Source organism: Protopterus annectens, chromosome 5.part0 (assembly GCF_019279795.1).
Source record: "Protopterus annectens isolate FY-2018-M chromosome 5.part0, PAN1.0, whole genome shotgun sequence".
Classification (NCBI taxonomy): Eukaryota; Metazoa; Chordata; order Ceratodontiformes; family Protopteridae; genus Protopterus; species Protopterus annectens.
Window position 1 is genome coordinate 432498377 of NC_056735.1, and position 144179 is coordinate 432642555.

Sequence of the window (144179 nt, forward strand, 5' to 3'; positions counted from 1 at the left end):
TGATGATTGGATGGGAAATAGGAAATTCACCCCAGGGATCACCTCTGTGGCTCTGCTTGACAGTGGCACAGGAAAATAATTTTCTTCGGTGGCAAAAGCCAGAGTAACGTTTTGGCCAGGCTTGTATAGGCCCCAGGGCCGATAGCCTAGTACCTACCTATGAACCTATGAACCTATGAACCTACAGATTGCAGCAAGTACTCCTTTAAATGTGCATATATTGCACATAAGTGTGTTGCAATAATACAGATTACAATTTACAACAGGGCATGTATGCCACTGGTATAGAGCTTTTACTTAAAAACTTTTAAGTTACACATAATTAAAGAATTCACAGAATTGTATATTTTGGAGGTATGGTATTTGTACCCACCACCTCTGACTAAAGTCTAATATTGTACTATTGATTTGGGTGTCAGACTAATACATGCATACTTGTTTTTACAGCTGAGATATGCAGGCTCAATTTGATGCAATTGTATTAAATACCAAGCAAGCTATCTATAACTTTCAGTGCTACAATAACACTACTCTTTTGCTGCATACACACCACATGCTTCTCTCATCCTTGCCAACCTGGTACCATGGGTACTAGCATTGTACTCTCTTTCCATGGCAGCTGTGGAAAAATACAGAATTGAACAGGATACCATTACGAATGCCACTCTTGTCTATATTCAGCTTTTTTTCAAGCACCTTTATTGAATCATCACTTGTGACATATGCAAATTTACATTCGTATGGAAGTAATTAAACTATATTAACATAACAAACATTAGACTTCACATATATTGCAATATATCATATAACATAAGCAATATTATATAAATTATTCAATACCTGCCTTTTTGGTTTTTTTTTAAACAAGAAACATGTTTATTAAACCATCACTTACTACATAGGCACTCATATATTTATATAACTGAAAACAAATTACACAGACATGATCCTAGCTGCAAACATTTTACATCACATAACATAGGTTCATAGGTTCATAGCTTAGTACTAGGCTAACTGCCCTTGCGAGCCATTGTAAGCCTAGCCAATGATCCCTTGTGAGACTCAAACCCTGCACCTTGTGTTTGTAAGGCAAACACCTTAAACACCTATTGACACACTCCCACTTGCAAACATTACACATCACTTTTAATCAACCCAATCTTTCTCACTTAAACATTGCATAGCTCATTTAAGTCCTGCCACATTCTAGACCTCATTCCTCCCTTGTATGTATTGTTCCCACAATTCTGAATTTTTTTCCTATGTAGTTTGCTCCTACCTTTTTCTAAATATCTCAATTCCAGTTGTTCTATTTCTGTTACTATGTTCACTACTTTCAGCATAGTTTGTTTAGATTTTGATTTCCATTTTCTTGTAATTGCTTTTTTGGCAGCCACCATTATTAGACACAACAAGGCCTTACCATATCTAGGCAATTCCGATTCTGTATCATAGTTCCGAAAAAATCATCTCCCTTATCAGACCAATCTGCCCACCAAGCATCTCCAGCAATGCATCTCACAGGGAATCCTTAACGTTTGCCAACTCAATGCACTCACAGAAAATATGTTCTCAGTTACATCTTTCTTCCCCTTCACATATCCAACATTTACTCTCTGTAGTTGATGCTTATACATCTATGGGATGTCCCCTATCCTAAATTCCTTGATCCAGGCATTGAGAATACCCATCTTCCTTCTCCGGAGATCATTGTAGTGATGCCTTCATTGGTCACCAGTGCAGGGGCTACAGATGGCACTGGTTAAAGCTGGGGCCAAACTATCCCAAGCCTCTAACTTATACTGAGACCTAGAATCATACCCCTAGAGCAACCTGGCATTATAGTGTTTCACTAGGAGTCCAAGAACAATCTTGGACTCGAGGACACCCCATCTCTGAGTCCTAAATCTCACACCCTTATCACGAATGCCTGCCATGTCTATCATGCATCAAGAAAAATTAACAATGATGGTTTCCCACCAATTTCAGTTATCAAATTTACTGAGATTGTGCACACTGTTTGAAAATGTTGAGCACCGCTTACCATCACACAAACATTGTTCAAACACTGTGTGCAATGGTAAGCGGTACAAAACAGTGGCAAGCAATGCAATTTCAAGGTTATTTGATGTACAAAGAGTTTTGTATGTGTGTTTGACAAATGTGAAGGTTGGCCAGTTTAGAGAGCAGAAATATACTTACAGGAATATAGAACACTGAATACCCTTGGTTATACATTTAATAATAAATGTGATAATACATACATACATAAATAAATAAATAAATAAATAACACAATATTAGTGTCTCAGCCCACATGCCTATAAGTAATATCATCTACACTATGTCAAGTGTTATAAGAGTGACTATAATGGGAAGTGAAACAACAGTAAAATTGCATGGAATATGCTGTATTTGAACCCAGCACCACGTGCAAGTCAGTCCTACACTAACACCTGTTGCCACCAAAGAATTGCATTAACAACTGTTCGTGTTTCAATTTATTGCTATAAACTGCAATTTTATAACAATAAAACAAAGGTTGCCTACCAAGTACTAGAACCCAGGACCATCTGTACTCTAGCCCACACTTACACCTGCAGCCACAACATTAGTTACATCTCATTCCCTATCTTACTATTCATTCTTAAGGTCTCACTGTTAACTAGAATGCAACATCACTTAGTAGGATTGTACCATGCCCAACAGTATTAATTGAATCATGCGGGTTTCTATTTTGGGCTGTCTGGGTCCTGTTTGCTTCCTGGATGAGCAGTTTGCACACTGCTGTGCTTCATGCACACCAGGTAAACACAGCCAAACTTGACATTCATTTTTATCCATTTTCTCTGTTTGCACTAAGAAGCACAGTTTGCAAACAGTGAAATAAAAGAGAGAGAAAGAGAGAAAATGATTCAAACCCAGTACCATCCGAGCCCAAAATGAAAAGTATCAATGCATTAAAACCTGCTGCCACAGACTCTGTTAAGTAACAGCTGTTTTCATAGAATCAATACCAACTGCAAGACTTTACCAATGCGGCTCATGTTTGTGCCCTGCTAAGCAGTGTGCAAACAGGTGTATTTCGCAAGTGTGTACACTTTGCCAACTGCAAAACTGCAATCCCAGTGTCTCAGTACTTTTTCCACACATATATTTATTTATTTATTAATTTATTTTACAGTTGTTAACTGGGTTAGTCCAACTGAGTTTGCAAACAAACCCATTTTCAGTGGAAACCCGAGGGGAAATGCCCCAGCAAACATAAGTAAAGATAAAGTGACAATATACAAATATTAAATAACAATCACAATACAAAATAAATGTAAAACAGAAAAGGTTATTAACTATTTACATTGCACTGACAGTAAGCAACCCATTATATATATATATATATATATATATATATATATATATATATATAGGACGTTTGATCAAAAGATCAAACGTCTGAATCCATAACCATAGAATGCACTTTAAAGAAAGTGCTTTCAGCAAAAAAGCGCTTTCGTTAAAGCGTGTTAATAAAAAAAAAAAAAAGAACACTACATTAACATTTCTGCAGGAGGGCTTTGCCCCCCTGCATCCCCCCACCCCCCCTACTTTAATATGCTCCCTTCGAGACCACACTACAGTGGGGAAAAGGGAATTTTCCCTTATCCACACCATAGTATGGCCTTGGCAACAGGCATACTTACACAAAAGTGCTTCTTCAGTGAAAAGCACTTTCGCGTAAGTATGCTGTCCTTAAATGGATTTGGACGTTTGATCTTTTGATCAAACATCCTAGATCCTTATATAGATATATATATATATATATATATATATATATATATATATATATATATATATATAATTTAGTATGTTGACCATTCAGAATGCTGACTGTCATATGGCTGACACCATATGATCGACATTCCGAAAGACCGACATCTTGAAATAACAGCATTTATCTACCTGTAAACATAGTAAAGCTGTGTTATACAGGGGGCAACCCCCCCTGCACCCCCACACTCCCTGCTACTTAAATATTCCTACTCTGAGATCACACCACAGTGCAGGTAAGGGGAATCTCCCAGTCCTACACTGTAGCAGGATCTCCGCTATCATTTGTCAGCCTTTCAAACGTTCGCTCATATGGTGTCGGCCATATGAGTTTCAAACATTTGAAAGTTCGAACAAATGAAGGGCTTCCATATATATATATATATATATATATATATATATATATATATATATATATATATATATATATATATATATATATATATATATATATATATATATATATATATATATATCACCTACACTACAGAAAGTAATATCAAATGTTGTGTGATATGCAATGCACATCAATCTGTTAACATGCAGAACTCCAACTATTGACCCATCAGCCAAACAAGCCTTATCTACAAGACAAGAAAGGGATTAGCATGAACCTTATCCACAGGGACATATGTAGGTGACCTTCAACTCACTTGAGTCAACCCATGTTGTGTTTGTCAAGGATGGATCTTGCTTATTGAATCTCATGGACTTCTTTGATACTGACCCCAAAGACCTGGATGACAGATAACAGGAGATACAACCTGTGTTCAGTTATCCAAAGCTTTGACAATATCACACATTCATGTCACATAGCAAAAATACCCCATCTGGGAAGTAAACCATACAGTACTAGCTGGATAGCCAACTGGCTCAACAACAGAACACATGTTGTCAAAGTTGGGGACTGCACCCCCTCCCCTCTAGCCACTTACCAATGGAATACCCAAAGATCTGTGTTGGTCCATCAAATGTGTGGAACGTATTTCCCTGAAGTGCAGGCAGTGGTAGATGGCCTGTGGTTTACCATGTTTGCAAATGACTGTTAATCAGATGCACTCATATAGATTCTCCCAATGATGATAACATATTACAGAAGGGGCTGACAGAGACAAATGATTGGTGTCAAACTCACAGATTGAACCTTATAGCAAATAATGCCTCATTGTCTCCTTTGGCAATGAAGTACCCCTGCTAATTATGATATACATAGCACCCCTCTCAGCTCAAACACAGTGTTGTGAGACTATGAACGCATGTTCATAGCAATCTACAGTTTCATCACTATATGTCCACAGTGTTGAGACACACATTCTGCACTGCGCCCATCAAACATATGGACATCACATCCCAGACCAGGGAGGTCATAGCTCTGTTGTACTCCACCCTTGTCAGACCCCTAATCGAGCACAAGGCTTCCTTCTATCTGTACCTCACCAGACAGCTACAGAAATTGGAGAAAATATAGAGGTTTGTTACTGGAAGAATGCAGGTATTCCAAACATCATATACATGGAAAGACTACAAGACCTGCCACTGTACTCTGTATCCTGCAAGCTGCTGAGAGCTGACCTATGCCTGATCTACAGAGAAGTTTCAGACCTACCATACTGGAAATGCTGGACATCTACAAATCAAATGGGGCAAGGATAACTTGCCACAGTGTTCTCAACCTAGCTGGTGACATAAACAGAACATACTGGAAAGACAGATATATCCCCCAGTGACTGACACTCCTCTGTAATAGGCTCTCACTGGATGTGAAGCAGTGCTCCTGAATGACCCTGTTCAAGTGCAACCTTCACTACTGGTTGGGTGATTGTAAAGTTGCATCAAGGGTGACCCCTATGTCCCTCACAGACAGACCCAGTTGTTGCTGCTCACAAAATTGCTCTGCTAACAACAGCCATGTAATTATGCTTAATAAGGGTACTTTTGTTTTTACACAGCTAGGCTTCTATTGCCTCATCTGCACTGACAACCATGTACTCCTAAAACTTACAAATACAATATGTGAGAGATGCAACTATACAATGAATGTAAAATAAGTGATCTCTCTCTCTCTCCCTCTCTCTCTCTCTTTCACTCACTTAACAACAAACCAGATATCAAACACGTTGTCAGCACACACATTTCACCTCCTCAGCAAACTGAGTGCACAATACATAACACAACACATGCAAGAGGTACTCATTAGAAGCTTACCAAAAGAGCACAGACCTCACAAATGCAAACCTTCTGCGTACATTAAACTTCCAATGGAACCCACCACACATAAAAACAAACATATCAGTGTGTCACCCATTAAGCCCTCAAGGCAAAACATCTGAAAATCAATGTCTTGGTCATAGGCGAATCCATAGTGAGACACACAAATGTCCTACTCGCAAGTTTGTACAAGTAGAAAGCCAAGGTCAGCTGCTTGTCAAGTGCCAGGATCCACACAGTAATGCACACACTCAAGTCTCTCAACAACAAGCACAGTTACACCTCTGTTGTATTCCATGTTGGATCAAATGACTTGAGACATACCTCACTGTACTATATGAAGAGAGATATGGCTGAGCTCTCAGATTATATGTCCCAGACAGGTATGTTGATAGCTAAAGCAGAATTCTACCTTCACCCAGGACGATGCTTCAGTACAAACAAAAGACTTATCACCTTCAACAATTGGCTTAGCTACTGGTTTCAGTCCAGGGAGATTGAGTATTTCTCAGCCTGGGATGATATGGTTGAAAGGCGACGGTCCATGATGCTTTGCCAGCAATGGTCTTTATCTGTCACCTCTTGCCTTTCAGTTACTGGCCAAGGTACTTGCATCAGCCATACTGCCTGTTTTAGGCAAGGTCAAAAGACCAAAATTCCTGACGTAAAATATATCTTCAAAAGACAAACTGAAAGTTATTATGCTTAATGCTAGGAGTGTAGATCAGAAACTACACTCATTGGGAAGATGTTGATGTTTGTGCAATCACAGAGACAGGTTTAGGGTTGTAGAGGGTAATCCAGCCATGAATGGCTATAATGCTTTCCACATATTCAGGCCACAAAATGAACATGAAAGAACCAAAGGAGGAGGTGTATCCATCTTCATAAAAGACAAATACACCTCAAGACTGGTTAAGCATTATGACTCCCTAGAGTTACTTGTAGGAAAGACCCCCATCCATGCCATTGTTAGCTATAGGTCCACCAACATGGACCATGAAAAACACACAGTGCCTTCCCATACCTGCTTCAGTCACTTATAATACAGCCAAACACGCTAGGCATGGGTGACTTTAATTATGCTTCCACTGATTGGGATACATATATGAGCTCAAACACGCTCGCCCAAAGGTTCCTGCACTTTGTAAGCACAAATGCTCTGGAACAGTTAGTCTGCACCTCCACAAGGGGATGGAATGTCCTTGACCTAGTACTCACCAATGTGTGAGATCACTACACCACCTCATGTGCGACACCCATCCTTGTAAGGTCTGGCCATAAATCATTCATGTTCACTGTAACAACTGTACCTGACCCCACACACTCAGGATCCAAAAGATTGAAAAGTTTCTCCAAAGCAAACTATAGCATCCTGAGTGATAGTATAAGCAGTTTCAAACCTCCTGCCAGCCAATGACAGTATTGACTCCTATATGAGGGTGTACACAGATGTCCTGTATACACACCTTTACAAGTGCATGGACTTAGCCATACCAGAATGGATCAAAACTTGCTCACAAAAAACAAGCCACCTTGTTGCATGTCTAGTATAAATAGATTATACCACAAGAGAAATAAACTGATGTTCAGTAATTAGATTTAACAGTCTCAGCAGAAGAACACCCTCCATAGCTTGAACAAGCAAATGAAACATCTTGTAAAGTCCACTAAAGTTAATTATGAAACTAAATTAGCATCCATAACTAAGGATGATCACAAGGCTTTCTTTGGCTATGTCTGTAATGTACAAGGGAAGGCTCAGCTTTACACCAAATTCATAGTGGATAGTACCTGCAATACTGAATCTGAGGACATCATCAACCTGTTAACAGACAGGTTTGGCATACATTTCACACCACTGTATCCAGCAATCATATCCCAAAGTATACCTGTCACCAGTTCTCTACATACTATCTGTAAAGAACAAGTCATAACTGCACTCGCCAAGGCCAAAAACACAACCTCTATGGGACCAGATGGCATTCCAGGATGCTTACTGAACGGTGTAAGATAAGAGTTAGCAGAATTACTGGGTACTCTCTTCAACCACAGTCTAAGTACTGGCTTTGTCCCCAGCATAGTGGTAAACAGCAACCGTAATCCACTTGCAGAGAGTGAGTCCCTCAACTGACCAAGGGAACTATGGACCCATAAGCCTGCCCCACCTTTTCTGTAAGGCTCTGGAGAGAATCATCTTGGACCTTATCAACAAGGACATTGCTGACCTTCAAACTCTTGACCTGACCCTGTTTGGCTTCATTAAGGGCAGGTCATACCTGTTAAACCTAATTGATTTCTTCAAGTGTCACCAAAGCCCTGGATGAGGGCAAATCAGTACATACTGCCTATCTGGACTTGGCCAAGAGCTTTTGCACAGTCCCTCACTCAGGCATCATTGAGAAACTCACTCAGCTGGGGATTAACCCATAGGTCATTAGGTTGGTAGCCAACTGTCTCAACAATAGAACAAATACAGTTATAGTTGAGGATTCCACCTCTTCTAGCAGGCATGTTAACAATGGTGTTTCACAGGGGTATGTGCTGAGACTACAACTGTTTGGAATCTATTTCTCATAAATTCAGGTGATAACAGTTGGCCTGTGGCTCACCAAGTTCACCAATAACTGAAAACTGTGTGTAATCATTGAATCCCCAAATGAAGTCAACATACTACAAAATGGGCTTGTATACATAAATGATTGTTGCTAAAGCCACAGATATAATGTTAACCCCAAAAAAGCACTATTATTCCTTTCAGCAAAGGAGAAGTCCCTGCAAATTACACTATTAATAATACCCCCAAGTTCCAAACCAAAGTTGAGAGATTTGGGAATGCATGTTGATAGCAAAGTCAACTTTGATCATCATGTGTCCACTGTGGTAAGGAAGGGTGTTTACCTTGAACACCTCATAAGTAAGGAAATATCCCCCAAGACTAAGGATGTTATCAATCCACTGTATCTGTCCCTCATGAGACCAATATATAGTACAATGCTCACTTTTGCTTGTACCTCATGAGACACCTGCAGCAGCTGGACAGACCTAAGAAGTTTCTCACCATGGAAAATCCAGAGAGTTCAACACATGACCTACATAGACAGACTGAAAACTCTGTTACTATACTCTGCATCATACAGACTGCAGAGAGGTGACTTGTGCCTAGCCTACAGTACACTCTCAAACCCTGCCTTAATGGAAGTGCTGCACCTCCACAAATCAAATAGGATAAGACTCATTCACAGTAGGGACCTTAACCTAGCCTGCAACATCAACAGGACATGCTGGAGAGACAGCTATGTCTCCCAGAGATTGTCATGGCTATGGAACAAACTCTCTAGTCACATGAAACTGAGCTCCTCAATGACCCTATTTGAGTAACTTGGATGATTAGGTGGGAAATCATAAATTTACCAGGGGGGTTTCACCTACATCACTCTTAGACAGTGGCAACCAATGCTGATTATAGTTTCGCAAATATGGACTGCATATTTTGGTCTATAAGGAGCAATGGTACAACTTTGCTAGGCTTGAAAAGGACGTAGGGCCATTAGCATAGAAACCTGTTATGAACTTATGAACCTAGGGCCATTATGATAGTAGCTTTGTATGAACCTATGAAGCTATGAACCTATGCAGGCCTGCAAACATCTTGTCTCAGATATGGCCTGCTGATGTCATGTACTATAGGTTCAGCTGCAGTCTTGCAAAAGTCAGACTTGTGCCATGCCACTTCCATTAAGTACTAAATACTGTGTTCTGCAGTCTGTGTACTTAGATAAGTAAGGGGTTCTGTTCTCACTGCAGTCAAGTGTGTGTGTGTGTGTGTGTGTGTGTGTGTGTGTGTGTGTGTGTGTGTGTGTGTGTGTGTGTGTGTGTGTATGTTTGTGTGTACTTTTGCTTGAAATTACAAAAAAAAAAAAAACGGTTCCTCCTGTGTCCTGGGATCCAAAAACTCCAACCAGCCAAATGTAAGTTCTGAAAAGAACTGAACCAACCACAAATGGTGAAAATGATTTAATAAAGGGATGTTCTGTTAAGCGCTTTCACTTACAACAACAGTAAGATTCTTCAGAACTACCAAATACCCAGTAAAAAGCATTTAAATAACTTTTTTGGCACCAACAATGTAGCAAACTCCTTAAAGAAACACACAGCAAAAACATACACAATGTATCATACTCCATCCTAAATCATTGCCAAGAATATATAATAAAAAATAAAAAAAAGCACAAAATACACTACAATAATCCATACTACAAAACTATCTGAAATATCTAAAATAAGAATAAAAAACAAGAATAAAAACATATATATCCTCAAGTTAACATTAATAGAGGCTTAATTGTAATAAAATCATTTAGACCAGGTTCAGTGGAAGCATCTGTATAAATTTGCCACCATAGCTCCTTGTAAGACAAATATATCTTAAAATTACCCCCTTTGGAGTCTATAACTACACTATCCAGAATTGCAAATTTAAAAATAATGCTTATCACCACATTTATTTATATGTCTATATAATGCATTATTCACATCCTTAGTTTTGATGTTATACAGGTGCGAATAAATGCGTTTATTAAATTTTCTCTCCGTTTTACCTATATAATAACCTGAACAAACCATACATAAAGCGAAGTAAATAACCATTTTGGTTTGACAATTCCCTTGTTTAAGCCTAATTTTAGTATGAGTAACATTATTCAGGATAACATTTTCCCCTTCAAAAATGGAACTACATTGTTTACAACAACCACATTTACTCGTATACCTTTTATTGTTATTCCCTTCTCTACACCAATGCCCTCTATCCAAATAATATTTCAAGTTCTTTCCTACTTTGTTAACACATTGGGGAGCTTTTCCCAATATTAATGAAATTTCCTGATCAGCTAGTATAATATTCCAATTATTTTTAAATATATTCATAATTCTAGTTATATACGGACCATATTCTAAAACACAAACTCTATTGAAATTGCTGTCCTCTTTTACTTTTCATCACAACAAGTACTACTCATATTATTATGGGTCTTATTAACATATTTATAATTATATCCTAATAACGGTATATACTTAATACCCCATTCTTTGATAACATATTCATTAATATTTAGCATCATATGGTTGTCATATCCTCTTTCCTTAAAAAGAGGCATGATAAATGTGACCTCTTCTAACATATCTTGATAGTCTGAGGTCATTCTCACTGCTCGTATAATTTGCCCCTTATATATATTAGAAAATTGTTTGTTGGGGTGATTACTGCTATATTCGAGATAGCTATTTGAGAAGGTATTTTTGCGATAAATTTTAGATTTAAATTCTTTCTCAGATTTGAAAACCAAGGTGTCAAGGTATGGAACCCCTTGTTGACTTTTAAAACCTGTAAATTTGAGATAACTGCTACTTAGATTGATATATTCAAAAAACTCTTCAAAGGCTTCTACTTTTCCTGCCCATAAAATGTATATATCATCCAGATATCTAACATAGTGCCTCACTTTTTTCATATATTCACTAGTAAATAACATGGTCTCTTCCCAATCTAACATTACTAAATTGGTGTAGATGGGAGCACAAAAGCTCTCCCCATCGCTGCACCTTACTTTGTCGAAAATATTCTCCTTCAAAGAAAATATAGTTGTAATATAGTTGTAATCAAGTACCAAAGACATCATATCTACTAGTAAGCAGTTGGTGTCCCAATCAATGTCTGCATATTTTCTAATACTACTAGCAAAGGCTTCCAGTCCCTCTGATTTGGGTATACAGGAAAAGAGGTCAATGACATCTATAGTGACAAAAAGTAGCTCTTCATCATATAAGTTTATGGGATAATTTTTCAAAAAATCCCAAGAATCCTTTGCAAGATGAGATACCTTGACACCTTGGTTTTCAAATCTGAGAAAGAATTTAAATCTAAAATTTATCGCAAAAATACCTTCTCAAATAGCTATCTCGAATATAGCAGTAATCACCCCAACAAACAATTTTCTAATATATATAAGGGGCAAATTATATGAGCAGTGAGAATGACCTCAGACTATCAAGATATGTTAGAATAGGTCACATTTATCACGTCTCTTTTTAAGGAAAGAGGATATGACAACCATATGATGCTAAATATTAGAGAATATTTTATCAAAGAATGGGGTACTAAGTATATATTATTAGGATATAATTATAAATATGTTAATAAGACCCATAAAAATATGCTTTTTTTTGATTTTTTATTATGTATTCTTGGTAATGATTTAGGATGGAGTATGATACGTTGTGTATGTTTTTGCTGCATGTTTCTTTAAGGAGTTCGCTACATTGTTGGCAACAAAAAAGTTATTTAAATGCTTTTTACTGGGTATTTGATAGCTCTGAAGAAGCTTAGTGTTGTTGTAAGTGAAAGCGCTTAACGGAACATCCTTTTATTAAATCATTTTCTCCATTTGTGGTTGGTTCAGTTCTTTTCAGAACTTACATTTGGCTGGTTGGAGTTTTTGGATCCCAAGACACAGGAGGAACTGGTATTTTTTTTTTTTTGTTCGTCAGTTTGGTTGTGCTTGAAATTACAGAGAACCTTTTACCACAGCATGTGGGATACTGTTATTACCATATTCTCAATAAACACTGCAGATGTCATCAACTACATCAGATGGTTGTATATGCAGTCATCCCACAAGGGTATGGTCAGACACTGGCTTGGAGGCCAGGCAGATGTCACCTCATCCTATGATAGACAGATTGCAGTGACATGGCTTTTAATCAATCCACATACATCATGGCATGGTTTGTAGGCCCTGTGTTATCTTGCTGAGAAAGCCCTGTGGTGTCCAGCTGCTGCATGTGTCTGTTGAGGTTCTTGCAAAAGAAAGCATTATATTGTATTACTGCTGTGATGAGGTTTGACTACAGCGCTGTCATACAATCATAAGATCTGAATATGATGGCGTGACTTATGATGTGCACTATACATTTTCATGGAAAATCATTAAAGAGGGAGAAGTTAGAAAGTAATGATACACATTGCAGTTTTTGACTTCACAACCCTTACATGAGCATTCACTATACAGCTGTGAAATATTGATGCTATCAGCTGTCTAACTTTCCAAGGCCAATGTAAATTAAAGGTACAATGAGCAGTTTAACAGCACAAATGCAGATATACTCAGCACTAAGTTAGCTTCACACCCTGAGTATCAGATACAGCTTTTGTATGTCTGAATCCAAAAGACAGAAAACAGGGATATGGCACAGTTATCATCATTTGCACAGGGTGTTGTGTGGGGAGCAGGTAGCCTAGACTGACAAAAATGGTTGGTGAATATTTGTGAGAAAGAAGGAGAAGAAGGCAGACTTTGGAATAAAACAACAAATGACCAGTGAACTGTTGTGTTTGTGTGTCTGTACTGGTCCTCCAGGTGAAATTGGTGTGAGAGTGTCTGCATGAAAACAGTCAGCTCTGAACTAGCTCTACATCTTGGTCTGTCAGACACGTGTGAGCAAAGCATGGCAGAGGTGGCAGTTTATCATTGTCATCTCCGACCATGAGAACTGGCTCTGCAAGGAGTTGAAGTGGCACCTCCACACCCAAGGTCAGATGCAGTGCTGCTACTTGAATGTGACTGATGTCTGCTTGACAAGCTCCCTTCATGGGGATGTTCAGGAGCATGAACCCATGGCCTGCCACATCTAGGTGTGGAAAGCACACTTACTGATGGAGCAGTGGAAGTACTGCCATTATGGGAGCATGATTGGGCATGGCCACTTTGGCTGAAAACAGATGATGTGGCTGACCTACTCCCATGAGTATGCCATTCCCCTCCCAGCAGAGGTTCCATCACAGAGACTGCTTGTTCCATGACAGACACCATGTCATTCATCCAATCCAGTGAACCAGCAACACCGTGAAGGCAGTTACACATGTCAGGCTATGCCACATCTACAACTCTGAGAATTTGTCTGGAGCACCTATGGGAATGTGGCTGTGCCTGCATGATGGCCATAAACATATGTTGAATGGCATGGGACATGGCACTTGCACCATGTGGAGGACAGGCAGCAGGCTCCCTTCCAAATACCTCTATCAATCCTCCTGTGTTGCATCTTGTGAAGATAGATGAAGGCTGCCAGCCTAGCCATATAGAATTCTGCAATTTGTAAATATTAATGTAAGCCACAGGCTTGTTCTCTTAAATGTGAAAAGATTGTATTAGATGTTGAACTGAATAAAATGTAACAACAGTGCACTCTGCTGTATGATAAGTCAAGCATTGTTAATTCTTTGATCTAAAACACAGAGCCGATATGTCTAGAGGGAGGCATTCTGCCTAGGAGGCCAGAGTTAATGGCTAGAATTTTTCATGTATAAGTTCTTTTATTGCTCTGGCTTCCTGACCACCTGCAAGATCAAAAGGGCTATTAGCTACTGAGTTTCTGTTAGCCTGGGAACCAGAATAAAATGGTATAATCAGAAATGAATCAGTGGTACTGTGTTATCAATTTAAGGATAGAAAGAAAGAGGGGATTTTGAGGATTTGCCTTGAGAACATCCAACTCACCGGCACTCTGCCTGTGTTCTATATGTAAGTTTATTTTATAACTTTGTTTTCTCTTAGATATAGCTGGGAACTAGGAAGATTAGATTATTTGTTTCTGTATTGATGTCAGGACTTTTCTACAGTATTATTTTAAGTAATTCTCTTTGATCTCTGAACTCTTGACTAGCAATGTGTAATAAGAAGTATTGCCTTGTGTTTTTATTATTTATTATTACATATTTTTAAACCTTTCAACTGTGGTTGTTTTGTGTAGAGATAATTTAAGCTCTAAGAGTAAATTGCATGTATTTAGTGATATTGTATAAAGCCACTCCAAAAGCCTTGACTGATCAGTTGGACTTACCATTTGGATAATAATATTGCACAATATAATTGGACACTCTTTCATAAGGGCCTTTTAGTAGCTGATAAATATTAGTGATTGGTGGCAAGTGGTACTACCATATAGTCTGGATAATTGGAGCACAGCTGGAGAACCTGTGCCAGCCTTCCCAAGGAGTGTCTGTGTGATTGTATATAACTATTGTCTCAATGTGTGTGTGTGTGTGTGTGTGTGTGTGTGTGTGTGTGTGTGTGTGTGTGTGTGTGTGTGTGTGTGTGTGTGTGTGTGTGTGTGTGTGTGTGTGTGTGTGTGTTGTGTGTCAGCTACTTGGGAAGGGACACAAAGTACTGGTTGGACAGAGAGGGTGCTGAAGGTTTTAGCTTGCCCACTAGGCTGAGATCTGGACCATATAGCTGTGCCAGTGGGAAGTCTTATTGGGGACCTGGAGAGAAAGTGAGAAACCAGCCCCAGACGGACTGTGCTCTCTGTGTGCTCTTAAGCGAAATTGTACTTCACTGAGTGTGCATTTATTATCCTTTCCCTATATGGATGCCCTTAATTGGTGTTAGTGGTGAGGATTGCGGCTCCTTAATTGCTGCGCCAGCGCACAGGCATCACACATTAATTGTTTGGCAGTGGTGGGATATCCACACCACATATTAATTGGTTGGCCATTGGCTTGTAGTGGTGAGGATAGTGAATTCTTGTAGCTTGTGTACATTGATCACTGAAGGTGTTTTTGTACTCTAAATCAGCCATGCAGTGAATACTCATAGTTCACATCACAATTGTTTTATTTCTTTTGTTAGCTTAGTTAGTCAGGGAGAGCAGGCAAGCATGTCAGCAGAGGAGTACAGAACGCTGATAAAGAGCCAGCTGGCTGAGCTGTGCCAGGATAGGGGACTGGTGCATGAAAATCTGACTAAGGCAGACATGATTGCAGCTTTGGTCACAGCTGCATTAGAAAACAGCAACCACGAGAGCAATCAAACTGGATTTGGTGATGTACAACACTCAGAGAATGGACAGCTCAAACTTTCTGGAGAGGACTTAAAAATCCATCTGGAGCTAAAGAGACTTGAGTTGGAGGCCAGGTGTTTGGAAACAGAAGCAGCAGATAGACTGAGATGTCTACAGGCTGAAGAGGGATGAGAAACTGCTATGCCTGGAAGCTGAGGAGAGGGAAAGGCAGAGGCAGCATGAAAAGGATATGCTGACTCTTTGCCAGAGTCATGGAGGTAATGGTGAAGGGATTAATCAGACCCAGGAAGCACAAAAGGTCAGTAAATCTCTTCTGCAGTTTACAGAGGCGGCTAATTTCGATAATTTCATTCATATGTTTGAGAGGGTATATAAACAGTATGAGGTTGACCAAAGGCTCTAGGTATGGTTCCTGACCCCCTTACTCCATGGTAAAGATGTAACTGTTTTGTCCAAAATGTCTGACATTGACTGTTTTAATTATACTACTGTTAAGAATTGCTTGCTAGAATTTTTTAAGTTAACACCTGAAATTTATAGGAAAAAGCTTTGTGAGCACAGACGCAAGGCAGATGAAAGTGTATGTGAATATGTTACTGAACTGAGCACTAATTTTCATAGGTGGGTGAGTGGATGTCAGGTCACAATTTTTGATGGGCTGTCAGACCTTTTGGTGAGGGAACAAGCCCTTAGCACTTTGCCTGATGACATGAGGATCTGGTTAGTTGACAGACAATGTGCTACTTCAGATGAGTTGGAATAGAAGGGAGACCTATACCTAGCAAGCAGGGCAGCCCTGCACAGGAAAGGGACCCCAAGTACTGCTCATAGATCTAAAGAAGACCATGGTGGGAAGCTCAGACTGACCCAACAGAATCTGCCAGTAGCAGGGGAAGCCACTAGTCCAGGTACACATCTAGGACCTGTGGTTAAATATTTTGAATACAACCAGTAGGGCCATGTGGCATACAGATGCCTATGGAGGCAAGGTAGGGAACAAAAGTTGAGAGAGCCAGTAAGTGGGGAAGACAAAATGCTAATAGCAGGTTGTTTTGAGACAACAGAGGTATCGAACTACTATCCTGCAAATGTCCTGATAGGGAAGAATTTTGATGAGGCAATACTATGTGTTAGTGTAGTTACCTGCAGGCAGGCATGGAGACAAGCATGTGAGTCTGGTAGCCTGGGGGAGATCCAGACAGACTGCATACTTGCAGCTGGGACTGGTAAGGTGGTTATTTCAGGTAGTGAGCTATCCTGTAGCAGGGAGACTGAAGGTGAGCCACAGCTTCTTGTGGGTATTGATGTTCCCTTGGACAGAGCAACTGCAAGAGTAGAGGTGAGTAGTAGTACCCTGGCTGACAGTGAGGCACCTCTGTCAGAGGATGCCAGACTCCCCATGGAAGGGGAGCTGAGAAGGGTTACACAGAGGGAGCTAAGACAGGCTCAGCTCTCAAACACTACATTACAAGGCCTGAGAGATGTAGCTAGTGAAGGACCTGATTCTCAAGGGAAGGGGGATCTGTACACTGGGACAAAGGGTTACTGTACAGAGAGTGGACCCCTGAGGAAGGGCTAGAAGGTAAGAGGCTACAGCATTTGTAGTGCATAGAGCCTTCCATCTGGCACTTCTAACCATAGCCCATAAAATTCCCTTTGCAGGTTATATGGGCATAAAACATACAAAGAGATGTATAATGCAGAACTTCTATTGGCCTGGAATTGCCAGGGATGTAACAGGGTACTGCAGGACCTGTGGACAATGCCAAAAGGTAGGCATGGCAGGAGACAAGGGGAGAGCTCCTTTGAAGGCTTTGCTTGTGATGAGGAACCATTTCAGAGGGTAGCTATGGATATTGTGGGGCCTCTGAGTACCCCAAGTTCCACAGGAAAAAAAGCATATTGTAGTGGTAGTAGATTATGCTACAAGATACCTGAGGCAGTGGCTTCATCCTCCATTGAGGCAGAAAAGGTGGCAAATGATTTCTTAAAGATTTTCAGTAGGGTAGGTTTCTCAAAATAAATACTGACTGACAAGTGCCAATTTCATGTCACAACTGCTGGCTTGTCTGTGGAAGTACTGTAGGGTGAAGCACTTGAAAAGCACCCCTTACTATCCCTAGACTAATGGTCTGGTTGAGAGGTTAAACTCTACAATCATGTCCATGCTACGGGCATTTGCAGACCAGTTTAAGAGGGAGTTGGACAGATATTTGTCCCATCTGTTGTTTGCTGACAGAGAGGTTCCCCAGGAATCCACAGGTTTTTCACCCTTTGAGTTGCTGTATGGGCATAGGGTGAGGGGACCTCTAGATTTAATACGAGATGAGTGGGAAGGTGAGTGTGAATCTTACAAGGAGTCTGTTGTGGCATATGATCTAAACATCAAGACAAGACTCAGGGAACTCATGGGCTTGGCCCAGGAGAACCTAGCAGAAGCCCAACAACAGAAAAAGGTATGGCATGACAGAAATGCTCGAGCTAGAGAGTATGCTGTAGGGCAGCAGGTAATGGTTCTCGTTCCTGTCAGACACAACAAGCTACAAGCAGCCTTGCAGGGACCTTACAAGGTGATAAGAATAGTAAGTGATGTTAACTACATGGTAGATCTGCTAGGTAGGAGGCAGGGGCACAAACTGTACCATGTTAACATGATGAAACCTTACCATTATAGGGAGGCCTTTGTGCTGAGAATTTGCAGTGGATTGCAGGAGGAGTCTGAGGGAGAACTCATGACTGATCTCCTCAGTGAAACTCAAGCTGACACCTCAGTGGAAGGGGTAGCAATGTCCCAGCAGCTATCTCCTACCTGGGTTCGAGAAATCCAAGCAGTGTTACAGAAGCTTGGGGACATGTTCACTGGGAAACCAGGGTGCATCCACCTGGTGCAGAACCATGTGGATACAGGACCCCAAAGTCCTATTAGGCAGGCCCCTTATAGGGTGCCTGATAGAGTCAAAAAGACTCTGAGGGTGGAGATACAAGAAATGTTGGAACTAAGGTTAATTCAATAGTCAAACAGTCCCTGGGCCTCCCCACTGGTGCTAGTGCCTAAGGAGGATGGCAGCACCAGCTTCTGTGTGGACTACATGAAATTATATAGTCACACAGAGTCAGATGCTTACCCCATGCCTAGGACAGATGAGGCCATAGAGAAGCCGGTGGGGCTAAGTATCTTACAACTATTGATCTTACCAAGGGTTACTGGCAGGTGCCCTTGATTCCCAGTGCTAGAGAAAGGTCAGCCTTTGTGACTCCTTTCAGCTTGTATGAGTTCACAAAGATGCCCTTTGGGATGAAAAATGCCCCAGCAGCTTTCCAAAAGCTGGTAGATTTTATCCTAGCAGGAGCAGGGTGGTTTGCTCTTGCTTACCTAGATGATATTGCTGTCTACAGCCATTCCTGGCAAGAGCACCTTCAACATGTCAGGGAGGGGCTGGGCAGACTACAGGGGCAGGGTTTACCATTAAGCCCAGCAAATGTCAGGTGGGTATGGCAGAGATCTCCTACCTGGGACATAGAGTGGGGAATGGTAACATCAGGCCAGAACCTGCCAAAGTTAAAGCCATTTGGGCATGGCCTGTGCCTGTTACCAAAAAGCAAGTGAGGGCATTCTTAGGGACAGCAGGGTACTACAGAAAGTTTGTCCCCAGTCATAGTACCATAGCTGCTCCCCTCACAGACCTGACAAGGAAAAACATGCCAGATAAGGTAGTGTGGACCTAAACATGTGAGGAGGAATTCCAGAAGCTTAAAGAAGCTTTGAGAAGACCACCTGTGTTAGCCAGTCCAGATTACAGCAAATAATTTGTTGCACAGGTGGATGCTTTGAACCATGGGGTGGGGGCTGTACTTTGCCAGATTTTTTCAGAGGGAGAAGAGCACTCAGAGGTTTATCTCAGTCATAGGATCCAACCAGGGAGGAATGCTATACAGCTGTAGAAAAGGTCTAGCCATAGTGTGGGCACTGCCGAAACTTTAGCCTTATCTGTTTGGAAGAAAATTCACTGTAGTTACAGATCACAATCCCCTAACATGGTTAAACAGAGCGAGCTAGAAAAATGTCAAGTTGCTAACATGGAGCCTAGAGTTGCAAGCATATGATATGTCAGTGCAGCACCACAATTGGATTAGTAATGCCAATGAAATGGGCTCTCAAGACAGGGAATGTAGTAAGGTATATTGAGATAGACCTAACCCTCTCAAGCAACGTTTCTCAAGGGTCACTTGAAAAACTAGCTTGAGTTTTCTGGGGAGACGGTGGAGATGTGTGAAGATAGGTGAAGGCTACCAGCCTAGCCAGATAGAATTTTGTAGATCATTCTGTCATTTGGAAATATTAATGTAAACCACAGGCTTGTTCTTTTAAATGTGAAAAGACTGTATTGGATGTTGAACTGAAAAAATGTAACAACAGTGCACTCTGTTGTAAGAAAGCTGATAAGTCAAACATTGTGAATTTCTTTGATCTAAAACTCGGAGCCGAGATGTCTAGAGGGAGGCATCCTGCCTGTTGTTTTGAAGCCAGAGTTAATGGCTAGAATTTACATGCATAATTTATTTAATTGCTCCAGTTTCCTGACCAGCTGCAAGATCAAAATGGCTATTAACCTCTGAGTTTCTGTTAGCCTGGGAACCAGAAAGAAATTATGTAATCGAAAGTGAATCAGTGGTACTGTGTTATCAATTTAAGGGCAGAAAGAAAGAGGACATTTGACCATTTGTCTTGAGAACATCCATCTCACCAGCACTCTGCCTGTGTTTTATATGTAAGTTTATTTTAGAACTGTGTTTTCTCTTAGATATAGCTATGAACTAGGAATATTGGATTTGTTTTTTTTTCTGTATTTATGTCAGAACTTTTCTACTGTATTATTTTAAGTATTTCTCTGTGATTTCTGAACTCTTTGCAAGCACTGTGTAGTAAGAAGTATTGTCTTGTGTTTTTATTATTTATTATTACGTATTTTTAAACCTTTCAACTGTGACTGTTTTGTGTAGAGATAATTTAAGCTCTAAGAATATATTGTATGCATTTAGTGATATTGTACAAAGCCACACCAAAAGCCTTGACTGTTCAGCTGCACTTACCATTTGGATAATAATATTGCACAGTATAATTGGACACCCTTTCATAAGGGCCTTTTAGTAGCTGATAACTATTATTGATTGGTGACAAGTGGTACTACCGTATAGTCTGGGTAAAAAGGGTACAACTGGAGGACCTGCGCCAGCCTTCCCCAGGAGTGTCTGTGTGGTTGTATGTAACTCTTATCTCAAAGTGTGTGTGTGTGTGTGTGTGTGTGTGTGTGTGTGTGTGTGTGTGTGTGTGTGTGTGTGTGTGTGTGTGTGTGTGTGTGTGTGTGTGTGTGTTAGCTACTTGGGCAGGCACACAAAGCAATGGTTGGACAGAGAGGGTGCTGGAGGTTTAAGCTTGCCCACTAGGCTGAGATCTGTACCCTATAGCTGTTCCAGTCAGAAGTCTTATTGGGGACCTGGAGAGAAAGGGAGAAACCAGCCCCAGACTGACTGTAATCTCTGTGTGCTGCTCAGGGAAATTGTACTTTACTGTGTGTATTTATTATCCTTTCACTATATGGACACCCCTCACTGGTGTTTGTGGTGAGGATTGAAGCTCCTTGATAGCTGGGACAATGCACAGGTGTCACACACCTCACACACACTTTGGCAATGGCCAGACTCAACAGACACAGGAGCTGCAGTTTTCACACTTCCCTGATCAGTGTCCTTGCTCTCTCAGTGGACTGAGTAGGTGGAGGCCTACTGGATGTGTCTGATGGAAATGCAGGGGATAGAACATAATAAATTCTTTGTTTTTTCATGGACTGGATTGTCGTACTTGGTGTGTAGTTACTTTGTTTCACTGTTTCACTGAGTGTGTAGTTTAGCGATGGGCCTATATCAGCCTCTGTGTCAGATAAAACCTTTGCATGCCCCAGCTGTACCTCAATTTAGCCACCATCATCATCATCATCAGAGTCTTCTGATACACTGACATCAGGTGGCACAGGGCCCCACTCCCACTGTCATGATCACCTGTAATACTTGCACTACTATAGTGCAATATATGTTAATAAATTAACAGTGCTGTCAATATTTCAGACAGTACAGCAATACACACAACAGGCCTGAGATCAAAATCACACACTACAATATTTCTTTTAATTGCTCATCAGTATTGACATAAAAATATTTGGCTTACCATCTGCAGAAGGCATACTGTACTGAAGTCCAGATTGTCCTAGAAGAACTTAAGCAAGAGATAAGGGCAACATCATCACAATTAACAGTAACACAGGGGTAATGCATTTACCCCTTTATATGTGCATTAAATGTGCTTTCAACAAGAATGTGGCTGACAACTTCACCCTAAGCTTATAACTGTAGCAATCTTCAATCCCCACCCAAAAAAAGACGTGACGTGGAATTAACTTATTCATTTCAATTGTTTTACTATGCAACAATATTCAACTGTTCAGATAAAGCCTACCTGGAAGCTCCTCCTGGGACATGCTTGTTGTCTCAAAAGGCGTTGCTCCCACATCCAATAAATGCTGTCCTGCACTCTCCTGTGAACTATGTGGATCTCTAATATTGGCCAGGAACTGTTCATTGGGGGTTAGTGATGGCTCCTTTGCAGGCCCTACCCTAGTAGCCATTTGGTCATGGCCCACTGCAGCTGCTCACCTGTGTGCAGTTGTGATCATGTCAGTGGGCCTGTGGCAGACCTGTATGTATGGCCGCCCATGGCATTCACATTGTGGACAATATACTGCCATATTTGCATCCTGCATGCCATATCTCTCAGTCCCCTTTCCAGGAGAAAAGCACTATGTTGCTGAAACCTGTCCAAAATAATTTGATTTGGGGCATTGGTGAAGGGAGGTCTATGTGGATATTGACACACCTGAGTGGCATACTAGAAGGTGTTGTAAAAGACAACAGAAGTATAATACACTTAAGTATCACATAACTACAAAATAATTGTTTCCAGATAAAACAGAAACAGTAGCCAGTCAGTATTACCCACTGGGGAAGCATAAAACAGTCTACAGATGTGAAATGCTAACAACAGGCAGGATGCAAAACAAGTAGAGTAACAAGAGCAACAATTCCTTGTTTATGCCAGAACGGTAGCCCACCTTTGCGCCCTCCTCCCAGAAGAACAGTCCATTCTTATTTATGCCATAACAGCAACTCATCGTTGCTCCCCCTACCGCAAAAGAACAGGAAAATTACCCATTTTGCTAACAAAACATCATTGAAATGCTAAAAGTGCTATTAAATGACCTGTCCCTGAAACATTTGTACATATTTATGGCACAGCCTTCCATTTTCATGTATCGGCAATCATGTGTAGCTCGGAAATGGCTTGACAAACATGCCCATGCCATTAGTACACTTCTGACTAATGCATATGGACAAAAGTGCAAAAACCTTTGCTTTACATTATTCTTAAATACATTCCAGCATATGCAGTATGTTTACGTGACAAATGGGATCATAGCTGTTGAAGTTCAGTACTCCTCTGTATATATATATATATATATATATATATATATATATATATATATATATATATATCCTGAAGAAAATGCATTTTTGCCATCTTCCCAAACATATACAACTCTCCTCAGCATCAGCTTGGCTACCCACAGGGTTGTTTTTTATATTTTATACATTATTAATGGATTGCATTTGTCTTTCTGACAGTGTCTGGAAAGCCTGTATGAAAAGCAAACGCCCTTCCCTACATCAGATATATAAAGAGCTTAGAAACCTGTCTAAAAACTAGTCAACAATGATGACATTTTTTTTCTGCTCCACCCAATTTACTCCACGAAAAACTCTGGACAACCATTAGCTCATTACATCCGAGTGACACCTCCAGGTGGATCTGCATTTAACTCCTACTGACACCTCTAGGCATCAAATATTGCTTGTTCATATTTGTATTAATAATTTCAAAACCATGCTGTGTAAAAGGTTTTAAAAATTTAATTTTAAAGCTTAAACAATGTCAAACTCAACTGCATTAATATTTACATCTGTCTAATGCAGGTAAATACATAATAACTGTTGTTTTTATGATATTAATTTACATAGCTATAATTTTCACATTTTTCTAAATATCTCAAAAACCAAGTAACACAGACAGAACTCCTTAGCCTCATATAGAAGCTCTCAGATATATGAATAAAATGCTGCTGACAGTATGTGTGTAACTTGAGTTGCTGAGATATTATAAGCTATTTACAAAATATTACAAATGTAATAATTACTGGGCCAAATTTACGAAGGCTTGCATGGAGTGTAAGAGTAGTGTAAAATGGCAGACAGGCAATATGCCTGCCGAGCGATTCAGCAATAGCCAGCAGGGGCGTGCATGAGAGCTTCTAAAGCTACTCTTACACGGACAGTGTTATGGTATGCAAATACCTCATTTGCTGCTGAAAGCAATGCAAATGAGGTAAATTTGCTATCCAGGAAACACTAACCTGTCTGTGTAAGGGTAGTGTTATTTGCAGAAATGTACTCCATTGGTAACGGAGTACCATTCTTCAAACAGCTAAATGGAGCTATGACAGCTCCAAATAAAGGATGCATCTAGTGAAGGAAGCATGCCAATGGCCAAATATAAGGCCATTGGCATTTGCGAATGTTGTAAATTCTTAAAATCCATTATTTTTTTTCCCCCCGATCGCCGATGTTTAAGCGTAGTGCAGCAGCGGGCAAATGTGCTGCGCTTTAAATAAAATGAAAAAAAGAGAAAAATAGCCACAGATGGGCATTTTCACTAAAAAGCTTGTTCTGCCATGCAGGTGAATGGCAGGCTGAAAACAACATGGCCACTGAGTAGTGGTTGCTAAGGGGGGGGAAGCTCAGTGTGAGAGATGTAACCAAGCATTAGTAGGCAATCCTATGCAAATGAGGATAAGGATAGTGAATCCCAATTTTACCTGGCATGTGAGCCATGTCCCTAGAGTGTAAGTGTAGGAATAGGGGAGTAGTAGAGTAGAAGATAGGTGACATCATAAGGGGGAATGTCTGAAAGCATGTAAGCTGATTGGAGCACAGTGGCTTGTGTTTGCCCTGAGTTGCTCATGATTGCAAGAGGCGTGTCTACAATTGTCCTAGCTGAAAACAAGAAAACAAAGGCATAGGCCATGGATATATCTGAAATTTCTTGCAGATGGGCACACAACATGTGCGTGCGTGTGCGTCCATGTGCGCATTTGCGCTTGTTTGGCGGCGCTGCCCCTTGTGGAAACAGAAAGGGAAAAAGGAAGGAAAAAAAGTAGTAGGAAGTTAACCAAGGAGAACTAGCAGAGCTGCCAGGTGAAACATATCAGAATCAGCCAATTACACAAGCAGTCGACTAGCCCAGCCCAGCCCAGAACTTTAAACTCTGCAAACAGCAGTCTAACCTGTTTTTTCACAAGAACTCTGCAACACTGCAGTATACAAAGAGTGAAAACTTAAAAAGCTTAAGGCTGACAAAATGTTAGGGGCTGCTATTGCTATCATAAACCAACATGTGCAAGGTGCTGAGGGAGGTGATGTTGTGAATGCTGCTGAGCAACCCACAGTGAGGAGACGGAGAAGAGTGTACAGATCCAGGGTAACCTACCAGGGGCTACATGAGCTGGAGATAGTGCAGCGCTATAGAGTGGACAAAGACCTCCTGCAGCAAATTGTTGAGCTGTGCCGGCCACGCCTCACTCACAGAACCAACAGAGCGGAACCCATCCCAGTGGATACCAAGGTATGTGTTGGCCTACAAATACTAGCTACAGGTACCTTCCAGAGACCAACTGGTGATATGATGGGGGTTTCACAGGCATCAGCATCCAGGGTACTGCACCAGTTCCTGGATGCCATGTCAGCACATGTCGGTGAGCATGTATATTTCCCCAATTCCAGTGAGGCATTGGCCAGCAATATGCATCTTTTCCACCAAATAGCAGAATACCCTGAGGTGGTGGGTGCAATAGACTGCACACACGTACACATGAAAGCAGCACCCGGAGAGCAGAGTACTGTCTACATCTACCGCAAGGGCTTCCCCTCCATCAACTGCCAGGTCATGTGCGATGCCCAGGGCATAATAATGAATGTGTGTCCTGGCTGCCCTGGAAGCTATCATGATTCCCACATATGGCATCTGACACAGCTGTACCAGAGATTTGCCAATGGGGACATCCCTGACGGTCACCTAGTGGGGAATGCTGGATATGCAATGGAGCCGTGGCTGATGACACCCATCAGAAATGCACACACACACCTGCACAATAACTCCATAATGAGGCACAAGCACAAACAAGAAACATTATTGAGCGTGTGTTTGGGATGCTCAAGTCATGGTTCCAGTGCCTGGACACATCTGGTGGAGCCTTGCAGTACTCACCAACTACATGTACCCAAATTGTCATGGTATGTGCCATACTACACAATATGATCCTGTGTAAACAGCTGCAGAAGGAACAGCATGGGGCAGGGCCAAACAGCCCCCCACCATTGCCAAGGCCTGCACAGACACAGCGTGACTCAGAGGAGGAACAACCTGAGCCTGCCCCAGTAGGCAGAAGGAGGTGTGCCCAGTATGCCCTGGCCTTGGCAAAGAGGAAACGCATAGCACATACACTGACTCAGTAGGAACCCTGGAAATGACACCTCTCTCTGACTCGCACATACAATAAAAGGGATGCCTAACTTGACGCTACCTGTTTTCAAACATGTATAGGGAGTGTACTATGTGCATCCAACATAGGCAGACCTATGGGGTTTGGTTTGTCCTGCGTGACTGGTGTTCCACACCTGACATCAGCGCCTTATTGTTCCCATCTGACCATAAGCTAATTACCCCACATATCCACATCCTGGACCCACACCCCCATTAAGGAAGCCATGTTAAAAAATATCTCCAAAGCCAACTTCATGCTTCTTAAGACAGAAGTGCTGAACTGCAGGACACCCATGCAGATGGACAATACAGTTACAACTACTGAATCCTTCACAATTGCACTTTATAAGCACTTACATGACTACATGCATTGTGCTATCCCGAACAGAACAAAGACGCTATCCTCCAAGAAAAGGAAGCCAATCTGGTGTTCCCCTGCCATAAACAAACTGCACAACAGAAGGAAAATATTGTTGCAAAAGAGGGTAAAATCCCATGAGGGGAGGAGCTCCATGGTCCACATCAGTAAGAAGCTGTGATCCATGATGAAATCCTCCAAAGCTAGTTATGAAAACAAAATTGACACTGATTCTAAAGACAACCACAAAGCATTCTATAGCTATGTCAAGAATCTCAATGGCAACACTCAGATCTGCTCTGAGTTACGGCACAATGGCACTAAATATACAGACCCATCTGATATTGCCAACATCCTGGCAGATAGGATCAGTGCTAACTTTACCCCCCTCTCACCCATGAAAGAGCACATCTCTATAACAGAAGACTGCAAAGTTGCTGTCATCACATCTGCACAGGTACAAAAACACTCTCCAAAGCCAGGAACACAGCATCCATGGGACCAGATAACTTCCCAGGTTGTGTTCTACACAAACTACAGAACAAACAGGTGCCACACCTACGTACCATGTTCAGTCATAGCCTCACCTCAGGCTTTGTGCCTGCTGAATGGCGCACAGTGACAGTTATCCCACTACACAAGGGGGGAGCCACCATGGACCCCAGGAACTAGTGCCCCATTAGCCTGATGAGCATGTTTGGCAAGGCCATGGAATGTATCATCATATAACTTATAAAAAAAAGACATTGGTAATCTCCAAACTCTGGACCACAACCATGTTGGGTTTTTAAAAGGCAGATCATGTCTCTTAAACCTGATAGACGTCATTGAAGCAATCACCAGAACCGTAGACAAGGGTAAGGTCGTTCACACAGCCTATGTAGATCTTGCCACGGCTTTAAACACCATCCCCCACTCTGGAATTATAGATAAACCCACTAAACCAGGTATAAATTGCTATGTCACAAGATGGGTTGCCAACTGGCAACTGACAGAACACACACTGTGAAAGTAGCAGACTCCAACTATGACATTGGACCAGAAACAAGTGCAGTCCCACAGGGTTCAGTCCTGGGTCCTGCCCTGTCTGATATCTACTTCACTGAAGTAAACTTTAACATGGAAGGTCTGAGGCTAATGAAGTTTCCAGATGACTGCAAACTAGGAGCCATAATCAAAACTACTGAAGATGTGGACATCCTACAAAAGGGCCTCACTGAGACAGATGCCTGGTGTCAAAGCCATGGCCTCAAGCTCAATGCCAAAAAGTGCATTGTCATCCCCTTTGGTAAAAACTCTGTAGCCATGAACTAAAACATAGGCGGCAGTATACTTAACACTGAAAGTGTAATAAGAAACCTTGGGTCACAGGTGGACAGTGGACACACCTGTGATAATCACATCCCCGCAGTAGTCAGGAAATTCTTCTACGTGGCACACCTCATCACAAAATGTGTCTTATGCAGAATAGAAGAGGACATTGTTCCCCTCTACTCATCACTCACTAGATCCATAATATAGTACAATGCCCCTTTTGCTATGTACCTCACAAGACATCTACAACAACTGGAAAGCCTGCAGAAATACCTCACAAATAGCAATTAGCGGCCTGAAATATATGCCATACACAGACAATCTCAAAATACTCCAGCTGTACTCTCTCGCATATCGCCTACTCAGAGGTGATCTCTGCCTAACATACAAAGTTATGTCAAACACAGAGCTGTTGGACATTCTCCACATAAAACACTCACAATCCCTCTAATCTTCAGCCCCAAAACCCAGAATGAAATACAAAAGGAAGTGGTGTATCCATTTACCTTATGGATACCTACACCTTCAGGTTAGTGGCACGGCATGAGGCCTTGGAGACCATGCAAGTGCAACTAACATTGGGCAAAGCTGCTTATCAGATTGTAACCTGTTACAGATCACCTACCTTGTCTCAGGAACCTCAGTATTCCTGAGGACAGTGGAAAATATAAAGGTCCTACCAAACACCATTATATGAGGAGATTACAACTACCAAAACACTGACTGGGAGAATTACTCATGTACAACGACCTTTGTCCAATGCTTCCTAGAGTTTAAAAACTCAAACGCTCTGGAACAGCTGGTCACCATGCTAACTAGAGGTGACAACATACTGGACCTGATCATTACCAACATGGGGTACCAGTGTCCCACAACAGAGATAACCCCCTCGCTGGTAATATCAGATCATAAAGTAATCACAATGGACATCCACATCATGCCCCCCCCCCCCCCACAGTCAAGGAAACCACTGTGAAAAAAGTTTCTAAAGCAAGCAGCACACTTCTCAAGACCAAAGTGGAAAGTTCAAAATCACCCTTGCTATAGGATAATGCTATACAATCTGCAGAATCATTTACAAGTGCTTTCTATGAGCATCTACAGGGATGCATGGATCGAGACATGCCAAATAAAACCAAGATGCACTCCTCCAAAAATAGGAAACCAATCTGCTGGTTGTCACACATAAATAAGCTATACAATAGAAGGAGGGAACAAACACATGACAGAGCAAACTTCACATAAGGGAAGGCATCACTGATCATTATTAGGAAGAAACAATGATCACTCATAAAATAATCCAAGGCCAGTTTCTAAAGATAAATTGCCAAGGAATGTAAGAATAACAGCCACAAAGCCAACTCTCAAAAATGCTGTCAGCTACTGCAAAATGGAAAAAAAAAAGATACACTGAAGCAACTTACATTGCCCACATCCTGGGGGACAAGTTCAGTGCAAACTCCCCCCCACATCACCCCAAAAAGGGCCTGTGTCCATCCCAGAAGAATGCAGAGCACCAGACTTCATGGACATGCAGGTAAAAACAGCCCTCTCCAAAGCTAAGAACACAGCATCAATGGGACTGAATGGTGTCCCAGGCTGCGACTTACGCCTGCCCCAAAAGGAACTACACCCTCACCTACATTCACTGTCTAGACTCAACCTTACCACAGGCTATGTACCCAAAGAATGGAAAGAAAGACCAAGATCCACACTTTCAGTAGATCTACTGAAAGTGTGGATCCTGTTCTTTCTTTCCTGGTATTTATAAGTTTACCCAAAGAATGGCATACAGTAACATTCATCCAGCTCCACAAAGGGGGTGCCACAACAGAACCAGGAAACCATTGCCCTATAGGCCTACTCAGCCTGGTCTTCAAAGCTATGGAGCAAATTATCATGGAACCCATAAACAGAGACATTGGGGATCTCCAGACACTGGACTCTACCCAACTTGGCCTTGTTAAAGGTATATCCTGGCTCCTAAACCTAGTCGACTTATTTGAAGCAGTTACCAAGGACATAGATGGAGGTGAAAGTAGTCTCCACAGCCCACCTGGACCTCACTAAGGCCTTTCAACACCATTCCCCACTCTGGCATCATGGACAGCTTACCAGCTTGAACGTTAACAGCTATGTCACAGGATGGGTGGCCAACTGGCTCACAGATCAAACACACATATTCAGAGTTGTGGGTGCCATGTCCGACTCTAAACCAGTCACAAATGGCATCCCACAGGTATTGGTCCTGGGACCCCACCTGTTCAGTAGATACTGCTCAGAGCTACAGACAAGCACGGGAGGAGTATGGCTGAACAAGTTTGCAGATGACTGCTAACTGTGGTCCATAATCAACTCCATGGCTGACAAAAACATCCTACAGAAGGGTCTTACAGAGACAGATACCTGGTGTCAAAACAATGCCCTCAAGCAGAATGCCAAAGAATGCATAGTCATCCCCTTTGTATAAAACAAAGTGCACACAAATTACCACATAGGTGGTAATCCAGTATGTACGGAGAATGTAATTATAGCCCTGGGGACCCAGGTAGATAGTAAACTCTCCTTTGATGATCACATTGCCAAAGTGTCTACAAATTCCTTCTATGTAGCCCACCTAATGTCACCAAATGTAACCAACTTTGTCTAGTCTGATGATGTCACCATCCTACAAATATACCTGTGGAAAGAAGAGCTCCCAGTAATGTGTATAGCGCATTGTGTAAATGCGTACTGCTCTACTATCATTAAGTAGTTAGGTAGGGGTTTGAATCTTGCACTTGACAACTGCATGAGAGTGTGTGTGTGTGTGGATCTATCTCCTTGTAGAGGAGCAACCTTTTTGGAGACAACTACAACACCTTAAAAGTGGTATACTTACCTTTGTCAAGTCTGATGATGTCACCATCCTACAAATAAACCTGTAGAAAAGAGAGCTCCTAGTAATGTGGATAGCATGCCGTGTAAATGCGTACTGCTCTAGTATCATAACATAGTTAGATAGGGGTTTGAATTCTGGACTTGGTGAGTATGTGCGTACTCTATGTGTGTGACACAGTTGGTCACTGTGTTGTGGGTTTTGCTTTTACTACTGTATGACATATCACAATGACAACAGTATGTGCATTGCACATCAGGTAGCTGGGTGGCAAATACATATACGTACATGTGACCTCAATTATTTCATAGGTGGGAACCCTGCTTTCTCCATGAACACATCTGTTATCTTTGCCAGAGTGTGCTGCTGCTTTCCAGACCTTAGGTCACATCTGTATGCTTGTGACAATCCCAGCCACTGCAGTGATCCCTGGCCTAGGTTATCTGTGTCACACGCACTCATTACGGTTTCTATTGAATAGTGGGAGTGAGGGTTTATGCTTGAGGTATATTTCAGACCAGTTAAAATGCAACAGTCTGTCAATGATGGCTATTCATTATTAGGTGTACAACAACCTTTGTGGATATGCATGCAGACCCCTTATTGCTTATGTGATTCACAGAGGGATTTCAAAATACCTTTGGAAATGTGATTACCAAAGGAGAGATGATGTAACACTTGGCTGTATGTACACATCGGTACCTGTCAACATGTTGGGGGCTACTACCTATGTGGTACTGTGGGGATACTATGTTTTGTAAAGGTGGATGGCCATGCTTTAGTTGGCTTATAGCTTTACAGCATGGGTTTGACAACAGGTATCTGTCTGTATGATACCCTTGTGGAGGATGTGTGTGTCATCTGGAGAATGCATTATAGGCCACAGTATGCATTTCCAGGTGTGGACGGACATATCCCTACTGTGTTTGCTTGTACCTAAGTGAGCTATATGGCAATCAGGAGTGGTCCCAGGAATGGGTGCAGGTGAACAGCACTGGTTACTGGCATAGTATAGTTCCTGAAGGGTACAAATGTTACTGTGTGTCCTACATCTGTGTGTCAGTTATCAAGACATTATCTAATGATTGTTTATGGTCAGGCTGTTGAGGTTATGTATACTACCAGAATGCAAACCAATGACAGATAGTAACAGTATCACCCACAGCACAGTGTCAAACCATGTCATACACACATGTGCACCCAAGTTCCAAAATGTGTGTAGTACAATGCATACTGGCCACCAATAGAAACTATGGAGTGTTAACACTGTGTAATGCAGGGCATGCCATACTCTCCATGTGTCCACTATGCACGTACATGCAGACAGTGCAACTCCACCATGTTCACAAATGTACACCTGCAAACCTGTGCTGCACACATCCCACACATACTGTCCACTCTGTAACACACGCTGCCAATATTACACACATCAGCCAATTGGCACGTGGGTGGACAATACACTATTGGGATTAACACCGGTGTAAAAAATACTACATTGACAATCATAGCTTTAATGCATCATGCCTGCTCAGCTACACCTTTAAGGATATCATTACACTTTACTGCTGACAACATGCTAACATTGCTATACTGCTATAAAGTCACCCTGTGCATCAGCACCATGTCAGCCTGTTCCTGCATCAATGTTACAAATGACAGGAGGTGGCACAGGTTTCATCATAGGCACAGGGTGTGTTGTTGGTTTGCCAGAGACCTACACTGAGCCATACAATCAATATGTGTGTGTGTGTGTGCGTGTGTGTGTGTGTGTGTGTGTGTGTGTGTGTGTGTGTGTGTGTGTGTGTGTGTGTGTGTGTGAGGGCCAAGAGTACTGGTATGGGCCAATGTTGATGTAATGTGTACAGGTATGTGTTAGCCCTAGGTGTCTGGTTTATGTGTGTGTGTGTCTGCATGCACAAAGTTCCACCATGTGGCTGCCATATACGGAGATCTGTGGGACAGCCACAGACTGTACCTGCCAGGCTTTACAGATCACCGTCTCTGGCCACGGATACAGTACCTGTGCCTGGCAGGGGTGCTACTGACAGTATCAGGTACTAAGCCAGACTGAGTACTATCCTCAGAGGTAGACATATGTACACTGGACCCAGGTCCCTGCCGGGACTGTCCAGAGCCAAGTGCACGTGGTCTTATTAGGACGGTCTATGGACAGCCCACCCCCATCATTGCTGGGGCTGGTACTGGCACTACGGGAGCAGCTGTGACTTGAAGGACGTCCGCGGCGACTGCCAGCTGCTGATGTTGCTGTCATACATCCATGTCAATGTCTCAACCATCCCGCACTGTCCTGACACATGGGCATGACATTGCGGAGGACATCTATTGTCTCACCCCAACATCTATCAGTGACCTCAGTGTAATTACAGATGGCACCTGCTAGGTCATGGATACTGTCATTTAAAGTGGTGTTGTGTGCCCTCTGTGCCCTTAGTCCCTGTCTGGTGTACCATTCCATACGTGCCTGTGCCTCCATGACAGCCTGGAACATGCATGAGGTTGTAAGACCTGTAGCACGTCTGCCAGGGGCATGAGGACTAACAGTGCTCCAATGAGAACCCCTGGACATCTGCATATGTGGTACCATTCCAGACCTCTTGGTATGGCAGCTGTGTCCGGATGCATGTGCCATAGGTACTACACTGTCCTGGCCATTGCCGACTGTACACTTTCCCTCAGCTAAGGGCATTGGTGATGGCGGATGTATTGGCAGTATGACTGTGTGCATGGATGGGGTGGACAGCTGTGTACTGCCGATTAGTGGCCCAACGACAGACCCTGGCAAACATGCCTGTGCCTCAACATGCCTATCCTCATTATCACTATTTTTGTCAGTCACATCAGGTTCCCTGCTGCAGTGAGCCAGCCCAACCTCAGCACCTGTGAGAGGAAGACAGGAAATGCACTTTATGACCTGTATATGGTGTCAGTACACATGCACATATGAATGCATGAACACATGCACACATGCACACATGAACACATGCACACATGCACACATGCACACATGCACACATCACTCCTCACTAAAGCAGAGACACACACACACACACACACACACACACACACACACACACACACACACACACACACACACCACCACCAGCAATCCAGAGCATACTCAATAGCGGTTGATGGTGGGGTATATTATCACAAGACAAACAGTCATATCACACGTGTCAGCATGCAGGATGTGTGTTGCTCAACAGCATGCACTGCGAGTGTAGACAGTCCTTGCTAATAACAGTATACATGACTTTGATGCATGTGTGTTGTTGTTCAGTGATTGGCCTCATCCTGGAACGCAATGTCTACATGGACACAACATTGCTGTGCAAGTATTACAAGCTCTTCAATGTGCTGTGCACCATCACTCAAAGGTATGCATACCATGGCTGGATGTTTATCTGTGTGTCACATAGATATCCGTTACTGATTAGAGTGTATGTCTCTTTAGCAGATAATTGTGGGCACAGGTTTAGCTCATGCATGCTATGTATACACACAGGATGAGTGGCACATGTATACCTGACAGAATACCATTGCTCAACATAGCCACTGTACAGTAGTTATGGTGAGTGTAGAACATATTGTGGAAATGCCAGTGCCAGCCATGACATGGCATGCTACAACACAACTGCAACATTAAACATCACACATACCCAATGTGTGTCATGTGACCTATACACTCAATAGCATTACAAGACATATATGTGTCACTTTGTGCAAATGGTGATTGCTATGCATATTGTGTATAGGTGCATATGTTTGCACACACACAACATTGAGGTGTATAGCAATGAATGCTATGTGTAGTACTGTGGTTACTGTAACTGGATGGCGTGTAGTACCATGAGCCATCATCATGCAGCATCATGTGGTCACTCAAGGCTACTAATGTGTGCCGGACCGGCACCTATCATGCTGTACCTGAACTGCAGTACCATGGCTACATTCACCATTTCACAGCCAGTTGTTACATGGGTTTGTAAGGTGCCCAATAGGGAGCATTGCCTAACATGAATGTGTTGTGTGTTGAAGAGTGTCATACTGCCCCATGATAGGCCTCTACCCCTCAGGTATATTATGTGTGCTGTGTGGATGACATTTGGGATACTGGAGTGTGACCTTAGAGCGTGTGTCTGAATACGCCATGTGTAGCATATTAACATGTACTGCGTATGACGAAGTTGTGTATGTTGTGTGCATGTGTATCGACTGCCTATCCAATGTCCACTATAGTGTAGCCACAATTGTTTGGGATGCTTTGTGTATTGCATGTGTTTGAGGCAGCCACTCATGTTACTGAGATGTGCATAGTCTCTCAGCAAACATGCATAGCATGCATTATACATAGGTGTGTTACATGTGTACATGGCCTACACCTCACCTATGACATGTACATTTTATTTGCAATATTAAATGTAGAACACACTCACCATCATGGGTCTGCTGCCTTGCTGTCACACCAGAGGGACCTACAAGGATATGAAACAATTTGTCAGTGGCAACAACTGTGGCATTGCTACTATGGGTTTGCAATCTTACAGTAGCACAACAGTTGACAGTCACAGGCCTACACATCATGTTCCAAATTATCAGTATTGCACAACACCAGGCTCCACATCTTCTAACTACACAGTACACATCTCACATATGCATGATCTAACAATAGAGGTAACAGTAGTCTACAGATATGCCATGTTACCTGCACGCTCCATGTGAACTTGCTGGAGGGCTCCGGCCTCCATGATGATACGTGTGTGCTGTATGATACATGTGTGCTGTTGTTGTTGTTGGCCAGGAGCCCCCAGGCTCAGGAGCAGCTCCTCCACTCTGGTGAGGGGGGGATGGATGGTAACCCCACCACCTGTGGCAAGCTGTTGCCTACGGACATCAGACGCATGCTGCCGGACATGTCTAAGTAAATCACTGCAGTGATGGCGTACTTGCTCATATGTCTGGTTATGCATGCCTATGTCATTTATCCTAGGGACAACATCTTGTCACAGTGTAGTCCACTCATGCTGGTCCTGGCTGGTTCTTGAGAATAGCAGGGTATAGTTTTGGATGAGACTGGTGGTTAGGATTTCATCCTCTGCACGACTATAGGTAGGGTTGCGATGGTGGGACATGACCCTGGAAGACAATGAAACAATATGTGTGAGCAAGTCATGTGGCACACTTAACATTCTACAGTACAGATATCACTGAACTGCCATAAATAGCAAACTATTGTCTGTCAGAGGATACTGGCTCTGGAAGCCCAGAATGAAAAGTTGATGAAATGCTGATATTCCTTCTTCCGCAAGGCAGAAAATGAAAGGCTGCAACTTACAAAAACTTTCTTGCTGTCTTTGTAAGTTGCAGCCTTTCATTTTCTGCCTTGCGGAAGAAGGAATATCAACATTTCATCAACTTTTCATTCTGGGCTTCCAGAGCCAGCTTCCAGGTTGTGGATCTGCTTTGCTTTATTGGTGCCTTTCACTTGTTCTTGGTTTTCTGTCAGAGGATACACACTTTCAATACCACATATCAGTGCTCAACCCACAACTGCCTGACAGTGCGTGACACGCTCTATATATTAAAACATTTTCTGCACAGTAACAAAGAGAAACCACTATGTAAGACTATGCAACAGTACATGGCACACTGCATGCGACACAATGCACCACCTAGCCACAGGAGGTATATATCAAGCTAATGCATAAAGAAATATGTAATCCATTGCAATGATTGTAAAGTCCAGTTACAGTATTACCAGTATACCACACTAGTTGTTGATGGAAAACCCCTGCCTAAAATATGTGCACATTTGTGAATATAGGTGGCATACTGCTGTACTAGACTATACATGTTGCTAGATACACACTTATATCCTGTAACACACATATGACCAAGGGCATGTTACAGGCATACGCACACACACACATCAGACATACATACAGGACACAGAGGTATGGCAACCCAGATGAGCTTTACGTGTGTACCATACAGTACTGTGTGTCAGTACTTACAAACCCTTATGCCTGAGGTATATAATCTGTGAGGACTACAGGGAACACACAAAACAGTGTTTCCAAGCAATGTGGACGTACATCATACTGTGCTGTTTAGGCCTACAGCTTCAGGTAGCACTACAGTTCATACAGGATTTGGATTAACCAGCAGTACCAATCAATGAGCATACATGTACTGTTTTATCCTCCAATGGCACACCCCAGTTAACACCAAGGGACTATGTCAGACCGTATGCCATACTGATTTTTCTGGCTAGCAATAGCATACACATCTTTTGCTGGGATCAGAGCTAGGACACATAATACCATGACAGAAATAGTTTCCAACTAAGCTATCCCACATATACACAACTGTGACACATTCACCAACGCATTCACCATCACACTCAGTCAACCTCACATAGCAGTTATTGCAACAAGTACATGTGGGTATGTATTGGTTCATAGGTAGGTAATAGGCTATTGGCCCTATGGCCTATAGAAGCCTAGCCCAGATGATACCCTGGCCTTTGACACCCAAGTAATTTAATTTCATGTGCCCCTGTCAAGCAGAGCCACAGAGGTGATTCCCAGGGTGTATTTCCTATCTCCCATCCAATCATCAAGACTATTCATGATGAGTGCTACTGAGGAGCTTTGTTTGCTATTGATAGGTAGTTTGTTCCAGAGTATGGGATGTCTCTGAGATAGGAATCTATCCCTCCAGCATGTTCTGTTTATTGAGGTGACAAGGTTTAGGTCCCTAGAGTGTGTAGCTCATAGGGATTGTGATCTGTTTACGTGGAGCATGTCCAACAGCTCTGGGTTTGACATAGCTTTGTATGTTAGGCAGAGGTCACCTCTGAGTTGGCGGTATGCGACAATGTCTAGCTGTGGTTTTGTGAAACAGTCTGCATAGGTCATCTGTTTGAGGACAGTAATACTCTTTGTGAGGTATGTCTGTGGCCTTTCCATTTGCTGTAGATGTCTTGTGAGGTATATACCAGAAGGGGCATTGTACCCTATAATGGGTTTTGTGAGTGATGAGTAGAGTGGAACACTGACCTCTTTTTCCCTGGATGACACAGCGTTTGTGATGAGGTGTGCCATGTAGACAGATTATATGACTAGTGTGGCACTGTGATTATCAAGGGAGAGACTACTGTCCACTTGTGTCCCATGGTCTCTTATCACACTTTCGGTGTTAAGTCGACTACCACCTATGTGGTAGTTCATGGGTACAGAGTTTTTAGCAAAAGTAATGCCAATGCATTTCCAACATTGATCTTGAGACCATGGCTTTGTCACCAGGCATCTGTCACAGTAAATATGACTCTTTCTCTCTCTCTCTCTCTATATATATATATATATATATATATATATATATATATATATATATATTTTATTTTTGTTTATTTATTATATTTATACATATGTGTGAGGAATATATACACACACACACACACACACACACACACACACACACACATACACACACACACACACACACACACACACACACACACACACACACACACACACACACACACACATACATATACAGTCCACCTTTGATGGTGGGAATATCAGTTATGTGAAGTATGTGAGGTATACAGTTATGTAATGATATTGCACAGGCTTGCGAGAAATGCATTGAAGGTGTTCTCAGCCCATGTGGCTTTAGCAGGCCTCACTGGCTGCAACACTGCAAACCTAACAAATCACACCAACAGCATTTAACCACCACATGTCATATGCCAGCACTGTATGCTGTCTTGTTTGCCACACACTACTACCTACATACAAATATGTACATAACAACCTTTACCAACATATATATGACCTCCCTTCAGAAACAGTTGCAGTATGTCCCTTGCTCTATGCACATGTACAGATGCTAATATATCTGACACAGATATATCTCTTCATATGTGTGTGCCATACACACACAAGGTCCACACTGTTGTAAGTCCCTGGACCTCACGGCTGACCTGTTGGGCCTTGCTGCAACATGAACAGGTGTCATGTGTGAGCACACAGTAATATTAGAGGGTGTATAGATAGCTGCAAATGCTAGATTATCATACTAGCCTAGTACAGCAGTTGCCAATGCTAAGCTACACGTTGATATGACTATCATGCATGTGTTACTCTGTCACATCCATGTTTATATAGCTGTATGCGCTACTCCCCCAAATAGCCATTGTCCACACTACTGTACAGAACTCAGATAACATGGATCAGATGTTTGACATTTAATGCTGAGCTACATATATCACAGTTATGTCCCACTGCACACAGCTACACACCGATTTGTCCATGGCAGTAGTTATGCAGGGCATCTGTGCATAGATACGTACTGCTGCCACATATTGATGTTTCAAAGAATGTAGAGTAGTCTTCAAATACATCTACTACATGCCAGTAAATACATATCTGTTACATACCTTTCCTTTGTATGTGTTCGCGGTTTTCAGTTTGGTGTGTCTTTGCCTTTTTTTTTTTTTTCTTTGGCTGGTGTGGGTGGGTGTGTGTGTGTCTCTCTCTCTCTCTGTCTCTGTCTCTCTCTCTCTCTCTCTCTCTCTCTCTCAGTATCTGCAATGGGATTATTGCATGTGCGAGCAGCAAGTACAGCCTGCTTTTATAGGTATCTGCACATGTGCATGTGATAGCCTCTGCACCAATTGGTGGCCACCATTTGGTAATTGCATGCAGCCTGCTGTGTGGTAATTGCAGTACTCACTGTCATAGCAACCCAATGCTATAAATTGCTATGTCAGGTAGGCGTAGCCCTTTCAGCTTTCCAAAGTGGGGACCACGCTTGTTTGCTGTGGACACGCAGTAAGTCAGAAGGTTGGTATAGTTCCTATATCTGAAGCTAGGGGTGTAGCCAGTGATTTAAATGTTGTACTCAGACCTGAATGTTGCCACTTCCAGTACACAGTTGTCAATGTAGGATTGTACTCACCCCTACAAATGCTAACACAAGATACATGGGAGTATGTAGTTTCTTTTCTACTTATACAATTAACTGCCATACAAAAGTAGTTATTGAGATGTATTCATTTGGCACATGAACTGTTTGTGAACTGCTATACTGTGAATATTAATGTGCTCACTTCTGTACAGTTTGTGCTTTTTTATTGTTGACATTAGCACAGGATGCTCAAGAAAACTGGACAATTCCAGTACTGAGTATGCCTGCCTACAACCTTGTTAGACCCTGAACACATACAGGCATATTGTACATTTGGGTGGGGATGCAGACATACAGAGAGCATTATGTATTATTGTGTGAATGTTATCTTGCTGGACTTTAATGGTTGCTGTGTACCTGTTAGTTTAGTAAGGCAAGTAGTCTGTCTGTATAGCTCACAACTGTGGACCTATCCAGATGGTAGCCAGATGTTAAGCTGTTACACTCTGTCTGTGCAACACACAGATCTTTCCAGCACTGGTACATTGCCATTGTTACAGTCGTTTGCTACCAGTACATGGCTACATCCTTTGGCATTTCAGTGTTGTACTCCTACATAAGGGTATGCTTGTGGAACTCCTTCCAAAGCTATTTGCACAGTGTGTAACAGCAGAAAAGCTGATATGCCTGTGTGTTTCTGTCTCAGCCAGGCCTCTGAAACACTCAGGTACATATTTGAACAGAGTGAGGTAAAGGTATGTAAAACTGAGGTACACCTTAAAAATATTAGGGACAGTAAGTGGAGACTTCAGGAGAACCAGTGCATATGAATTGCTACACCTTTTCTGAAGTACAAGTGGTGTCTAACTCCTACATATTGTCATTATTCATTATTCATTAGATGTAATACCCCACTTTTCTGCCTAACGTCAGTACTTTTCAGGGGATTTAGAGGGACACAGCTAACATATGTTTCAAAATCAGGGACATCCCTGATATGTAGTCACAGTTGGGATGTATGTCCTTTGCCCTAGTCGGATATGCCAGTGTTTGTCCTGCTATGATACTGTGTGGGGGGTATAAAGTGCTGCTGTAACATCATTTACTGCTAGAATGGCTGGTTCTCTTATCACAGTCATGTAATGCAATTCCACAACAACTGCTGGTAAAGTTCCACAGAACAGGTTTTGTGTTATGGCATTCCTATTTTTCCTTTACATTCATTCATTCTGATGCATGATATATCTATTTCAGCAACAACCTGCTATATATCTGCTGTGGCTTAGTGGTACTTCATGCAGTCTAGTGTATCCAAGGTCCGGGGTTCGAGACTAACAGTGGTGTTTTATTTTGCTGCTGAGCAGAACAAGGGCCCTCACATGAAGGGTGACTAAGGCACTTTTAAGCAGGTGTAAGCAGGTTTGCATGGGTTTGCGCTAAGCTTAGCAATGCTTAGCTAAGCGCATACAAGCGCACACTCGCGCAAACCCCCTAACTACTGCTTAAAAGTGTTAACTCCCACTAAACCTCGCCCTCATTTCTTTGAAAGAAAAGAAAATGGGGAGATAGGACAGTGGTGAAAAAGGGGCATACAGAGGGAAAGACAGTAGGGAAAACAGCTCGGGATGAGCAGGACGGGTGTAGGGAAGGACCATAGCTGCCCATTTCTTTTACAGCAATGGCTGTGCATATGCAATAATTTTGGAGGGAAATATGAAACCTTCCACCCCTGGGAGAGGGGTGAGGACAAAAAAGTATGTTGTACTGCCAATTGAATTACATTTTATATGTCCAGCAGACATGTGTGCAAAATGGGCAGCTATGTATGGGGCATTTTTTTTTTTTTTGGAGCAGATTGCCCTTTTTTTTTTCTTTTTCCAGGTGAGAGTGGAATGTGGGGGAGGGGATGTAGGTGTATTTGGGGAGGTAGGTTGGGGAGGTAAACAGACAGGATAAACAAGATGCATACAGGGGTGGAATATGACACATGTGGTGGGTGAACACCATTGACGGGGAAGGATGTTTGGAAATCGCAAGCCCATGAGCCCACAGATGGCAACATTGGAACTGAGATCCCCACCCATGGTCAGTCAGCACTGCACCTTCACATCCCAGAGGGTGGCTGTGCTGGGGGCTGCATAGGAGGGGTAGGGTCACCCATGAGTCATGCCACTCGTGCCTCAAGCTGGCATAGAGGATCAGTGACAGAAGGCTCAATCTCCATATGCACCACAGCCCGGACCGTTCGGGGGGTGATAGGTGGACCTCCTCCACCCATGCTTGCATGGGGGGACAAGCCCCATCCCCTGCAGTGCTTCCACCTGAAGGTGGCACAGGGCCAATGGAGGAGGATGTTCCAGGCTGGGCACCAAACCTGCTGGTGCCAGGTGCCATCGCCAGCTGAGGTGGGACAGGTGGGTCTGCTGGGACCGGCCTTCCCATACATTCTATGTTTAGGAGGATTTATTGAAAATATGAGTTAGTAACAGTCAACAGCATTCCCAATTAGTTATAACAGCATGCAGAAGTATTCCCATTAACCCACCACACCAGAGTTCCAACAGTTGAACAGCAAGCATGACACATGCATATATGGAACAACAGTGGACATTACAACAGCATGCATGTTTAATTGATGGCAACAGGCCACCAATATTGTGGTATTTGAACAGGGCACATGCATCGAAATAAATGCAGATATTTATAAACCAGTAGGACATATGTCCCAACAAATGTTTTGAGATTAGACATACCCATTGAGGTGTGGAATTGCATTTTGTATGCACATACAGTAGGGTAGAAAATGATAGCTCCATTAACAACTTATATATACTTTTAGTTTAGACTACATTCCTATTAACTGCAGATATATACCCCCTACATGTATTGTTACATTACCCAATTGTCCTTAAATCGTGAAATGGGTTTTGCTAGATATTTATATACATGGGCTGTATCTGACATACAAACTGTCCTGGGTGCAGATGTTACTGCTACATATTTTGTGAATTGCTCAGACACACTACTGCTGAGATGGTACACTGATAGCTCTACTTTCCTATACTTATCTAGATATGTTTAGGTGAAATTATCAGTTATATGTTAACAGCTCTCTACATTTCTGCCAGCACAATGACATTTCAGGGAACACAATACCAAGCTACTCATGTGCCAGATTAACCTGTACATGCTGGGCATGAACCAACAGTTGAGGACTGTGAATATGCTTAAAAGCTACTGGCACTCCCTTCATCCACTTTATATGGGCCTACCCAACTGTGTGTTAACAGCGCTTAATATAACAGTACTATTTCTATAATGCAAGAGTACAACAACATATCAAAGAAAATGACACAGACACACTCCAGGAATCATACCTTTATTAAAGACTTAAAACACTTTTCTAGAGGCTCTCTCATTTATTTTATATAACAGTACATGCAGAATAATTATTAGAGAATTATTATACCTTTCTTTATTGTGTTAAAACACTTTTTTCAGGCTCTCTCATTTATTTTAAATAACAGTACAAGCAGAATAATTACCAACCTGTCTGGTGGCGCAGCCTTAGCAGCCTATCTACATAGGCTTGCTGATTCGCAGCACGGACATCTGCAGCTGTGAAGTAAATGAAGTGATATTGAGATATACCTATCCATAGTATACACTAGAATAGCAATTCTTACATACTTAATTCCATGGCTACTTACTCAGTAGTGGGATATTTTCCATCTCACGGGTCTCCTGGATCCACTGGTCCAGTTGATCCGCCTTGAGTCTCTTCAGATCTGTGTGGTGGTGTCTGACCTGCTCACCCGTCTGAGGGACACCTGTAGCACTGGTGAGTTCATGAGCTAGACAGTCCCAGGCTTCTGCTTTGTATTGGGTGCCCTGGTTCTGGCCCCACAGGAGTCTATTCTCATGATTATGGACAAGGAGCCAAACCATTTCTTTTGACTCCTCAATGCCCCAATGTTGCATTCAAAAATGAGAGCCCTCTCCAGCACCGGCCATTGCTGCCTGCAGATGGGAGCTACAACCAGTTATGGCAAGTATTCCCGCCTATGGAGCTTAAATATGCATCATTTCCCACACTTATTTGTGATTGGCCAGTTTTGAAAAAACTCAGCTGAAGGCACACCTGCTTAGCAATGGGTAAACTTCCATTGATATGTATGTATGTGTTGAAAGTGCATGCTTATGAAAAGCTGTCATGGCTTAGTGGTTCAGTACTGTGATTATGGTGCACAGTATCCTGGGTTTGAGGCCTGTCATTGCTTTTTATTTTACTACTGGCCAGACCGGTTAGGAGGTGTGGCTGTGTTTTACCAACTTTGCACAGCTTTGCCCGACGTTGCTCTACATTGCCTGACATTGCTCTACATTGCTCTACATTGCCCACTGTTGCCCAATGTTGTGCTGGTTTGTGCGGTGCACAGCTACGCATAAATATCTGCTGTTTGCGCTCATTTGCGCGATGCGCAGCTCCATGCAAAGCTATTGCGCTAGTTAAAGCAGTGCTTAGCTATGAGCAATTATATTTAAATATGCTTAATACTGGTAAACTTTGCTTAGCAGTGCTTCACATTGCTTAAGATACGTTACTTATGCATCCATCAGTATGCATAACCAATTCACTTTTATATATATATATATATATATATATATATATATATATATATAAAATGTATTCACTACTACATAGGCCATTTGAATGCCTTTTACTGAAATTTAAATGATAAATGTCAAGGATTATTTTTATATACAGATTTCCAACAGAAAATAGAAGGGAATGGTGGGACTTGAACCGGGAATGCCTTCTCTTTGTGCGAAGGCTCTACCACTAAGCTATTGCTATTTTGCTTAATTTGCATATAAGTTTCTTATTATCCTCTTTGATGTCTAAACTGCTAACTATAGCTAAGCAATGGGCAAACCCACACAAACATGCGCAAATACAGGCAGCTATAGCGGGAATAATAAAAAAAAAAGATTAAAGTTTTGCATTTTATAATTGTACAGGGGTTTAGAATGTGGAGGAGTGTAGTGTTGGGTATGTACACATTTGAGTGGACTCGCTCATGTAGGTTGACATTTCCCGATTGAGAGACTTGCAGGGGCGTGGATTTTTGGACTGCTCAGCAGTCCGACATGCCCCCTGCACTCGTGCATGCTCCATGTTAGCCTTAGAGTTGGGGCAGCACGCCCTCATTAATATGCGTGGCGCGCTGCCGTCTTACTCTTAGACTGGCGTTTCCATGTAAGACTATTTTAGTCTTACATGGAGGATTTGTGAATCCTGGGAACTGTGTTTACTGTGGCTTAAAAATAGTTTGTGCTGAAGAGTTTGCCATTTATACTTATTTCATAAACCCTGTGGTTCCAGAAATATGAACATTTGTTTGAAATACAAGTACAAAATGTTATTCTGTCAAAAGGCTTAGGCTCTGCCCATTGGAAGTTACAGTACAAACTTTCTGAGCTTCACTGGAGTGAATGAGTTAATAATCTTCTTTATCCTGGCAACCATTCCCCTCCCAACCCTTTTCCACATAGTACACCTACTAAAACCGCCACTCTGTTTAACAACTATTTCATAGAAAAAAATCCAAAAAATTACTCAAAATAGCAATTCTTCCTCCACCCCTCTTTCATCCCCCAACAAAAATACCTTCCAATACCTTCTCATTTAAACCATTTCTCACCATCTTCATCAAACCTCTCCTGACCAAAGTCAAACATTGCTTCTCCTCCACTGATAAATTAGCTTCCTACTTTCTTAAAATTGCTGCAGAATCCATTGCCTACCTTGTCTCTATAGTCATAAATTGATCCATTACTGAAGCCTGTGTCCTTGATATATGGAAATCCTTCTTCACAATCCCTCTCACAAGGGTGGAAACTCTACTGACCCTTCTAACAATAGGCTCATAGCTATCCTGTCCTTTATCTCCAAAATTCTGGAAAAGTGTGTTCACATCCACTTACTCAAACACCTGTTTGAAAATAACTTGCTAACGTCCACCCAACATGGCTTTTGGCCCTATCACAACACTTCCACTGCACTACTTTCCTTCACCCAAACAGTAGCTAAGGCCTGTGACAAACAGCATGCTAGTCCCCTGTCTATTCCTTGATCTCTCTAAGGCCTTTGACACTATCTCTCTCTAAAATTCTAACTAAACTCTCTGACCTCCACCTCTCTACCTCCTCTGTAAATTGTTTTTTTAGTTACCGCTCCAATAGGCAACAATCTATTAGCTATCAAACTGTCTTCTGCCCCTTTCTTCTAGTCAACACTGGGGTTCCTCAAGGTTCTGTCTTGGGCCCTCTCTTCTTCAAAATTTTCACTAACAACCTACATTCTGCTTGTAAGCTCTCAACACTACTACAATATGCCAATGACTCAACACTTATTACCACTGCCCATAGCATTCCTGATCACTTAGCACTCAGTCAGGACACCTTCACCTATGTCAAAACACGGGTCTCTGTTAATCAAAAAAAAAAATACTCCTTCTCTTCCTTTCTAGAACACTGGCTCACCACAAATACTGCTTTACCATCACTTCCTCAACAATGCCATCAATAAACCTGAACCTCATACCAAACTACTTGGCACCATTATCAATGACAAACTAAAATTTGACATTCACATCCAACAATGTATAAAAAAAAACAGCAGAAATTTGGTCTTCTTTATCGAAATCGAAATTCCTTACACCTTCCTCCAAACTCTCTCTAGCTCAGTCACTCCTCTTACCTTGTCTTCTATATGCTGCCTCTATCCTTACAAATATTCAATCTGCACTTCTGTCCAAACTTGAACAGACATAGAATAAAATAGCTAGATTTGCCACAAATCCTTACAATTCCCATCACTGTATTGCCCTTAAGACACTTCAATGGATTGAATTGTCTAACCTACTACTACTTCCTCAATTACATATTACGCAGTCAATTCTGAATAATTCCTCTTCTTGCCCCACTATCTCCAACCTAGTATCTTACTACTCCCCTGTCCTACACCTTCACACAACTGAAAAGCACCTCCTTGATATCTTCAAACCTAAAAAGAACATTGCTTTTATTTTACTACTGGCCAGACCGTTAGGAGGTGTGGCTGTGTTTACCAACTTTGCACAGCTTTGCCCGACGTTGCTCTACATTGCCTGACATTGCTCTACATTGCTCTACATTGCCCACTATTGCCCAACGTTGTGCTGGTTAGTGCGGTGCACAGCTACGTGCAAATATCTTCTGTTTGTGCTCGTTTGCACGATGCGCAGCTCCATGCAAAGCTATTGCGCTAGTTAAAGCAGTGCTTAGCTATGAGCAATTATATTTAAATATGCTTAATACTGGTAAACTTTTTCTTAGCAGTGCTTCACATTGCTTAAGATACGTTACTTATGCATCCATCAGTATGCATAACCAATTCACTTTCTTATATATATATATATATATATATATATATATATATATATATAAAATGTATTCACTACTACATAGGCCATTTGAATGCCTTTTACTGAAATTTAAATGATAAATGTCAAGGATTATTTTTATATACAGATTTCCAACAGAAAATAGAAGGGAATGGTGGGACTTGAACCGGAATGCCTTCTCTTTGTGCGTAAGGCTCTACCACTAAGCTTTTTTCTTATTGCTATTTTGCTTAATTTGCATATAAGTTTCTTTATTATCCTCTTTGATGTCTAAACTGCTAACTATAGCTAAGCAATGGGCAAACCCACACAAACATGCGCAAATACAGGCAGCTATAGCGGGAATAATAAAAAAGATTAAAGTTTTGCATTTTATAATTGTACAGGGGTTTAGAATGTGGAGGAGTGTAGTGTTGGGTATGTACACATTTGAGTGGACTCGCCATGTAGGCTGACATTTCCCGATTGAGAGACTTGCAGGCGTGGATTTTTGGACTGCTCAGCAGTCCGACATGCCCCTGCACTGCATGCTCCATGTTAGCCTTAGAGTTGGGGCACTCTCATTAATATGTGGCGCAGGCGTCTTACTCTAGACTGATGTTTCCATGTAAGACTATTTTAGTCTTACATGGAGGATTTGTGAATCCTGGGAACTGTGTTTACTGTGGCTTAAAAATAGTTTGTGCTGAAGAGTTTGCCATTTATACTTATTTCATAAACCCTGTGGTTCCAGAAATATGAACATTTGTTTGAAATACAAGTACAAAATGTTATTCTGTCAAAAGGCTAGCTCTGCCCATTGAAGTTACAGTACAACTTTCTGAGCTTCACTGGAGTGAATGAGTTAATAATCTTCTTTATCCTGGCAACCATTCCCCTCCCAACCCCTTTCCACTTAGTACACCTACTGAAACAGCCACTCTGTTTAACAACTATTTCATAGAAAAAAATCCAAAAACTTACTCAAAATAGCAATTCTTCCTCCACCCCTCTTTCATCCCCCAACAAAAATACCTTTCAATACCTTCTCATTCAAACCAATTCTTACCATCTTCATCAAACCTCTCCTGACCAAAGTCAAACCTTGCTTCTCCTCCATTGATAAATTAGCTTCCTACTTTCTTAAAATTGCTGCAGAATCCATTGCCTACCTTGTCTCTATACTCATAAATTGATCCATTACTGAAGCCTGTGTCCTTGATATATGGAAATCCTTCTTCACAATCCTCTCTGGGCTAACAAGGGTGGAAACTCTACTGACCCTTCTAACAATAGGCCCATAGCTATCCTGTCCTTTTATCTCCAAAATTCTGAAAAGTGTTCACACCCACTTACTCAAACACCTGTTTGAAAATAACTTGCTAACGCCCACCCAACATGGCTTTTTGGCCCTATCACAACACTCACTGCACTACTTTCCTTCACCCAAACAGTAGCTAAGGCCTGTGATAAACAGCATGCTAGTCCCCTGTCTATTCCTTGATCTCTTAAGGCCTTTGACACTATCTCTCTCTCTAAAATTCTAACTAAACTCTCTGACCTCCCACCTCTCTACCTCCTCTGTAAATTGTTTTTAGTTACCGCTCCAATAGGCAACAATCTATTAGCTGTCAAACTGTCTTCTGCCCCTTTCTTCTAGTCAACACTGGGGTTCATCAAGGTTCTATCTTGGGCCCTCTCTTCTTCAAAATGTTCACTAACAACCTACATTTTGCTTGTAAGCTCTCAACACTACTACAATATGCCAATGACTCAACACTTATTACCACTGCCCATAGCATTCCCGATCACTTAGCACTCAGTCAGGACACCTTCTCCTATGTCAAAACATGGGTCTCTGTTAATCAAAAAAAAAAATACTCCTTCTCTTCCTTTCTAGAACACTGGCTCAACAGATATACTGCTTTACCATCACCTTCCTCAACAATGCCATCAATAAACCTGAACCTCATACCAAACTACTTGGCACCATTATCAATGACAAACTAAAATTTGACATTCACATCCAACAAGGTATAAAAAAAACAGCAGAAACTTGGTCTTCTTTATCGAAATCGAAATTCTTTACACCTTCCTCCAAACTCTCTCTAGATCAGTCACTCCTCTTACCTTGTCTTCTGTATGCTGCCCCTATCCTTACAAATATTCGATCTACACTTCTGTCCAAACTTGAACAGACATAGAATAAAATTGCTAGATTTGCCACATATACTTACAATTCCCATCACTGTATTGCCCTTAAGACACTTCAATGGTTTGAATTGTCTAACCTACTACTATTTCCTCAATTACATATTACACAGTCAATTCTGAATAATTCCTCTTCTTGCCCCACTATCTCCAACCTAGTATCTTACTACTCCCCTGTCCTACACCTTCACACAACTGAAAAGCACCTTCTTGATATCTTCAAACCTAAAAAGAACATTGGAAAGACACTTTATAAGTACTCAGCAGCTCATGCCTGGAATGCAATGCCCCTCAGTATAAGAACATTTTCCCATAAGCACCTCTTTAAATGAGAACTAAAATACTACACACAAAAGACTTGGTCCTGCCCTTGTCAAGCCCCCATATGGCAACTATTTCACCTACTCATCTTCTATTCTTTTTTGATATATTACCTGTTTCTTGTCTTCATCTCTCTCTGTCATGTAATATAATTTTTCCCTATTGTATTAAAAGCATGAAAGTCTTTCCAATGTTACACTTCTTATGCTTTAATACTGAGAGCACTTCTCATATAATGTATACACTGTACCCATTAACTACCACATAGGCGGTAGTCTACTTAACACCGAAAGTGTGATAAGAGACCATGGAACACAGGTGGACAGTAGTCTCTCCTTTGATAATCACATCACCACAGTAGTCAGGAAATCCTTCTACGTGGCACACCTCATCACAAAAGGTTTCTCATCCAGGGAAAAAAGAGGTCACTGTTCCCCTCTACTCATTGGACCCATTATAGATTACAATGCCTATTTTGGTATGTACCTCACAAGGCATCTACAACAACTGGAAAGGCCACAGAAATACCTCACAAAGAGGATTACCGGCCTCAAAGAGATGCCCTACGCAGACCGTCTCAAAAAACTCCAGCTTTAATCTGTCGCATATCGCCTACTCAGAGGTAATCTCTGCCTAACATACAAAGCTATGTCAAATCCACAGCTGTTGGACATGCTCCACTTAAAGAAATCCCAATCCCACCGAGCTACATGCTCTAGGGACCTAAACCTTGTCACCACAATAAACAGAACATGCTGGAGGGATAGATTCCTGTACCAGAGACTTCCCATCCTCTGGAACAAACTACCTATCTATATCAAACAAAGCTCCTCATTAGCCCTCTTCAAGAAAAATCTTGATGATTAGATGTGAGATAGGAAATTCACTCCGGGGATCACTTCTGTGGCTCTGTTTGACAGGGGCACAAGAAAATAATTTTCTTGGGTGGCAAAAGCCAGGATACTGTTTGGCTAGGCTTATATAGGCCCTAGGGCCAATAGCCTAGTACCTACCTATGAATCTATGAACTTATGTTATGGTATTTGCATTGTATTACAGAGTGCTGTGCTGTGAACTGTATTTTATATATTTATGTTATGTGCTTGTACATCTAAACACTTTCCATTTGTTTTTATCTTTTGCATAATTATAAATTGCCTGGAGCTTTTCTCCTCTGGTCTCCACTGAAAATGGACCTCTGGCTCAGTTGGACTAACCTGGTTAACAAATGTCAAATAGATAAATAAATACATAAATAAATAAATTTATCTGTGTTCCATAAAAGCTAACTATAGCATAAACAGCTGAATTTCGTGCTAATTAACCAACGCAACATGGTGGAACTATTCAACAAGCTATAAAGCATACATGTTTTTTCCTGCGGATTTTAACTTTGGAGAACAGACATGGATAGTCTACACAGACAGAATGTTAGGGGCTGCTGCTGCTTTAATCCATTTGTATGTGCTAGAGGCTGAAGCCAGTGCTGCTACTGCTGCTGCTGCCAATAGGTCTAGGCTGAGAAATAGAAGAGTTTTGAGGCCCCATTTAACTTTTTACAACCTACATGACATGAAAATTGTAGAGCATTACAGGGTGGACAGGGACATACTACAGGTACTCTGCGATCTCTGCTGCCCTCAACTCAGAGCCATAGCCAACTGAGGGGAACTCATCCCAGTGGAAACTAAGGTATGTGTAGACCTTAGAATCTTAGCTACAGGTACCTTCAGAGACCAACAGGGGACATGCTGGGGGTGTCACTGGCATCAGCATCCAAGATCCTCCACAAATTCCTGGACGCTATGCTTAAACATGCAATTGAGCAAATATATTTTCCCTGTAGTTCTGAGGAGAGGGCCAGAAATATGCAACAGTTCTTCCAGGTATTGCACTACCCTGAAGTACTGGGTGTCATATATTGCACTCACAGAGAAATTAAGGCATCATCTAGGGAACAGGATAGGCTCTAAATTAATAGAAAGGGCTACCACACTATCAGCTGCCAAGTTGTGTGTAATGGAAAGGGAATTATCCTGAATGTGTGTGCTGACAACCCTGTCAGTTACTACGACTCACATATCTGGCACACCTCCTAACTGTACCAGATGTTGGCTAGGAGGGATATTACTCAGGGTCATTTACTGGGGGATGCAGGCTATGCACTAGAACCATGGCTGATGACACCCATCAAAAGAATGTCATAATGAGGCACATGTTCAAACCAGAAATGTCATAGAGCATGTCAATGGGCTGCTGAAGTCACTGTTCCACTGTTTAGATACATCTGGGGGAGCCCTGCAGTACAATTCATGGACATATACAGAAATCTTCACAGTATGTGCCATGCTACACAACATAATCCTAAGGAAACAGCTTCAGCAGGATAGCAAGGGAAAGGGGCACACATACCACCACCAATGCCAAGGTTACTACAGCCACAGGCAGATGAGGAGTCAGAGGGAGAACCACCAGCTGTTGTGCCCAATATGCCCTTGCACTGACTAAGAGACAATGCATAACACACTCACTCACCACCTAGGGCCTTAAAACTTTCCTCCTACTCACATACATATAGTAACATTGATGCCAGGCAACTCAGATAACCTTTACCTCCCCATGTATTGGCTGTGTATTGCTTGCATCAGACAGAGTCAGCTCTGAACTATCACTGTGTCAGCTGCTGAATTTGCATGTTAAGTCATGAACCTGTATTGTATTGTTTAATAATATTAAGGCATATCCTTGTATTTCATCACTTGGAACAGTAAGCAAGTAAAAGGTGGGAGATTTGTACAGAAATTACCTTAACATGTGACAGCAGAGACTTGTTTTACTTATATGTGTCCATTAGTAAGTAGTAGGCCACAGGCATTGACAATTCACTCAGTCCTACCTCTCAAAAGTAGTGATGATCACTACATGCCCTCAGTTTAGCACATTTGTACTGTAAAATGATTAGAGAAGTTAGAAAGTAATAATACACTTTGCAGTTTCTCACTTCACAACCCTCACAAGATCAAACAACAGGCAGGATGCAAAACAAAGAGAGTAACAAGGGCAACATATCCTGGCCTGTGCCATAGCAGTAACTCACCTTTGTTCCCCCCAAAAAACAGTCCGTGCTTGTTTGTGCTATAACAGTAGCTCAGCTTTGTTTCTCTCCCAAAAGAACATTGTACCCTTGTATGTTCCATAACAGTAATTCACCGTTGCTCCCACCCACCCAAAAGAGCATTCTATGCTTATTTTGCCATCCAATCTGCCATTCAGTTGTTGGCAACTTCATATCATATTATTTCCAGTTAATATCTTCACACATTTTAAGGCCATTGATATAGAATGGCTTGGCACTGCATGTATCAGAGTACTGCTCAGATAACTGATGAATGATCAAAAAACACAGAAAGGTAAGACAGAGCTGTATATTTGCAAGCAATAATCATAACAGGTTGATGTGATCACTAAATAACAGTCTATGGTTTGATATCAGTGTACATTCTGAGCAGATAGTTGTGTGAAGAATGACTTCAGTTCTTTGCTACAAAGCTGTTTGTGTGACAAAGATGGATAAGGTACCCATCCTGCTTTCTGTAGGTTCATTAGACTGAGAGTTGAAATCTTGACCTATGTAGAAATATCTCATGTGTACTAACAGTTTCTGCTGTGTATGTCAAAGATTGCTTTTTCATATTTCAACTATTTCTCCCTTTTTTTTTTGGCCACTATTTGCATGATGTGATGCTTAGTGCAAACAAGGGAATCGGAGCAAAAGAATGTCAGGCTTGTCTGTGCTTATCTCATTTGCATGAAGAACGCCAGTCTGCAGACTGGATAATTGGAGCACCCAGAAAGTAGGCAGCCAAAGATATAAACCAGATACATTCAATCAATACTACTGCATGTGGCAGCACGTATAAATGCAGGGGTGGAGTACGGATTGTCCAGAGTTCTAGTACAGCATGCACAACTTTTTTTCACTGTTGTGACATTGCAGTATAGAGCAATGAATTGAAACATGAACAGCTGTTATTCCAACTCCTTTGTGGTAACAGACGTTAATGTACAGTGCCATACACGTGGTCCTCAGTTCAAATACAGTATATTCCACACCCATTTACTGGTGTTCCACTTCCCATTATAGTCACTCTCACTTATAACACTTGACATAGTGTAGATGACATTAATTATATGTATGATATAAAAATATAAACATTTTTATAGCTATTAATAATATACTTCACCCAAGTAAATCAACTACCGCTAACCCAACAGCAATTAGCAATACCGACAATATAGCAACCCAATTCAATAAATATTTTACAGAAACTATTCAAGCCCTAGCAAAATCTCAGGATAACAGCAACAACCCAAAATCTCTCCTCCCTCAACCAAATACCTCCTCTCATAATAATATCCCTCACTTTCGCCTACATCCAGTCTCTGTTAAATACATCAAAAAACTTCTCCAAAAACTGACACCAACCACACTAGCTGGAGATAAGCTCCCTGCTGACATTCTAAAAATTGCCACTGATGCTATATCCTATCCAGTAGCCATTCTTATAAACAGGGCTGTATCCGAAAATCAGGTCCCCAGTATATGGAAAATCTCCCACATACTGCCACAACATCAAGGAGGTAACTCCACAGATTTCACAAATTATCATCCTATTGCCATCCTATCTCCCTTGTTCAAAATACTAGAAAGAGTAGTGCATACCCAGTTAATAAACCACCATCTCACCCACAAACTATTATCACATACCCAACATAGCTTTTGACCACATCATAGTATCACAATCACACTTACAGTATGTCCTTTACTGATATTGCTAACCAACATAGGAACAACGGACTGTATGTATCCTCCATATTCTTAAATCTGTCCATGGCCTTTGACCTGGTAAACCACAATAAACGTATTAGCATTCTCTCCACCGTAAATATTAGCACCTCTGGGATTGCATGGTCCCAAAACTACCTAACAGGATGTCTACAAGCCATTCAATGGTAAAATCAACTCTCGCCTCTGATCTCAGTTCTAGTAGGGGTTCTTCAAGGCTCCATCCTTGGTTTCCTACTCTTCTATATATTTACCAAACAACTCAGTATCTCCACACCTCATGCCACTGTAGTTCTATACATGGTTGACTCTACCCTAATTTGTGCAGCCCCTACACTACAAGACCGCCACATCTTAACACGAGATTCCTTACTCTCTGTCGAAATAAGTCTCACCAACTCCAAACTTATCCTAAATCCCAACAAAACTAAACTCCTTCTCTTTAGCCCAACTAGATACCACTCAGCTTCACACACACATTTGCTCTCTTATCCAAAATAAAACTGTGACCAATGTAATACCAAACACAAATGCCAAGAGGTCCAGCAAGACAAACAACGTTCTCAGTAGAAAAAACACTTTAATATGAAGAGCAAAGCTTTCGGATAAAATCCTTTATCAATACTGAAAATACAAATGCAAATGCAGAGTATATATAGGTCTAAAAAAGTCATATGACCGGCAGCCAAGAAGTCACATGACTCAACCATTAAAACAAAACATGTAAAAATAAATAAATATGCAAAGCAAAAAAATGCAACAGCATAATGCATATATGAAAACAGAAAACATTTAAAAAAAGCAAGAGTGTATATTTTTTTTAAAAAGCATACTTTTATACCTAAAAATCAAATGTACAATCATATACATAAAGAGAAAATCTCATAATCTAGATTACTCATTCTAACCAAAATAGGTTTAAGGCTGACAGTACTATTCAAACCAGGGGGTGAGTCACCCATCAATCTAATTATCCAGTTATATTCTTTAATTTCTAATTTGTTATTGATATCACCACCTCTGGGTGAGGGTGAAACATGGTCTATAGCTTTAAATTTAAATGCATGCTGTTCACCAAAACATAGCCTGTGTTTATATAATGCATTAGTGTCAACACATCTACGGATTTCAGACTTGTATTCTGTGATCCTATCTTTAAGTTTACGCGTGGTTTTACCCACATAGAAAGAGTTGCATAATACACAGGTAGCGAGGTAAACCATGTGGGTGGTAACACAAGTAGCAGTTACATTGAACCTAAACAGCCTCTTACTGACTGGGTGTTCAAAGATACCTAAATGTTCATCATCAATGTCATCACAGCACGAGCAATTATAACATTTTCGTGTACCCATAGTGCTGGATGGATGTGTTGTGATATTTATAGGAAAATCTTTGAAACAGAAGACACTCTTGAGGGTTCTCATGTTACGATATGCAAAAAATGGGACATTGCCCAGCATTGCTTTTAGCTCTTCAGATGCCATCAAGATTAGCCAATTCTATGGATAATACGCTTAATACATGGTGTCTTTTGTACTAAACGAAGTAACGTATCTTACTTTCATCTCATTCTGGATGGACACATTGGGCAAGCCAACAGCTTGTATTTCTATGGCGTCATTTGACATAACAGGGGCCACCCTCGACTTTATTTCCTCTAGCACATTTAGTTTCTCATTATTTAAGATGGTAGCATCATAACCACTGTTAGTGAAATCAGCTGCCATCTCATTCAACTGTTCAGAGAAGCTAGGATCTTCCGTGTTAAACCTACTGGCTCTATAAAATTGAAACCTGACAGTACCTCTAAAAACATGTGGCTCATGCATACTACTTGCATGAGTGTACCTTCCTGCACAGACTTCCTTTCTATGGAGGCTTGTTCTAAGTGTACCACCGTCAAGACTCGTTGATATCCAGAAAATTAATAGTGATTTCAGATGAACACATTTTGAACTTCAAAAAAGATGAAATTGAATTGATGTACAGGATAAAATCATTCAAATCCTGTAACGTGCCCCCCCAAATCAAAAAACAGTCGTCCACAAATCGTTGAAAGAACTTTACATTATCTTTATATGGATTCAAACCACTAAATAAATGTTTCCTTTCCCACTGGTATAAAACTAGGTTGGCATAAGTATTGGCTACCGAAGTACCCATAGCCACACCTGTGAGCTGAAAATACAAGGATTCATTAAAAAGGAAAACATTATTTCTCAACACCACATCCATGAGAGTACATATTTTTTCTATTTTGTGGAAGTTGGGATCAGGACATGAGACTAAGCATTCCCTCAACAAATCCAGGCCAATATCAGTTGGAATGACAGTAAACAAAGATACTATGTCTAGGGTTACCAAAAGGTACCTTCTTAGATGTAGAGACGCCTTCTCTATGGTATACCATTGCTTAAGCTTCTGAACAAAATCAATGGTGTCACGTAAGATAGAGTCACATTGACTAAGATATGGTTGAAGTTGATCATGCAAATAAACTGAAAGCGGCTCTGTTACCCAACCAGCACCTGATACAATTGGCCTCATTGGTGGATCAGTGAGGGATTTGTGGATCTTAGGAATACCATATAACTGTGGGGTGATTGGGCACGGTACGGTCAAATAATTGAATAGATTTAAGTCTATGTCACCTTGGATCTGTAGGTCATAAATCACCATATTCATGTATGAGATACATTTCTTAACATCCAAAGGGGTGATTTCCTTAAATGCAGTGTCATCACTAAGTAAACTAGACATAGCCAAAAAATATTTGTCTCTATTCATAAGCACAACTGCACCCCCCTTATCAGCTTGCTTAATGACAATATTTATATTTGATTGCAAGTCTCTGTATGCTTGAAACTCTTCATAGCTAAGGTTAAAACATTTTCTATCATTATATTTCTTATTATTTATATCAAACATTTGTCTCATTTCTGCTTCAACATACATCATGGAACGCTTTTAACAACAGGTACATTGGACAGGGATGTATGTACTAAGGCGCTTGCAGCCTTGAGTCAACATCTGTGTACCAAATAACAGTTTTAGATTTAACAGTCTAGTGAACCTTTTCAGCTCTGTCAGTGTCGAAACTAAATCATCTGCACATGTGGGGATGAAGTTCAAGCCCTTAGCGAGAACAGAATAGTGTGTCTCTTGAAAACGAAATCTGACAAGTTTAACGTATCTCTGTAAACTTGTGCTCATCTTGCCTGAGCCTAAAGGGCTATCCAGTTTTCTTTTGTTCATTCTATTTGGTGTTTCATTCCGTATTCGACGAATCTCTTGTGTTAATTACACGCTCTCTAACCGCTTCTGGATGGTCCAGACTGAAGCGTTTATTGGAAAAGTTTATTTTAGTCTGCTGCATCTGCGGCATTTTTTTGTATGCATATGTATTCCCAGTAGTAGCACTAGTATGTCTGCCATCTGTGAGGCTCTCAGAGGAGCCAGCAATGCCTCCTGTTGACGTTGAGGACGTAGTGCGGACAGAACCATCAGCTCCGTGTACCAAGGGGTAGTTGACTTTAATTCCAAGTCATTCTGAGTTAACTGAACACTACTCGACCCAAAATCATCAAGGGAGTCCAAGCCATCATCATGAACATGCACAGGGACAGTTACATCAGTTTTTCTGTATTTATGACTGTTGTCTCTAGGCCAAGAGAAAATGTTACTTCTTGTGAAATCATTTACATCTCGGAGAAGCTTACGCTTTTTAGTAGCTTCCATCCTTGAATCAAGTAACTGCATTTTTTCCACCATGCGCTCATAATTACTAGATAGGCTCGTAAATGCAGGCATATTAACTAAGTCATTCTCCATTGACATAATCTCCTTCTTGAGATCATCTTCAATAGTCTGGAAGAAATCATTCATCAGATGCATGTAGTCTATTCCTAGTTTAATGTTTAGCTGTTGCCATTTCTTAAGTAACTCAGGGTAAGTGTTCCCATAAGAGGGCATTTTCAGGATTCTCAGCCCTCTGGGAACAATACCTTTGTTAATATAAGCAATGAAGCTAAAGTGCTGCCATTGCAGCCGCTTAAACAAACTTGTTTTCCTCTCCAATAATTGCAAGTATTTGTTAAAATCCAAAATTACATCCTGGGCAGGTGCAGGTACATCCATGGATAAGCTACTGGTATTTTCAACAACAGTTAGCAGAGGATTAACCTCAATGTTAATCAGAGATTTAATGGAAGTCATTGAATTTGCCATAGAGAAGTAAAAAGGCTGCCAAGAAAAAGACCTTGAAAGTAGCAAATCTTCTGAAACGGCAGAAGAAAATGTCCAAACACAAATGCCAAGAGGTCCAGCAAGACAAACAACGTTCTCAGTAGAAAAAACACTTTAATATGAAGAGCAAAGCTTTCGGATAAAATCCTTTATCAATACTGAAAATACAAATGCAAATGCAGAGTATATATAGGTCTAAAAGTCATATGACCGGCAGCCAAGAAGTCACATGACTCAACCATTAAAACAAAACATGTAAAAATAAATAAATATGCAAAGCTAAAAAATGCAACAGCATAATGCATATATGAAAACAGAAAACATTTAAAAAGAGCAAGAGTGTATATTTTTTTTAAAAAAGCATACTTTTATACCTAAAAATCAAATGTACAATCATATACATAAAGAGAAAATCTCATAATCTAGATTACTCATTCTAACCAAAATAGGTTTAAGGCTGACAGTACTATTCAAACCAGGGGGTGAGTCACCCATCAATCTAATTATCCAGTTATATTCTTTAATTTCTAATTTGTTATTGATATCACCACCTCTGGGTGAGGGTGAAACATGGTCTATAGCTTTAAATTTAAATACATGCTGTTCACCAAAACATAGCCTGTGTTTATATAAAGCATTAGTGTCAACACATCTACGGATTTCAGACTTGTGTTCTGTGATCCTATCTTTAAGTTTACGCGTGGTTTTACCCACATAGAAAGAGTTGCATAATACACAGGTAGCGAGGTAAACCATGTGGGTGGTAACACAAGTAGCAGTTACATTGAACCTAAACAGCCTCTTACTGACTGGGTGTTCAAAGATACCTAAATGTTCATCATCAATGTCATCACAGCACGAGCAATTATAACATTTTCGTGTACCCATAGCGCTGGATGGATGTGTTGTGATATTTATAGGAAAATCTTTGAAACAGAGGACACTCTTGAGGGTTCTCATGTTACGATATGCAAAAAATGGGACATTGCCCAGCATTGCTTTTAGCTCTTCAGATGCCATCAAGATTAGCCAATTCTTATGGATAATATGTTTAATACATGGTGTCTTTGTACTAAACGAAGTAACGTATCTTACTTTCATCTCATTCTGGATGGACACATTGGGCAAGCCAACAGCTTGTATTTCTATGGCGTCATTTGACATAACAGGGCCACCCTCGACTTTATTTCCTCTAGCACATTTAGTTTCTCATTATTTAAGATGGTAGCATCATAACCACTGTTAGTGAAATCAGCTGCCATCTCATTCAACTGTTCAGAGAAGCTAGGATCTTCCATGTTAAACCTACTGGCTCTATAAAATTGAAACCTGACAGTACCTCTAAAAACATGTGGCTCATGCATACTACTTGCATGAGTGTACCTTCCTGCACAGACTTCCTTTCTATGGAGGCTTGTTCTAAGTGTACCACCGTCAAGACTCAAGTTGATATCCAGAAAATTAATAGTGATTTCAGATGAACACATTTTGAACTTCAAAAAAGATGAAATTGAATTGATGTACAGGATAAAATCATTCAAATCCTGTAACGTGCCCCCCCAAATCAAAAAACAGTCGTCCACAAATCGCTGAAAGAACTTTACATTATCTTTATATGGATTCAAACCACTAAATAAATGTTTCCTTTCCCACTGGTATAAAACTAGGTTGGCATAAGTATTGGCTACCGAAGTACCCATAGCCACACCTGTGAGCTGAAAATACAAGGATTCATTAAAAAGGAAAACATTATTTCTCAACACCACATCCATGAGAGTACATATTTTTTCTATTTTGTGGAAGTTGGGATCAGGACATGAGACTAAGCATTCCCTCAACAAATCCAGGCCAATATCAGTTGGAATGACAGTAAACAAAGATACTATGTCTAGGGTTACCAAAAGTACCTTCTAAGATGTAGAGACGCCTTCTCTATGGTATACCATTGCTTAAGCTTCTGAACAAAATCAATGGTGTCACGTAAGATAGAGTCACATAGACTAAGATATGGTTGAAGTTGATCATGCAAATAAACTGAAAGCGGCTCTGTTACCCAACCATCACCTGATACAATTGGCCTCATTGGTGGATCAGTGAGGGATTTGTGGATCTTAGGAATACCATATAACTGTGGGGTGATTGGGCACGGTACGGTCAAATAATTGAATAGATCTAAGTCTATGTCACCTTGGATCTGTAGGTCATAAATCACCATATTCATGTATGAGATACATTTCTAACATCCAAAGGGGTGATTTCCTTAAATGCAGTGTCATCACTAAGTAAACTAGACATAGCCAAAAAATATTTGTCTCTATTCATAAGCACAACTGCACCCCCCTTATCAGCTTGCTTAATGACAATATTTATATTTGATTGCAAGTCTCTGTATGCTTGAAACTCTTCATAGCTAAGGTTAAAACATTTTCTATCATTATATTTCTTATTATTTATATCAAACATTTGTCTCATTTCTGCTTCCACATACATCATGGAACGCTTTAACAACAGGTACATTGACAGGGATGTATGTACTAAGGCTGCAGCCTTGAGTCAACATCTGTGTATTGCCAAATAACAGTTTTAGATTTAACAGTCTCGTGAACCTTTTCAGATCTGTCAGTGTCGAAACTAAATCATCTGCACATGTGGGGATGAAGTTCAAGCCCTTAGAGAGAACAGAATAGTGTGTCTCGTGGTAAAACGAAATCTGACAAGCTTAACGCATTTCTGTAAACTTGCGGCTCATCTTGCCTGAGCCTAAAGGGCTATCCAGTTTTCTTTTGTTCATTCTATTTGGTGTTTCATTCCGTGTATTCGACTTAATCTCTTGTGTTAATTACACGCCTCTCTAACCGCTTCTGGATGGTCCAGACTGAAGCGCTTATTGAAAAGTTTATTTTAGTCTGCTGCATCTGCGGCATTTTTGTATGCATATAGATTCAGTAGTAGACTAGAATTCAGCCTCTGAGGAGCCAGAGGAGCCAGCAATGCCTTGCCGTTGACGCTGAGGATGTAGTGCGGACAGAACCATCAGCCGTGTCAGTGTTGACTTTAATTCCGGAGTCATTCTGAGTTAACCGAACACTACTTCCCGCCCAAAATCATCAAGGAGTCCGCCATCATCATGAACGCACACAGGGACAGTTACATCAGTTTTTCTGTATATGACCGTGTCTCTAGGCCAAGAAAATGTTACTTCCAGTGAAATCATTTACATCTCGGAGAAGCTTACGCCAGCTTCCATCCTTGAATCAAGTAACTGCATTTTTTTTTCATGCGCTCATAATATAGATTACTAGATAAAATCGTAGTACGGGTATATTAACTAAGTCGTTCTCCATTTGAATCTCCTTCTGAGATCATCTTCAATAGTCTGGAAAAATCATTCATCAGATGTAGTCTTCATCTAGTTTAATGTTTAGCTGTCATTTCTTAAGTAACTCAGGGTAAGTGTTCCCATAAGGCATTTTCAGGATTCTCAGCCCTCTGGGAACAATATTTTGTTAATATATAATGAAGCTAGCTGCCATTGCAGCCACTAAACAAACTTGTTTTCCTCTCCAATTGCACAGTATTTGTTAAAATCAAAATTATCTGGGCAGGTGCAGGTACATCCATGGATAAGCTGGTTTTCAACAACAGTTAGCAGAGGATTAACCTCAATGTTAATCAGAGATTTAATGGAAGTCATTGAATTTGCCATAGAGAAGTAAAAAGGCTGCCAAGAAAAAGACCTTGAAAGTAGCAAATCTTCTGAAACGGCAGAAGAAAATGTCCAAACACAAATGCCAAGAGGTCCAGCAAGACAAACAACGTTCTCAGTAGAAAAACCACTTTAATATGAAGAGCAAAGCTTTCGGATAAAATCCTTTATCAATACTGAAAATACAAATGCAAATGCAGAGTATATATAGGTCTAAAAAAGTCATATGACCGGCAGCCAAGAAGTCACATGACTCAACCATTAAAACAAAACATGTAAAAATAAATAAATATGCAAAGCTAAAAAATGCAACAGCATAATGCATATATGAAAACAGAAAACATTTAAAAAAAAGCAAGAGTGTATATTTTTTTAGTATTGATAAAGGATTTTATCCGAAAGCTTTGTTCTTCATATTAAAGTGTTTTTTCTACTGAGCACGTTGTTTGTCTTGCTGGACCTCTTGGCATTTGTGTTTGGACATTTTCTTCTGCCGTTTCAGAAGATTTGCTACTTTCAAGGTCTTTTTGTTGACAGCCTTTTTGCTTCTCTATCGCAAATTCAATGACTTCCATTAAATCTCTGATTAACATTGAGGTTAATCCTCTGCTAACTGTTGTTGAAAATACCAGTAGCTTATCCATGGATGTACCTGCACCTGCCCAGGATGTAATTTTGGATTTTAACAAATCCTTGCAATTATTGGAGAGGAAAACAAGTTTGTTTAAGTGGCTGCAATGGCAGCGCTTTAGCTTCATTGCTTATATTAACAAAGGTATTGTTCCCAGAGGGCTGAGAATCCTGTAAATGCCCTCTTATGGGAACACTTACCCTGAGTTACTTAAGAAATGGCAACAGCTAAACATTAAACTAGGAATAGACTACATGCATCTGATGAATGATTTCTTCCAGACTATTGAAGATGATCTCTAGAAGGAGATTATGTCAATGGAGAATGACTTAGTTAATATGCCTGCATTTACGAGCCTATCTAGTAATTATGAGCGCATGGTGGAAAAAATGCAGTTACTTGATTCAAGGATGGAAGCTACTAAAAAGCGTAAGCTTCTCCGAGATGTAAATGATTTCACAAGAAGTAACATTTTCTCTTGGCCTAGAGACAACAGTCATAAATACAGAAAAACTGATGTAACTGTCCCTGTGCACGTTCGTGATGATGGCTTGGACTCCCTTGATGATTTTGGGTTGAGTAGTGTTCAGTTAACTCAGAATGACTCGGAATTAAAGTCAACTACCCCCTTGGTACACAGAGCTGATGGTTCTGTCCGCACTACATCCTCAACGTCAACAGGAGGCGTTGCTGGCTCCTCTGAGAGCCTCACAGACGGCAGACATGCTAGTGCTACTACTGGGAATCATACCTCTCAACCTGGAAATATCAAAAATCTGGGCAAGGCCCATGAAAAATAGGTACAAATCTGTACGCTGATTAACATACTATTTGCATACATAATTATGTAACCCCACCCACTCCAATGGAATTGTGGGATACCAACTTTCAAATGCTAACTGAAGAACAGACAACCAAAATATGGCACAAGAGTCCCCCTGCAGCCATTCCAATGTCCCATTACCTGGCTATTTCACCCCATTTACTATAAACACTAATGTTTGCATACTGCTTTGCTACTATAATGATTATTTGGATTTTATTTTTACATTTTAGCACAACGCACAAACACTAAGACATCTGCTAAACAAAGCAATACTGTCTCACAATGAAAATAGACTTAGCATTTAAACTTCTCTGCCCTTGAAAGTCACATTCATTGAAACAGCACTGAAACCCACACCACATCCAAAGAAAATGCATCTGGCCAGTGGTGGATAAAGATTACCTTTGGGCCGTTTTCAAATCATAGGCCCCTTGCACACAAAAGAAGAAACATACATGTGTTCTTTGATACACGTTTCTGACTTTATTAAATTATATTCCCTGTATAATACAGCACACTTGTCAGACTTAGACTGCATTTTAAATTTATTATTTGAACATTTTTCCAGTAGGCAATGAAACAAAATGCATGCACCAATAATGACAAAACTGCCCAATTCAGAACATTTCCATCATAAAAGTCTACTTCCACAGACACACAATCACATTTTAAATTTATTGATTGAACATAATTTTTCCAGTAGGCAATGAAACAAAATGCATGAACCAATGAAATAAAATGCATGAACCACTAATTACAAAACTGCAATGAACCACTAATTACAAAACTGCCTGCCCAATTCAGAACATTTCCATGCTCCATCATAAAAGTCTACTTATATACATACACACACACACACACACACACACACACACACACACACACACACACACACACACACACACACAAAGAACAAGAACACATCTTACATATCCCTTTTTCAGAAATAAAAATAAATGACCATGTGGTTTGTAATACACACTTCATTACAGTCTTCAGCTTTTATACTGCCTCACTGACATTACATCTGCCATAATTTTTCTCATTCTGTTTTTTAAACCTGTTGCTGAGTACTGCTCCACATTCCGACTGGAAGAGGGGAGAGTTATCCACTATCTGGTATTCAAATGTTATGCTAATTAGATGTCCAGACCTTTGGCTGGATTATGTACATACTTTTCAAGGACCTGTGTACCCATGTTCAATGTCTGCAGGTTGAGAGGTATGCTAGGAAGTATAACACAGTAACTATGGGGAGTCAGTGATTTCCTGGCAACCCTCCAGCTAAGTTTGCATACAGTAAACTAATGTAGAGCAGCTAGAGTAATACTGACACAATCCATTTGTTTAGTTGTTTTCTTTCACAGCTCAGCTTAAAGAAGCAACAGATTTCCAACTATTACATTATCTTGGTTACTACTAAAATTGACGTTCTATACTGAGAGCAAGCAATACTACATAGAAACACAAAGAACTAACTTCTTCACACGTAATGTACAAACACAACATTACTAATATTATAACACCTGAATATCAGACAAATCTTCAATCCTTTCAAATGCACAGCTTGCATACGTACCAAGTGGACTAATTTCGGTCATTGAGTTAGTAGTTCTATTCTACATGAAAAGTGCCTAAAACAATACTAGATCTACCCTTTCAGAGCAAATTGTACAAAACAAGATACACTTACACTTTCACGTCTACTTTACAAGTTTTGCAAGGGCCCCCACAATATGGTTACACATTCTTAATCATGTTGTCTTTCATTGTGCAATCTTACTAAACAGTTTGCTTTTTCTGTTATCATTGTGTACAGCGGTGCACTTTACTCGTCAATCACAAAACATGCTCATTAAAGGCTTAGCTTGGTATATTACTCTGTAGCGTATTTCAACCCACTTACAGTGTTAGAAATCTCCCCTGCTGCAAACACCACTACACACTACTCTTCAATGCTAATATACAGACAGATAGAAAAGGTACCTGGAAACAAGAATGAAAAAAAAAAAGAATGTCTACATACAATCAAGTAGCTTTAGGGTGAAAACGAATAGCAAACACTGCAAAAGACACTAATATGAGAAAGTGACGCTCAAGCTCAACTAGAAAAGGGAAAGTACTAGAAAAAGAAACAACAGTAACAGATAAGAAGAGAGGAGTACAGGTTATGACACAGGAACGGAACATGGGAGCTATACATATACAATCCAATGGACCAGGTCATACATTTACCCTGCTTTCTGTAGCTCCTTCAGGTAAATAAGCGTGTTGCAAATCCTCCAGCAAATAATGATGCAGAATACTTTAGCGGATTATCCCAGCTATACAGACCAGCTTCCAAATCAAATATCGCTGACAGCGAAATTCTAAGGTTGGATGCCCAAAAGCCAAAGCAAGAGGGTTGTTGGGCACCTGAATTAATCCTCCCCTCCATGTTAGTCCTGCTCGCAGGCAGCCAGATCCATAATAATACATTTGAAGTGCGTCTTCTCACAGGCAGCCAGAATCCAAAATGCTTGTTACTCGTTTCCTACCCGCTCGCATGCATTCAAAATAATACTGCCAGGAAATGCGTGCACAACATACAAGAGAGCTGAGTTCCGACAGGCTGATGGAGCTGACGTCATTGCGCACACACGATGACATCAGCAAAATGCGGAAGAATTTAAAATAAAAAAAAATAAATAAATAAATGCTGGGAAAATCAGAAATGAAGGGGTGCCACTCGGGAATCGTGGCACCCCATTTTTTTACCCCAAAACTCGGTATAATACGAGTAATTCGGGATGGCTGGGAGGTATGCTGGGAATACATATGCATGCAAAAATATGCCGCAGATGCAGCAGACTAAAATAAACTTTTCCAATAAACGCTTCAGTCTGGACCATCCAGATGCGGTTAGAGAGCGTGTAATTAACACGAGAGATTCGTCGAATACACAGAATGAAACACCAAATAAAATGAACAAAAGAAAACTGGATAGCCCTTTAGGCTCAGGCAAGATGAGCCGCAAGTTTACAGAGGTACTTTAAACTTGTCAGATTTCGTTTTACACGAGACACACTATTCTGTTCTCTCTAAGGGCTTGAACTTCATCCCCACATGTGCAGATGATTTAGTTTCGACACTGACAGATCTGAAAAGGTTCGCAAGACTGTTAAATCTAAAACTGTTATTTGGCAATACACAGATGTTGACTCAAGGCTGCAAACGCCTTAGTACATACATCCCTGTCAATGTACCTGTTGTTAAAGCATTCCATGATGTATGTGAAGCAGAAATGAGACAAATGTTTGATATAAATAATAAGAAATATAATGATAGAAAATGTTTTAACCTTAGCTATGAAGAGTTTCAAGCATACAGAGACTTGCAATCAAATATAAATATTGTCATTAAGCAAGCTGATAAGGGGGGTGCAGTTGTGCTTTTGAATAGAGACAAATATTTTTTGGCTATGTCTAGTTTACTTAGTGATGACACTGCATTTAAGGAAATCACCCCTTTGGATGTTAAGAAATGTATCTCATATGTGAATATGGTGATTTATGACCTACAGATCCAAGGTGACATAGATTAGATCTATTCAATTATTTGACTGTACCGTGCCCAATCACCCCACAGTTATATGGTATTCCTAAGATCCACAAATCCCTCACTGATCCACCAATGAGGCCAATTGTATCAGGTGCTGGTTGGGTAACAGAGCCGCTTTCAGTTTATTTGCATGATCAACTTCAACCATATCTTAGTCAATGTGACTCTATCTTACGTGACACCATTGATTTTGTTCAGAAGCTTAAGCAATGGTATACCATAGATAAGGCGTCTCTACATCTAAGAAGGTACCTTTTGGTAACCCTAGACATAGTATCTTTGTTTACTGTCATTCCAACTGATATTGGCCTGGATTTGTTGAGGGAATGCTTAGTCTCATGTCCTGATCCCAACTTCCACAAAATAGAAAAAATATGTACTCTCATGGATGTGGTGTTGAGAAATAATGTTTTCCTTTTTAATGAATCCTTGTATCTTCAGCTCACAGGTGTGGCTATGGGTACTTGTAGCCAATACTTATGCCAACCTAGTTTTATACCAGTGGGAAAGGAAACATTTATTTAGTGGTTTGAATCCATATAAAGATAATGTAAAGTTCTTTCAACGATTTGTGGATGACTGTTTTTTTATTTGGGGGGGCACGTTACAGGATTTGAATGATTTTATGCTGTACATCAATTCAATTTCATCTTTTTTGAAGTTCAAAATGTGTTCATCTGAAATCACTATTAATTTTCTGGATATCAACTTGAGTCTTGACGGTGGTACACTTAGAACAAGCCTCCATAGAATGGAAGTCTGTGCAGGAAGGTACACTCATGCAAGTAGTATGCATGCGCCACATGTTTTTAGAGGTACTGTCAGGTCTCAATTTTATAGAGCCAGTAGGTTTAACACGGAAGATCCTAGCTTCTCTGAACAGTTGAATGAGATGGTAGCTGATTTCACTAACAGTGGTTATGATGCTACCATCTTAAATAATGAGAAACTAAATGTGCTAGAGGAAAGAAAGTCGAGGGTGGCCCTGTTATGTCAAATGACGCCATAGAAATACAAGCTGTTGGCTTGCCCAATGTGTCCATCCAGAATGAGATGAAAGTAAGATCGTTACTTCATTTAGTACAAAGACACCATGTATTAAACGTATTATCCATAAGAATTGGCTAATCTTGATGGCATCTGAAGAGCTAAAAGCAATGCTGGGCAATGTCCCATTTTTTGCATATCGTAACATGAGAACCCTCAAGAGTGTCCTCTGTTACAAAGATTTTCCTATAAATATCACAACACATCCATCCAGCACTATGGGTACACGAAAATGTTATAATTGCTCGTGCTGTGATGACATTGATGATGAACATTTAGGTATCTTTGAACACCCAGTCAGTAAGAGGCTGTTTAGGTTCAATGTAACTGCTACTTGTGTTACCACCCACGTGGTTTACCTCGCTACCTGTGTGTTATGCAGCTCTTTCTATGTGGGTAAAACCACGCGTAAACTTAAAGATAGGATCACAGAACACAAGTCTGAAATCCGTAGATGTGTTGACACTAATGCTTTATATAAACACAGGCTATGTTTTGGTGAGCAGCATGCATTTAAATTTAAAGCTATAGACCATGTTTCACCCTCACCCAGAGGTGGTGATATCAATAACAAATTAGAAATTAAAGAATATAACTGGATAATTAGATTGATGGGTGACTCACCCCCTGGTTTGAATAGTACTGTCAGCCTTAAACCTATTTTGGTTAGAATGAGTAGATCTAGATTATGAGATTTTCTCTTTATGTATATGATTGTACATTTGATTTTTAGGTATAAAAGTATGCTTTTTTTAAAAATATACACTCTTGCTTTTTTTAAATGTTTTCTGTTTTCATATATGCATTATGCTGTTGCATTTTTTAGCTTTGCATATTTATTTATTTTTACATGTTTTGTTTTAATGGTTGAGTCATGTGACTTCTTGGCTGCCGGTCATATGACATTTTAGACCTATATATACTCTGTATTTACATTTGTATTTTCAGTATTGATAAAGGATTTTATCCGAAAGCTTTGCTCTTCGTATTAAAGTGGTTTTTCTACTGAGAACGTTGTTTGTCCTACCAATGTAATACCACATACTAAACTACTTGATGATGAAATGGATAATAACTTAAAAAGTGAAATACACATAGCCCAAACCATCAAGAAGATCCACAAAAAACTCGGTCTCCTATACCAAAACAAACTGTTTCTAACAGAAGCCACAAATGCTACTATACCCCGCACATACCTCCTATCAACCTTCCATTTACACTTCCCCAGTACTAACTAGCCTCTGCAAAACAGAATTAATCAAACTAGAAACGTTTTGTAATTAAATAACAAAATTTGCAACAGGTGCCTCTACAGGTCACCCCACTGCACATGAATTAAACAACTAAATTGGCTCGATCGTCCTCAGCTTCTTCACTTTAATTCTTCACCAGCCTGAAAAAAACTCCTGCTCTCCAAGATATTATTCACACATATAAAAGTTCTCATTTTCTATGCTCTAGTAAACTACACCTATTTGACATGACTACAGCCAAAAACATGCAGGAGATTCCCTCTTCGCCAACTACATTAACAAAATATGGAATAAATTTCCACCCCTTTAACTGCTAGTATCTCTATTTCACAATTTTGAAACACTCCTTAAATCATACCTCAAAGACACCTGGTTATGTCCTTGTAACACTCCTGGATAGAACCACTGTCTCTCTCTACTAGCTTAATTTCACTGTGGTTGATGCACTCTGTTTTATTTCCTCATGTGAATCCTTCCAACCACTGAAATTATTCCTTTTACATCTCAGTTTCACTTGCAAAGAAATCCATGTAACAGACTTATGTCCATCTCTGTATAAATAACTAAACCTACTCATCCTTACATATTTTTGATGAAAATGTAACTGTGTTTTACAACATATTTCCTACCTGTTATGTTATTTGTTATGCCCCAGGCCTCCGCTGAAAATGCAGACTTTCCTGGTAAAAAAATGTAAACCAAAATAAATGAGGGCTGAGACACTAATATTGTGTCAGTTGGCTATTTATTTATTTATCTATGTATTATCACATTTATTATCAAATGTATGACCATGGATATACTGTGTACTATATTCCTGTAATTATATTTATGCTCTCTGGACTGCCATGAACTGCACATTTGTCGAACAGACATACACAACTGCCTGCATATCAAATAACCTTGAAATTGCATGACGGTAAGTGGTGCTCAACATTTTCAAACAGTGTGCACAGTCCCAGTAAACAAGATAAACCATCATTCTCCATGGCTTTTGATCTGTGATAGGCATTGCTGGCATTTGTGGAGAGGGTATGAGATTTAGGGCACGGAGGTTGGGTGCCCAGAGTCCAGGAATTTTGTTGGACTCCTAGTGACACACCACAGTGGCAGGTTGCTGCAGGAGGACTATTGTGGGTCACAGTATAAGTCAGAAGCTTGGGATAGTTTGGCCTGGGCTATAAACAGGGCCACTCATATCCCCCATACTGGTGACCAATGTGGGCATCAGTACAATGACCTCTGGAGGATGAAGAGGGGCATCCTCAATGCTTGGATTATGGAATTTAGGATGGAAGCCATCCCACAGATGTGGAAGTATCAACTACAGAGAGTACTTGTAAGGCTCAAAAGCTGAATATAGGCAAGATTGGTGTTCATAATGGTATTCTGTTCTGTTTTTCCCGCAGCTGCCATGAACAGGGAGTGCAATGTTAGGAACAATGGCACAAGAGTAGTGAGAATGAGGGAGACATATGGTATGTATTCAGCAAAAGATTAGTGTGACTGTAGCATTAAAAGTTAAAGATAAGTTGTTTGGTATTTTATACAGTTGTATCAAACTGAGCATGCATATCTCAACTGTAAAATAAAGTATGCATGCACTAGTCTTTAGCACAAACCAAGAATGCAATATTAGACTTTAGTCAGAGGTGGTTGGCTCAAATACCACACTTCCCAACTATAAAATACTGTAAATTATTCAATTATGTATAACAAAGATTTAAAGTAAAAGCTTTATACCAGTGGCACACATGTCCTCCTGTAAACTGTAATCTCTATAACCGGAACATGTATATGTGCAATATATGCACATATAAAGGAGTATCGCTGCAATCTGTAGTATAGTGTGCATATTTTAGGAGCTGGTAGTCTTAAAAGTAAAAGATATCTGTTAGGGGGTGATAGCCTTTGGAGTAATGGTTAAGAAAATAGAGTCAAATAATTGTATTAATACATTGTATATTACATATGAAAGTACTAATCTTATCACTTTTTCTTTCTCTCAGCTCAACCCTTATCTCTCTCACATGATTGTGTTGTGATCATCTCTTTCTGTATAGGTGCTTCATCACCTACCCAACTTACTAGACTCAGATATACCTATGTTCCTTCTCCAACATTCTTCTCTCTGTCTCTCTCTCTCAAATAAAAAAAAAAAAAAAAAAAAAATGGGCAGCTGTCCCACAAAAAAAAAAAAAAAAAATTCTGATACAAAGCTCTCAATTTAACACTTGTATCTTCCAGATACACTTGATTCAGTCCAACTGGCTATACAACATGATTGTCTTGTGGTCACCCATTTCGGTAGAGGTGATAGTGAAGATTCAGCTAATATTCTGCTTATATTATTGTTTTTTACTGTTGAAGAAATGGATAGCTATGGTTCTTTCCTACCTCCCTACTGCCCATTCCTGTATTGCTTTCCATTTGTTCTTCCCCCTGCTTGCTCCCCATTTCACCACCATTCTATCTTCCCCATTTCTTTTCTTTAATGCATTATTGCTCGGTGATGTGCATTGAGCACAAGGTGCAGCAACGGTAATATGAAAGTACTTAAAAGTGTTAGATTTAGTTGTATGCAAACCCAGTATCATCTGCCTCCAGAAAGGAAAGTATCACTGCATTAACTGCATTAGCGTGTGCCGCCACAGAGTCAGATAAGTAGCAGGTGTATTCCACAGATTCAATACTAACAGGCATACTTTAGCAATGCTGCTACTGGAATAGTTACACGACATTCCGTTATGTACTAGTCATTCTTAAGGTCCTCTTTTGTCCATTGTGCAATGACGCGCAAAAAGGATAAGCACAGCCAAACCTTCCCTTATTCCTCATTTGCCCATGATCGAGCTAAGTGCCCCATCATGCAAACAAATGCCAAAAAATGATAAAATAATAATAAATAACTGCCAGAGAAAAAACAATTTGCACACAAATGAAGAGGAGGTTGGATATTAATGAAACAGGACCTGTGAATTGTGTGCTGCTTGCTTGCATTTCTAAGTCTAATCTAACACACCCACCAGATCTAAGCATTCACAGTTAGCATCCATTTAACACAAACACTGATGGAGTGAATGCACTATGTTTACATCCTTACACAGATGCAGTTCAGACCTTATTTGCATCTTCACCATGCTGACAGCCCTGAATCTACACCAGATGACAACTATGTAGCTAGGAAAACTGTAGGCGAGCTGAATTGTTTATGTGTTGAACACAGAAGAGAGGATATTACTTTGGGGTTTACTTGCATGGAGGAGTACTGATTTTTAGATGATATGCTTGCATTTCATCATCTACATGTTGCATATGCTGACATGTAACTATGAATAGTCTGTTTAATGTTTGATTAGCGCACACATTTACACTTTCATCTGGCTGCATTACTTACAAGTGTATAGTTCATATGGGGTGGGACAGCAAAGCTGCATTTCTGTTGTGGCACAAAAAAGGATTATGTTGCTATTGTTACTCTCCTTTTGTTGCACCCAGCCAGTATCTAATGCTGTCACTTTAGGGTCAGTTCCGTACAAATTTCACACATTTAACTTTTTATTTTATCCATGTTGACTCCTTTTCCGTGGCTTTCTTCTAAACGTTTTGGAATTCATGGGAAGCACCAGCACAGAGTCTACACAGTTGCTTTATAGCTTGTTGGACAGCTGCACTGTGTTGGATTGATTAATTAGCATGCAATTCAGCTCCTGATGCTGTAATTAGCAGGCTGCAATGATTATCTTTTTTCCACGGGGGTGTGCACCTCTACATGGCGCTTACTGAATATAAAAGTTTTCCTGCCCAAGTGCACATCACACTAAGATGCACACATGGTGGAAAATGCCCATGTAGGCTGTATTGAATCCATCTGTTATTTTTTTTTTTTTTTGGACTTGAGCAAATATGCAAAAATATTTGTGGTAGTAATTTTAAAAATATAGTTGAGAAAAACAAAATCACAATTAAAATTGCAAGCTGACAAATATCCTGGATTAAATGGAACCATTAATACTACATGCTTTTTAAAAAAAAAATAGAAGATTTAAACATTTTTTATAAATTTTGAGATTTTAAATATATTTAAATTGTACTATTAAGGTGTTATAATATTGTTCTATTTTTAAGTATATGTCCCATTAATTTAAAAGTAGTATTTTAGTCATCTGATCAGTTATGTTTATGATGTAACTCGAGACCAAAAGCCAGAAAGCGAGATTGCAGGACTCAGCTCCTCAAAGTGAAAAGTTTATTCAATCCAAAGATGATGAAAGGGAAATAAAACCACCATGAACGCCTTTTACAAAAATCATAAAACAAACAGCGTTTTCGTCAGGTTAATCGACTTCATCAGATGACCAGTACATTTCCAACTCTCCTTTTTATAATGAAATCTATTGACTCACTTAATCAATTAAATAATTAAATAATTAAAAACAAATTCCTTTTCTTAATTGTTCAATGAAACTTATTACAGGAAATTATAATATAAGTGTAAAACATGGGAAACTTTAAAAAATGCATATATGTTTAGCTGCAAAATTTTATACCCAAGTACATGTTTGTTTCTTCATCTTACTAGCTGCCAAGAATTAGGTGTTAAAAATCTTTTCTTAAATACATTGTTATTTAACTATACATAATTAATCTATAAAAACTATGTTTAAAATATTAATAACCACATTAAAAATCATGTAGATGAAGCATAATCTCAATTCAATATTACCAGGAATAAATACATGAAATATATATACACATAAAAAGATGTAACAAGGGTATTCCACCCCTAGATGTCACTATACATGCTCATTTTATATATGGTTCCTTTTATGTGTATATATATTTCATGTATTTATTCCTGGTAATATTGAATTGAGATTATGCTTCACCTACATGATTTTTAATGTAATTATTAATATTTTAAACAGAGTTTTTATAGATTAATTATGTATAATTAAATAACAACGTATTTAAGAAAAGATTTTTAACACCTAATTCTTGGCAGCTAGTAAGATGAAACAAACATGTACTTGGGTATAAAATTTTGAAACTAAACATATATGCATTTTTTAAAGTTTCCCATGTTTTACACTTATATTATAATTTCCTGTAATAAGTTTCATTGAGCAATTAAAAAAAGGAATTTGTTTTTAATTATTTAATTATTTAATTGATTAAGTGAGTCAATAGATTTCATTATAAAAAGGAGAGTTGGAAATGTACTGGCCATCTGATGAAGTCGATTAACCTGACGAAAACGCTGTTTGTTTTATGATTTTTGTAAAAGGCGTTAATGGTGGTTTTATTTCCATTTCATCATCTTTGGATCGAATAAACTTTTCACTTTGAGGAGCTGAGTCCTGTGATCTCGCTTTCTGGCTTTTGGTCTCGAGTTACTGTGGTTTTTTGGTGTTTTTGGTGGTGTTATGTTTATGATGTGCTTTCAGTGATTCTGTTTACATCAATGAAGTCCCATTTTAGTGTTCAATTAAAGTGTTAAGTAAAGGTTATTGATTTCATAGGTTTTGTGATTTTTTTTCTTTTGAACCAGTTCATGTTGGCAAATACACAGAGTGTATTGCTGTTTAATTTTATTGTGGCTTATTTTACAGTTGAACCTCCAAATGGCAGAAGGTGGGCAGAAATTTTTTCTAAGGCAGATGGCAATTTCAAAATACAGTCTTCAGCCATTTCTTATTGAGATATTTTTGATGTGTTGATTGCATTAAAACTTAGGTTAGTTCATTAACCCAAAAATTTCTCAGGAGATGTTTCTCAAAAAGTCAGCTGATACCACTCCAGAAATGGTTGTTTCTTTTTCCTTTGGGTCAACAACAGAATGATAGTATGGCAGATAAGGCATTGACTGAATCAGAAGAAGGATTTAATTCCCAGAAGCTGTGCTTAGTTAAGCTGTTTTCCACTCCTAATCCATTTATAGACATCTCTTCCTCAAGAAACAATGGTTTTGGTGGCAAGGTTTTGTTTGTTTGTGTCTTTTGGCTTTTCCCGGTTAGGGGTCACCACAGCGGAACTCCGGTCCACTAATGATTGGCAGTAGATTTTTACATGCCGAGTTGCCGGCCCTGATGCACAACCTTCAACGAAGGTATGAACATTCATGCATGTCTCCACACAGAAGACGCTCTAACTGAGAATCGAACAGGACAGCGTCTTACTGTGAGGTGACAACGCTACCGCAGCACCACCACTATACTGCGCTTTGGTGGCAATGGTAATTTTAACAATATCAACGAGCTCTTTAAAACTTTCAGAAAACAGTTGAACAGATTTAAGAGCTTGGTTTATAACAATCTTTACAAAGAACACTACATTCCTTTATGTATAGTACTGCAATATCTTAGAATTTTTAAGAATCCCAATGGCATCAGCACCGGTGATCCTACATTAAAATAGCTGACTTTTTTAAATATTATTGGATTGCAATTTTTGAAAATACTGATATGGTATAATGAAACTTTATTATATGCTGACAGAAGAGATACATAAATTGCATCTTGTTATCAAAACAATCATTATCCTTTCAGTGTTTCAAAGCAGATTATGATGCTATTTTTGTTCATTTGGATAAAGAAGTCAACAAAATAATAGTTCACAAACAGAAGAAAATTAAGAGAGATCTTAATGTGAACAACAGTGGTACTGCTTATTTACCTCCTGATTCTAAGACCAGTTTTGACTGTTCCTAGCAATTGAATTCTACCTCTTTTGATATTGAAGTTTTTTTAGACTATCAAGAAGAATTTCCAGAAAGTGGAAGTCTTCACAAGAACCTACTCTGGAAGAATTCTTGAGACTGATGGAAGAAAAAGTGACATTAGAAATCAAGGAGAAGGAGTCAAGAATGTCACCTAAAACATGAACAATCCTTGAGAAAAAAATGTTAACTCTTATTGAGACATTAAAAATTAACCCTAAATAATTAATGTGTAACTTTTTACTTAATTGAATATTATACTTTTTTTTATTAATTTTCCCTCCTTTGTTCAGATCAATTGTACATACTGTATATAAAGGTTTATAATACTTGTTTATTGATGACTGTATTGTTAAACATTATATTATTTGGAAAATAAAAAAATTATTAAAAAAAAAAATTCCAGCTTTGTGCAGGTCTACCCAGATGGAAGAAAAAGAAAATCAAACATATACAAAAGAGTCAGGGTCAATTTCAAAACCTGTTTTTGCCTTTGACAAACAATCAAGATCAGCGGCAAATGAACTGGTATATGAACACCAAAGGTCTGGGAATAGGGAGAAAAAGGGGAAGAGGTCATGTGTTCAGTGATTCTGTTTGTACCGATGAAGTCTATTTTTAATGTTGGATGAATGTGCTAAGTAAGGTTTATTGATTCTGTAGTTTGGTTTACTTTTTTTGAGCTGTTTTTTATCTAGTTTAAGATTCAGTCAGGTTTAGAGCAAGAACATAGCCAATGTGTATTAAAATACTGTTTGAGACTTTTCTTAAATTGTGTTAGAGAGGTCTCTAGAGTAATGTCATCAGGCAAAGAGTTCCAAGTTTTACCAACAGAATTGGCAAACAGAGAGTCACCAGCAGAGTTTTTGGATTTAACAGTTTTGACTCCCAGTCTATTAGATGAGTGAAGTTGTCTAAAATTATAGTGGGGTAGATAATATTTTTAAGAGCAGGTATATTACTTTATGAGCCATTATTAGTTGGTTATACTTTAATAGGCTGGGCAACTCTAACCAACCAAGATAGTTTAGGTGTTTACAGTGATGTGTTCTGTAAGGCATACCAGTGGCAAATCTAGCTATGTGGTTATAACAGGAAGAGAATTTATTAAGATCACTTTTGTCTAAGTTGGTAAGTAGAGGGGAGGCATAGAAAAGGGTATAGGGTAGATGAGAACAGGCTATGGCTATTCTAACAGGTGGGGTAAGAAAATATTTAATTCTATATAATGTACCATGTTTTAGATTGATGGTTTTAATAGTTTGGTTGACATGCTTGTCAAATTTAAGATTGTTATCTATCAAGACACCTAGAAGTTTTATGCAAATGTCAGGGGAAATTATAGTACCATTATTTGATTTAATGGAGAAGGGTAGTATAAAGGATTGTTGAGTGGGAGAGAAAAGTAGAAGCTTTGTTTTGCTTGTATTTAAAATTAGATGACAGTCAAAAAAACAGTTTTCAACTATATTAAATGTATTTTGGGTTAGTGTCTGTAATATAGGTTGGGAGAAGGCAGAGGAGATCAACGTAGAGTCATCTGTGTATTAAATGCAATTAGCATTTGGAATGGCCACATGAAGGTCATTAATGAAAATGGAAAAAAAAAGAGGTCCCAGAATAGATCCCTGTGGACACCAAGGGGGTTGGGAAGGTGGTTAAATAGTTTATTCTGCCGTAGGATGGCTTGTTGTCTATTATAAAGATATGATTGGAACCATTGGAGAGAATGATTGTCTAAGGTAATTGCTTTCAAGGTGGAAATAAGTAGTTGGTGGTAAACCATATCAAAAACCTTTGAGAGAGATCTAAAAAAAGGGCAGAGGATGGTTTGTTATTGTTTCTGTTATGGTTGATTCCATCAGAGATGGAAAGAAGGGCTGTGGTGGTACCATGATGTGGCCTAAAGCCATGCTGAGATTGTGCTAGTAGATGGTTCTGGATTAGATAGTGCAGGAGCTGCTTTTGGATGCACTTTTCCATAATTTTAGCTAATGGTGATAAGATAGCTATAGGTCTACAATTGGAAAGTTTGGTTGAGCTACCACCTTTATGGAGTGGTATGACATGAGAAGTTTTCCAGAGAGAGGGGCTGTAGCTTCCAATATATTCCGATTGATTAGAATGGAAATGGGATATGCTATAATATTTGCAGGTTTTTTTTTGCAGATACTCAGCAGGGAGAAGATCAGCAGATAGAGTTGTGGGTTTTAGTTTTTTGATAAGGGAACTGATACTAGATGTAGAGACTGGAAGGAGGTTGAAGGAGTACTGGGTACTGGGAATGAGAAGCTATACATTAGAGGAACCCATCGGTAGCTGACTGGCTAGGGCCTGGATAGTCTCATTGAAGAAACTATTAGAGTTATTAGCACCATCCTCTGATAGTTTATCTGTGGAGGCTGAAAGAGTAAGTGTGGTGGTTTGAGCAGGGTGCAGTAGTTTATTTATACCTGCCCAGAATTTTTGAGGGTTTTTCATTAGCATTCTGAAGATGAAGGTAGCAGTTTTTTTTTTTTATCTAGTAAAATGGCTCTTTTAGTCTCATTCCTTAATTGCCGATATTTATTTTGAGCTTGAGGAGATTTAGTGGTATGCCATGTGGCTCATGCCTTATTTCTGAATGAAATTCTTGATCTGGTTTCCTTATAGAGCCAAGGCTCAGTTTTTGTTTTAGTTCCAATGGTGCGAGCAGGAGCATGGGAGACAAGGATGGGCATGAATTTTTTATTAAAGTAAGAGACAGCTTAATCTACGGGCAAGTTTTTCAGGGGAGACAATTGCATGATTTAAGCTCCTCTTGAAATTTGATAGGGTCAAAGTTCTTATTATTTCTAACTGTTCTATAGGTGGGCTGGTGGGGTTTATTCGTTTTGTGTTTAATTATAAAGATGAGAAAGTGATCACTGAGGTCAGCAGGAAGAGACCCAGATTTACACAATTGAAGGTGACTATTGATAAGACTCCAGTCTAATATACTTTCCTTGCGATTAGATTTGTCTAGCCTGGTGGGAGCGGATATTATCTGTGTAAACCTATATAGGTTAATATAGGTAGTGAGAGATTCAGAGGACCAGGTGCTCCAGTCTATGTTAAAATCACCAAGTACTATGATTTTCTTGGGGATGGTTACTTGATAACCACTGGAGGATATCTTCAAGGGTTTTGGCATTATTCCCTAGATTATAAATACAGACAATATTGATGCTTTTGCTATTATTAATCCTCCATTTAGCAGAAAGAATTTCTGCATTATTGAGCTGAAAGCATAAAGTTCTTGAACATCGTCAACAAATTAATAAGACAAAATGACATAACATATTAATATCTAGCTTATTCCTCACCTCTGAAACAAACTGCCACTGCAGGTCAACCAGAGTAATACCCTTACCGATTTTCAGGTAAATCTCAACAACTGAATGGGTAGCCACATGCTCTTTCTGGGCCTATTATATGCTGCTCTCCAAGGTGTAGGAGGAAACTGCTGACCATGTTTGTTGGCTACACAATCAAGGGTCTAAAGACTGCTAGCCTACTATCTGCCATATGAAGTTATGAACGTATAGTTGAATATGTTTCCTGAACTATGGTTAGATAATTAAATATTGTGAGATGTGGGTTCAGGTCCAAGTGGAGACAGATAAATCTCTCTAGAGAGATGCCATATAAACAAAACATTAAACGTTTTGGAGGGTATCCCTCCCCTTTATCAAATACCTCCCTTCGGATCTTCAAGAATTTGAAACAGGTTTTTCCATAAATGATTAGTCATCTTTTTTTTATTATTTTTTTTCCAGTTCATAATAAAACCCAAATTGCAGATGGTCTAAAGTTTATTTTTCTCAAATTTCTTTAAAAACTTTGCTGTTTAACAGAAATAAAACCATCTTCAGTTATTTTAAGAATAAAAGATGAATCATTTTCATTAACTAGTGTGTCATTGTTCAGTACTGAGATCCAGTTAAAAATAATCCAGAAATTTGGTTAGACAAGGAAGATATATTCAAGTACAATACTGAAAGAAATAAACTAAAGTGTACAATCAACAAACTTATCTTTTTAGAGTAGATGATCTCTACTTGTATATTCCTTGAAGCAAGAGCCATTAGAGGCAAAATAATACTGTGCTTACAGTTTGTATTTTGTGTGTCTTTTAATCATTTATCCTTTTAGAAAAAATACTTAACATCTCTCACAACAACCTTGAATGGAATCTGCGGATTTTCCTATCTCCTTGTAGGGTTTATCAGTACAAAAGTTTATTAAAAGAACATGGCTGTCATTTAGAAGCCTGACCTCATATTGGCATCCTTCCTTTTTAAAATCATAAAGCCTGAAGTTTATTGCTTAACTGCTAGCATATTGACCATAAGCACATATGATTATAAATGTAAATATCATATGAGTGGGGCTATCGCACATAGTCAGCTTCAAAGCATACTGCACATAATTTGCTACACCTTCTTTGTCATAGGCCCATAACTACAGAGACCATTCCTTCATTCCAATTGTAGTGGCTTAGACTATGAAAAGTTCTGCAAGGATTTATCATTTCAGTTTGTTGTCAGATTCAAATTATCCTACTTAGTTCTACACAAAGTTCTTATGCTGGTAAGTCCCAGTGCCACTGTTCAATCATACTCTATGTACATGATAGACTCCCACCTATCCCCAAGCACAAAATGAATAATCTGCTGTTTGACATGAAATGTACATCTTTTTTTCTTTTGCTCCCCTATCTCACACATTTTACACTTCTCCTGTACTCATGTATATATACCACAGTGCAGTCCTTTTCATCTGTACCACACAACCATATTATTGAACTCTCTGAGACTATGGTAACACATCTAATAGTGTATACATATTACAAGATCCCAATAAAGCTGATCTGGACAGTTTTGTGATGGTTCAAAGGATGCAATGACACAAGTGCAAACAGTGTTCATATTCAGAGTAGTTCCCAGTGGGAGTGGGTGTGCATCAGGGATCAGTTCTGAGCCCACTGTTGTTTATACTGGTTAGTGATGGACTGTATTAGCAAATAGGACAGAGGGGGCAGTTGAAAAAAGAGGTGGTATGCAGGCAATGTGGCATTACAGACAGAATCTTACCATGAACTTCAGCAAATTTAGAAAAGTGGAATACAAAACTAAAGGCACATGGGATTTTGTTCTTATTTGGTGCAGTTGAGTGGAGCCAAGAAGCATTGTTCCTAGCCGTCTAATAAGACAGTCATAATGGCAGTAAATGGGAGAAATTAGAAGAAACTGAAAACTGAGATATAAGGGAAAACAGTGGAACAAGTTAATGGCTACAAGGATATGGAAGTGATAGCTGAGAAGAATAAAAACTTGAATGAGGAGATCAAAGCTAGAATAAGAGGGGCTGCTGGCAACTGGCACTGTGTCAGGGGTGATGTCTGGCAGAAGAATTCCAAAGAAGCTGAACAGTAAAGTGTGCAAAACCATGATGCAACAAGTACTAGCGCATGGTACAGAACGCTGAGCAGTAAAGGCAGGGCAGTTGAGGTAGCTAGAGATGAAAGAGATGAAGTGCCTGAAATGGGAGGTAGGGCAGATGAAGAAATGAAGGCAATCAAGGAGAAAGACAAGGAAATCCAATTGCAGAGAAATGCAAATAGAGCAGATTGTGGTGGTTCTGGCACATGTGCAGAAAAGCAGAAGAAAATCCAGTGAAGAAGACTTGAAACATATGGGAAAAAATAAGAGGAAAGAAGGGTATCCAGCAAAGATTTTGATGGAATGTGTTAGGAAAGGCCTGTGACACTCAGGTATAACTATCAAAGAAGGTAGCAGAGTGGTACTGAATCAAGAAAGATTGCTACAGTCGATGCTACACCCTGATCCCGGGTAAAAGTGGGAAAAAGGAGATTGGTGCTGCTACTGCAGATACACGTCTCCATTTTTGCTCATAATAATCTTTTCAAGATCTGCAACTACATAATGATACTATTTTTATATAGTGCAATGTAGGATATGCAGTCACAAGTCTATTGCTACCAGTAATATAAAATTAGATAACAAGAGCCTGTATGCTGTTAATTAAAGATTTCAAAATAAAAACAATAGTAGCTTCAGTTGTGTATTTTGCATACAGTACTTGAGCTTATACTATATTATACAGTAATGATAACTTTAAAAAATGACCCAGAAAAGTGTTAAATGTATATATGATAATATGGTAGGAAGACCGATTTAAAATATAATTTAGTCTTTCATTCTTATTAAGAATGTTGCTGTATTTGTAAAGCTGTGCATTTTGGCTTAATGAACTCAGTAATACACATACTTCCTGAGGCATAAAATGTATATTACCTTGCAATCTTTCTGTGCAGATAAGAAAAAAAAAGAGAGATCAAATGAAAAGAGAATGTATGAAATTTGTAACTGAACTATAAATTGCAACTTACTGTTGTTTCTCAATTGCTTGTAATTAAGTCATGAAAGGGATATGGAATCATGAAGTCAAGTGCAGGAAAAACATTCTGCTAAACAAACAGTTTTGCAGAGTTGGAAAAAAAACAGAAGAGCTATAAGCATGAAGGTGCATTACTTTCTGAAACTGGAAGAACTTGTACACTTTGAAAAAAGAAGTCATATAATCTTATAATTCCCACTTTCTGTATATATGAGCAAAGAAAACCAAGGATCAGTCTAGTATAATCAGGTTGTACTTGGGAGATCCTTTCGACCATTAGTATAAAGGATTGTTTGAATTCTAACTTGAATAACCTAGCAAACTCAAGAAAGTTAATTCCAGTATTTCTTCAGTTTTGGTATTTATTAAGCTCTGAATCTGATTATTCTTCAGATATTCTTTCTTGTACAAATGATTATTTCTTCCTCATCCATTGTGTTTATTTGTGCAGCCCTGTATTTTTTATTGTCTGCATAACATTTATATTTATTAACTGTTAAGATCTTTTGGCAAGTGTGATTTAATTATATAACATTATTATTACCCATATAAAAGTTCTCATTGTCTCTGCTCTAGTAACCTAAACCTAATAGACATGACTACGGCCAAAAAAACATGCAGGGGATTCCCTGTTCTCTAACTACATTCATCTCTATTTCACAATTTAAAACACTCCTTAAATCATACCTCAAAGACACTTGGCTATGTCCTTGTAACACTCATGGATAGACCCACTGTCTCTCTTTACTAGCTTAATTTCATTGTGGTTGATGCTCTCCTTTTTATTTCCTCATGTGAATCCTTCCGGCCATTGAAATTATTCCTTTTACATCTCAGTTTCACTTGCAAAGAAATCCATGTAACAGACTTATGTCCATCTCTGTATAAATCCCTAACCCTTCTCATCCTTACATATTTTTTGACATAAATTTAACTGCATTTTACTGCTTATTTCCTACCTGTTATGTTATTTGTTATGCACCGAGCCTCCACTGAAACAGCACATATGTCCAGTCAAACATTCCCGGTAAAGAAATGTAAAATAAGATAAAAGAGGGATGAGACACTAATATTGTGTCTGTTATATATTTATTTATTTATTTATGTATTTATCTATGTATTATCACATTTATTATCAAATGTATGACTGTGGATATACTGTGTACTGTATTCCTGTAATTATATTTATGCTCTCTGGACTGCCATGACCTTCACAGCACACATACACAACTGCCTGTACATCAAATAACCTTGAAATTGTTTGAATGATGGTAAGTGGTGTACAACATTTTCAAACAGTGTGCACACTCCCAGTAAACAGGATAAAGCATCATTCTCCATTGCTTTTGATCTGTGATAGACATGGCTGGCATTTGTGGAAAGGGTATGAGATTTAGGGCTCAGAGGTGGGGTGCTCAGGAGTCCAAGAATTTTGTTGGACTCCTAGTGAAACATCACAATGCCAGGTTGCTGTAGGGGTACTATTCTGGGTTACAGTATAAGTCAGAAGCTTGGAATAGTTTGGCCTAGGCTGTAACAAGGGCCACTCGTATCCCTAACATTGGTGACCAATGTACGCATTACTACAATGACCTCTGAAGGAGGAGAGGGGCATCCTCACTGCTTGAATTGCTGAATTTAGGATGGACGCCATCCCATAGATGTGTAAGTATCAACTACAGAGAGTACTTGTAAGGCTCTTGTTCACACCATACCACCTTACCTTGTATGAAAACCAGTTTTTCATGGGATTTCAGGTCCCAAAAGGCCATACTATCACCCCAGCTGTAAATCCTTCCACCTTCATCCATACTTACAGTACCAGACCCTATGCAACATCTTGTTCAGTCTATCAACATCTTAACCCCAGGCACATTAGCTCTAGATCCAAACACTACCACAAACTAATAAACAAATTCCTGAATTTCATCACCAAGTATAGACTCAACCTAATACTTGGTGGTGATATTCACCCCAACCCTGGCCCACTCACTTCAGATACACATACCCCCTCTACTTGCAATCTAAGCTACAAACCTACAATTAATAGACCAGCTAACTCTCAGTCTGTCATCTCATATTGGAAGCATTAATAACAAGGTACATGAATTGCATGCACTTCTGGATGTCCACTCCCCTGAGATTCTCTGTTTATCTGAAACCTGGTTAAAACCTAACACTAAAGACAATGAAGTGTTACCACCTGGGTACAACATACACAGGCTGGATCATGCTTCGAGGAAGGGGGTGGGGTAGCTGTACTCTATAAATCTGAGTTGAATGTCACCATAGATGTAATACAACCTCCTTAGATTAATAACTCAGAGCTTCTTGCCAGAGAATTGCAACTTAATAAAAATAAATGCATTAGTATCATCTGTATGTACATTCTCCCAGGTAACAATATATCTACATTTGAAGATATCCTGTACTGGTTATCATGTCACTACCTCCAAGAAACCCTACTACTTGGAGACTTTAACATAGACTGGTGCACCTGTTCCTCAGAATCCCTAACCACCCATATTAACCTGCATGCATTTACACAAATCATATCCACCCCAACTAGGATAGGTAAACCCAACCAAAAAGAAAGTATACTTGACTGGGTACGCATAAACAGTCACACCCAACTGTACACATCTGGTACCCTCCTTAATGGCCTAAGCGATCACCTTCTCACATATGTAATTAAGCACAAAACCATTAATTCCCAACAACACTTACTCAGAAAGGTTAGAAACAATAAAAACTTTGACCCTGCCAATTTCCAACAAGAACTAAACTCATGTAATTGGTCTATTCTAAAACACCTCCCCTTAGAGGAAGCAGTAGCATACTTTAACAACAAATTCCTTGAGATCCTTGATTTGCATGCACCTGTTCGTTCAAAGAGAACCAAGGCAAAAACTTCACCATGGCTTTCTATAGAGTCTAAACTCAAAATTACCCTTAGAAACAAAACATGGGCTTTATGGCGTTCTTCTAAAGACCCTCAAGATCACATTAAATACAGGCAATCCAGGAACGAAACCAAAAAATCAATTTTACAAGACAAAAAACAATACTACTGTAATTTACCAACAGTAAATCAAAATAACCCTCAGAAGTTTTGGGCAGGTTTAAATAATCTACTACATCCTGGACAGACTTCAACCCCAATCCCTGCTACTACTATTGATAAAACCCCTGAAGATGTTTCTGATAGTTTTAACCAATTCTTTACTGAGACAATTCAAGCCCTAGCTAGCCAACTACCTCCTGGCTCCCCTGGTCCTGAAAGTAGCACCCCTAGAAACCTACTTGCGTTCATCTTCCAGCCAGTCGCCACTTCACTTATCTGTACCTTGATCAAAAATTAAAACCCACCACACTTTCTGCTGATCAACTCCCTGCCAAGTACCTACAAAAATCAGCTGATGCTATTGCTTACCCCGTCTCAATACTAATCAATCGAACCATAGTAGAGGCTAAAATTCCCACCATCTGGAAAATATCCCATGTAATCCCACTTCACAAAGGAGGCAGCTCTACTGAATTCTCCAGTTATAGGCCAATAGCTATACTCTCTCCACTTGCAAAGATTATGGAAAATTGTATTCATAGACAACTCATGCACCACCTAATCCAAAATCGCCTTATGCAGACACTCAGCATGGCTTCCGTCCTCATCACAGCACTACTTCAGCCCTCCTAGCCTTTACTAACACCATAAATCATAATCACAACAATAATGGTATATCCTCAGCCCTCTTTTTGGATCTTTCCAAGGCATTTGATATGGTTGATCACCAACTTTTAATCCACACCCTGAAAACATTCTGTCTAGATACTGGAGCCCTCCAGTGGTTTCAATCCTACCTGAATGGTCGACAGCAGGCTGTCCTCTGGCAGAACAAACTCTCTAACCTTCTACCTAACACCCTTGGAGTACCACAAGACTCTATACTAGGGCCCTTGCTGTTCTCCATCTTCATTAACGACCTTTATACTGTCATCCCAAAAGTCAGCTGTATCCAATATGCTGATGACTCTACTCTGATTTGCTCAGCCACATCTCCAGTAGAGTTATGGTCAGCTACCCAGACCACCTTTAATACCATAGAAAACTGGCTTTCTGAACATCGTCTGATCCTAAATCCCCAAAAAACTAAAATGCTGTTATTTTCACTAACACGTAGGTCTACCGTTTTCACCTTTACCATAACATCAAATGATGGCACAATAATCTCCCCTGACCCATCTACAAAACTATTAGGTGTCATCATAGACAATAATCTAAAATTTGACCTACATGTTAACCAAACTATCAAAACCATCAATAAAAAACTAGGGTCACTTTACACAATAAATACCTTCCTAACCCCTCCAGCTAAAATTGCCATAGCTCACTCTCACCTTCTTTCAACCCTTCTGTATGCATCACCTCTACTCTTGAATTTAAACAAGACTGTCTTTAACAAACACTCAATTTGCTACAACCACATTGCCAGGTTTGCCACTGGGCTGCCTTTTAGGACACATCATTGCATCAATCTAAATAAGCTTGGGTGACTTGAACTACCCAGCCTAATCCAGTATAACCAACTGATTATGGCTTATAAAATCCTCTATAATCTGGACAATACTCCTGCACTTAAAAATATTATCACCCCCTATAACAATCCTAGACCGCTTCGATCCTCTAACAAACTACTACCTCAGACTAGCAAAATTAATAACACAGCCAGTGATTCTCTCTTTGCAAACTCTGTAAGTAGATCCTGGAACTCTCTTCCAGCTGATATTACCTTACTTTTCACCTTAGGTCAATTTAAAACTAGACTCAAAAATCTATTAACCAGTTTACTGTGTAATTTAATTTAATCCTGACGTGCTCAGGATTAACTGTAACCTGTGGAACTTGTTTAACTTGCTTACTTATGTAATCTCTGTAAATAATCTGTTTGTAATATGTAATGCTGGTATTATGTAATGCTGTATCTGCTTACCCTTGGAGCTTTTCTCCCCGGGCCTCCGCTGAAAATGGACATGCATCCAGTCGGACTATCCCGGTCAACAAATGTAAAATAAATAAATAAAAAAATAAATATAGGCAAAACTGGTGTTCATAATGGTATTCTCTTCTGTTCTGTCTATTCCACAGCTGCCATGGAAGGTTAGGACCAATGGCATAAGACTGGTGAGAATGAGGGAGACATATGGTATGTATTCAGCAGAAGATTAGTGTTTTTGTAACATTAAAAGTTAAAGATAAGTTGTTTGGTATTTTATACAGTTGTATCAAATTGAGCATGCATATCTCAACTGTAAAATCAAGTATGCATGCATTCGTCTATAGCACAAATCAAGAGTGGAATTTTAGACTTTAGTCAGAGGCGTTTGGTTCAAATGCCACACTTCCTAACTATAATATGCTGTGAATTCTTCAGTTACATATAACTTAAAGTTTTAAAGTAAAAGCTCTATACCAGTGTCACACATGTCCTCCTGTAAACTGTAATCTCTATACTTGGAACATGCATATGTGCAATATATGCACATATAAAGGAGCACTTGCTGCAATCTGTGGTATAGTGTGCATATTTTAGGAGATGGTAGTCTTAAAAGTAAAAGTTATCTGTTAGGGGGTGATAGTCTTAGCAGTAAAAGTTAAGACAATAGAGTCAAATAATTATATTAATGCATTGTATATTATATATGAAAGTACTAATCTTATCTCTTTTCTTTCTCTCACCCAACCCTTATCTCTCTCGCTTTTTTATTTGTTTCTTTGTTTTATATTATGTGTTGTCAAAATGTGTCCACGTCATCCATGTGTACCACGTCATGAAATGCTCCGCAGCACAATGGGGTAGAAATGACCCACAGGATCTGCCTGCTCCCACTTCACTGCCCCAGAACTGTTGCACAGCATGTCTTGGATTCAAACTGGCAGCACAACCTCTGCTGCCCCTGCACTACCTGCCCCCTCAAAAAGGATATCCAGTGGTTCCTTCCGGGAGCAGTGGCAGAGTTAGTGAGTGTATCACCCATGCTGATATGCCATGGATGGTGCATAGGGTTGTGTGCTGCTGTGTTGATGCAGACCTACACCAGATGGAGGGGCTACTGTCCCTCATTCTATGTAGGACCAGGAGGAGGAGAAGGGGATGTTGAGTGGTCCAACCAGTGATAGAGTTAGGTGATAGTCCAGTGGGTGAGGAGTACATTCTCACTGTCACCCTGCTTGATGACCATGGGTCCTGGATGTCCTCACTCTTACCCCATCCAGGGTGTCCACCATCTTGTGTCCATCCACATCCCTGTATCTTGTCTTATTTGTCTTGTCTGTCTACACTTGCATCACCTACCCAACTTACCAGACCCAGATATACCTATGTTTCTTCTCCAATATTCTTCTCTTTCTCTCTCTCTCTCTCTCAAAAAAAAATGGGCAACTGTCTCACAAAAACAAAACAAAAAAAAAGTCCCATACATAGCTCTCCATTTCACACTTGTGTCTTCCTGATACACTTGATTCAGTCCACCTGGCTATACAATATGATTGTGTTGTGTTGTGGTAACCCCTTTCTGTAGAGGTGATAGTGAAGATTTAGCATAATATTTTGCATATATTATCAGTTTTTACTGTTGAAGAAATTGATAGCTATGGTTCTCTTCTACCTCCCTACTGTACATTCCTGTATTGTTTTCCATTTATTCTTCCCACTGCTTGCTCCCCATTTCACCATTGTTCTATCTTCACCATTTCCTTTCTTTAATGCTTTATTGCACGATGGTGTGCATCAAGCACAATGTGCAGCAACGGTAATATGAAAGTAATTAAAAGTGTTAGATTCAGTTGTATTTAAACCCAGTACCATCTGCCTCCAGAAAGGAAAGTATCACTGCATTAACTGCATTAACATGTGCCACCACAAAGTCAGATAAGTAGCAGGTGTATTCCACAGACTCAATGCTAACAGGCAATTAGCAATGCTGCCACTGGAATAGTTACATGACATTCCCTTATGTACTAGTCATTCTTAAGGTCCCATATGGCCCATTGTGCAATGACGCACAAAACGGATAAGGACAGCCAAACCTTCCATTTATTTCTCCTTTGCCCATGATCAAGCTAAGTACCTTATCATGCAAACAATGGCCAAAAAATAATAAAATAATAATAAAAAACTTTCAGAGAAAAATAATTTGCACACAAATGAAGAGGATGTTGGATATTAATGAAACAGAACCTGTGAATTGTGTGCTGCGTACTTCCATTTTTAAATCTAATCTAACACACCCACCAGATGTAACCATTCAATTATCATAGATTAAACACAAACAAAACACTGATGGCATGAATGCACTATGTTTACATCCTTACACAAATGTAATTCAGACCTTATTTGCATCTTCACCATGCTGACAGCCCTGAATCTACACCAGATGACAACTATGTAGCTAGGGAAACTATAGGGGAGCCAGATTGTTTATGTGTTGAACACAGAAGAGAGGATATTACTTTGGGATATAATTGCACAGAGTACTTCTTTTTAGATGATATGCCTGCATTTCATCATCTACATGTTGCATATTCTGACATGTAACTATGAATAGTCTGTTTAATGTTTTTTTTATATTTATTTTGAGTAGCACACACTTTTACACTTTCATCTGTCTGCATTACTTACAAGTGTACAGTTCATATGTAGGTGGGGCAGCAAAGCTGCATTTCTATTATGGCACAAAAAGGATTATATTGCTATTGTTACTCTCCTTTTGTTGCATTCAGACAGTATCTAATGCTGTCATGTTAAGGTCAGTTCTGTGCAAATTTCACACCTTTTACTTTTTATTCTGTCCATGTAGACTCCTTTTCCATGGCTGTATTCCAAAATGTTTGGAATTAATGGGGAACACCTGCACGGAGTCTACATGGTTGCTTTATAGGTTGTTGAACTGTGTTGGATTGGTTACTTAGTATGTAACTCAGCTCCTTATGCTGTAATTATCAGGCTGCAATGTTTACCTTTTTTGTACGAGCGTGTGTGCCTTTACATGGTGCTTACTGAATCTAAATGTTTTCCTGCCCATGTGCACATCACACTAAGATGCACGCATGGTAGAAAATTACCATGTAGGCTTTATTGAATCCCCCTATACTTTTTTTTTTTGTTTTTTGGACTTAAGCAAATATGCAAAAATATTTGTGGTAGTGATTTTAAAAATATAGTTGAGAAAAACAAAATCACAATTAGAATTGCAAGCTGACAAATTTCCTGGATTAAATTGAACAATTAATACTAAATGCTTTTTTCAAAAAAATAGAATATTTAAAAAGTTATACATTTTGAGATTTTAAATATATTTTAATTATGCTATTAAGGTGTTATAATATTTTTCTATTTTTAAGTATATGTCCCTTTAATTTAAAGCTAGTATTCTACTCAGCTAATCAGTTATGTTTATGATGTGCTTTCAGTGATTCTGTTTACATTGATGGTCTACTTTTAGTGTTCAATGAAAGTGCTAAGTAAAGGTTATTGAGCCCAGAGGTTTTGTGATTTTTTTTTTCTTTTGAACTGGTTCATGTTAGCAAATACACAGAGTTTATTTCTGCTTAATTTGATTGTGGCTTATTTTTACAGTTCAAACTCTATATGGCAGAAGGTGTGCAGAACATTTTTTCTAAGGCAGATGGCAATTTCAAAATATAGTATTCAGCCATTTCTTATTGAGATATTTTTGATGTGTTGATTGCATTACAAACTTAGGTTAGTTCATTAACCCAAACATTTACCGAGTTTAAAGCTTCTCAGAAGATGTTTCTGAAAAAGTCAGCTGATACCACTCTAGAAATGGTTGTTTTTTTTTCCTTTGGGTGAACAACAGAATGTTAGTATGGCAGATAAGCCATTGACTGAATCTGAAGAAGGTTTTAATTCCAAGAAGCTGTGTTTAGTTGTTTTCCACTCATAATCCATTTATAGACATCTCTTCCTCATGAAACAATGGCTTTGGTGGCAATGATAATTTTAACAATATCAACGAGTTCTTTAAAAGTTTTGAAAAACAGTTAAACAGATTTAAGAGCTGGGTTTATAACAATCTTTACAAAGAACACTGTATTTCTTTATGTATAGTACTACAATGTCTTAGAATTTTTAAGAATCCCAATGGCATTACCACCGGTGATCCTATATTAAAATAACTTTTATTATATGCTGACAGTACAGATACCTAAATTGCATCTAGTTATCAGAAAAATCATTATCCTTTCAGTGTTTCAAAACAGATTATGATGCTATTTTTATTCATTTGGATAAAGAAGTAAACAACATTATAGTTCACAAACTGAAGAAAATTAAGAGAGATCTTAATGTGAAAAACATTGGCACTGCCTATTTACCCCCTGGTTCTAAGACCAGTTTAGAATGTTCCAAGCAATTGAATTCTACCTCTTTCGATAATGAAGTTTTTTAGACAATCAACAAAAATTTCAAGGCTGGTGCAGGTCTACCCAGATGGAAGAAAAAGAAAATCAAAGATATACAAAAGAGTCAGGGTCAATTTCAAAACCATTTTTTGTCTTTGACACACAATCAAGATTAGTAGCAAATGAACTGGTATATGAACACCAAAGGTCAGGGAAGAGGGAGAAGAAGGGGAAGAGGTTGTGGCAATAAGTGTTCAGTGATTCTGTTTACACTGATGAAGTCTAGTTTTAGTGTTGTATGAGTGTGCTAAGTAAGGTTTATTGATTCTGCAGTTTTTGTGCACATTTTTTGAATTGTTTTTGATCTAGTTTAAGTGACACATTGTTTATTACCCCATATCTGTTTAATGAATGATAGAATTTGCTGAAATTCTTGATTCCACGATGTTGATATATTAGAGTTAGACTTTTGGTGCTTGTTTTCAGCATTCTGGCTGTTGGGTTCTATTCACTTCCCATTTCTGACTAATCTTCCATGCTTCTTTCAGATTTCTAATATCATCCTCACTCTTACTTCTGAAATTAAAAATGTTACTAGGTGGCATCCCACAGAGCTCAGAGATGGGCCTTCTGCTATTTGCATTTACTTCTTGGATCTTCAAGATAATACTTATGTTTATAAAAGCTTGTGGATTACTGCAGACTGGGTTCTGTTGTTCATTCATCCACTAATATCACAATTACTCCAGCTAAAGTTAAATGATGCCAAAAATGATGCAAGGGCAATGGTCTCAAACTAAGTGCAAAACAATATAGTACAGTTAAAATTGGGAAGCAGTCCTTTCTGCATCTTATCACATAGATAACATACCTCTCCAAGTGGACACTGTCATGAGAGCTCTAAGTACAGTGATGATAATACTTTAGCCTTTTGCCATCATGTCTCCATAGAACCTAGGACATCCTTGTATCAGGAACAACAAAAAATTAAAGATCACCTCTTCTATATCAAAGTAAGTCTTATATCCATGTTACTAAGATCTTAGCAGAACTATTACTGAATAAAATGCCTCCTTTTGTACGTACGTACCAAAATATGTATTACTTTCTTCATGAAACCCCCAAAAAATCTTAAAATAAAAAGATATGTGGCCTTAGGCCATTTAGAAACCAGATAAATCAGAAACCTTCTCCTGGTTTTCAACCTCTTATTGACTCTTCCAACGTGACCTATGCTCAGCTCTTCATACTATAAAGTATTGTACACTTCTTCAAGTCATACAGCTTTGCAGATCAAATGATTCAACAAATACAACATAAAGTTATTGAAACATTATCAACAAATTAATAAGACAAAATGGCATAATATATTCATATCTAGCTCATTCCACACCTCTGAAACAAATTGCCACTGCAGGTCAACCAGAGTAATACCCTTACAAATTTTCAGGTAAATCTCAACAACTGAATGGGTAGCTGAATGCTCTTTCAGGGTCTATTACATGCTGCTCTACAAGATGTGGAAGGAAACTGCTGAGCATGTTTGTTGGCTACACAATCAAGGGTCTAAAGACTGCTAGCCTTCTATCTGCCTATTAACATATGAAGTTATGAACTTATAGTTGAATGTGCTTCCTGAACTATGGTTAGGTAATTAAATATTGTGAAATGTGGGTTCATGTCTGACTGGAGACAGATAATTCTCACTAGGAGATGCCATATTAAAAAAACATTAAACATTTTGGAGGGTATCCCACCTCTTTATCAAGTACCTCCCTTCGGATCTTCAAGAATTTGAAACAGGTGTTTCCATAAATAACTTAATCATCTTCTTTTATTATTTTTTCCCATTTCACAATAAAACCCAAATTGCAGATGGTCTAAATTTAATTTTTCTCAAATTTCTTTAAAAACATTGCTGTTTAACAGAAATAAAACCATCTTCAGTTATTTTAAGAATAAAAGAAGAATAATTTTCATTAACTAAGTGTGTCATTGTTTAGTACTGAAATCCAATTAAAAATAATCCAGAAATTTGGTTAGACAATGAAGATATATTCAAGTACAATACTGAAAGAAATAAACTAAAGTGTACAATCAACAAACTTATGTTTTCAGAGTAGACAGTCTCTACTTGTATATTCCTTGAAGCAAAAGCCATTACAAGCAAAGTAATATTGTCCTTACAATTTGTATACTGTGTGCCTTTTAATCATTTATCCTCCTAGAAAAAGTACTTATCTTTCACCTATAGTACAGGTTGTCTTAGAGAACACTCAGCATCTACAGCTCCATGCCTAAAGCACTCCTTACTTACTTTTCTCATCATGCAAATTAAGTGATTCAGAAAGTGTAATGAGGTTAAACATGCCCAGAGGGAATTATCTGCACTTTATAAGCACAAAAGGGGACAGGGGTCTTCTTTTCTTCCCAGTGTGCTGCCAAATAGAATTGTTTTAATAATTGTTTCAGAACTAGAGAGGATTATTTCAGCAATACTGCAATCTATGTCTTTAGTCACAAAACTGCACCTTTGTGGAATGTTGATATTTATTAGCTTTGAGCTGGTTACCATTGTTTCACTATAATTCATAAATGTCATCAGAAAAGGCTTTGATGGGTTCAGTGCAGTATGTATATATGCAGTCTCTTATAGCCTACCTGAAAAAAACTGTTTAGTATTTTGTTTCTAGACATGTATTCCTATCAAGATGTGCCACTGCATTGTTGTCATTACAAGGTAGTGCTGTGTTCTATTTCATACTGCTGCTATGCATATGAGGTTGTGTGCCTAAGTGTACACAGGGGAATTGTGTTTGGATTTTAGACTGTTTTTTTTTTTAGGTTTTATTTATCTTTGTTTTGTGGGGGTATGTACATTTGGAGTTTAGACTGTTGGATGTATTTTCTTAGGATGCAGCTGTGTTTGTGTTGGGCTCAAGTTAAGCCATTTAATGAAGTTGTATTTGTATATAATTCATGCTTTCAACATTTTATGTAATAACAGTTCAGTAACCTTGGTTTTGATATCTACTTTTTTGTTTCAAAACACCAGGGATATGGCTCCTAAGACTGCTAAGGGCACATCCTCATGCAAGCTTCATATTTCAGAGGCTAACAAGAAGGTGATAGTGCAGGATCTCAATCTCCATGGTATATGGATCCTTACAGAGATGTAGGGGCTTCAGGCATCTTTCAGGAGGGATGGCAACTGCTGAGATTTTCACATTGTGAAGCTGCATGTTGGAGACAGATGGGCAGAAGCCTAGAGAATTTTGACTAGTAATGCCACAGTTATGTCATTTTAACTTTAGAAAGTTCCCCATTTGCAGATGGGAGTCACATGATTGCTTATAAAACTCCTCTTACCTACTGCATCTAAGTCCATTTGGCATCAAAGTGCACTGATCACCTACACAAAATATGGCCATATTTACATTATTTATTTATTTATCGATTGACATTTGCTGACCGGGAATGTCCACTGGGCCCAACGACCCATTTTCAGTGGAGGCCTGAGGAGAAAAGCTCCATAAAATCACAGAAACATTTACATAACATCAGCTTAACTTTGAAAGTCAAGAAAGTTTTTATAAAATACAAATTGAAGTAGATATACAAGACAAATACATATTATAGAGGTATATAATACAAGAAAATAAACCCATTGTGTTAAATTTTTAGTAATTCTGTTTGTATATTCTCATAAGTAAGAATACTGTTTAATCAATTCTGTTTATTCAACCACAGAAATAAAGAAAGCAAGAGAAATTGGATATGAAGACAGATAGTGTAAATTGCAACTATATTAAGTTAGTAAAAGTATTTGTAGTGTACAGTTGCCAAAACATTTAAGGTGGTTTAATCATATTTTACAAGAACAGACAAGGTTATTGAGACAGTGCTCTTGTAGTGCAAATTTAAATGTTTTTAAAGAGTCTAGTTGAGTAATAGAGAGAGAACATGCATTAGTCACCTTTATTAGCATTTGAAATTATAGCAATTGCATGTGTAGGTGTAGTGTTTGGACATAATTAAAATGGACATTCTTATTGTCATTTTTATTTGTGAGTGTATATTCAGAGGTGAAGTATTGTCTGGCACCAGCAGTGTTGAACAACCTCCATCTGATGTTAAGAGATCCTTGTTCTCTGCTAATTATGGCAGGGATGAGTAGGCATTGTCTGTGGCTGTATGTGGTATGTCAGACGCAGGTAGTGTTCCCCCTTATCCCTAGCCCACACTATGGACACAGATAGTCTGTCTATCCGTACCCACAACAATGAACCATTTGAGAGTAGACACATTGATCAGGGCATGGTAGATCAGTGTAATGTGGTGAGCCCAAGGGCAGACATGTCAAAATCTCACCCTAACCATTGTGGGATGGAGGTACCACACAGGAAAGTCAGTAGATGTGCTCAGAAAATGTATGCTTACCACTCTCCCCCTGAACTTGATGTGTCAATAGCTGCCTCACAACATATGTACAGGGCTGTGTGAAGGTAAAAGAGAGTTCCACTGGGGCCTCAGAAGAGCTTGAGACATTATTGCATGTTGTGTACAATAGGATGAATGATACACTCAGCCATGCAATGTTTGTTCTGTGTCATCTGTTGGGGGAGTGGTGACAAGCAAGAGGCTCATCATCTGGCACATCCTTATGTTGGCTAACATGGCTACAAAGATAACAGAAACCACTCCCACAGTGGTAACACTTCCACTGCCACATCAACGGTAGATGCGTCTACACTCAGGTGAGGTAATTCATGTGATTGTGGCCTTGGACATGGTGGTGATGACAGCTTATCCAGCAGATATCACTCACATTCAGCTATCACACCAACCTATACCCAGGTGATGGAACAAGCAGTGCATCTAGCATTGGCAGTTCTTGTGGGCAGGGCTTACATGACAAACTTAATCCTAGCCCATGCATGGTTCACATTTGTCCATTATGCCAAAATATAGTGCTGGCACACATGTTGAGGCTGTGTCCCTGCAGACACACACAGAAACCCGCAATGGCCATGAAACCTCACACACACACACACACACACACACACACACACACACACACACACACACACACACACACACACACACACACACACAGACACACACAATTCACCATGGAGTTTCACACATTAAATATACAATTCATACCTGCACACACTGGCCATAAGTTTGCATAATTGTTCTGTTACATCTCAGCTGTAAAACTCACACACTTCCTGAGAAAACATGCAGAGTTCTACCCCCCCCCAGTCAAATGATAATAACTGTGTCCTGCTCTTTACACAACCTGTGACATGGGTTGCTATGTCTGATTCACAGGCAATGCATGGGTAGGGAAAACTGGTTTTCCAGTGTTTATATCATCATTTTTGTGTGTGTTTATTCTGCTTAAGTGTTGTAGAAATAGCAGTAATAGTAGAAGTAGTGCAGGAAATTTTGCTCAACCACCTGTGCAAATGGGAATGACGGTGCCCTGGCTACTGGTAGAGTATCTTATTTGGCTGCTTATGTCTGATACACATAGTGACCAGGCAATGCAGGAATAGCAAAGTCTGTTTTTTTCTGTGTTTATATCATAATTTGTCATGTGAGTTCACTTTGCTTAAGTGTTGTCATAGTAGTGCAGGAGAGCTTGCTCACCTACTAGTGCCTTTGCCTCTGTAAGAGTACCTAACTTGAGCTGCTTATAAACAGAATATAGAGTGGCCCAGGCAATGAATGGGTAGGTAGAGTTTGTGTATCCTGTGTATATATCATAATTCGTTATGTGTGTTTACCCTACTTAAGCGTTATAGAAGTAGTGTAGGAAAGCTTGCTCACCCACCTGTGCAAATGAGGATGAGAGTGGCCTGGCCCCTGGAGGAGTGTTTGACTCTGGATGCTTATAGGTTCATAGGTTCATAGGTGTGTACTAAGCTAATGCCCCTGGAGCCTTTACAAGTCTAGCCCATAGAAGTGCCCAGGCATTGTGCCTTGTGCCACCCAAAGTTAGTTCCCAGTGCCTCTGTCAAGTAGATCCACTGGAGTGATCCCCAGGATGAACTTTCCATTTCCCATCCACTCATCAAGATTTCTCTTGAAGAGGGCCAGTGAGGTGCTCTGCTCGACATGTATGAGAAGTCTATTCCAGAGCATAGGCAGTCTCTGGGTTATGAACCTGTCCCTCCAGCATGTTCTGTTGATTGTGGTAATGAGGTTGAGGTCTCTGGAGCATGTGGTGCAGAGGGATTGGGATTTCTTTACATGCAGCATTTCTAACAGAGCTGGGTCAGACATGGCTTTTTAAGTCAAGCAGAGATCGCCTCTTAGTAGATGATATGAGACAGAGAATAGCTGGAGTTTTTTGAATCTGTCCATGTAGGACATGTAGTTAAGGCCTAGGATCCTCTTCATGAGGTACTTTTGTGGCATCTCCAGCTGTTGCAGGTGTCTAATGAGGTACATACCAAATGGGGTATTATATTCTATAATTGGTCTAATGAGGGAAGAGTACAGAGAAATGATAACATCTTTCTTCCTGGATACAAAACCCTTGGTAATGAGATGTGCCACATAGAAGAACTTTCTGACCACAGTAGCAATGTGGTACTCAAAGAAGAGGATGCTGTCAACCTGTGTCCCCAGATCTCTTATAACACCTTTAGTGTTCAGTGGGCTCCCATCGATGTGGTAATTAGTGGGAACTGAGCTTTTAACAAAGGGGATGACAATGCATTTTTGGCATTAAGTTTAAAGTCATGGCTTTGAAACCAGTCATTGGTCTCATTGAGGCCTTTCTGTAGGATGTCTGCATCACTTGGGGAGCTAATAAAGGCTCCCAGCTTGCAATCATCTGCAAACTTGATCAGACAGAGTCCCTCTGTGTTGTCCTGGACTTTTGAGAAGTAACTGCCAAACAGGAGAGGACCCAAAACTGATCCCTGTGGGACTTCACTCGTGACTCATCAGCAGTCTGACTTGGGGTCTGCTACTTACACACTGTAGGTTCTATCTGTGAGCCAATTTGCAACCCACCTAATGATATAGGGGTTGATGCCTGCTTTGGTGATTTTATTAATAGTTCCTGAGTGAGGAATGGTATCAAAGACCTTGGCCAGATTGAGATAGCTGTATGAACTGCCTTACCTTCATCCACAGCTATGGTGACTGACTCAAAGAAGTCAACCAGGTTGAGCAGGCATGATCTACCTTTCACAAAATCAAAATGCGTGGGATCTAGAGTTTGGAGAGTCCCTGTATCCTTGTTAATTAGGTCCATAATGATGCACTAGATAGCCTTACATATCGGACTCGTCCTGCTAATGGGGTGATAATTTCTAGTCTGTAGTCGCTCCTCCTTTATGGAGAGGGATGACTGTAGCAGTGTGCCATTCGGTAGGGACAAAACCTGAAGTTAGGCTGTGAGTGAACAGAGCTCACAGATTTGCTGCCAGTTCACCGTGTAATTCATGTAGAACACAGCCAGGGATATTGTTAGGTTCCATGGAAGCTGTATTCTTGTCCTTGGACAATGCAGTTTTAACCTGTGCTGCAGTAATGCTGAGTGCCTGACATTCTTCCTGTATTGAGATCGGTCTTTGGGTGGGGGGGTAAAGTAGGCACTGAATCTGTCATCCAGTATGTTGGCAATATCTGTTGGCTCAGGAGATACCATTGTGCAGTAACTCAGAGCAAATCTGGGTATTGCCATGGAGATTCTTGATATAACTATAAAAAGTGTTGTGGTTGTTTCTAGTGTCTGCCACAATTCTGCCTTCATAGCTGGCTTTGGAGGTTTTGATGACGGATCTCAACTTTTTGTTGAGGCTAATAAGGGAATTTTTCCAGTCTTGGGACTTCACCTTGTTCTGCAACAGGTTCTTCCTTCTGTTGTATGGGACTACCAGATTGGCTTCCTTTTTTTGGCGGAGAGTGTCCTGGTTCTGTGGGTATGGCTAGTTCCATGCCTTTATGTATGTGTTTATACAGTGCATTGGTGTATGATTTGGCAGTCATGCATCTATTTTCCATTAGCATGGGTGCTGTGAAGTTAGCCATCTCTGTTTTTAGGAGTCCAAAGTCAGCTTTGGAGAAGTTTTTCATGGTAGATACCTTTGCGGGGGTGTGGGTGAAATGTGGATTTCCATGGTGATTAGTTTGTGGTTGGATCTAACCATTGAGGAATTGACAATTGGTGTAGAGCAGTGGTTGCCCATGTTAGTAATAACCAGGTCAAGGATGTTGCTTTCTCTAGTGGGGGTAAGAATGAGTTTATTCAGGGTATTGGAAATGATGAAATCTAGGAAACATTGGACCAGTGCATTGGTGCATGAGTAGTTTTCCAAGCTGATGGAGAGGTAGTTGAAGTCACCTAGTATGAGTGTGTTGGGTTGGATCTTAATAGTTTCCAGAGTGCTTAGGAATGTGGAGTGAGAGTCTTGGGTCATGGTTGGGGACCTATAGCAGGTTACGACCTGAATCACTGTCTTACCCAATGTTTGTAGTACCTGGAATATCTTAGACGGGTTATGCTGGGCTACTAGTCTGGAGGTGTGCATATCCTTTATGAATATGGAGTCGCTACTGCTTTTGGAGCTTTGGTCCATGTTTTGGTTCTGAAAGGTGTGGAATGAGTTATAGCCTGGTAGTGCAGGGGTACTTTCTGCTGCTTTAAACCAGGTCTCCGTTACAGCACAAATGTCGATGATCTCCATTTTGAAGAGTGCTTTGAGTGAGTGCATCTTGAGATTTAGACTTCTAGCGTTGAGCAGCATGACCCTCAGATTGTATTTATTTATAACTGTTACGGTGGTAATTTGGTCTTTGGAAAACTGCCTAAAAAGGCACTATAGGGGTGGCAAGAGCCTTAGCCAGTACCCAGAAACACAGTGGTGAAAGATGCAGGCCATCTCTGGCAAAGTATAAAGGTCTGTCAGTCATGTCACCCCAAGCAGACAGATACTGGATCCCCCTAGAATGACACCAGAAACTTAGCCAATCGTTGAAGTCAGTCATTTTCTGTTTGTACTGTGGTATCTTTCTGGGTGATGGTAGGATGCTGCTCAGGTCTAGGATTATGCCCGCCTGGGCCACATAATCCAAAAGCTCCATCATATCTCTTTTCATGTAGTCCAGGGAGGTGCATCTCAGGTCATTCACACCCATATGGACAATGACAGAGTCATACTTGCACTCGTTGTGGAGTGACCTGAGTACGTGTGTTATTTGTCAGGTTCTGGCACCTGATATGTCTGATTTACAGAGTGGCCTAGTAACAGATTACTGTGTACTGTCTATTTTGTTTCTATGTATTATTATTACTGCCTGTATATCCTGAGCTCATCTATAAGTTTATGTAGTCTGATTTTTTTTTGTGCCTGTATCGATGTTTTACTGTCTAGGACCGGTGTTGCAGTATTTGTTCAGGAATGCTTGCTCAGCCACCTGTGTTAGTTATGACAAGAGCACCATGGCTTTGGACTGCCTATGTCTGATGCTTAGAGTAGCCTAGAAATGCATGGGTAGGTACAGTCTGATTTGTTTCTATGCATCAGTGTTTTCTGTATCTGCTGAACTCTTATGTAGCACTGTTTCTTACCTGTGTCTATCGTGACAACCTCCATCTAGCATGTTCATCCCCTGCAGATGGCTCCTCTTCTGATTCCTCAACTGCTTCAGCTCCTGTTGCCTGAAATACTGTGAACTACATTCCCTGCACAGGGTAACCATTCTGTTAACTGCTTTCTAACTATTATTTTATATGGCAAGCACAGTCAATATTTTGGCACTGGTGGCAGGGTCATACTGCAGGGCACCACCAGATGTATACAGTTAGTGGACCTGTATTGTGAAAAGCCCAAATGCATGCTTTATGATGTTTCCATTTTATGCATGGGATATGATTGTATCATTATTCTGAAGAGTTGTGTGACTTTCGCATTGGTGCTACAAGCCAAGGTTCTTCATCCAGCATCCCCTACTAGGTGTTCCTGTGAAAGGTAACCTCTTGCAAACCTTTGGAATAGATCACAGGTATGTATATGTGTGTCATGAAAACTACCTGGGTAGCCTGTGCACACATCGTAGGTGACAGCTTGTGCATTACTGACCACCTGGCAGTTTAGGAAGTGATACCCTTTGAGATTCATGTGCCTTCTTCCCAGTTTACCAGATGGAGACATTATTTCAATGTGGGTACAGTCTATGCCTTTCATTACTTCAGGGAAATGGGCTATAGCACAGATTTCTCAGATAGTAGTACCTCTTTCATCTTGAGTTTGTGAATGAGGAACTGATAAAGTATTCTGGACACCTGTAAAATCCCAACTGCATTCCCTAAATGTCACTGAAATGTCCCTGCAGCTAAAATATGTAAAGCTGCATATACTTTTGTATCCATTGGGATGGGTTCTCCATGGTTCCCACAGGCCTGCAGACATGTGTACTGTTTCCTGATTGATATCCTTGACCACGCTGTAGTGGTCTATTATGTCTATTCCATGGAGGCCATGAAAAGATAAGCATGGTCAGAAGTCCCTACACTGTCGGGGACAATCTCAGGCACCATCAGTGGTAGCAGCTTCTATGACAGCACCTTGCAGATACAAGTTTATAATGCCTGTGACAGTTCCTAACATACAAATTTTCCACTGTCTAAATGCGAGCATATAGCCAAATTCACTGCTTATTTGGGTGCATTATTTAAACATTTTTGAATAACTGCAATGTCTTTTTACTTCATTAGCATACAACATGACTCATTATAAACATTGTGCAAACACTTTTAGTGCAATGTGGTAGGAGTTCATGAATCCTGGCAAGAATCATTAAAGCTGTTATAAAAGTGAAAACCACTTAATCCCAATTGGTTGAGAATGCATACTAAAGTGTTTAAATAAGACAAGTCCTAGTAATATTAGTACATCAATTTAAAGTAATAAGAATATCAGTTTATCTGTCCTTAAAATTCCTTGCAGTGACTGTTTCTCAGTTGCTTTCTCTCTCTCTCTCTCTCTCTCTCTGTCTCTCTCTTCAAGCTAGTTGCAGACAAATCCATAATCTTTGAAAATTTCAAGTTATTCTGGATAAATGAAATTACATTTTACAAACACTTAACAAAAGTTTTTGGGCCCTCTGTTAGGCATGCACTGATCCTTGTTGGAAAGAGAAAATGAACTTTTATGCCATTGTTTTCTTATTAAGTTTCCTTTAATTTTAGGTGGAGCCTTTGGCCAAGCTGTTCTTAATATAAGGCCTTTTTGAATGTTAGAGGTGAATTTGGTCCTTCACTTAGGTGGAAGTTTAGATAAGGATCTATGTGATTTCTGTATTCTATGAAACAAAAAGATCCAAGCAAAGTTAATATTTTAGGAAGCCAAGACGTGAGGAAGTTTACCACTTAATAATTTTGTCTAAAGTAAGTCTTCCATGCCTACCATTTAAAATTGCTTCTATACCTCTTACATGGCAACTTTGCCTTCCAATGTCTTTAATTAATTCAATTTACTTGGTAAAGTTTTATTATAGAGTCCCATTTTGTGTATTGTATCCATTATTAGTGATGGTCCTTCAATACTGAAAACCAAGGATGGAAGGCTTTTTTGACAGAGACTTCTTGTTTCCTTGCTTTAGAGAGATTTATTTCTCTAGAAATACCACTGACAAAATGAAGTTTAATATGTGCTGATAAATATACCAAAAACTATGTGTATGAAATTTGGGAAACATAAATTAAAAGGTGAATAATTAATACATCGCATAGTGATTGAAATTGTAGATTCAGTTATGGACCTAGGTACATAGATAGATCCAGCTTTGAGTTTTTTCTAATCATTTCAACCAATTTGTTAATGATGGTTATACAACTATAGGTTGTATCAAAAGAAAATTGAAGTTATTATGAAAGACCTGAACTTGTACAGTGTCTCATATAGATATTTAAGAGGAGACCGTATTCAGATATATAAGGCACTTAAGAAACAACTACCTTTGGGAATGTCTGGGGTTATCAAAAAGTAGTAGACTATCATCAGGCAGCTTATGTAGAACATTCTATAGGAAAGAGAAGTGCAGTAACTGGTTATTGAGAGACCAGATGATGCATGAAATAGACTACCAAATTACACTAAAGCAAACACTAGTTGAGATTTTTTAAGAACAGCCCAGACACTTAATATGGAAACAACTGTTTTGGTATACTGGCAGGCTAGGCAGGCATTAATGTCTGTGCTTGAAATATTTGTATATATGTATACAATTTGAATGTGATTTCTCTTTATAAAAAATTCACTTTTGTTTATATCCACAAAAAGCTGCAGACTTCTTCTAACGATTAGGTATTGAATGGCTTCATGTAATTCTTTAGAGGTTGTAAAATCCAGTTGAAAGTATAGAATTCTACACAGCACTTTACAAAATCTGTTAGCTGTCAGACCCACCCATATCTGTTGCTTTTTCATTAAAATAATTCAAATTTAATTACGCCTATAGATGTAATGTTAAATTACACTTGTAAACATTTATAGTGTTTTGCATATTAAATAGTATGTAATGTCTGCATCGTTTCATGTAACCTGTCCCTGGGGCCCAGGTCATGGCTGAAAACAATCATTTAACCAGCTTACTATCCCAATTATCAAATTGCAATAAATAAATAAATGAAAGTCCATAATGTAAATGCAGACGTACACAGCTGAGCATATCTGTAAAACAGGTAAAGGATATGATTTGACTGTACTGCACTGATAAAATGCAATAGAAAGTAAAAGGATTTGTGAGGGAGAACAAAGGATTAGAAGTGAACAAAGGTAGTGACTAAATGGGGGCAGTTTGAAGTAAATTTGGGGACATATTTTCTTTCTAGGATTAGATGCAGTGATCATAAGAAATATTTACTGTGGCAGCAATTTAGTATAATTCACCAGAAAATTTGATGATGCCAGGGTCCAGGATTGAAGTCATTCTTTTGTCTCAATAGTAGTTCCTTGACAAAGCTCCATAATGAACTATCCAGTATGGTTAGTGAATAAAAAAAAAAATCATTAACTCCTCATTGCTCTTGAAGTATAGTACACAGATTCCTACATTTTGATTCACTGTTTGGATTTCCTATGTAATATATGTCCATACACATTTAGCAAATTGGTGCTTATGTGATTACCAACAGAATGTTGGCAGCAGTGAATTCCATATATGTAGTTTGTTTGCAGACGTATTTGTCCAGAGAAGCCTGAGATTTGATGGGGGGGAGGAAGGGTTTAGTGTTTGGTAAATTGTATTATTTGCTGTGTTAATGTTAGAGTTGAGACAGGAACTGAGGAACAGGCAGGCAGTGAGTTAGGTTTCATAAGCACAGGTCGGGTTTAGCGAAGCCTGTTTGGGGTGGTTTGGGTACAATGAACATCATTAGAGTCATGTTCAATCAAACAGCAGTCATTTGTGGTCTGTTAGTAGGCAGCCTAAGGTAAGGTAGGTCGCTATTCTTTGGGGTGTATTGTGAACATTGTCAGTAAGTTTTTTTGTGAAATCTTGATGGTTGGGGGCCTTGTTAGCAGTTTCTGCAGGGATGTTTTGTGCCACCTATTATTGTGGGGGGGGGGGTGAAGAAAGCAGCTAAATTCTCTACTTTTTGACTTCTGCTGTTATCCATAATAGAGGAAGGGGTGGCTGTTCAGTTGTACTCAAGGTGGATGTGAGTGTTGATTTATTGTATGGAAAATGGTTTGAGTCATCAAGTTTTGTCACCTGTATTCTCAGCGGTTAGCATGGCTACTTGCAGGTTTTTTGTACTGCCTTTATTTCTAGGCATTTTGGTCAAGGGTTCTTTTAGGCATTGTGGCAGTAAGGATGAAGCATTTGTTTTTGTTTTTTTATAGTGATGGAAAGATCCGGGTCACTGGCTTTTGTTTGACAGCAGAATTACAAGTGGTGTGATATACTTAAGAGGCCTGGCACAGGGTTTTCATTTGCAGTAGTGCAATCAAGACAAGGGATTTTCACAGGTACCATAAGGAGTGTGCAAGTACAGGTGGTGCATGGTGACATAAGCTGGCAGCATAGCTGGACATTAGGCAGGTGCCATCACATTTAACTGAAGCAAGTTTAAGATGTATAAACAATATTATAAATAAAATGAAGCAAACACATTTAATGAAGCAGCTGGTTCTAAACCTTGTGGCAACCACTGAGTAGAGGTGGCAGTGGTGTGGGTTGACTCTCACTGGTAGGGTTAATTGGGAGGGTGAAAGGCAGGACCAAGGGGATCTTGTGCAATGTATATCTGGCATTGAACCATTCAGGTGAGCAGCCTGATCAGCAGGCAGTTAATAGCAATGCTTTTCTTGTGGCAGTCATGTGATTTTAGTGGATCACATTGGGAGGAACATTCCTTATTTGAGTAAAGCAGATAAAAAAAAAAAAATCCATGTTCCTCATAGCTGTTTATTGTAGGATTTCCATATTGAAAGGCTTTGTCACACATTCACTGTAAGTACAGTTGGTGTATTTCCATGGGAAATAGTTCTGAATGTTAGTGTTTTTCTCTAAGTAAGGTTTAAGTTACAGGAACATGTTTAACCTTTGTTAGCTCTCTAACTGAAGTTGTTAGAAATGGGTAGAAATTGTTCCACATGTCTTCATTTGTTCTATATTGTGGGAGGCAGCATACCTCTCAAACTCTTAGTGCTAGAAATCTGGATAAAGCCTGACAAAATGGGGGAGACAAAGGTGCAAAAATAGGGACAAATTTTAAATATTGTTCTTATAAACTTAGAACGGTGCTAGAGTAACAGGGTTTGAATTAACATACACTTTCTGAAGGCTTTGAAGTCTGACAATCAAATGCATGTCATTATTTAGTGACTTCAATCATCAGATCATCCCAGAGATTTGCCAGAAAACCACACATTTTATGAGGAACAGACCAAAAATATGAGGAAAAAATCTTTACAGATGAAAAGTATGGGAGGCAAAATATGGAGATGGAAGGTTGAGGGCTATGGATGCAGAGGTTAATGCAAAAGAATTTATCAACCCTTGATTTTGTCCTGCTGTGGTACAGAATAGTTGATTAGGTAGGGAAGGTTATTAGAAGAGGGGATGTTATGGTCATTCATGGGGGAGAGGGCATTCCCCACAGTGGCTGTAATGTTTGCAAAAAGTCTAGTTTTCCTTACACGTTCAAGCTGCTCCTCATTAGCTCATGGTTTTAGGGTAAAGCAGGAGAAGACAAATTATTAAAGTTTGAAAGACAGTAGATGTTTTAATGCCATACTCCTTAGGAAACTACATCATGAGGCAACATTAGTTTAGCAACTTTATAAGCTTATAAGCAAAGTAAGGAAAAGCAGTGTCTATTTTAGGTCTTGGTCTTCCCATTAGATTTTGCTGTTCAGTAGAGAGGAAGTTTGGGGAGGTAAGTACTCCCTCAAGGTGCTGCGTGCTAAACTCTGTTGGTAGCTGTCCTTCGGTTTCAATTTTTTGAAAAAGGTGAGTAAGGGGCAGCATGCATGTCAACAGCAGTTGTTGAGAGCAGCATAAAGATGAATTATTGGGGCAGGAGAAGCAGGGTAATGAGGTAAGGCTGGAGAAAGCAGATTAATGTTGTTTGTTTATTTATTTATTTTTAGATGATCAAGGTGCAAACCTGAAGGAGCACTGGGCATGGATAGTGTCCCAGGTGGGTGAACAATTTTGATATGTTGAGACATCAGTGCAGTCATGAGAGGCAGAGATGCCAGGTTGGTTGCAAAGGGAGTTGTCCATGAATCAGCAGATGAGGGGAAGGAGTAGATGCAAGGTGCTGGAAGAAAAGAGTATCAGCAGGGCTGGAAAGAGATCATAGAAGATGGTTGGGTCATTCAGGAGATGGGCTAACAGAGATTTAGCAGTGGTCCCATAACAGTCTTCTAGTAATGTTTAGACTGCAAGTAATTGTAAGATTGGTCAAGATTCTAGTGATCTGGTAGAAGATGAGTTTGGAGCAGATAATGGTTGCAGAATTGTTGTAAGTGTTTGGGGAACTGGAGAGTGCTAGGTTGTAGGAGTTGTTGAATTTTAATGGAGGAATTGAGGAATCAGTTGCAGACACTGGATTAGAGCACTGGAACAAGTGTAGGCAGTTTAGAGACAGCTAGGGATCAAGTGGAGCAGGATTTGGGGCAGGCTGTAGAGACAGGAGTTTTGGTTTTGAAAAAAGATCCATCATATCCTTTCCTCTATTAGCATATTTTCTTACCATTTGGAAGGCACAGGGGCTGAGAACTGGGAATGCCTGGTTGCATTATGACCAGCATTTTCATAAACGGAAATTAGTGGATAAAATGCTGGGATGGGAAGAGAGGCACATTGACATCTGGTTATCAACTATGTTGGATAATTCAGGGGGACAGGACAGACAGATGAGAGAAGCAGGGGAAAGGTTAGGGACGTGCTCGGGTTTAATGCTGGGAGATATTCATGGCCATTCTGTAGGTCTAATCTTGTATGTTCAGTTTGTGGAGGGAATCATGCACCAGCTAAGTGCTGGCATAAGGAACAGGAGGAGTGGGGCAGGTTTCATTGATGTTGCAGGATGGGTTAAGCAAGTTAAAGTAGACCAACACTTTTTTCAGAGGTAGAGGTAATTTCATGGGCAAAGAGGAGTGTTATCTTTTCGACTGCAGCAGGGGAGGCATGTTTTTCCATTCACACATTAATGTACAGGTGTTTGATGCCCATTTAGATGACTTTCCAGATGCTGAAGTGGCTAAGGAATTGATAGAAAGTTTCACAAAGGTTATTCCTATTAGATTGGGGGTGGGTGCAGGGGCAGTGAGCCATGCCGCAATTTAAAATTGTTGAGAAGGAAAGAGGTTCTTCAGTAGTTGTTGACTAAGGAGGTTCAGGCAGGTAGATTGCTAAGTCCTTTTGACATACCATCCTTTGAAAGTTATCACATTTTTCTTGTGGGCTTAGTGCCACAAAAGAAGCCAGGTGAATTTAGGCTTATTCATCATTTAGCATTCCCCAAGGGGGATTCAATAAATGACTTAATTGCTAAATCAGATGAGTCAGTGCAATATGCCTCCATGGATTATGTAGTGCATCTTAAGAGGGGGGTGTAAGGGCCCTTGTTTGGTAAACCTGAATTTAGAAGCAGATTTTTGGCTCTTGCTGATTAGGGAGGATGACTGGCCATTGCTTGGCATATGTGTACATGTGGAAAAGTATTATTCTGATAAGTCCATGCAAATAGGGTGTGTAACTGCTTGCATTACATTTGAAAAAAGTAGTGCATCACTGCATCAAATTTGAAAAAGGAAGTCTCTATTCAAAAGGTGTTCCACTACTTGGATGATTTTTTGTTGATATGAGAAGGTAAGGAAGGAGCAGAAGTTGGGCTGGTGACATTTAAAGAGATGTGTAGGTTAATAGGTGCACGTTTAGCTCAGAAAAAATATAGAGGTTTGAATCAGGTGCTGAATTGTTAGGGTGTGACTGTGGATATACACAGTCATTTATTTTCTTTGGCCACTGCAAACTAAATAAGGTAAGGGATATGATTGATCTGAGTAAATGAAAAGAGAACATGAGAATGAGGAAGGTGTTGGAATTGCTTGGTCTGTTAAATTTTGTGTGCGGGGTTGTAGGTCCAGAGAAGACATTTTGTAGATGGGTTGCAAATTTATTGAGAGAAAGTAGAAGTAGACATCATTGGGTCAAGGTTATCCAGATGGTGAAGGAGAACTTGAGGTTATGGTCAGTGTTTTTGTCAAGTTCTAATGGAATATCTTTTTGTCAGGTTGAATGGTTGATGGATTAGAAGTTACATTGTTTACAGATGCAGCAGGGCCTCATGGAATGGGTGCATTCTTTGGTGGTAAATTGTTTGCAGAGTGGCCAAATGAATGGAGACAGGATGTGGTATTTTTGGAAATAATGCCAATTTGGGCAGTCTCAGTGGTTTGGAAGGTGATATTGCTGAATGAGAGAGTGATTTTTGGGTCTGATAACAGAGTTGTTGGGTAGGTTCTAACAAGGAACATGGCTAGGTGAGTTTGTTTTGATGGTTTTGAGAAAATTTATTTTACAGAGTTTTAATTTAAGTTTTTCAGCCAGGCATGTTCCTGGTCACTTTAATGATTTAGTGGATGATATTTCTCATCTTCAGCTTTACAGGTTTTGATCTCTAGCACCAGATGCAAGACATGAACCAGTGGTATTACCAGAAGAGGTGCGGAATCTTGGAAGACTGTAGTATGATGGTTGATGCAGAAGTCATGGTCAAATTCTACATGGAAGGCAAACAATGTAACAATCACTGTATTTTGTTCGTTTGTGAGACATTTGCTGGTGGTGGAGAGGTGGTAGTCAATTGATTTGTTACTGAGGTATGTTGTTCATCAGTAGTTTCATAGTGAAGCAGTTATTTCAGATAAGATTCACTTAACAGCTCTCTGTGCAGTTACCAGGCTAGCGGTATTAAGAGACTGTATGAAAGAATGGATTATAAGTAGGCTGGTTAAGGTTTGGGAGGGAGCTAAAAAGGCTGAGATCGGATGGTCATTTTCTTTTGAATAAGCAGTTTCTTCAAGTATTGCTAAAATATTTGTATAGTTTCATGGCTAATCAGATGGACTACACTGTAAAGGCTTTACTGGTGATGTTTATGTATTTGGGAGCTTTTAGAGTTGTGGAGGTCTTGGGAATGTTACAGTGGCAATATATTTGTATTACTGATTCGTCGTTCGTGGTGTGTTTAAGTTTGTTGAAAACGGATCCAGTAGGGAAGCAGTAGCAGATGTTCTTCGTGTTTCACTGTTGCAGTCCTAATATATGGGTTATCCGGTTCTCTGCAGCCCTCAGTCGGCCCGAATACCAGAGTCTTCGGTATATGACGTTGGCTGCCGTCAGCTATAAAACTGTTGTCAGAACGTTAGGTATAAAGGGAGGCTGCTGACGCCATTTCCTCAGTCTTTCTTGCCATGGAGCCTAAAGCAGATGCAATTCTTACTAGTGCCGGTCGGCCGTTTACCTTCTTTTTGCTTTCCGACTATCAAGTTGAAGACGCCTTCAGATAAGTGCCCTGTTGGGGCTCCTCTTTTCTTGCTTTAACAAATGCCAGATAATCTTAATAACTGTCTTGCCTGTGGAAAACAGATTCTGCACTGTGATTTTCATTCCTATTGTATAACTTGTTTGGGCCTTGAACACGACGTCCCTAATTGAGATCTCTGTGCTTCCTTTAACCCATCTACCATATGCCGTAGAGCTAAGATTCTGTATAAACATTTCAGAGTCTGGCCTAAGTTCGTCGGTATGGTGTCTTTTGGTCTCCTGACTTTGGATATACCTAGGAAACGCAAAGACAAGGACCGCAACAGGCCTAGGGTTAAATCTGCTGATGATGCACTCGTGAAATTTGTCATCAGCCCAACGGTAGTCAGTGAGGTGCTTTTGCAGCCCCTGCAATCCATAGATTTTCAGCTGCAGGCCTCTGCCGAGACCTTTACAGAGTCCTCCATGTCACAGTCTGCTATTTCATCTTCTGACCCTCTGCCTGTCGCCACCTCAGATGGGACTGGAGCAGCTTTGCAGGCACCAGCTTCTGATGCCTCTTCTCTTCGACATGAGACCAGAATCAGACCAACTACCTTAGGCCATACTTCTGCAGTTGCTACGCATCCTAAGTCCCTCCGGATTGCTAGCAAACCTTCCAGTCACAAACCTACTCACAAGCAGGCATTGGCCTCCCCTCCTGTGCCTCAGTCCCAGTTGGTAAAGATGGCTGGGGATCTTCTTTTCCTGAATAGGGGCTCTCATCCTCCCCCTTCCAAGAGGGCTAGGGAATTGTTTCCTGATGTTTTGTCTGTCTCAGATTCTGAGGTTTCCAGTATTTCTGCTGGTGAAGAAGGAAACTCTCAACTTTTTCTGGCTTTGAGGATTCTGATGCTGAGGACTCTATCCCTTCTGCCTCCCCTCCAGAAGATTTTTCCCTTTGGGGATACTTTAAATACTCTTAGGGAGCACTTTAAATGGGAATGTCAGGATTTTCCTCAGTCTAAGAAGAGAATCAGGGAATTTTTGGATTTGCCACAGCATAAGTCTCTGGCTATGCCTCCAGTTTTGGAGTTGTGGATGATGTCTTCATGGAAAATTCTTTAACTCCTAATTCTGTCCCTCCTGCCCCCAGAAAACTTGATAGGTATTATAGGGTTCCTGATTCTCATCAGTTCCTTCTTAAAAACCCTACTGCTGATCCTGAGATTATTTTTCAAGGCCCCAAATGTGTTAAGGCTACTATTGCTAAAAATCCTGTTCCTTCTGATAAGGAGTCTAGGGTCTTGGACAGGTGGGGTAAAAAAAGTCTATATATCTGCAATCCTTGCCATTAGATCGGTGAATTACCTTTTTCACGTGCTGAACTATCAGCAGCATACTTTGGAAGCTATTAAGGCTAAATTTGGGGATATTCCTTCCATGTCGGAGAACAAAGATTTATAAGACTTACTGAATTCTGTCACTCCAGTTAATAAGCATTCCTTACATTGTGGTTTTGACACTTTGAAAGCTTCCTGCAGAGCAGCAGCCACTGGTTCCATTATTAGAAGGCATGCCTGGTTCAGGGAGCAGCGTCTTTCTGATCCTGTTAAATCTAAATTGCTGGATGTTCCTTTGCACAAAGACAATCTTTTTGGTAATAAGGCTGAGGAGGTACTGAAGAAGTTGGAGGATAAGGCGAAATCTATGCAAGCTGTAAAAGATTTCCTTCAGGTTCAGCCTCCTTGGTTCAATAGGCATTACCTTTCCAAGAATAGGTCTTTCCCTGATCCTGGCAAGCAGGGTTGCTCTAGGCCTAGGGGTTTTAGATCTTCCAGAGGACAGGCTTCTGCTACTCAAAGAGCTAAACAATGGCATTCATCTTCTGCTAAATCAGGGATTTCTAAGCCAGCTTCCCAAAGCAAGCATTCTCAATGACTCCAACCTTCTTGTGCCTACCTCTGCGGGCCCTGGATTTCCTTTGGGGGAAAGGTTATCCATGTTTGCAGACGTATGGTCTACCATCACAGACGACAAATTGATGCTCAGTATTGTAAACCAAGGCTACATGTTTTATTTAAACACCTTCCCTGTACTTAAAGGGTATCCAGACATGCCCAGAACTCTCAGGGCAGAGGTAGAAAATCACATTTCTTCTCTACTGACCATGGGGGCTATTAGAGTCAGTTCCTGCAAACCAGACAGGCCTAGGTTTTTATTCAAGACTTTTTCTGGTACCCAAAAAAGGGGATACCTGGTGCCCTATTCTGCATCTGTCTATTCTAAACACTTTTCTGGTGATTCCCAAGTTCAAAATGCTCACTCTTCAACAATCACTACCCATGCTGGGCAAGGATTCATGGCTGATAACTTTGGATCTCAAGGAGGCTTATCTGCGCTTCCCAATAAGGGAAAGTTGCAGGCAGTTCCTTTGTTTCAGGGCTGGGGAGCAACACTTTCTATTCTCTGCACTACCCCTTTGGCTTATTTACTGCTCCCAGAGTTTTTACGAAGTGTCTGGTTCCAGTCATTGCTTTTTGCAGGCAGAGAAACATCCAAATTTATCATTATCATTATCTGGACAACTGTCTCATTCGAGCAAACTTTCCAGAACAACTAGAAAAGGATTTAGACTTCATGAAGAACATTCTCACCTCTTTGGATTACACTCTCAATGAAAAGAAGTCAAAGTTGGATCCTACAAGGGAGATTGTTTTCCTGGGAGCGAGTCTGAATACAGCCACCCAGATGGTATTCCTCCCTCAAGAGAAGCAAGAAGATCTTTTGGCTTACTTCAAGAACTTGGCAAGCATAACCCAGCTCTCTGCAAGGCAATTCCTGCAAGCACTGGGGTTCATGGCTTCATGTATTCTGATGATCCCATATGCAAGGCTGCATATGAGAAAACTTCAATGGTACCTCAAGAATCTTTGGTGTCATCACACATAGGACTAAGACTTGATTCTTCCCTTAATTCCCTGTCTACAGATGGAGTTCCTCTGGTGGGCGACAGCCTGTTCTCAGAACAAGGATCTGCCTTTCCGCCCACCACCTGCCAGCCAGACTCTCACCACAGACATCTCCGATTGTGCATGGGGGGGGCTCTGGAAGGCAGGGGCATACAGGGGACTTAGAGCACCCAGCAGATTCATCTGCACATAAACATAAAATAATTGATGCCAGTGCAGTAGGCCTTGCTGGCTTTCAAGGACCTTCTCTACCCTGGAACTCTGCTGATTAGGACAGACAATACCACAGTCATGTGGTACATCAACAAGCAGGGGGGGACTCACTCTTATTCCTTCTGCAGACAAAGCATGAGACTATGGTCATTAGCAGCTTCCATGGTCATACATCTAATTGCCCAGTATCTTCCAGGGAGGCAAAACTCCTTGGTGGATCATTTGAGCAGACGTTCTGGATCCTCACAAGTGGCAACTGAACTATGTCATTTTCCATTGCATCACTCAGCAGTGGGGCACTCCACAAGTGGATCTTTTCTCCTCTCACACCAGTCATCTCCTTCCAACCTTCTGTACCAGGGAGTTTCACAACAAAGCTTGGAGAGTGGATGTGTTGTCCTTCCCATGGATACAACTCTCAGTTTATGCATTCTCTCCTCTTCCTCTTCTTCCCAGAGTGCTGCTAAAGATAAGGGATGAAAAACCCAAGGCTATTCTTATAGCACCAGATTGGCCCAGACAGCATTGGTATACCCTTCTTCGCAGCTTTTCCCAGGTTCAGCCTTGGCATCTTCCCCTGGTACCAGATCTGTTGGGTCAGGAAGGGGGAAAGTTTCTTCACCCTCATCTTCAAACTCTGCATTTAACTGCCTGGCTAATTCTTTAAATCTTTTTCAACAGGTGGTTGAAGTTTTTCATGAGGGCAGGAGGCCAAGCACCAGAAAATCCTGTGCAGATAAATGGAAGAGATTTTGCTCTTGGATGCAGGCTAAAGGAGAAGAGTCTTCTCATCATTCTCTTTCCCTCATTCTTGATAACCTAGCAGGCTTGCTTAATGGTGGACTTTCCTTTTCTTCAATCAAAATGCATGCTTTAGCAATTTCAGCTCATTGTTCTTTTGAGCAACCCATTTTTTCTCACCCCTTAAGGAAGCAGTTCCTGAGGGGAGCTAGCAATCTTAGACCTCCCAGAAGAGCTCTTACTCCTGCTTGGGATCTAAATTTTGTCCTGGAAAAGCTTACTCTACCTCCCTTTGAACCAGTTGCCTCTGCAGATTTGAAATTTCTCTCCTGGGATGCTGCTTTTCTTTTGGCTATTACTTCAGCAAGAAGGGTTTTAGAGCTGCAAGCCTTAATGGCAGTAGAACCTTTCATTATTTTTCATTCCGATTGGATTTCTCTGAGAACTAATCCCTCCTTTATGCCCAAGGTGGTTTCCAGTCTGACCCTTAACCAGTCTATTCACCTGCCTACCTTTTTCAATAATCCCAGAATAAAGGGGAAAGGATTCTGCACTCTCTTGATGTGCACAGACGGCTGAGATTTTACTTAAATAGGACTAAATCCTTTCAAAAATCTGAACAGTTGTTGGTTAGTTTTGCTCCTGGGGCTCAGGGTAAAGCTATTTTGAAACAAACCATCTCCAAATGGATTGCTCATTGTATTCACGTTTGTTACCTACAGCATGGGAAGGTTCCCCCTCAGGGTATTAAGACCCATTCTACTAGAGCAGCCTCTACCTCTGCAGCTTTTCTGAGAGGTGTGTCTACTAAGGATATTCTAGAAGCAGCTACTTGGTCTTCTGTCCATACTTTCACAAAGCATTACAATCTATCTTTGTTTTCTAAATCCAGGGCTGGTTTTGCCTCTGCAATTTTGCAGGGCCTTCTTACCAACCCTTAATGTGTGATTCATCCTCCTCCCCCCTTTGTCTTTTTCCTGGGCTTTGGGAATCAACCCATATGTTAGGACTGCAACAGTGAAACGCAAAGAACATAGTAAGTTGTGTACACTTACCATAAATGTTCGAGTGTATTCACTGTTGCAGTCCTGGTTTCCCACCCTCCATCCCCCCTCTATTCCTAAGGCACAGACTACTTATTTTTATTTTTTGGATGGCATGTTTCTAGGGTGTTTCCTTCCTGGGTTAGCCTTCTTTTGGGGGCTCCTGACAGTTAAGGCAAGAAAAACTGAGGAAATAGTGTTGGCTGCCTCCCTTTATACCTGATGTTCTGACATCAGTTTTATAGCCGACAGCAGCTGATGTCATATACCGAAGACTCTGGTATTCGGGATGACTGAGGGATACCGGGAGCCGGAAAACCCATATGTTAGGACTGCAACAGTGAATACACTCAAACATCTACATTTATGGTAAGTGTACACAACTGTACTATTGTGTTGCACTGTAATGCTGAATGGTGGCTATGTCTGGTAGCATGGGCTAGACAGCTGTAAGCAGTGAGCAGGGGTGCATTGGATGAGTTAGTTTTATGTTTCAGTGATGGTAAGGCTATAGGGCAAACAGTTTTTTTATATGTTGATTATGGCTGCTTTGGATAGTTAGAGCAATGGTGAAGATACAATTCCATCCCATTCATTTAGCATAGGACAGCATCTGATTTGCTGAAGAGGGGAAATTGGAAGAAATTATATGCAGGTTGGAGTGATGATCATCTAAAGCTTTTTTATCTTGCATCAGATAGTTATGCTTGTCTTTTGGGTAACTTTTGTTCTTATTTTGCAAGTAGATATATTGTTTTTGGCCACTCATTGTTTTCTTGGTGGTGAAGAGATCCTTAACTTGACCAGTCGGATGTATGCTAGGTTTGGACCAAAAAAGACTGAAGATGTTTTGACATGGTTTTTGGAGGTATCAAATGGCAGAACTTGTTTGTAAAATTGGAAGAGATACAGGCAGTGTTAGGTGTACTCTGCATTTTGGTTGCTCATTTGGGGGTACTGATTTGGGCTACTTGCCAAAAGGAACATTGTTTGGTGGAATTGTTACTGATTTGCTAAACTTGAAGCAGAGATTTCCGAGGACTGTGATAGTTTGGTCTGAGACTGTAACTAGGCTGGTGTGGAGGAATGCAGATACATTTATGGGTTTAGAGAGAACTAGACAATTCAGGAATCATAGAGTGTCAAAGTCATTAAAGAAATTAGGCATGTATGTCATTTGTCATAGGGATTTTTAATGATGGGAATACTTCCTGGTAAAGAAAAGATGATGTCCACATGACTGATTTAAGTTTTCCTTTGTTTAATGTTCATTTTTCATTATTTTGAGTCAAGATTTGGTCAAAGAGTTGTAAAGTGGAAAACCTTAAAATGACCTAAAAATATATTGTATAACCTCTGTCTTGAATTATACTAAATAGTGGAATGAATTAATTATGTAAATATGTAAACATTTATCTGGATTGTATTTCTCTATTATATTTTACATTGTATTATGATGTTCTGTCTTATGTCGTCTTTATGGAGCTTTTCTCCCTGGGCCTCCACTGAAAATGGACATATATCCAGTCGGACTTTCCCGGTCAACAAATGTAAAATAAAAATAAAAAATAAAAATAAATAATAAATAAAAAGCAGGGGGTGGGGTGGGAAGAGTAATAGGGTTTTTTGACCCCCCCTTTTTTGTTACCCCTCTTTTGGTTCTTTGGCATTCAAAAGTGAGTGGTGGCACACTGCTTTGGAAGTTTGTGGTATGTTTCTGAGTGGTGGGATTTAATGCTTTTAGTATGGGGATAGAAGGTAAGTTGTCCATGTTACCTGCAAATGTTTTTATGTTATTGATTGTAACACTGATGCATTTTTATGCCCATGATTGACTCTAGTAACATATTAATCAGCATGTTTGACAAAATGGTTGCAAAGGCAAAAATTGTTGGTGAGTTCATTTGTCAGGAATCTTCACATAAATCTAGTTTGCTTGCAAATGTATTTGTCCAGAGATATCTGGGGTTTGATGGGGGAGAAGAAGGGTTTGGTGTTGAGTGAATAGTATGTTTTGCAGTGTTAATGTTGGTGTTGGTGTGGCAATGGTTAAATGTTAACAGGAAATGGAGGGCCAGAGGTGACAGGTATAGCTGGAGAAGGGTTTAGGTTTTGTATGCTAAGGTTTGGTTTATTTTAGCCTCCTTGGCATGGTTTTGATGTATCATCCCTCCCTTCTTTTATTTTCAGTTTGAGGAGTTAATAGTTGGATAGGAGTGTGATGTCACATCTCTGGGCCAGTAAACAAGGAACCCTCAATCCTCACCATTGACAATGGAGAGGGACATTCAGTTAGAACAAAATGGATACACACCAGAATTTTCATATGCAGCTCTCTGCATCAAGCACAATTTCCCATAAGAGCACACAGGGAACACATTCAGCCCGGGACCTGGGTTTCTCTGTCTCTCCCCAGGTCCCCATTAAGGCTCTCCACTGGTACAGCTGTAAAACTGAGTCCTTAGCAGACTGCCCAAGCCAAGTCTTCCACCACTCTCTCTGTGAGACCAGTGCTTCATGTCCCTGCTCCAAGTAGCTGACATACATACACACAACCTTTGAAATTTGATTTGTGCACACACACACACACACACACACACACACACACACACACACACACACACACACACACACACACACACACACACACACACACACCTGGGAAAAGCTGGCACAGATTTACTTGTTATGCCCCCTTCTACCCAAACTATACAGTAGTTACTGCCACCAGACACTCCCAAGCCAGCTACTGTAAGGATCTTGCAAAGTACATGAGTGAAATTAATATTAATACAAATGGTAGTTTGTCTAATGCAGTAAGGCTTTCAGGAGTTGCCACAGAGTCATCAGGCAGATATGAATACTCTCAAAGGTTAAATATTCTCTAAAGAACCAGACACAATGAAATGTTTAAATATATTTAATAATAAATAAGAAAAAAGCATGAAAATACTAAATATCTATTTACCATAAACACCAGAGTTTCAACTACAGGCAATATTAAAATAACACAGATGAATAGATTCACACAGATACAGAAAAAAAAACAGTAGTTAACTAATCTCACTATATTTTCCTGACTAATATAAAAAGGTAATATTCCCTGGTCATTTACTAATGCAAGGCAAAATGAAATAGGTGAGTGACCCTTCTATGTCAGGTTCCTACTCCACTCTACCAATCTGACCTTGACATTCCTAAGCCCTTTCCCCAATATTCCTCTTGCTATAGAAAAATATAGAAAATAGGCAGCTGTCCATCTAAAATTACACCCCATACATAGATCTCAAGTTCATCCATGTGTCTTATTGACACACTTGATTTGGTCCATTTGGCTATGCATTATTCTGTTCTTGTCACCCATCCCTGGTGTGGTGACTCTTGAAAGACATGAAATTATCTGTACAGTTCTACAGGTATGTTCTAAAGAAGTGCATAGCTATGGTGCTGTCCCACCACTCTCCTGCAATTTTCTGTATTCTTTTCCTTGTGTCCTATCTTCTGCATGCCCCCTATTTTCACTATTGCCTTTTCAACCCCTTTTTAGACACATCTGATCTGGTCAAAAATGGAATCACATACAACACGCATTTGCACAGAGACTGGCATAGCACGCCAATGCTGAGTGATGTTAAATGGTGTTTAATTTCCTGTGGCAAAAGTTGCAGATTTCAGTTTCAGCTCCAGTAGTCTAATTACTTCTAAACAAATGCACTTAAAATATGCAGTACTATGGGAATACAGAGTAAAGGCAGACTAAAGGCAGTACTATGAAACAAGTACTGTAACATTTCTTAGGCTGACAGATTTCATGAACTAGAAGTGCCTGTGTAGCATGTTGAGATAATTCCTCTGCTTATAGACTGATATTTTTGCATAGTATCATGGATTCTTTTAGATCTGTAAGTCAACTTATTATTTTATGACATTTCACATTCCTATCATGTAGTTAACTGTAAACGTCTGGATTTCTCTCCATTTAGATTATGTCATTAACGTACAATTTGAGTACTGCAGTAAGACATCGTTTGCAAATCACTGCAGCCCCAACAGGGAGACTTAGTAAGCCAATCTTATCCTGCTTATGTGGATATTAATGCTCTCTCCTGCCCCTTCTTTCTCCCTATAGCAAGTACTTTATTGTACAGAAGATGACAGCTTAGAGGTAATAAGAGTAACACATCATGCAGATGGTCCTACATGTCCCACAAACATATTGCTGCTAATCTTCTCTCCATCTTTCTCTGTCTGTCTCTGTTCACTCCATCTGCTTCAGTAAGCTGTCACTGTCCTTCAGTTTTGTTACTTAAATGGTGCAAAGGAATACTTTCCATTTGTGGTGTGATGAGATAATGGCTAGATGTATAGATAGATTTTTGACTGCTTTGAAGGGTTTTAATACAGGCATTGCCAACATGTTACTTACTCTTTTCAGTAAACTATTTTATGTGTAGCTATTCGTTAAATATTGTTATGAGTCATCACTATCCTGCTTCTGTCATAAGCTATTTTGCCCCTGCCTCCCCCTCCCCATCTATGTATCTTCTGCCTTCTGTAATTAATCTTCCATCGCTGCACATATGCAGTGTCTGGCACTGGGCAACAAATGCAGCTAAGCAGCTAAATAGAAGTACAGAGGTTATGGCAAAATCTTGTGAGATTTTGCCTTCATCCACAGAACTCCACTGCCCTTCACACTGCTGCTGTGGTTAGCTATGTATAGCCAGTTTAATTTACTTTTCAGCAAGTTGAAAAGTTGAAAGAACATTTTGCAGTTGTTGAGAGTAATGAAGAGAAATACATACATTCTCATTTTCTGTAATCTGCTGTCACATGGGAACTTTGTGACATATGCATTCTGTTTGGTATATTTAAATAATATTCAGGTATTACTTTATTTATTTATTTTTTATTTGTTTTACATTTGTTTACCGCGGAGGTCCGACTGGACAGAGCTGTCCATTTCCAGTGCAGCCCTGGGGAGAAAAGCTCCAGAACAATTGCTAACATACTATACATAAGACATTTACATGTCTTACTTTTTTGGAATGCTCTCAAGGCTTCAATTCAGATATATGCAAAAATGTTTTTGAATGTTTCTATGACTTCTGTGGTTATAAATGTTGGCTACACCTTTCCTTAACACACCATTATCCTGCTGCTATATTAATGTGCTTGTTTTATGTTGTGAAGCCTGTCTTGTATAGATCTTGCCTGAATAATTATGCTGATAATGCAAACAGTAACACAACAGAAATATGTGTAGAAATGAAACCTGTACTAATATGTTATATCTGCCTTGTTTATTCCAGTCACTAACTGTCCACCTCTTCTCAATACATCTGTGTCATTCAGCAAACCTCTTTGATTACAACATGTTTCCAGAAGCCATAATTCCAACAGCATGAACATGTCTGGTCCCCTCACATGTTTCATAATACAACTGTAGTATTCATATAAGATTGACTAAATCCAACTTTCATGGCAAATGGTAAATCATTTTACATGAAACATGACCATAACACATATATGTTCTGTGTTCCTTCAGGTTCACATATGTTTTCATGTGTATAATGCTTCTTTGCATGAAAGTCATTAGGAAGCACCACAAACTACTGCTAATTCCCATTCTAAGTTCAGCACCTCACGATATCATTATGCCTGGGCTAATACTTTGCCATCAGTTGTGCAATTGCGCTTGGCAGCACTGCTCTTCAGACAGAGAGTAAAAAAAAATACAACAGATAATTCTTTCTTTAGGTTGCCCAGCATTTATATGTCTGCAATGAATTTTAACAAGTTATCTTGATTTCAGAGTGATGTTGACTCACTTAATTCAGTCTGTTAATGTATGTCTGCCAGTGGTTACACTTGCAAGCGTTACAGTGTTGGTTAATCTATTCACTCAATGTCCATCACTGTTATTCTGCAGTGCACTGTCATATGTAGGAAGTGTATGTCTTGTCAATGGACATTGTGCAAGCATGAGACAAGTGAGTGTGCAAACATAGACTGGTTTACAACTGTGATTTTCTTTGGCATCCCATACTGTGAAACAGGTACCTGTCCCTCATAGCACTGCAATATACTTGAATGATAGTATATGAATCTTGGTAGAGAAGTATGTCATTACATGGGACAATCACAATGCTGTCATCTTACCTGTGCACACATTTACATTTGTCCCAAAACCTGTGATGCAAAGCAAATCTATTCTAAACCATGGATGCTTTCCAATTACAACTGTACTTTGTCACATCATAGATTCATAAGCTCATTGGAGATTACTAGGCTATTGACCGAGGGTCGTTTTAAGCCTAACCTATTACACCCATTATATTTTGAGAGAAAAAGTCTAGTCAATGACTACGATTATTATTAGTAATGACTGCCTATGTCCAAGAGGAATGAGGGAGCTATTCCTGGCAAGAGTAATAGAGGAGCTCTGCTTAACATGAATTGGTAGCCTATTCTAGAGAAATGGCAACCACTATGAGATGAATTTGTCTCTCCAGTATGTCCTTTTTAAATTGCAAGCCAGATTTAGGTCACTGGAGCAGGTAACTCTAGTCTCATTTATCTTACAGATGCTCAGCCATTTCATCAGGTTGGGGTCAGAGTTTCCTCTGTAAGCCAAGAACAAGTTTCCCCTAAGCAGCCTATATGCTACCGAGTACAGTGACAAAGACTTTAGTCTGACTGTGTAAGGCATGTTGCTGAAGACCCTGGATCTTCATAGTTAAAATCCTCTGTGGTCTCTCTAATTTCTGCAGGTGCCTGGTATGGTGCATACCAAAGAGGGCATTATACTCAGTTATGGGCCTGATAAGGGATGAGTATAGGAGGTTATGACCTCTTTTTTTCTTGAGGCTATAGCTTTGCTAATCAAATGTGCAATGTAAAATGCCTTTTTCACTACAGTGGACACATGGTGGTCAAAGTTTAGATCACAGTTTACTTGTGGGCTCAAATCCCTCACTAAAGCATTCATACTTAAGGTATTGTTAATACATTTTGTAGTTAGTAGAGACATTGCTTTTACCGAAGGGGATGATGATGCATTATTTTGCATTTAGTTTGAGTTCATGGCCCTGGCATCAATTTTTTGTCTGTGTAAGCCATTTTTGGAGTACACTGACATCATCTGTGGAGTCAACAACCACGCCAAGTTTGCAGTCATCAGCAGACTTGGTCAGTCACAGCCCCTTTGTTTTAGCCTGAACTTCCGAGAAGTAAATGCCAAACAAAAGGGGGCCTAGTACTGACCCTTGTGGAATCACACTGGTGACAGGTCTGTTGCTTGAGGTGGAGTAACCCATTTCGCATGTTTACAGTTAGTGAGCCAATTTGTGGCCCACCTAACAACAAAGGGGTAAACATTTAGGTGGGAATGAGGGATTGTGAAAATGGCCTTCTCCAAGTCCAGATATACTCTGTGCACAGATTTGCTCTCATCTATGGCCTTAGTCACATGTTTGAAGAAGTCTACTAGGTTTAACAGGCATGATAGACCATTTACAAAGCTGAACTGGATTAGATCAAGGGTTTGGAGGTCACCTATATCTTTATTTATGAGGTCCATGATGATACGTTCCATGGTCTTGCAGATAAGGCTAGTCAGGCTTATGGGTCTATAATTCCCCAGATCTGTTGCTAAGCCACCCTTGTGGAGGGAGATAATGGTCACAGTTTTCCATTCAGCTAGGACAAATGCTGTATTCAGGCTGTGGTTAAATAGCTTGTCTAAGTGGGTTGCTAATTCCTGTTTTAGTTTATTTAGAATGCATCCTGGGATGCCATCAGGAACCACAGAGGCTGTGTTTTTTGCCTTAGACAGAGTTTTGATGACCTGTTCTTTAGATATATAGGGAGGGTAGCTGTTGAACGTATGGTTTGTGATATGTTTGGAGGGGATAAAGAGGAAAAATTTTTCGCCAAACTTGTCTGCTAGTGGGTTAGCAATTTCTTCAAGATCAGTGTGTGATATCATTTGTCACTAGTTCAGCAAACATCTGGGGTCTACCTTTTAGGCAACAAATGTAGCTGAAGACAGCCTTATGGTTATACTTAGCTGTGCTTGCTAAATTATTTCTTGAAGTTGCCCTTAGAAGATTTTATAAGTTGCCTTATTTGTTTATTTAGGATTAGGAGGGTACTTTGCTGGGACCTCCCTTTAGTATTCTTAGACAACAGCTTCTTACACTTGTTGTACAGTTTATTTACAGTATGTGAGATGTCAATCAGGGTGCCTTGTTTTTTCTTGAGACTCTTACTTTGGTCCTATCTGGAATAGCTGAGTCGATACATTTGTATAAGTGCTGGTACAGGGCATTAGATTATACTTTAGTATAGTTGCCAAGACCATCTGTGGGGTCTAGGGCTTGGAAATCATTTATGCCAACCCCTAGGAGGGTATAGTTGGCTTTGCTGACGTTTTTTTAATATGACTTCACCTCTGGTGTGTTGTGGAGTGATCGTTACTTTAAAAGTGACTGACTTGATCAGATTTTACTAATGAGGGTCCTACACTTATGGGTCCGCAACAATCTCTCATGTTAGTCAGAACCAGGTCGAGTATATTTGATCCCCTTGTCAGATTCTTTACAATTTGTTCCAGGGCATTTGAGTTAACAGAGTCAAGGACTTTTGTGCAAGTAAGTTGGGGCTCTTATAGGTTTCCCAGTTGATAAGAGTGTTAGGTTGTATTTTGATTGAAGCAAGTAAAGTCAGATATGCTGCATGAGCATCTTGATTCATGTAGGGGGAGCTGTAAATAGCAATGAGTTGCAGGGTGTCTTACCCACAGTAATCTCAACTTGAAGTAGCTCCATAGAGTTATTTTGTCTAACCAGTCTGGAGGAGTATTTATCTTTAATGTAGATAGATACTCCACCACTTTGGTTTTCACATTTTCATTTTGCATTCAAAAGGTGTGGAAGGCATTTCAGCCTTGCAAGGCCAGGTTACTCTTTGTAGCGTTGAACCAGGTTTCTTTGACTGCACAAATGTTTACATCATCCAAGGAAAGGAATACTTCCAGAGAGTGCAGCTTGTTTGCACTGAATATTTTCACATCGGACGTTTTGTTTTTCAGGCCTTGCCTAAAATGGCAGTATGGGGGAGGCAAGAGCCTTATCCAGCAGCTGAAAGCCCAGAGGTGCCAGGTGCAGACCATCTCTGACAATGCAGTGAGGTCTATCAACCATGTCATCCCAAGCTGACAGAAACTGGATCCCCCTTGAATGACATCAGAAACTAAGCCAGTTATTACAGTCAATCATTTTTTGTTTATATTGTGACATCATTCTCAGTGAGGGTAAAATGCTGCTCAAGGCTAGGTACATAACTATTATGGACCCTGTTATATATGAAGGTAAAATGATGGATTTATTACTTGATGAGAGTAAATATACTACGGTATTGATAAATGAGATACAGATTGAGTATAAGAAAATATATTTAGCCCTTAATGATTTAGTGCTTGAAGGGTTTTTTGATACAGAAACCTTCGTACTTTTACATAATAAAGATCTTAGGGTCCCATCTATATTTGGGATCCCAAAGATCCATAAGGACATAGATAACCCACCACTTAGGCCAGTCATGTCTGCCAGTCAATCATTATGACCCCTATAGCTAAATATGTGGATTTTACACTAAGAATACAAACAAAACACACCAACCAGTAAACAACAAAGAATCACCACAAAGCTGGACACACACCAATGTATTTCAGTTAGCACTTTCATCTTGACAATGCAAAAAACTTCATCAGAATAAAACATAATTTGAGCAGCCACCTTATATACCATTCAAAACACCTGATTGGACAACTACAAACTTTCATTCCACATTTAAAGATATAGTACAGTAAAACCCTGCATGAGATTATCTATACAGAAAGTTAAAAATACATAATATATAAACAAATATACATTTTTTTTTGCTTTTCTGTATGGTTTTGTACAAAATAGCATGCTAAAAATTAAGGAATGTATTCAACTAGAAAAACATTTTCTAAAATATATGCTGTATGTTACCACATAAGAAACTGCAATGGTTTAATTTTCAGAATTGGCTTTTAGTTTTAACACACTCTGAATGGAACATTGGTTATTCATTCAAGGAGGGGTAACTGCATTTAGTTTAAGCTGCCATTGCAGTTCCCTGAACTCCAAAAATTCATTATATGACCCCCCCCCGTCCTAAATCTAAGTGGTCAGTATTAAAAATAATTTTCAAGACCTCTGCTTCTGAAAGTCTATTTAACTCACCAGTGTCCTGTATCTCTCCAGAAAGTGTGTTCAATATTTCCTTCTCCCCTCCTTGTTCCACTCTGATTCACATATTGACCCCTGTAATAAGTGTCCTGTCTGTAACATTTCAGAAAACCCTCCCTCTGGTTCCTCAGTCTCTAGGACCTCCTCAGAGGAGAACATGTTTATAGTATTAGAAAGATGGACAGGAACAATGCTCTGACAAAACATGTGATTATTTTTCCACAACATACTTTCAAATTCATGGTGATTGACCATGCTGTGTTAAAACAATTGCATCATTAAATTCAGGCTTCTGCTGTGGCATTTGCAAATAATGTAGTGATCTCTAGAGTGTGAAACTACATAAGTTCACAGTGGCAAATGTGTGTGTGTGTGTGTGTGTGCGTGCATGTCTGTGTGTGTGTGTGTGTGTGTGTGTGTGTGTGTGTGTGCGCGTGCCTGTGTGTGTGTGTGAGTGTCCGCGTATGAAACTCAGATTTCTCCTATTGCTCTAAACAGTGAAGTCTACAATGTGTAACTAGTTAGGTCAGTGGATTAAATACAGCACTAACTACAATGTCTGGGTAGAGCTCATAATACATTGTAATGCTTTCACTCACACTTATAATGTTTGAGTTTTAGCCAGAGCTGTGTTTCTACAATGAAGTGATGATGTCACCCCTGTATGTCTCACTTGTAGGCAGACTTCTACTGTGATATATGTGTTTAATACAATGATCTGTAGATTATGTGACAAGATAGCTAGGATGCTTAAATCTCAAGGTGATGAACTTCGCTCTGTGGGGCTTCCAAAATACCTATAATCAATTCACTTCCACATGAGGAAATCTTTGGACAGGTAGCTGAGTCCCCCTTCCTCTATCCCATGCTTATAGCAACATCCTCTCTGCAACATACTGATGAGATCATGCTTTATAAAGAGCACTCTTAAAATTTAAAAGCCCAGCTTCTCCTGTGGCTTTTGCTTTTCTTACACCATTCTTTAGAATGTGTAATGAGATAGGTAGGTGGTTAGACTACAGCAGTGATTACCTTCTAAGAGTGGTGTCTGTCTGTAAATGGATTCAGGATTGGCTTATACACATTTGTAGTGCCAATGCTTACAACCTTAATGGCTGTAAAAGTCATTTTAACACACACATCTCCTTTGCAATACACTGCCGATGTCATCCCATCATAGATGCTGTATGCCTCACCTGTACTCAGAATTCTCCTGTGGCACTGGCTGCTGATCCTGTGCTCTATAGATTGTGTAATGAGATAGGTAGGTGGTTCAAATCCATTGTTGCTTAAATAGTGTGACTGTGATTACTGTCATATTGAGTTGGCTAACTCACAACCACCATTATGTGCACTTCAGTAATGAAACTTATTTTTAATGGCACAGGGTTATACTATCAAGTTCTAGCATCCCTGGGGAAAATACCTTTTTGAAAACACAGGGATTACATAATGCTTACATAACTGCAGTATTTCACAGCTGAAGTGCCACTTTTCCTATAGTGTGGGACTTTGCTTTCTATATAGTGTTACCTACCTAGGTTGGAGGTTTGTGTACAGCTGTGTGTGTCTTTCACTCTCATACTGTGTAGACTACTATTCAAATAAATTATGTGCAGCTGTACATTGTCACTGAGTCCATCAACCACTTTTAGCATAAAAATCCAGCTAATAAACAATGGTGATGTCATCCATTCAAATATGCACTGTCACATTTGTGCAGAAATATGTCATATGGCACTTGCGGTTTAGGCCCTAATCCCAAGCATCTGATCTTAGATTGTTAGTTCAAATGCAGCTATTACTGCTCCCTTTACATTGCATCAGTCTTATTGTGACTGTACATGTCGCTAACACTTTAAACACTTCTGCTTAGATATTAATTCCTCTTACAAAAAGCTAAGCAAATTTCTCATGTAGCAATGTTTTTATTCAGAGTAATGATGACATGATTACATTTTCCTTACATAACATTTGTAAGAAGTGTTCACCTCTGGCATGAGGAAATGAGATAATATCCTGTATGTTGTAGCCTTACAATAACAATTACAGGCACACATATCCCTTGCAATAACACAATGTAATGCCTTGAAATGCAGACACATCCCACAAATTGCTGTGCTACTTCTACCATGGCGCATTCATTCTCTACAATATCAGGTACTTTCTGTAGTGAAATCCTTAGGTGTTCAAATCCACATTCAGTGATTGTTAACATTGGGTAGCCTTGCACTTTAATGCAGAAATGCCGTCCACCACAGTTATAGCATGCTCATTTATAGTGGTAGAGTCCACCCCGATCTGCCTTATCTCAAAGAGATTGTTTGTAGCACAATCATATGACTTAACATAGGTGGAGTGTCACACTAGTGTTAAGACTTCCACTGTGGTGCTTATGTTTCATCCACATCATTAGCCAGTAGACTTACATAGCTTCCTGTTCAATTCCAAAAAGGGGCAGCATAATAATAATCTACTGACATTACACAAACAATATTGTGTCTATTTATTTATTTAACAATTGTTTATTGGGAAAGTCTGACTTGGTTCAAAGCCAATTTTCTGTGGAGGCCTGGGAGAAATGGTCCAGACACATATCTTTGTAACCATTGTAAACATTGTATTCATATCCATTTTATGTTGTACATTAATATATCATCACAGGTTGTGACCGCATCGCAGTGAAATGGTTACTTGGGGCATGTCATGCTGTGAGTGCTGTGGCATGTCCATTTAGTACTGGCTTGTATAGCAAACCTACACAGATAGACTGTGGTTCAGTTCTGGGACAGTGTGTGTACTACATGATGGAAAAAGATTCCTTGTCAAAGAAGCATTGATATTGTACTCCTCACTGTTGTGTGGACAGTAACATGCATAGCTCCTTTTCAGAATTCTGACAAAATCAGATTGCTGAAATTATATTCATAAGTCCTTTCTTACTCCACACATTGATTTAAATTATTTCTGATAGTTTCCATTGCTACCTCATGTAACACATACTGTCATTGTAGAGGGCAGTAGGCAGCCTAGTGTCATAGCAGGGTTTAAATCTGTCAGACAGCAATAGCTTGTACAAAGAAATTAGTTATGGCACAGTCAGTGTGCCCCTTTTTTTCAGGTCGTGTCCTACAAGGTAGGTCAGGCATACTCCTTATTATAGGTGATGTAAGCCCTTCAAGGGTGTTCTTCATGACACAACCGATATGCAAATTTCTGTGGCATCCATGATTGATATGCAGCTCTCTGATATCTGTCTTGGAATGTGTCTGAAAATGACAAGATGCTAATGTTTATTATGTCATTAGTTGCTCACACACATAACTTATTTTTAAAAATAATTATTCTCTGTATTGCATGTCTTCATATAAACATTTCTTTATTATTACAATTTTTCCTCATACTATGCAGCTTTATGGAAGAGTGGTTACATAAAATGTTCCTTAGAGCATGTTGACAGACCTTCAGAAAGTGTTTTGGGCTTCTGTTATGACACTTTATTGTGTGTTGGTGCTCTTGGTTTCTTGTTATGTTACTGTTTCCTGTAATTATTTGTCACGTGTGTATGTTGAATGAATTATATTAACATTTAGCATTTACATGACTATACAACACATTTATCTATTACATGTTTATAGCTAATAAACCCCTTTCCTAAGGGTGCAATAACAGTTATTTGCAAAAACATGTCCCTTTCTGATGTGCATGTCATGACAGCTGTAAGGTTCATTTCTTCTTCTGTATACGTGCCAAAGTGGACCATATAGCAGTGGTGTCAGATAACATATATAAATCCTCTGTATATACATTTCATAAGCAATAACCGTAGTATATGCATTTATCCCACAAGGTATCAACTGTCCTTGCTAAGTGTTTTCTCAACTTACATTTTATTAATATAAAAACAAAGAAGGCAATGGCAAGAACGGTGAACTGCTGAAACTGCAGTTAACAAAATCTGCACACAGTTGCAGAAAAAAAATCCGATATCACTTTATTAAATGAAAAATAATAAAAATGATAAAAACTTACATAACCACTTTTGTCTCTTACTTTATGAAACTTAAGATGTAATTAATTTTTTTTTGTTCTAGGGTTAAATAGGGTTAAATACATCACTTCCTGAATCAAACATGAATAATCAGTGGCGGCTGGTGACTTCAAATCAAAGGGGGGCTGCAGGGGACAGCTGAATGGGTGGGGCCAATGGGGAGGGATGTGACCAACCAGAATGGGGAGGAGCTATACACAAAACCACAAAAACTGGAACTTTAATTAAATACGCTGCCCTGGGTGCCAAACTGTCATTATGAGAGTCCAATCAAGACAAAATGAAGTGTAGAAGAAAAAAAATATTTCAATGCATTGGCTGCAAGACAGCTTACTTAATATCTAGATGGAAACAAAAAGGTTGCAAGGCAGAAAAAAATAAATTACTTTTTAAATACATTACTGAAATGTCAGTCAAAGTCAAGTATAAGAAAAACAAGCAACACTCACCTCAAACCACTTCTCCTTGAACTGCAGTTCTAATTATAATTTATATTCAGCTTTATAAAAGTACCAAATAACATGCAGAAAGTAGCAATCTCTGTGATACCGCCACTTGTAAAAATGTTTCTTATCCAAAAAAGACATGCTGCCTGACAACAACTATCTGCTTGCTTCATGGGGAAAACATGATCAAAGTAAAAAATGAACAGCAAACAAGAAACAAGCTCAAGATAAATTGCTTAAAGGATTACTGCACAGGTTATGGACCACAACATGATAGACTGGCATTCTGTTTGGTTTACAGGTAAAGTCTGCAAAGATGACGGCAAGTCTCCAACAAAGGTAATGAGCTTCTTAAAATACTGTAATCCTGTCCTTTATTACAAATACTGTCGTATGCATTTCAATACCCAAGGCTTATACGTTATCTAGTTATGTAAGTATTCTCTGCATGGCAGCAACAAAAAGGCTTTCAGTGTTCATAATTCTTTAACAGTATGCTTATTAAAGCTTACTTGCATCTTACAATCTCAGTCAAGCTTACCTGATGGTCATGAAAGCATTGCTACTTAAACACAGAGCAACAGGCACTTTCTGAATAATAAGCATAAATCAACAGTATAAAAATATGACAGAAAACCAGAACATTCCACAAAATCAAGCAAGGTCAGATGAAAAGCCATTGCAGTACTTGTATACTTTGGATGGCAGGATACTCTGCACACTTACACTGCACAATTTGAAATGTTTCTGGCTGACTATGATGGCCCTGACACATTTGTCATATAGCTGGCTGACTGTGATGGCCCTGACACATCTGTCATACCTCATAACCTCAAAGCAAGAAATATGGACCAAGTCATACATAGAAGTGGGACAACGGCCCCAAAATAAGGACAATATTTAAATATTGCTCCTATAAAATGTCTAATAGAATAGTAGGTCTTGTATTAGTATGAATTTTCTGAAGGTTATGAAGTCTGAAACTCAATGTCTGTCATTATTTAGTGACTTGATTCCTAGATGATTTGCCAGAAAACCACAAGTTTTATGAGAAATAAACCAAAAATAAGTAGCAAAAATCTATTAATTCTGTAAAATTCTGGACAACTGAAAGGTATAGTTCAACAGGAGCTGTCTTTGAGTTTGCCGCCCTTCCCCCTTACAAAATCATGTTCAAATGGAGCCTCCCCCCCTGCAGCCATTCTAATGTTCCATTACTTGGCTATTTCATCACCCTATTTACCATAAACACTGTAATGTACATAGTGCTTTACTTCTACGATGATTTGGATTTTGTTTGAAAGTTTTATTTTGCATTTTGCAGCACAAACACTAAGACATCTGCTATACAATGCAATGCAATCTCACAATGAAAACAGACTTAGCATTAAAACTTCTCTGCCCTTGAAACTCACATTCATTGAAACAGCATTGAAATCCACATTCAAAGAAAATACATCTGGCTAGTATAAAGATTAACTTTGGTCTGTTTTCAAATGATAGGCCCCTTGCACACAAGACATACATGTGTTGTGTGATACACCTTCCTGATTGTATTAAATTATATTCCTTGTATAATACATTACAGTTGTTAGAGGGTGTTTTAAATTTATTGTTTTGAACATTTTTTCCAGTAAACAATGAAACAAAATGCATGCACCAATAATGACAAAACTGCCCAACTGAGTCCACCAGTATCAGTAAATATGCACAATCTCTGCAGAAGTAAATGTCCTCTATAACATTCCACATTAAAGAGATCTGTAACTAATGAAGAGGTTGCTGCTAGCAAACAACTTTATATTTAATTGTTTCATCTACAAATAAATTGCCTGCATTTTCGTGGGAGTAGAACCCACAGACTTCTGCATCAAAAGCAAATACACTACCTTTTGTGCTATTAACAATGGAAGCACACTTAGCATAAGCAGCATTAAACTTTTCTTCCCTTGCAGCTCTCAGCTCCTTCTAAAATCTACTTGACTCTCAACTGTATCTCTCAACTTCGCAGCACAAGAAATATGGAAAAAGCCAACATTTACTGGGGCAGGACAAAAGCCCAAAAACCAGGGACACATTTTAAACATTGCTTGTATAATCTTGGAAAGTTGCTAATATAAAATGTTGTGTTACCACCATACATTTCACTGTCATGCCTTGAACCCAGGACTTTGTGCAAAACAGTCAGATCAACATACCGTTATGCCAAATCAGCTGTTTTATGAAAGAGAGGAAGATTGAAACTTAAATGGCTACCATTTAGTGAATTAACTTCTCACCATAGCTGTCAACCTCTTAGCACAAAACACCTGGACAAAGCCAGCAATTGGGGAATACAGTCCCAAAAATAGGGACAAATTTCAAATATTCATCTTATAAACTTAGAAAATTGCTAGAATAAAAGGTTTTGTGTTACTATGTACTTGCTGAAGAATATGAAGTCTGAAATTCAAATGCCTGTCAATTTTATTTAACATTTGTTAACTAGGAAAGACTGTCTTGGAACAAAAGCCAATTTTCACAGAGGGCCTGGAAGAAATACTGTAGACATGTCTTTGTTACATGGGAGGATATCACAGCAAACCCACACACAAACACTGGGAGGACATGCAGACTCCACACACAGAAGGCACCCCAACCAAGAATCAAACCAGAGCACCTCTACCTGTGAGGTAACAATGCTACCAGTGCACCATCAACTATTGAAGGAATTGCAGACTCAGAAACCACAGACTCTATGATGAACAGAACAGAACAAAATATGAGGCAAAAATCTGAAAAAGTTGCACAGATGGTGGCTAGGGAATTCAGGCTCTTGTTACCTAAACACAGGGTTCAAGCCTGAGATATTCTCTAACCACCATCAGTGGGTTCTCTCTATAGCCACCAGTATACCTCCACTGTGGCATTACACACACATACACCCTACCTTCGTCTGTTGTGCAAATACAGTCCAAACTAACAGTTTTCTCGCCCTCACTCCCTCTGCAATTAAACTCCAAAAGCTGCACTGCACAATAAAATTAAAATCCAAAGCTGCATCCAGATGGTTTGGTCGGCTCTGCAAATAGTTGCTGCTAGGCTCTGCAAAACAATGCTGGAACTGCAAAATCCATCGTTTGCGCACTTTCTGTTTGTGAATGTTCCATTCCAAGACTGCTGACCTTGCAGTCTGATCCTCTTCCAGTCTATGCAGTTAGCACTGCATAGACTTCTGGGGCATCAGCAGTCTGCTGCCTTCTTCCTGAATCCAGACTGGTAAGGTAGCAGTCCGGATTCACTTTCTATGTGAAGTTATTGGAAGTTATTGGATTGTACCATTGTGGTACACAGCTGGGAGGGGGGGTGCTGCAGTCCTGCAATTTGATATCATGAGCCGCCACTGTGAATAATTAATAAAAACACTCCTGGAGTACAACCAATCAAAACCACATAGGAACAACATCTATCCCCCATGGATCGCTCATTATTCATAAAACATTTAATACATAAAAACATATATGTGTATAGATAGATAGATAGATAGATAGATAGATAGATAGATAGATAGATAGAGATATATATGTATATATCAACTGATTTAAAAAAGTATATACATTAAAATATTATTAAATTTACCTTTCAAGAGCTTTTAATTTAAAAACACTAGAGATCCTTATATGGTCATTTGACCCAGGCCAGAAACAATGTCCACACTCCTCCTCTTTTATTGATAAAGATAGATTCCAGTACAATAAACCAGAAAAAAATGTTTGGGTTGTCCCATGACATGTCTAGCTAATGCATTCATAACATTTTTCTGTTTTATGTCCCTCAAATGTTCACAAATATGATTGTGCACATTTCTATCAGTTTTACCCATGTAAAAGCAAGAATATAGGGAACATAAAGCACAGCATACTACACAACCAGTATTGCAAGTGCATTCATCTCTCAGATTTAGTTTTACTTTGTTAATAATTAAATCACCAGTTTCCCGAATATATTTCCAATAACCACAAGAGGTACATGTCCTCATTGCACCCTCAATACAAGACGTTTTCTTCCACAAAATTCCTAATATTCATTTCCATATTCAAAATTCCCCAATGTTTTTATTAAGATGTTCTTAACACAAGTATCATCACAATAAGTTGTGCTAAAAGCACTTTTAAAGTTTCTCTCCCCTTCATCTTCATTAAGAATATTGTTCTCATACACTGCTTCCTTTACAGGTTCAAGCAGCTCTCATCCTCATTAATTAGAATAATTGTTGTTCTTTGGGTATTCGCACATCTAAGGGATCTCTCATTATTTAAAACTGGCTTCAAATATTCCCTCTCACATTTACTTATGACTTCTATCATAACTTAATTTACCAAATCAAAAGGGTAACCTCCTTTCAGAAACATACTTTTTAACAAATCACATTCATTTAAAAATTATTCTTCGGTGCTCACTATCCCTGCCTCCCTTACAAATTGTCCCTTTGTGATGGTTTTCTTTTGTTTAAAGGGGTAGGCACTGGTAAAATGTAAAAAGCTATTTGAATATGTTTTTTTCCTATATATCCCAGAAACAAAACCTGTGTCCTTATTTCTTTCGAGGACATTAAGGTAAGAAATTTGAGTGGCAGTAACAGTGTAAGTCAAACATATAAATGAAGCTGCACTATTAATACATCCAATAAAATTATGTATGCCATCCCTGTTCCCCTTCCAAAGAACAAATATCATCTAAAAATGAACATAAAAGCTACAATTATTACAATATGGTGAATTTACCAAATGCTTCCTTTCCCATTGGAGCATAACAATGCTGTCATACAGTCTTTTGTAGAAAGTAATCACCTTCAAACGTAATATAGTTGTTCCTTAATACTATATGCAACAGTAGCTCAAACATATTTATTTGTGCCTTTGGCATATGCTTTTCTAAAATATATTCACAAAACTACTCTACCCTTCTTATAAAGAGTTAGGCAATGCTGTTCAATCTGAGGAGAGTTTGATACAAAGTAGTACAGTTTATTAGAAATTGATAAGTCACTTTATTAATGAATTTATCCCCCAAAATGTCATGTCACAATATATAGCTGTGGGTTATAAAATGAAGTTTGCCAACAGGCTGGTAATTACTTCTATGCATTGGCAGTGAACAGATGAAAAGACCTTGCAATAAAAAGAGTTCCTGAGTAACTCTATTGCTACACAGTCTGGACAGCAAAATTCTACTTGCTGTCTAGCCTTTAAATAGGTTTATTAAAAACAAACCTAAGAACACACAGGGCAGATTATTCATGGTATCACTACAACTGCTTTAATGTTTGCAGATGATTGCATAATTCTTATGCATGATCCATCGAATGATATCCCAAAGGTACACCAGCTATTAGAGAAATTTGGGGTTTGTTGGGCTTGAAGATAAACTCATCTAAATCTTAATTTTTTCCCATGAACCAAGCAGCTAAATCCTCAGTAAACAGCAAAATCATTATATCCTTTAGATTGTCTAAAGTTTTTCCCAATCCCTTGGGTATTAAACTTCATACTGACACAGAGGAAATTATTAAAATTAACCACAGGGATATATGGCATGAACTGTTTATCTGGGCTAACTCATGGCACTGCCTGCACCTCTGATTAGTGGGTTGATTTGCAGTGGTTGAGGGGATGATCCCACCCTCATTATTGTCCATATTTCATCACATTTCTGCTCTCGTGTCTCACTCTAGACCAAAGAAGTTGAATAAGTAAACTACAGACAGAGTATATGCTGCTGTTCAAAACTCTCCTACCTGTATCTCAGGATTTAGGATTCATAACAATAATGCAAATAGTAAAGCTTTCCTATTGTTCCATCTTTTCACATTATGATGCCCTACTGTATTCAGCTGAAATAGAAGCCAGTATCATTAATAATATTTCCCCATGGGGGTTAAGTTGGTACCCAAGGTCTCTGTCTACACACTTAAAGACTTGGCATTCTATTTCTCTGATTCACTTGTCTTTTAAGAATCTCTGCAGTTATATACATTGGTCTAAGGTCTGGGAGTTAGCCATCCCTTTATGGCATAACCCTCATTTTATTTTTGATGGCTCACCATTTTTTGAGAGATCTTGGGATAATAAGGGTATTAGATGGCTCTCAGATCTGACTGTGAAAGTTGATGAGATATATACTTCAGCTAATTTTTGACACTTTAAAATAATATGGCATGTGCACAATTCAGATTTTTTGGAAATATTGTAGGCTTTGATAACGTGATTTCTAGATCTCCCTTTAACTCTCATATCTTTGGAGTCTCTCTTCCCTTTCATGAGGTAGATGCCATATCTACAAGCTCTAGGTCTCTCAACAAAGCATCTTGCCTATACATTTTATTACACTTAGCCTCTAAAAGGCAGTGCTAGATTCTTTAATGTCTTGGCTCTCTTTCATGAATTGAGTCCTCCTGAGGCAACTTTGAAGGCCCTACTGCAGATGATCCGGCATCTTAGAGCTTCTCTCTATGCTTTTGAAAAATCAGTATAGTTTATATAATGCATTTTGGACACTGGTTATTACTGTAAGCAAGGATTTAGCATATATTGCTTGCCATGCATTCTCTAAGGTCAACTCAGATTTTGTTCATAAGTTTTGGGATTGTCATCTGGTTTATAATTTGTTGAAAAGGCTTTCAACATGGTTGAATTTTTTTTTTTTTTTTAGTAAGCAGCTGTGTTGTTCTAAGGCCCTCTTATGAGTGCACTTAAACTTGGAAACCATCTTTGATCACTCCAAGTGTTAGCAGTGAATAGGGCATATTTAGTTTCATAATGGAATTCTCCTGCCACTCTGACAATAGGTTGACTTTCTTGGTTTCTAAACAAAGTGACATGTTTTACTAGAGAAACCTCCAGATCATCCAATATTTCCATTAATATAGGCTCAGTTCTTTACTTTTTGTCTAGCATGCCTAGCAACTCAAATACTGCTTCCTGAGTTTTTATGTTATTGCTATTTGTTTTTGTTTTCAACTCTTAAAGATATGTCACATTATATATTACATATTATTTTATTGATATGCTCAGCCACTCTTCTTGTTTTCCTCATGTTTATTTCCTCATTCCCATTTTCTCTAGATTTTTATTTTCTTCTCTGCCCCTGTCTTACTTTTTGTTTACCAATTGTATATTTAGTTAGTTAACATTTATATAATTGTGTTGAACTTATTTCATTGTTTAATGTATGGTATTTAACACATACATGCAGGGAATGCTAGTATTAACTGACTTATTTCAGGTCTTTACCCATTGTTTATTAATATAAAATTATCTGTGATTGGTTGGTGTCTGTTGAGCACTGATTTCGTAATAGTAATATGTGCTTACATTTTCCTTACATAACATTTGGAGCAAATGTTCTCCTCTGGCATGAGGAAATGGGACGATATTCTGTATGCTGTTGCCTTATGTTAATAATTACATGCACACTGTCAGGAGAGTAGAACGCCAACAGGAACCCTGTGTGACTGAATTATTTTATATAAGAAATACTGTTACACAGATTCCATGACAGAAGGATTACTTATTAACTCATTCACCCCAGTAAAGCTCTGGAGGTTTGTATTCTTAACTCCCAATGATTGCTTCCTGAGTTTTCGATAAAATCAAATTATAGATAAACAATTAAAACAAATGTTAATATCTCTGGAATCATAAGGGTTACTAAAGAAATGTAAACCCCAAACAGTGCAGCACAAATACACCTCTTCAGTGGTAGTAGTCATTAGATTCTAAGTTTTAAGACTGGATTTTATGTCACAATAAACACAGTAAATATTAATTGTATAATATTTTGTAACCCAATTACAGTATCTCAGTAAGTACTCAAGCTACATCCATACTCTCAGCAGCATTTTGTTCATCCATCTGTGAGTTTTCATATGAGGCTAAGCATTAAAGCCTATGCTGTTTGGTTGAGACATTAAGAAAAATGTGAAACGTGACAATATAAATAAATAATGTGTTAAGATCTCTTAAGCTGCACTAGGCAGAGGTTAAATATCAGTGCAGTTGTATTGTTCCACATGTTAATCTTTACAACAGAATGTGTGTAGCATATCTGTGAAATTATTAATGCAAATATGAACAAGCTATATTAGATGCCTGGAGGCATAGGTTCATAGGTTCATAGGTTCATAGGTTCATACTAGGCTATCTGCCCTAGGGCATTTATAAGCCTAGCCAGAATGTGTTTGGCTTTTGCCACCCATTTTAAATGAATTTTGCTATGCCCATTTTCGAGGTTAGTATACTCTGCCTCTGTCTAACAGTGACACAGAAGTGATACCCGGGGTAAACCTACAATCTCCCATCCACTCATCAAGATTCCTCTTGAAGAGAGTTAATGAGGGACTCTGCCTAACCTGGACTGGGATTTTATTCCAGAGTGAAGGGAGCCTCTGGGTTATGAATCTGTCCCTCCAGCATGTCCTATTTATTTCAGTGCTGAGGTTCAAATCTCTCGAGCGCGAAGCTCGATGGGATTTGGATTTTCTGAGGTGCAGCATGTCCATTAATTCCGGGTTGGACATGGCTTTATACGTCAGGCACAGATCGCCTCTGAGCAGGCGGTATGCCACTGAGTAGAGCTGGAGTTTCTTTAACCGGGCAGCATATGGCATCTGTTTGAGCCCTTTGATCCTCTTGGTGAGGTACTTTTGGGGTCCTTCCAATTGCTGCAGGTGTCTGGTAAGGTACATCCCAAAAGGGGCATTGTACTCAATTATGGGCCTGATGAGGCATCAGTAAAAAGGCATGATGACCTCTCCTGATCTAGATGTGAATCCCTTCATGATTAGGTGGGCTATAAAAAATGTTTTTCTAACCACTTTGGCCACGTGGTTGTCAAATGAGAGATTGCTATCAACTTGGGTCCCCAGGTCCCTAATTACTTCTTCCGTACTTAATGGATTACCACCTATGTGCTAATTTGTGGGCACTTTGTTTTTGCCAAAGGGGATGACTATACACTTTTTGGCGTTTAGCTTGAGGCCATGGCTCTGGCACCAGTTGTCTGTTTCTATGAGGCCCTTTTGTAGGATGCTTGTGTCAGCTGGAGAGTCGATTATGGTGCCTAGTTTGCAGTCATCTGTGAACTTGGTCAGCCACAGTCCTTCCGTGTTAGCCTGTACCTCCGAGAAATATATACCGAACAAGAGAGGTCCCAGGACTGAGCCTTGTGGGATGCCACTTGTAACTGGTTTGGAGAGTGACATGGCTCCAGCAATTCTAACCATGTGGGTTCTGTCCTTGAGCCTGGTTGCCACCCATCTAGTGACATAGGGGTTTATATTTAAGCTGGTGAACTTATCTATAATGTCCGAGTGGGGTATTGTATCGAAGGCTTTTGCAAGGTCCAGGTAGGCTGTGTGGACCACCTTCCCCTCGTCAATGGCCTTGGTGACTGTTTCAAAGAAATCGACCAGGTTTAAGAGGCAGGATCTGCCCTTAACAAAGCCAAACTGGGTAGGATTCAGTGTCTGTAGGTCCCCAATATCTTTATTTATGAGGTCCATGATGATCCTTTCCTCTCCATACTTCCTTTGCAGACCAAGCTAGTCAGGCTTATGGGGCGATAGTTACCAGGATCCGTTGAGGCACCACTTTTATGGAGAGGGACCACTGTTGCTGTACACCACTCTTTGGGTACATATCCTGTAGTAAGGCTGAGATTGAACAGTAGTTTTATGTTTGGGTTTAGTTCTTCTTGGAGTTCATGTAGGACGCAGCCCGGGACACCGTCTGGTCCCATTGATGCTGTGTTTTTTGCTTTGGAGAGGGCGGCTCTTACCTGAGCATCTGAGATGTCAGGGGGGCAGCACTCTGTGGGATAGATATTTGCCCTTTTGGTGGGGAAGGGGGGGGAGTTTGCGCTGAACCTGTCAGCTAGGATGTTGGCAATGTCTGTGGGTTCGGTGTATTTTTGTCATTTTGGACTAATTCTGAGCATATCTGGGAATTCCCACCCAGGTTCCTAACATAACTAAAGAAAGCCTTGTGATTATCCTTAGTGTCCTGTGCAATTTTTCTCTCGAAGCTGGCCTTAGACGATTTTATGAGTGCCTGTAGTTTTTTGCTAATACTGATCAGAGATGCCTTCCCTTTTTGGGATTTTGCTCTATCATGTAGTAGCTTCCTCCTTCTATTGTATAGTTTGTTTATGGCTGGGGTTCACCAGACAGGACGCCTAACCTTGGAGGACTGGGTCTTGGTTTTATTTGGGATTGCATGATCCATGCATTCCTGAAGGTGTTCATAGAATGCGTTTATAAAGGATTCTGCGGTCTGGGCCGTATTTTCCACAGGCCCGGGGGCTTTGAAGGATTTCACCTCGGTTTTGAAGAGTGTGAAATTTGCTTTAGAGAAGTTTTTCACTGTGGTTTTCCGGACAGGGGCTGAGGTCGGGATGTGAATATCTAGTGAGATTAGTTTATGGTCTGATCTTAACAGTGAGGGATACACTTCTGGTCTGGAGCATAGAGTCCCCATGTTGGTGATGATCAGGTCCAGTATGTTTTCCCCACTTGTGGGAGTGGCAACATGTTGTCCCATAGCATTTGAGTTTATAAATTCTAGGAATCTTTGGGCTAGGGTGTTGGAGCTAGAGTAATGCTCCCAGTCTATGTTAGGGTAGTTGAAGTCACCCAATATAATGGTGTTTGGAGAGACCTTCATATTTTCCAGTGTTCTCAGGAAGGCCGAGTGGGGTTCCTGGGTTTGGGAGGGTGGCCTGTAGCAGGCTATAAACTGGAAGGCAGTTTTACCCACTGTTAGTTGCACATAGTTTCTGATGCTTCATGCTGTGCCACCAACCTGGAGGTGTGGGTATCTTTGACGAATATTGATACTCCCCCTCCTTTTGTGGTTCGGTCCAAATTTTGGGGCCGAAAAACATGGTATGAGGTATAACCTGGTAGTTCTGGGGTGCTCTCAGGAGCCTTGAACCAGGTTTCTGTTACTGCACAGATATTGATGTTCTCCATGCTAAGGAGAGTTTCGAGTGCATGCATCTTGAGGTTTAGTCTTCTGGCGTTGAGTAGCAGTACTCTTAGTTTCTTATCCCTTGTGATACCTATGGAGGTGGATTTGTATTTTGAGCCTTGCCTAGAAAAGGCACTATGGGGGTGGCAAGACCCTTTGCCAATATCCAAAAGCCCAGGGGTGACAGGTGCAAGCTGTCTATAGCGAAGCATTGTGGCTTGTTGAGCATGTCATCCCAGGCAGACAGGCATTGGATCCCCTTTGAATGACACCAATACTTAAGCCAATTGTTGAAATTGATCATCTTGTCTTCATATTGTGGCATCATTCTTGGTGAGGGTAAGATGCTACTCAAGGTCAGAGTCATACCGGCCTGGGCTACATGCTCAGAGAGCTCCTCTATGTCTATTTTCATGTAGTCCAGGGAGGTACGTCTCAGGTCATTCACACCAGCATGGATGATGACTGAGTCATATTTGTACTTACCTTGGAGTGACCTGAGTGCTTGTGTTATGTGGTGGATCCTAGCACCTGACGTGCAGCTCGCCGTGACCTTCTCCTTGTTCAGCCTGGTGAGTGGGACGTCAGTGTGCCTGACGATAGAGTCACCTATTACAAGTGTATCATGTTTGAATGTTTTGTATGTTCTTGTGAACATGATTTTTATATATATTATAAAGAGAAGAAGCACAAGGGTGTATATGTCAATTTAAATATCAATCAAAAACATTGTCTGGATAGCCTTCGTAATAATGATGATATTACATTTAAACCTGCTGATAAAGGAGGAGGGGTGGTTGCCATGGACACCTCCCTTTATGTTGGGTTAATGCATGATATGTTGAATAATGATTCAGCTTATAAGATGATAGATAAATCGACAGTGGATTCTTTAGTAAGGGAGGTGCATGACACAGTTTATGATCTGTTGATGTGTCGTTGCATAGATAAGAGTTTATATGATTTTTTGTTGATAGATTCTCCTTTGATACCGATAATTAAGGGTCTCCCAAAAATACATAAAGGTCTGCACCCACCTCCTCTACGCCCTATAGTCTCAGGTAGGCATTGGGTGACAGAAAATGCTTCGATTTTTGTACAGACTAAGTTAGGTCCTTTGGTTAAGTTGATACCTACGATTCTAAAGGATTCCTATGGACTATTACATGATTTAAAACAAGATTCCTTATGTAAAAACATACAGAAGAATACTCTAATGGTGACATTGGATATTAAGAATTTGTTTATAAGCATCCCGAATGATTTTGGCTTGGAGGCCATTAGGGAATGCTTGCATGTACATGGAACATTGGATAATACTGACCAGTTGCTAGTCTGTAGTCTGTTAGATATGGTGCTAAACAATAACATTTTCCTTTTTCGTGACCAGATTTATGCACAAACATGGGGAGTGGCCATGGGCACTCCCTGTGCGAATGCATATGCAAATTTAGTTATTTATCAATGGGAAAGGAGATTTATTTTTGATAATGAGAGGTTTGAGAATATAATTCTGTATAGGCATTTTGTGGACGACATCCTTTTGTTTTGGAATAATGATATAGATTCACTGCATGAGTTTGTTGCATATATGGAGTCTACAACCTCATTTCTAAAATTCACTTTTGAATATTC